General features: G+C 44.4%; 15 protein-coding genes and 1 non-coding gene across 16 annotated transcripts; 4 read left to right on the top strand and 12 right to left on the bottom strand.

Moving 5' to 3' along the window:
• Positions 1-46,241: 46,241 nt before the first annotated feature.
• Trnak-cuu (transfer RNA lysine (anticodon CUU)) lies at positions 46,242-46,314 on the bottom strand. Its single transcript has one exon. It is a non-coding gene; the product is annotated as a tRNA-Lys (tRNA).
• A 1,619-nt stretch (positions 46,315-47,933) lies between these two features.
• Positions 47,934-48,622, bottom strand: LOC128711883 (ras-related protein Rab-30). Its single transcript, XM_053806770.1, has 2 exons — positions 48,440-48,622; positions 47,934-48,383 (listed from the first exon to the last, which is right to left on the bottom strand). Exons 1-2 carry the CDS (start codon positions 48,620-48,622, stop codon positions 47,934-47,936), a joined length of 633 nt encoding a protein of 210 aa, XP_053662745.1.
• Positions 48,623-49,427: 805 nt separating this feature from the next.
• LOC128716029 (60S ribosomal protein L34-like) lies at positions 49,428-50,353 on the top strand. The gene is made up of 2 exons (XM_053810953.1): positions 49,428-49,492; positions 50,014-50,353. The coding sequence occupies exons 1-2, from the start codon at positions 49,428-49,430 to the stop codon at positions 50,351-50,353; spliced, it is 405 nt and encodes a 134-aa protein (XP_053666928.1).
• Positions 50,354-50,992: 639 nt separating this feature from the next.
• Positions 50,993-51,883, bottom strand: LOC128716388 (protein l(2)37Cc). Its single transcript, XM_053811308.1, has 2 exons — positions 51,796-51,883; positions 50,993-51,723 (listed from the first exon to the last, which is right to left on the bottom strand). The coding sequence occupies exons 1-2, from the start codon at positions 51,881-51,883 to the stop codon at positions 50,993-50,995; spliced, it is 819 nt and encodes a 272-aa protein (XP_053667283.1).
• A 782-nt stretch (positions 51,884-52,665) lies between these two features.
• Positions 52,666-53,465, bottom strand: LOC128713889 (vesicle transport through interaction with t-SNAREs homolog 1A). Its single transcript, XM_053808761.1, has 3 exons — positions 53,375-53,465; positions 52,873-53,282; positions 52,666-52,815 (listed from the first exon to the last, which is right to left on the bottom strand). Exons 1-3 carry the CDS (start codon positions 53,463-53,465, stop codon positions 52,666-52,668), a joined length of 651 nt encoding a protein of 216 aa, XP_053664736.1.
• Positions 53,466-53,816: 351 nt separating this feature from the next.
• Positions 53,817-55,286, bottom strand: LOC128714590 (general transcription factor 3C polypeptide 5). Its single transcript, XM_053809462.1, has 2 exons — positions 55,155-55,286; positions 53,817-55,088 (listed from the first exon to the last, which is right to left on the bottom strand). Exons 1-2 carry the CDS (start codon positions 55,284-55,286, stop codon positions 53,817-53,819), a joined length of 1,404 nt encoding a protein of 467 aa, XP_053665437.1.
• Positions 55,287-55,750: 464 nt separating this feature from the next.
• Positions 55,751-57,289, top strand: LOC128713992 (collagen alpha-1(X) chain-like). The gene has a single exon (XM_053808866.1). The coding sequence runs from the start codon at positions 55,751-55,753 to the stop codon at positions 57,287-57,289; it is 1,539 nt and encodes a 512-aa protein (XP_053664841.1).
• A 6,501-nt stretch (positions 57,290-63,790) lies between these two features.
• Positions 63,791-67,786, top strand: LOC128712073 (uncharacterized). The gene is made up of 9 exons (XM_053806968.1): positions 63,791-63,812; positions 64,164-64,328; positions 64,421-64,531; positions 65,334-65,476; positions 65,810-65,992; positions 66,063-66,574; positions 66,651-66,867; positions 66,934-67,098; positions 67,403-67,786. Exons 1-9 carry the CDS (start codon positions 63,791-63,793, stop codon positions 67,784-67,786), a joined length of 1,902 nt encoding a protein of 633 aa, XP_053662943.1.
• Positions 67,787-70,558: 2,772 nt separating this feature from the next.
• Positions 70,559-73,572, top strand: LOC128716157 (adenylate kinase isoenzyme 1). The gene is made up of 6 exons (XM_053811078.1): positions 70,559-70,579; positions 71,277-71,411; positions 71,710-71,984; positions 72,054-72,138; positions 73,196-73,345; positions 73,486-73,572. Exons 1-6 carry the CDS (start codon positions 70,559-70,561, stop codon positions 73,570-73,572), a joined length of 753 nt encoding a protein of 250 aa, XP_053667053.1.
• LOC128711406 (uncharacterized) lies at positions 72,198-72,788 on the bottom strand. The gene is made up of 2 exons (XM_053806277.1): positions 72,751-72,788; positions 72,198-72,693 (listed from the first exon to the last, which is right to left on the bottom strand). Exons 1-2 carry the CDS (start codon positions 72,786-72,788, stop codon positions 72,198-72,200), a joined length of 534 nt encoding a protein of 177 aa, XP_053662252.1.
• Positions 73,573-74,161: 589 nt separating the features above from the next.
• On the bottom strand, positions 74,162-75,278 carry LOC128716153 (uncharacterized). Its single transcript, XM_053811073.1, has 3 exons — positions 74,822-75,278; positions 74,430-74,757; positions 74,162-74,369 (listed from the first exon to the last, which is right to left on the bottom strand). The coding sequence occupies exons 1-3, from the start codon at positions 75,276-75,278 to the stop codon at positions 74,162-74,164; spliced, it is 993 nt and encodes a 330-aa protein (XP_053667048.1).
• A 2,451-nt stretch (positions 75,279-77,729) lies between these two features.
• Positions 77,730-101,198, bottom strand: LOC128716363 (adenylate cyclase type 3). Its single transcript, XM_053811282.1, has 18 exons — positions 100,994-101,198; positions 99,856-100,027; positions 96,527-96,686; positions 96,226-96,375; positions 94,183-94,301; positions 88,696-88,807; positions 87,880-88,007; positions 87,647-87,805; positions 86,743-86,881; positions 84,702-84,803; positions 84,080-84,384; positions 83,767-83,854; positions 81,816-81,932; positions 80,598-80,793; positions 79,445-79,517; positions 79,225-79,297; positions 78,800-79,108; positions 77,730-78,737 (listed from the first exon to the last, which is right to left on the bottom strand). The coding sequence occupies exons 1-18, from the start codon at positions 101,196-101,198 to the stop codon at positions 77,730-77,732; spliced, it is 3,615 nt and encodes a 1,204-aa protein (XP_053667257.1).
• An 11,390-nt stretch (positions 101,199-112,588) lies between these two features.
• LOC128711939 (alpha-tocopherol transfer protein-like) lies at positions 112,589-114,230 on the bottom strand. The gene is made up of 6 exons (XM_053806830.1): positions 114,122-114,230; positions 113,777-113,979; positions 113,543-113,693; positions 113,320-113,467; positions 113,080-113,236; positions 112,589-113,011 (listed from the first exon to the last, which is right to left on the bottom strand). Exons 1-6 carry the CDS (start codon positions 114,228-114,230, stop codon positions 112,589-112,591), a joined length of 1,191 nt encoding a protein of 396 aa, XP_053662805.1.
• A 4,056-nt stretch (positions 114,231-118,286) lies between these two features.
• Positions 118,287-119,171, bottom strand: LOC128716149 (uncharacterized). Its single transcript, XM_053811070.1, has 3 exons — positions 119,121-119,171; positions 118,558-119,055; positions 118,287-118,493 (listed from the first exon to the last, which is right to left on the bottom strand). Exons 1-3 carry the CDS (start codon positions 119,169-119,171, stop codon positions 118,287-118,289), a joined length of 756 nt encoding a protein of 251 aa, XP_053667045.1.
• A 378-nt stretch (positions 119,172-119,549) lies between these two features.
• Positions 119,550-122,666, bottom strand: LOC128714644 (alpha-tocopherol transfer protein-like). Its single transcript, XM_053809519.1, has 3 exons — positions 122,519-122,666; positions 120,364-120,479; positions 119,550-120,278 (listed from the first exon to the last, which is right to left on the bottom strand). The coding sequence occupies exons 1-3, from the start codon at positions 122,664-122,666 to the stop codon at positions 119,550-119,552; spliced, it is 993 nt and encodes a 330-aa protein (XP_053665494.1).
• A 3,819-nt stretch (positions 122,667-126,485) lies between these two features.
• LOC128711438 (alpha-tocopherol transfer protein-like) lies at positions 126,486-127,510 on the bottom strand. The gene is made up of 2 exons (XM_053806315.1): positions 127,297-127,510; positions 126,486-127,228 (listed from the first exon to the last, which is right to left on the bottom strand). Exons 1-2 carry the CDS (start codon positions 127,436-127,438, stop codon positions 126,486-126,488), a joined length of 885 nt encoding a protein of 294 aa, XP_053662290.1. The 5' UTR covers positions 127,439-127,510.
• Between the last annotated feature and the right edge of the window lie 903 nt (positions 127,511-128,413).

Here is a 128,413-nt window from a genome sequence, read left to right as displayed (position 1 = left end):
ATGTACTCTGCTCGGGTGCGGATCGCAACACCCGGACAACACCGATCCTTCTCTATTGGGATTTTTTTTTTGCGGTTGGCGACGATTATGTGCCGGATTTCGAAGATGGTATTTTAAACGGGCCGTAAAATAATTTAGATTTTATTGCATTGCCTCCTTCCGATACTGGAGGATTGAAACAAAACGTTTTGGGGAGCTTTTAAAAAAGTTGAACTTTTAGGAAGCATCGTCACCAAGTCGAGGAGCTTGAAGCTGGTCTAAAATTTTGCTTCGCATGACGATAAATTTTTCTTTTATAGGGTGAATCATCAACCGCGAGCCGTGTTCCCGTGGCAATGGTTAATAAATATCGTACTACACACCGGGGTGGGATCGAACAATTCTCATGTCTTAGCACACGGTGATGTTGGCGCGAATTATGAATCGGTTGAGAATTGTCGAAAATTAATTTTATGACCTTACAGAATCACCCCCGCTATGGTGTCCTCATTTCTACAAAGAGAAACATCGAGCATAAGATCCGTCAGAGACTCTGCATCCGAACAACTGGCTGGCGTGGGTTACTTCGATGTCTATTCAATACTTGATTCATGTTCTATAATTTGTATAGCGATGTGACAAACTGTACTTCACAAAACAAAAGTCAAAAATTAAGGAGAAGCTTTCAGGAGTTGTATATCATAAACTATAATATTAAATTGTTCCCATCCTGGAAACTGATTTCGGTAATAATCGTGTGTTGCTGTCTTTGCCTCAACGGATATTAACCGTTTTTTCATCCAAAAATTGGTTCGTTAAGCCAACGAAGTACGAAAGAATTGGTCCGGAGTTTTCCAGACATCGGAGACTTATTGCTTTGCTGATCAGAGCGTAAAGATTGGAGCATTTTGGTTCACTTAACCATTTCGCTTTCGAATTGCGATCGTTACCATGGTGCACACAACCACCACGATCGTGCCTTTGACGTTCAATGGTCGTTCGTTGCTTATTCCATCTCGGTTCTCCGGGATTAACCTCGTACTGCTCCCGGGGAGGAACTGCATTACCCGAATGTAAGGCGAAGAAGTCAACCGACTGCACAAATTGTATGTGGTTAAACGACAGGAAGAGCTTTTCCTCCGGGGAGTACCAACACTGATCCTATCAGGATTCGTGTTAATACACGGGCAGGTGAATGTGAAAATAAGACACGTACCCTTGGATGGGTTTTCGTATTGAAAAGAGATTCATATTGTGACTTTTCTTTAGCAGAAAAAATGTTTCGTGCTTAATAAGCTGTTATCGAGATTTTCATTCAACCGTTCGCGAGAAAACGCAAATTGGAGAAAAGTGGTCCATTCCCCGGGTGCCATGAAACCCAAATCGACTGTTGCTCATAAATTAAAACCATCTTTCCAAATTCGAGGAATGTTCAGGCACGATATTGGATTACGCTGTCAGGGATGGGTTTCGCGTGTGGCTTATCCTATTTTGATCCCGTAGTATGCAACAGACACACACACAAACGCGCACACTCGTTTCTTTGAAGCTTTTTTAATTTACAGCATAACGCAGCTTCTCGTCAAACGGTACCACGCGCGTTTAAATGGGGATTTTGTGTGAACGATAAAATAAATTCGTTCGAAGAACTACCAACGCACACCACAAATCTCTGCACACGGAATCGCAGGGAATTGATATTTTCGTAAACCGTTTGTTATTGCAGGAACCGGCGGATACGGAACGTCCAGCAATGTAACGTCCGTTGGCGGAATCTGCTTTCAAGGAATCGGTGTACATTTCACATGATGAAAACGGTCTCTGGTGGGGAGGGTGGACGCCGGTCGAAACTAAAATGTGCAAGATGACAGACAGCAGATATGAACTGCACGGGTCTTTTGGCGTCGTCTCGTAATATTGGAACCAAAACCACAAAACGAAACCTCTTGCATTTGCGGCGCAAAAGGCTGTGAAAACTCTCTTGCTGCAAGAAGAGATGCTGAGTTTTGAGTGACTCCAACTCCGACGGATGATTCTAGACTCAAGGTAACATCCCATATCAGCGGGTTATAACCTCTTTAGTCGGCCTTGTATGTATGTGAAGAATATGGACAAGGTATTTAAAAATCGGGACGACAATTTATGGATGGTGCAACAGTTTGTTGTGCGGATCAATGAAATAAAATCGGCACTAGAGCGCACGTGCATGTTCCTCCTTAAGCAGATGCCGATATTTCAGTGTGCGCAAAAGGGTGAGCGCAACCAGAACGGGCAAAGAAGCGTACCATCGTTGATCATAAATCATACCGTTATCGATCGTCTCGCGGAACCGGAATGACGGGATGATATGGCAGCCTTGTTTCGTACGCGCCATCCCAACACCGTTGCTCACAAAAGGTCGAGTGTGTGTTTTACTGCTGTTGCTGGTGAATATGATGATGTTCAGGTAGTTTCGCTTCATCCGAAATCCTAGATCAAGCAGTGGAAAATATGAAAGCCAAAAAACTACGAATGGAACATAGATATGGAGGCGTAAAATTTTATTTACGATCACTATACGCCACTTTCATTTTACGAGTGTTTTTAGAAGGTTTGTTGGGGTTTTAGGAGCAGCGATCGATTTCATTCAAGATTTGGCTTTGTAGAGGATGAGTCACTTTAGATCAGGTGAATGATTGCGAGATTAGGCTAGGATATTAATTTAAACTAGGAATATACCACTGGTAGAAGTGGCGGTCCCCTGGCGTCGTGCCTTAACGTACGGTTTTATACACCGAAGTTAGTGGTTCAATTCTCATTTGGAACAGTTTAATGTTTATTTGTAATACGGATTTTACCAATCTGTTACGTGACAAAATAAATTTGATAATTGCGGACATTGCGGACATCACTAAGCCCAAGAAGCAGGATATCGCAGTACGATGTAATCAATATTGTTCCAAATATCCAAAATGCATTGGGGATATACAACGTAGTTATCGCATTTAATGGAAGTAATGCCAGCGCTATAGTGCACTCCATCTATTCCTTTGCCCCTACACATCCGGATTAAATTGTCGGAGAACTTCTTTTGATCTTTACATTTGATGCCTTATCGAACAGTTACAAAAACGTTCTGCGTGCCAGATTCCCAAATACTCGCTCTGTTGCATAACAGACCGTCGTTTTTATGTTGCTTTTCCTATGATGTGTGTTTACGCTGTGTACTCAATAATCGGTGATCTCCGTATTTTTCCTTCCTACTCGTTGGTGTGTCTAGCAACATTCACAGAGGGACTGAGTAAAAAAGAATCTCCGTATCAAAGACCAAAGAAAACACCCAAGCGACACAACGGAGGAGTTGGTGTGTGGTTCTCTTTCCGGCATCGGGATTTTTTGGAAACGTTTACCATCACGGGAACTGCTACGTACAAGTACACGCACTGGATTGGGGACGATGGGGAACTGACGGTCGGTGACGGTTGATATGTTGTTTGGATACAGCAGAGGCGTCAAACTGACGCGCCTTTTTTTGCTTATATTCTTTCTTCCCGCACCGCAATTCGCTGACTCTTCTCCATCTGTCTTTTCTTATGGCGGCACCTGGCTGCTGCTGATGTATGGCTGTGTACGTGAATGTGTATGTGAAGGAAGAGATCTTCCTTCCCCACCAGTCCTTGGTAACAAACCGGTGGCGAAAGAATCGCCTCAAGAATCCACCAAAAACCTGCACCATGAACCTACACAACATATCCCCGCCTGGTCAGAAGGAGTAGGATGAGCGTTTAAAACGGACAGGCGGAAGATACTGGGCGAATGGCCAAGATATTGTGGCTCGCTACCTTTGGCATTGCGCTCGATCCGAATGCAAACATACCGTTCTTGCGACTGAAATAAATTGAGTGTCTGCCATCATCCCCCACCCAATTCCAGCCCAATCCCTTTCGGTAGCATTGCCCGCGCAGTGGCATGATTTGCCAACTTTTCTGGTGATCTTATTCTTCCTTTCTCCAACTCTCCAACTCCAAAGACCCTCTAGCCTCTCTGATTCCTTTTCTTCTAAGCTTCCAATTCGGGTCTGCTATCGATCCTTTTTGGTAGGCAAGTGTCAGCAGGAGCGTCATTTTACCACCGTCGGCATTCTCCCCGCTACCCGTGCTCGAGACCACCGAGGTTCGAGGTTTTGTCCTCCCACTGCGACACAGCGCAGCGTTACACACTGACAGCTCTTCCTGATTGGCACGAGAACGAGACACGAGAAGGTATCCATATCCGCCTAGGCGTCACAGATTCGCGCGTCGTTCGTCCATTCACGGGGACTTGGTGGTGGTGTTGGATGATGCTGGGTCTCTCTGGAGAACGCTCGAGAATGTATGCGATATCCCATACGATTTCCTGCCACCGCACCCATTTTGACGAATGACCATCATTTCTGGGTTGCCGTTGGCGCGCTGGCGAGATAATAATCGTTTCTTGGGGAGGCGTGTGTGCGTGTTGTTGTTGCTCTTCTTTTTTTTTGATGATAATTCTGGAAAACTGCTTTGGTTGCTTGCTTTTGCCAACGCTCGCTTACCTTTCGTAAGCGATCAGCACAGCAGCAACACAAGGCGTTTCACGTTTAAGAATTATTGCCTCTTTCGCCATGTTCCACAATCCCCGGTGTTGTAGGGGCTACAAATCACATTAGAACCAATCATCTGGCGTTGGTCTGACATCTTTCGTTGGGTGTGGGGAAGCTCACCGTCGGACCAGTGTCCATCAGGCCGAGATCCGCAGCTTGACGTTGTGAGCTCCATTCATTGCCCCCAGGGTAGGTGGAACGTCCAGTACCAAACAGGGGTGAAACCAGCAATTAATATTAACATAAGTGATATTTAGCTGTACCCTCTTTGACTACCGTTTTCGTGGCAGGATAATCACGCTTTTTTGTTTCGTTTTTGGTGTGGAACATGTAACGGCCAGGCTGCAAAAAAAAAACACAATGCAATGCAGAGCATCACGGCAAACCGAAACTGGCCCGTTTAAACACTGTTTGGTGCTCCCCTTTGTTCTGCAACAGAAATCGCCCGAATGACACTTCGATACGGTTTTTATAAACAGCCTAATTATGGAAATGAGTTGTACTGTATCATGAGTGCAGTATGCACTTTTTTTTAAAACAACATCAACGTGCTTGAGGTGTTTCACTTCGTAGCTAGTAGACGTTGGTTAAATGAGTGAAAAACAAATTACTTGCCACGAACAATCAGTTGCAACGTAATCACTGCTTTGCTATACATGCATCACATTAAAAACCAACAAAACCCTGAATTGTACAGCATGAATATAAAAAAGAGTGCTTTATTATGTAAATTTTCATAAAAGACGGAAAACTATCACAGCTGTTATGATAAACAAAAACATGGAAAAGAAGAGCAAAGAAAGCATAAGAAATTAATTCATAATTGAAATGTATCGAAAAATAAGTAATAATCGGCGTTATACCGTAAGCTTAACGATGCATCACCAATCAGTAGAACACTTTAAAATCTCTCAAAGAAAAGGACAAATAACCAATCAAGAAGTATACAACGTTAAGGACTACCAATTACAGGGTTTAAATGATCATAAGCCTGAAATCGCTTCACTTTGGCAACGAAAACATGTCTCAAATTGGCCAGTAAAACTATTCAAAAATATTAAATTCAATCCTCGTTACAGCTTGAGAAAATAAAGTAGAAAAAAAGCGATATAAGCATTAACTATTGGTAGAATTTACATGGCGTGAGAAATTTAGCTTCGTTTTTCACTAGCCAGATACAGTTTCACGGATCGTGAGCGTTCCACAGTAAAAAAGAGTCCAATCATCGCGATCGATAAATCTCTCGCAATTAAGCGCTCATTTTCACACCATCTCGTTTTGGGCATTGGAATGGATAGCACGGCGTTGTTGGGGGTATGCTGTTGGTTGCTGGCTTCTCATCGTCGCTGCTGTTCGAAACATTTGCTTGCGCTGTTCGTCTTCGTAATATTTATGGCACCGGGCCAATCGATGTTTAATCGGCATATGTATAAATATATGATAGGGAAGGAAGCATCCTCAACTACCCGTTCGTGTTCAGGATGCGAGAGGATCGATTTATGCGGATGACGATTCGATTCGCATAATCAGATTAATCTCATCGACCGACGCGCTTTTCCCTCGGTTTGATACTTTTCCTGGCGAAGGTGATAATTTTATGGCATCCTACGATATTTCCCATAAAAAAATTGTGTTTGACTGACAGAAAATATGCTTCCTCTTTGGTACATTCTCGCAGCTGTTTGCAGATATCATTTTCGCTACGAAACAGAAACGGAGGGGAGTTGATTTACGAGCATTACGTACGAACGGTGAAGAAAAACATGTTGTTTCTTGTTGCGATTATCTAGCGGTATCGTGATCTTGTCATCGATCGAATATCGAACATCTTTGTGTGCCCCGGCTAGCGACGAATCATCGGACAAACGGTTTGAAACCAATACCGCGCAAGTGAATTATTCGCCAGCATTAGCATACGACGCGTACCTGCTCTGCTGGAGCACGAAAAAACACCTTCAACAAACCATCATATACACGTCACGCGCGGAACTCTACCGACAGCGGCCACAGCGAGCAAAGGCAACACCGTTTGGTTTGATTTGGGCAATCCGCCCGTCGGAATAAATTATCCATAAATCACTGCTCACTATTTGGCTAATTGAAGGCTATTACTGGGGGAAATTAATGGCAAAAGATCATCACGAGGACGGTCACCTCGGCACGCTGGCCAAATAGTGTGTCAGCCAGCCGGTTGATTGCCCGAGACACCGAAAGTCCGAGACCCGTCATATCTAATCTAAACGGTTGTGCGATAAATTAACCATACCGGTACAGGGCCAGCTCCAATCGTTGGTTCCATATGTGCGCGCCCGAGACAGATGATGGAGTTTGAATGAATATTCTGAAGGAGTAAACCAGGCGAACCACTGCCTAATGTGCGTTTGGGGTCAAGACATCGTGAAACCTACGACTTATCTTTATTTGCTTCCACACGCTGATTACATCTGAACGGATGCTTTAGTCGTCACGGGTACATTCCATCGGGATGGGGATCTTCAAGAATCACGCTCTCTTGATGCTTTCGGGACACTATGCATAACGCTTTCTCATTGCTGATAGATAAGAAAAAAGCCTTCTCTACCGTCTTCAGCATCGATCGGATGTTTGATGCAAATCAATTTTCCGGTTTTCTCCCGCACTGTACGATCTTCCTTCCAAGTGAAAGGTTCCGCGCACCGACCCGATCAAAAGGAAGGAAGAAGGATATGTGATTGTTGCGTTTCGTAAGGTCCCACTCACCGTACCGGCATCATCAAAGTCGCGGTCAAAGTGGAGTAATAAAAGAAATATTGTCGCACGGGAGGTCTTTCCAATGGGTGTTGGTTTAATTGGATTTCATTTTTCTTTTGTCGGTCTCACGGCAAGCTGTGAGCGTTCGTTCGCACGCCGTAGCACTTTTTGGATTTTCGATGTAAATTTTGGAGTTCTCGTTTCTCGTCTAATGACCAATCGTTCTCAAATTATGCTAATGGGGAATCTTCATGGTGGAAGTCTTGCTTTTCTTGTTGTTGTTGTATGGTTTCATTCTTGACGAAGGTTTGTTCGAATGAACGAGTTTTCTTTACGTTCTTGCTCGGTGGAATGCTGGGGAAGATAAGCTCACGATAACTAGCGGATTGTCCCAGGATGTAAGGCCTTTCGATGGATGACTACAATAAAAATAGAATTTAATATTATAATTTTACTCGGGCGAATAATATCTCTGGATATGATACTTACATCTTCGACCTTTAATATGATCTACAGCATGCGACTAACACTAACAGGTTTATATTGGTGATTTCGAAACTAATCTCTCAATGCCCCCGTCGGATTTACGAACAGCTCCACCAATTTTGCCACTATGGGGCATCACCATAATAATCAAAGTCGCCGAGACAAAAGATTATGATAATTTTCCACCAAACCAATAGGTCATTCATGTCACCAAACATTAGCAGACGCCGGACAGAATAGCTCTCGAGCACAAAACCATCCTCCCCGGTCGGACCTTTTTTAGACGATGGCGCCTTCCAAAACGTCATTTGATGATCAGCGATCCGAAGCTCAAGGAAAAAGCTGATTAAAAACATTAACAATTTTGACGGAAAGATGATTCGTGAAGATCACCACCAAAATCGTAAAAATTTGGCGCTCGTCGAGAGGCTTTCCCGTGCGGTTCGCAGATTGGAGAGAAATTTAACGAAACGCCATTAAAACGCAGCACGCCAAAAACCGTTTCACGCGCCAACCAAGCTGCCGTGTTTTGGCATGCGCGCGGCTCTACGAGGATATAATCGTCCGATAATCAGTCGCTAGTTCGGAACAGGATTAACTAAGCGCCGAAGATCTGTGTAAGAAGTGTTGCCACAAAAACTGCCTCACGGTGGGCAACAGACGTAGGAGAGCAGCAAATAAATAAAGATCAATCCTGTGTCCATAATTTCGAACCGTTTTATGAACGCCCAAACGAAACTTCCCGTGCGGCCGTGAAACTTCCCGTTCGCGATCGTGAAGCCATCCCAGTACAACCCCCTATCGTGCGTAAATAAAGATTATCATTTGTTTACCCCTTTATGGATCACGCGATCGCAAGCTTTGAGCGATTGAAAACACAACAAAAAAAAGGAACCATTTTAACCTAAATATCTCTCGCGGGTGGAGTACGTTGCTGGACACGCACCCGGAACGAAACGTCCTAAAACGGTGCCCGGTACAACGCAAAACGGTTTAATCGGAAGGTCTACCCAGCCCGAAAAGTGTGCCAAAGCACTAAACTATCCATTCTATATGATGGAACGCGACCATTTTATCTGCTTGAGGATCTTGGAGACACCGGATGGTTTGAAAGGGGGCAGTCCCTGTTCAGGCCCGATTCTTCTTAGCATACCCGGAAATGGGCAATATTTTCAAACGAGGTGGTATTTATGAGTATGATGGAGATGTGTAAAGAAATCCCGTCCAAAAAGTTCCACTTTGGCAGTGGCGGAAAGACACGGAACGGCGGGGGATGTGGGCCGCCCGATCGACGGATTAAGATAAGCAACGAGATCATCCGGGATGCCTGGACCACCAAGGGCGCCCTCGACCGTGAAAGGATGTAAAAGTTTCACCCGCAATTCACGGCTTTCCATGGCTCCGCGTGGAAGGCGCCTTCGCGAATCTTCAGTAAACAACGGGTTAATTTTGCTGTTTTTGTTAAACAAACGAGCACCAAAGCAATGCGCAACATTTGTGCATAAAATTAGCATAATCTGTTGCGTCTGGTGAAGCACTAGGCAGTGACGGTGGATTTGCTAGCGAACTCATTTGTATTCTATCCATTTTTATGAAACGACTTATCAGCGCGTGTTGTAAACGTGTCCGTTGCTCGATCAAATGGCGTACAGACGCGAATGTGATGGCCCGTCACAAAAACTCGTTAATGTTGGATGATGGAATGAATACAATACAACAACAGCAGCAACAAAACGCATATAAAACACTAAAATTCATTATGCCAATGTGTCAATTGGCATGCATGCTTCGGACGTTAGATCGACCAATCATCAAAAGGCGAATGAAGCAAACCGGGGTGGAGGGCGTCTAAAATTTTCACCTTCACGTGAAAATTATGGGCAACCACGAGCGAATGGATGGAAAATATACTACCATCTTCGATACGCTTAATTATGATGTCAAATAAACAGAAGGTACACGGCAGGGCTCTTGCCATCCCGGTGTCGTGATAGATACAGTCAGTAGCAGTAGCGTCCATCTTAAACAAACAATGCTACCCCATTCAAGCGCTATAAGGTACCACCCAAGACGCAATAGGTCTCGGCATGTCCGGCCAAGTGTACGACAAATGGTGGTTCCACCAACTGGCGAGCTGTTTGTAAATTAAACAAACAAACCAATCGTAGCTGCTGCTGCTGTTTGTACAGCTCTTCTCGAGCCAACGCATCAGGAACCGGTGTGTGACAATCTAAACACCCACAATATCGCTGTGTCAAGAGGATGACATACATTTATCGCCCTCTTGCTTATATTATCATTCGACAGGGTTGCTCATACGCAATACACGGCTATGGATCTGCAACTGCGATGCATTTGATGTGGAAGTCCTTGAATAACATAAGGTGCGATAGTATTCTTTTAAAGCCAACTTTGCTATAAAACCAAGATGAGCATAATCTCTAACAAAAAATCTTCATACCCATGTTGTTGTAGCATGCCTGAGAATGTCGCAAACAGACGTGGTACAAATTCTAAATTCAACCTGTAATATGGAGTCCTGAGCTTTTACTGTTTGTCGTAGTAATACTTCACATGTTTAACTGAGTTTAGTCTCTGTGTTCAACTGCTTTTGAGAGGAGTACTGTTATTCTGGAGGAGACACAAAATCAATTTTACTGGCCAAGAAAAGATATTGAGATCGATTCGGTGTCCTGCAAAAGCGCATGTAAGTGACACCAGATAAATAAAGACAAGTTCGCTGGACCCCCACGGATACAGAAATTGTGTTTTCAATCCACTTTTGAAATCAATCCACATAATCCAAAAATGGTAACTAAAGAAGGAAGTGCATCGGTGCGAAAATACAATCGCCCAAAAAAAAACAACCCACAACCTCAGCTCTCCACCAACAATGGCGATGATGATGAGCATTGCCAGTGGTTTCAGGCTTCACAAGTGACGCACAAACACAGCACCGTTGGGACGCGGCAATCCCTTCAAGTGCTGCACTGCCAACCCCACGAAAGGGAGCGAGAGGATGCACCCAAGCGTGACCGCAAACCATCATGCATCGGAGCGGTCTTTTTTAAAGCAACGAGAGAAACGGGGCGCAAAAATAGTGCTAAGTGACAAATGGAAAACCGCGAACCATCAACCTCTCCCCCCACGCACACACACACACATTAACAGCACGGATATGCGCTGTCAAGTGGAGTGGAAAAGTGACTGCAACGCGGAATGCAAACGTGGCACTCATGACGAACGAAATTCAATATGCTTGAAGTCGCATTCACGTTGGTTTTGGGTCGGTCGTTCGGGGGAGTGACGATTCCTTTACGCAACAGGACCTGAAGGCTTTCGAGCTGAACCTCAGGGTCGGTTTGTTGTTTGTTCCGAGTTCGCAGTCGATGAGTGGAGGACGCAGAAGGATGGGGAATCTCTACCGTCCCTAATGGGTTTGATGTTGGCTCGAATGTTGGCCGCGTGCTGTTACACATTTTATTTATTACTAACCTCGCCCGCCGATGCCGCTGGAAATTGCGAATCCTTTACGGGAAGCCGTTATTCACCTACCGCTGGCAACTAGCATTTGTGCGGCGATAAATAATATAAAGCTGTAATGCGCACAATCTGCTACCCTATAGCGGTCGTGCGAATATTTTTTATGATTATTAAAAGGATTCATTACATTTTAGTGGGTAATTTCTGCGAAAACGAGACACGCATATCATCAATTATCGCGATAACGATACCGCTCCGGGTTGGTCAAAGTTTGGAGAGAAAAAGGGCACCAGTAAACGAGGCGTTGAACACAATGACACGCGACCTCGCAGCTACACACCAATCCGGTGATATTTGGCACCCTGCGCAAAGCGTTATGGGGAGGTTTGTTAATCGTTTCCAGACTCTGGGACAAAAAGGCAAGATCAAGCCCCAATAAAAAAAACGAACTGATAAGAAGCACAGTGCACTCCCTCCAATTTTTTTCGATGAACTTTCGGTGCAACACTTTTCGTGTTAAATTTTTCACCGTTTTCCTTTGCAGTGTGCAATATATTTTGGTTTTATTCATTTCTTCCCTTTTGTTGCACTGATGCGCGAGATCTCCGGAACCATAATTATCGGTCATATTTTTTCCCGCTCAATAAGTGATGCAATTTATGATCGGCCAAACCGTGATTGCAGATATAGGGGACTCGGTTCGCAGGTTTCAAAAGGAGGCTAATTACACGCACCGGTACCATTACGCGGGGTCACACTTTTCTATACGTACAATTAACGATTATATTTTATTCCGTATCCAAAGTTCATCAAAACCCCATACACAAATTATCAACTTCGCGATCGATTGGTGTGAGCTTTCTATTTGAGATCTTCTTAACGTGTGCAATGCCTTTACACTTCAAGGTTGCAAGGAATGAGCTGTGTTGCGCTGTGTAGCAGGTCGGTTCATTGGCCCTCTCGACAAGAGCGGCACAATAGATTCTGACATGGAAAGCATAAAAAACAACAACCCAACTCTCATAGTACGCACTTGATGGATGGCCAAGTTATGATGGACAGCATCTTTTTGCAGCAACAACCTACAACAGACAGAAAAAAGGAGAACATTCGGCACAAAACGATATTCTAGGCAACAAACAGAGCTCCACATCCGACGCAACCTCAACAACGTGCGAGATAGTGAGTTTGCGATTAGATCGACAACATTGTTGACGCACCATTGCGATCCACACCAAACGGTGGCCAATGGTGGAAGAGGCGATGTTCGCGTTTGAAGTATCTCTCCCGGGATCCTTTTGAATTCGCTCCTAGCGCGCATCCCCTTTTCATTGGGGTTCGTTAAACACACATAGGCCCCGTATCAGTGCCCGAGCGCCACCAGATCGTCGGGTTTTCGGGCAGACCTTGGCGTCAGGGAGACGCGGCGCCTTGTTGACGCCTTTCGAAGTTCACCAGAGGTTCACCTTCGCCGGGTCCCGCGAATATGTTTTCGGAACCCTTTTTGCCGCACGCTGATGCTTCTTCCTCATCCTCGTCTGCTGCCAACAGGCGAGAAGCGAACGACCAAACCAGTTTCCTCGATGTGCATTGGCTTTCCCGCTGTTTGTGGTTCATTCAGTAGAGGTTCTTGCGTTTTACTTTTCGTTCCCTTTTTTTTTAAGTTTGTTGGTAACCCCGAGACCACTTGCTGATGCTGGGCGTTGGGTGTTTCCCTCGTGTTAGCTCACATTTAGCCGTTTTTAATACATCATAAACATAAAGAAAATATGTATAATCATCGCCCGTGCAAGCACCAGTACTGTACCGCCACGTTTAAGTCGCATCATGATTAAGGCGCTCCGGTTGGTCACGACGACCAGTGGGAGAAGGGTGTAACGGTAGCTACACAGTATGCTCTGCCGGGTGGTGGTCCAGAAAACATAAACGATTTGAGTCCCCATTACTTAACACTTCCTTCTCATTACCTTATGCTCGAGTATGGGCAATGTTGGGTTGGGTGCAGCGATCCAAACCAGATATCCGTTGCATGCATTCTGGCGATATGTCTTGCTGATGGTGTTGATCATACACCACGTGTGTGTCTTGTCAGAATTGCCATGCTCTGAGAAGTCTGATGAGGTGTGTTCATAATTGAGCATGCAGTGACATTTAAGGCAATATTTAGAGCATGTTCCTCTTCGGATCTACAAGATGTCAGCGAGCGAGAGATTCAAATCACGATTAATTAAACACGTCCGTTCAATGCAATCCGACCGCATCGGACAGGTCACATCCAATAGGTAAATATCAAAAGTGTCATTCGCTTACCGGAAGACTCCACATGTCGGTTTCAGCTTATTGAACTCGCTGTCACGTAACCACAGTGTAGTTCGTTTCTTTGCTAGTTGAAGAAATACAGGCACCATTCTCATGTACATCGTTTTGCCCATCTGCTCAATTGCAATAACGCGCAAAGCGCTTCCTGAAGTAAAACCAGCGACAGGAATTGTGGTAACAACAAATCCTTTTAGCGCTGCCGATGGCGCTGTCCAACCGAAAGCGTAATGCTACAAAGTTGAAACACGCAGCACAGTCCACGAACCGACAATTGACGTCGGATTGACCATTTTGGTTGTGTTTTCCAGATTCATACCATTCCAATTCTATGCGCGAACAACCAAGTGGTGAATCCTTACTAGTAAGCCTATCAAGTCCAGGCTATTGTCGCACATCCGACCAACGTCCAACTGTACCCCGTTTGCATCGATTTTCTCACCTACCCGTCTCCGGTTCACCGTGCGATGCGCGTAGATGTTGAATTTAAAGTGAAAACAGCTCACCTTTCACAAAGCACCGTGGGTTGTGTTTGTGTTTCGATGTGGCGAATAAAGAAAGCATAAACCACGCACTACCTTCCTATTGCACCCCGAAAGCTGGCCCGTTTTATGACCGTGGACGAAAAACTGGGGCCGTAAAATACGCCGGTGAATTATGCAAAAACTTCCCCAACTTCGGACACCCGCGTCCGAAAGCGCAAACGGCGTCGATGAAGCACCATCCGGATGGTGTTGCCAATGGTGACCGATTAGCATAGCAAATGGACTACGCTGGAACAGTCCTTGACGGTCATATGGTGATCGGTTTACATTTCGTCAAAGCTGGACAAGTGAGGAGAAATTCCGAAAGCCCTCTTTTCGGAGCACAACTTTCAAGTTCACTGATGCTCCTGTGGTTGATAGAATTGGACGCCGGGTTATTCGCCGAGGGTCTTCAGACGACGGTGGGCCCAATGAATACAAATCGACAAATTTACGATAACTGCACATTGATGAGGGTCATTTCTCTGCAGAAATCGAACGGTGGGGAAATTTATTGTGCTCAAATCATTTGGTGGCTGAAATCTGACCCTGCGCGAACGAAACTCGCGTGTGGACCAGTAGATACTCAACCCATCGCCGAATAGTCCGTGGGTCTGGGATGCTGAAACTGGTCAATGCTTTAGCCGTCAACACCCACGTTTACGCGATGCTGCTACATGTCGAAACCTGGCCAACCTAGAGGGGCTTCGCGATACGATGACCACGGCCGTAGAAATCTAGTGGGAAGTCATCGTTTAACGGCTTTATCTCTACGGAATGACTTCTTCTCGTAGGCTAGCGTTGTGTGGGGGTAAAGCTTGATGCTTAAAAGAAAATGAAACCTGATGCATACGGCAAAATGGAACTCTTTCCAAGTACAATTTAGCAAACCGTGTCCGGAGGCTGTTAGATGGCATTCACAGAAGTTTATCACAAACCGTGTTTCGACGGTTGATTGAGGACATAATACTGACACACCAACCACTCAGTAGAACATCAATCAGAAGCATCAGTTGTACATCAATTTTGCCATTCCGTTGCCGCACCTTTTGTCCAGGTGAAGCTATTACCTGTGAAGTACAGAAAAAAAGAAACAGAAAAGAAAGACTCATTAGTATCACTATTAAGGCATTATGGCAGGATGGAACAATTTTATGGAGCTTTTACGATCATCGGGCTCCGGGTGACATTTGACAGACTTCGTTGGCGTTCAAAATTAGTGGTTGCTCCCCCATCTTTTCACCTGCCCCTCCCCAACTCCGTGCGCAGAAACAGTTCCGTCGGGTGTTGAAACGGTTCGCGAGATAGATAGATTGCTATTAAGAGCGTTCCCGGTGGCGGCGGTGAGAGCAACCACTGTTAAGTACGTGCGCCGCTTTCAAGCACCACAAACGAGCTGCCTCGTTGCGTTAATGAGAAACCCACGCGTAATGTGCACGCAATACAGCACAATGTAAGCTTTGGGAAGGATTCATCTCGTTACCGGGAATGACGGGTGTGCGTAGGCGCATCAACTCGCGTGTGTCACCATTTGGGCGGCATCGTCTTTCGAATGCGGTGCGGCTTAAACGAGGGTCCCCGAGATGCCGAAAGGCGATGAAAAATCTCGGCAATGGGATGTTGTCAGGATGATGGGGGCTAGAAATTAGTTACCGAGCATGCAATCTGCGCAACATTTAAGCATTTCTTTTTCACGCTAATTGTTCAGCTTCCCTGTTGCACCCCGTTACGGTTCGCCTCTTTACGTCGTCAATGGAGTTACCGGTTAATCAATATCTTATGCACCCTTGGTTACAACGCGATGCACAACATCCGATCGAACTAACAGCTGCACACACCCTAGGGCGACAGGAAGATAAGCGATCGGCAATTAAATCTATCCAAAACCAGTATGTGTCCAATGTGGCGGAATGGAGCCCTCGTACACCGAGGACAAGCTGCTGCTGCTGCTGCTATTGCACAGAGTTGGTAATAACTTTTCACGGGAGATGACTTACTTAGCGGACTCGAGAGCAAAAAGGGAAATTTATTCCCGTCTGGTTCCCGAGGATCACGTGTAGGTACGCCGTGTCTCTTACGGGCTGAGGTTATTTATAGGAATCTCATTAAACCATAATTTGTAGCATGATTAATCGTCCACTGATCGAAATCGTAGGTTGCGACAGTGTGGTTTGGGGTACATCCCTACACCAAGAAAGCCGCATTTACATTAAAAGAAAATATTATTAGCTTACCACGCACTTCACCATGCCGTGACCGGGGTAGTATGCATTGTACCTAATTTTTCCAGACAACTTATGCTCAGCGCATGGAAGTATGCCGCGTCCATTAAAGGCGAATTATTGCACGCTTCTTCCGTTGGGAGTGTGGTTAATTTTAACCAGCAAACATAGACCCCAACCTATTTGCGTCCCGATCGGCAGTCATTAGGTGCGCGGAAACATGCTCCCGAGAACCGTATAAAAGCGGGAAAACCAATGTTTTCACACCGAAACCGGGTAAGATGAGAAGGTTTCGCACGGCTTGTGTTGTGGCCTGTCAAGGAATCACTAAGACGCGTGTCATCCACTCGCACTCGCACCGCATTGCCACACTCGCAGCAGGATCGGGTGACGTTAATTAGCATTTTGATCGACGTTTTCCTGCCGTCTGCCCGATGCTCCCGCTCCCGGAGGGAAAGGATTAGTTACTCGTCCGGTTCGAGTGGAATCCGGAACGTGGTCGAAGGTGTACAACATCAATATTTCGTACTTTTCGCAGTAAGTGCCAAACGTGCAACACTATACGAAGCGATGGTAGTTAAATTGCACATTGTGAGGGTTTCTTTTCTCTATGCCCGTGCCGTAATTAACATTAACTGCTGCACAGAACAAAACAAAAGGGATTAAAGGTTCAATTTATTACACACAAGCTTTCTTACCAGTCGGCGAACTCTACTCTACGCTTGACCTCCTCGCTACAGAATGACATTCAAAGAAATGAATGAAATTTGGATGAAACAGATAATCACACCGAACAGGCATCGACAATTTGCTGTGGGGCTGTAATTTAAGGATTGTAATGGTTGCAGTTGGGACCGTTCTTACGCATCGCAACGTGTCAAACACTGTACTTAACTGTAATGAATGCCAACGATACGGAAAGCGTACTGGTACGAGCTGCGAAAATCTTGTTGCAACCGCATTTCCACACGCAGTTCCCCGCACAACAACAAATCATTTGTAATAATTATATTCATTTCTTGGTAAACACATTACTTTCCCACCGGTGCCGAGGCAGGCAAATTACCATCCGCCCGAACAAAACCCCTGTGCTTAAATTGCGATTTTGTCCAAAATAAAATAAATCACCCACCGAATAATTGCGTGTAAAATCGAGAAATTTGACGGTTATAAAAACCCCACCGTCTATGGGACTTTAACTGTCAGTTAAGGTGTACTATCAAGTTCAATAGCAGCCATTCAGGTGGTTACGAGTTACACGAGACAATTAACGCACCCTTATCGATATGAAGTCGATCACGATTTTCACCGTCACGGTGCTCTTTCTGGTGGTTATCGCCGGTGTTTGCGGTCTGCAGGACGAGAAGGGAAATACAAAACTATCGAAAACACTGCTTCCGAAGATGGAAATCACCTCCAAACCTTGCCCATGCATACGTACCTACAAACCAATGTGTGGTAGCGATGGACATACCTACAACAATCTGTGCGCGTTTAAATGCGCCAAACAGTTGAATCGTAACCTACGGGTGAAACAGCAAGGACGTTGTGACAGGCAAGCCGCAGCATCAAATTAAACGCACCAGACGCACACTCTACTTGTGACAAATAAATGGCAACGGCATTAACACCCAGACTGGATAAATGTGTTATTATGTATTAATTTGATTTTAATATCATCTCGTTCCATTAGTGGCATTTACTTGAAAATTGAACCAATGGTGGCTTCGTTTTTCGCTATATAAAACGGACCAACCTGCCGCTTTGTCTCCCAGAGTGGCTAGAAAATGTGGTTCCGATTCAAAGACAATTTGGCGGTTTTGCTATTCACGTGTACTTTCGCGTTCGTGCTGTCCTGTTACGTTGGCTTCTTTCCGCGACAGCTTTGCTGCTGCTCGATGAGATACAAACCAGTATGTGGAAGCAATAACCGTACCTATCATAACTACTGTGTCCTGCGCTGTGTACGTATAACGATTAACAACTCGCTGACGATGGCACATCGGCACGAGTGTGGAACGACACCCAGCGAATGGCAAGAGCGCGACTATGCAGAAATGCTAACGTTACAAGCCGCAGAAATGCCGCAAACAGTACCCGTACTAGAAAATGAAACAGACATTGAGTGGGAAAGGTACGCTAACATAGATCCGCAATAGTATACGCAATCGCAGAAGAAGGAGAACGCTTTGGGAAATATACTTATTGAATGTGAAGCATTTTGATTGGGCTGTAATTTCTGGGACGAGTGTGTTTATCGGTCAATCCTCAAACCGCTGCCTCTATCATTAGATTCACTTTATTTCAGCTTCCGTAGAGGTTGTGCCCAACAATCGATAACATGTAATTATGTTTTTTTCCTTTCGCCCTCTCTCTCTCCCTCTCTCCCTGATGATGCTTGCTGTGTCTCTGTTCGCTTGTTCACGAAAAGACAGCGGTTTCATCTCGATTGATCATTAGCCGGGGTGCCGGTTGGAAAAATCGCTTCTACAACTCAACACATTTACGGTTCATCCCAACCGATTCCACCTCGGTGTGATACATGATGAGACGCTTCTAATCGTCTCATTTCTTAGGATTATCTTCTGTTCGTTTTCGCGTGACTCGCGTGGCGAACGGTTCTCCTCACCAGAAAAAGGGTGTCGGATACACTGAAAGAAAACCTCAAGCGATTACAAAAAAATAAACATTTCCGGGATTCCGTCAGGTGTCACACACGCTTTCAATGGGCCGGGCTGGGTGGAATGCGATTAAGGAAAAAAATCCCCAAAAGTAACACCTTCGAAGGACAGAGCCAAAACATTCACATACCGCAATTTGCATCAACGATGATGTTGCTCGACCGCAATCATGTCGCGCGAGGATAAAATATGAACTTAACAGTTCTGGCGACTTTTCATCGTACCCGGGGAGCGATGACAATAAGTTGACAAATTGACCACGGTGGAATCTTTCCCGAAAAGACTTTATCGTACAAGCATAACGGACGGCGCAGCAGCTGCCGCTTGTGATTCGCCGTGTACCGGAGATGCCTTTTTAAGGTGTTCGTTTTTCGGTAACTCCACTTTGTGACACAAAATGCGTACTGCCTCTGCGCCTCTTTGTTGGCATTATTTCCGATGTTTCCCTTCCCGTATTTTGCGCACACCATCGATAAACACCCCGAAATATCTCGTCATAAATATGGGTGTTAGAATCGTTATCATCTACTTATGCCTGTTAAAAACCGGAGCTTCGCTAACGATGATGAGCGTCTGTACGCATTTAAACGATACATTTCGTGCCACGAACCACTGCTGCTGGTTTGAACATACTTAGCGAAGCATTTTATTGACAGCGTGAAGACAGAAGGGGATTGAAAAAACATATTTTGACCACAATCGAACCAACCTTGAGAGTGAACCCCCTCCACATGCGCTGGCTAATCTAACTGACGACCAACAATTTGTACTGATTTTCCGCTCGTGCGGACTTTACATATTAATATGGTGCGTACAGGATATCTTTTTGTTAAACTGATCAATTTATGACGCATTCCGGAGTCCATAGGCGATGCCTTTATTAATTTGCAACATTATCACGAGTTGTTTTTTGTGCATGAAAAATATTTTAATCTTTAACTTCGCACATGTGATCAAGGCAAAGCTGATCAATTTGAAAAGAATTTATACAACTTTCCTCATATTGAGCGAAGGCAAGATAACCTCACGATTGATAATCAATCCGCTAAATAGTTGCGACGGTATTATCATCTTTTAACAGCGCTAGCTTACTAATAAAATGCTAACTGCTGAAAGCTTCCTGCGGTATTAGCTATCATAAATTGATTCTAGGCAATTGTTGTGAGACTATTTTATCGGATTAGGTACACGAGTGTTCATGTTACCGCTATTTATTAAACGCTAATGAATGGGAATTACTGCCAATGTCTCATGGAGCTTTGATAGCTTAACATTATACACTTTTAATGGTGTAACTTATGCTAGGTGGATGTAAGTCTACATTATTTGTGATTAGTGCAACTATCTAATAGTGTTCCCAATTTATAGCATACGATATGTTTGAGCATTAACGTCCTCCAAATGACACTGTGGTTCGGAGTGAGGTTTAACAAACCCACGGTCATGGTTCGTATCTCGTTATGAGCGTTGAATTCTCTTCATAGTAAGGACTTTTGAAAGCTATTTGGTGGGAGGGAAATAATAGTTGTAATGTCAAACTTACGCTTGAACAAACGGCTTTACAATTCTGTGAATGTAATAAACTTCCAAAAATACTTCAGCACTATAGATTCAAAAATCAAGTAATTAAGTATTTGAACAAATTCTTCATTTTCATTCATACCCTAACCCCATACCCTAATTTATTGTATCCCAATTGATTAAGTAAATCGGCGATTAATTTAACAGTACTTGCCATAAAAATGTAATCCTCATTTTAAAAAATGGGAAGCAACGCAAATAAACATAAATTTAATTAGGTGTTTAATTTACAACCACTTCCACGGCGGTACCGAAAGTGAGCCCGTATTCGATCGCGAACATACTACACAAGCTTTCCCTTCAATTTCCCATTGCCGTCGCTTAGTAACGATCACAACAGCCATACAGGGCATCCTACAAACATCGTTCAGTTTCCTTCGCCCGTTGATGCCTTAAATTGGAGTTAATGGCGAATAACAACAACCGAAAAGTTACCACTGATCGCGCGATGCTTTCCCTTGCCTGTAGCAGAAGAACGAAACTTGTCACACTATACTGGCCATCCGAAAAACCACCTCGAACTCCACTTAGTAGAAGTGTAACCACCGGAGAGGTGGAGACGCTTGTTGCCCCGCAATGGCGTCGCGAAACGCAACGCGACCATCGAAAGAGACGAAGAAAATCAACGCCAATGATGGGAAACGTTCCCAAAGCCGGTGTCGGATGTGTGCGCGCGCGCAGCATAAACGAGCATAAATCGAATCGCAATTGGAAAACATGCAGTCCGTTCGCCGTTGGGGACAAACGAATCGAACGCACATCGACGGTATAGTGATCGGGCACGGAAACTGTGCAAGATGGATGAGAACGCAACCGTGAGATGGGCGGTGTGTTTGTATGTCGTTTTGTTTTCTGCTTGTTTGCTCGCTTTCGCCCAATGTGTACCACCTCCGGTAGGGATGTAAGTACCGCGAGGTCAAGGTTTCGACACTGTCATCCCATTCTTCCCCCTATACGCGTTTGTTCGACCCCGTGTACGATCGGTTGTTGGTGGTGTCCGTTTCTCGATGTGCAATTGCAGCGGCATGCGTCGATTTGAAGCAACATAACATAACACTATGCAAACGAAAACACGCAGGAAATGATCGAGCTAAAAGTATTATAAAAGTAAACACAAAAAATGTACAAAACAAGACAAAAATATAGGCACAGGAAAGTTATGCAGCAGAAATGAATGTAGTGGGTGCGAGATTAACAAAAACGAAGGGATGAAAAAAAAAAACAATACACACAGTCGCTACGAGCTCGGAAGGCGACAAAATGTCGTACATAAATAAATTATTTTAAATAAAATCAATTCAATTCAATTGCTGGTGACGGATACACATGTCCTTATCTTTACCGGGCCGAGGGAGGAAAAGGTTCGTCGCCTGCCGGGTCCCTGCTCAGGATCGGTGGGATTAGCGTTGCATTCGGTGGATAACAATGGCACAATGGATACAATTCATTTACGTATGTGAAAAAAACATGCTTTGAGTAAATATTTATTAACTAAAACTGTTGGGGAGCTGTTAGGGAAACAACATATTTTAGACAATTTAATATTAGGATACGTCATGCTGAAGATTTCACAGTTTTGCTGAAATTAGGCAATTCAGTTTATTACGTCTAAAAACTCTCTTTGTCTTGCCCTAATGATCATCCAGGTGTTTTTCTTATACCTGGAAATGGTATGACTCTGTCAAACCTGGTTTTACTGATATCGATGAACAATCCGCGAATTGCAAAGTATTATACCAAAGGACGAGTTACGTCAATTTTGGCCAAAACACTCCGTATTTCCCAACAGTGCCGATCTCTTTTTGTGACGATCCATATGATCAATACTAAGCAATCTTCACATAGAAGAAAAAAATGCCTCCATCGCTACACGGTAGATGGTCAAACAAAAGCAGCTCCATCGCATGCTGCCTTCGTTACACCTCTCGAATTTAATCCTTCCCCTTTGTCGCCTCCTCTCCATACTCCCCTCACCCACACGGTTTCCTGAATCTGTGCCTTCCATCGCATGTTTTTCGGTCCGATCTTTTCGCCTTTTGGCCTGTTTTTGTGAGTGTGTGTGTTTTGTTTCTGTTTTTACTAGTGTTGCGGCAAACGGAGAAGAAAACCGCCTTGTGTTACTTCAATTAGCAGCAAAAACACTACCGATCGATGTAGAAGAAATCAGATCATTTGTTGCGAGCGAACATACGAGCTAACGAGTGCAGCACGGGGTTGAAAAGAACGACAGCAATTCGATGTACGGCGAAACAACAACGGAAAAATCGATCGTGGCGGCCATTTTATTCCGCCTTTAGGGTTTGCGCCGTGACAATGTTTCGCAGTCACCTCTTTGCGTGCGCGTTAATGCAATAACCGTGAGTTGTAGGATGGAGGCACGGAGAGCACAGCTGCATCTAATTTAACGATAACTGGTCCCACTGCAAATCACCCGGAAGGCGTTGGAAACGATCAATTTGCGTAGAGTAAATTAAAAAAAAAAGCTCCATAATTTTCACCATCACCTAATGAACCGCAATCCTCGCCAGTCCCAGTAGTAGGATGCGTTTGCAAAGATTATGCATATGGAATCTTGGAACGAAGTAGCCACAGGAAAGATGGTGGTGATGGGGTGTACTACACACACACACTATACGAGTAATCGTAGCGAGAAAATTATGATCAAGCGTACGCAATGCGCAAAGGACTGGTTCCTCGACGGACTGATGTTTCTTCTGCAGTTGCACGCTGCGTTAAGGCATTGCGTTGAAGTGTGTACATGGTAATTAAAATCGATAACTTGAGCGCAAACTTGTTCATTGAGCGAACCAACAGCTGCCCTTATTTATTGGTTGCTTGCATCGATAAGACGTGAGTGCATCGTAAGCAGGATGATTGGAAAATAGAAGAATGGAACTATAAGATTACTACTACAGCGGTGAGTTTCCGGCGGGATCACTGTCAAAGTAGGTCTAGATAAGGAATCGATTGCAAAGATTGAGGTTATGATCGAGATTGATACAGTAAATTGCGAACAGCGCTAGTTTCTGAACCACTTTTCACGTTCTTCTTTGCAATGAACTATAGGCATCCAGAAAAAAAACATTCTTCCCATTTCACGACAGCTACTACATAAGTGAAAATAAAAATTCCAAACCCATTCCTATCTTGCAATCTTCTAAAGAACAGACGTCACACATACTTTATTTGGTGCGTTCGAGTACAAAAAAGGCATCGCCATTACCATTTTCCAGCCGCAAACACGCCACGACGAACCAACTGCCGTGGAAGCATAAACTTTGACACTTTGACGCGGTGCGCGTTGTTTGCGTGCCAAAAAAAAGTGTCATCTCCAGCCCGTGAAGGGAAATACCATCAACGCAAACAAAACCCGCGCGCTGGAGACAGCGGCACTGAAAAATGCCTCCAATTTACGGTCGCATCTTGATATGCAGTGGCAAACGTGTTGCAGCATTCCAAGCTACAGCACACACGGATCCAGCAAATGCCCACCCTTGCCATAAGCAAAACCGGCGAAATCATGCGACAAAGGGCACATTTTCCTGGCAGAAAGGTGTGAACATGATTGTATTTTTTGCCGCCTTGTCTGGAAGCAACCAGAACAGCGTAATGCATTAAATGGTTTAAAAGCGAAAAGAATGGGTTGCAGGTGGAGAGAAAAAAGCGCAGAGACCGTGTTACGCGAGTTTTGGTACAAGACCTCAAGTCAAAAATCTATGTGGACAAACGGGGTGATGTTGAAAACCTTTTTGTTTGGTTCGTTTTTAGTTTGCTTCAACTGTTGAAGGACACAATTTTGGATAATGGTTCCGATGGTGTTTTACACGACATATGCTGTGTACACACTTTGTATGTATGAGAAGCATTTGCTTTTTTATAGTGAGTCGTCTCTAACATGACAATTCCTTGGAATGAGCTTGTTGAAATGAAAACAAGATTGGGTGCTTTCCATTTACAATGTTAACGTAATCACATAAATGATAATTACTATTTATCTTCTACAGATATTTCTATGACCCGAGATATTGTTAATGGCTTCTGAAATACACTGCTACATATTCATCCAAGTGTCACATATTGAGTCTTCTCAGCAGTCCATATCCACCACGTGTACTTAGGAACCCTAAATATGTACACCTTGATAAGTTGGAGCCTTTGAAAAGGAGTGTCTATTAACTTCATTGGTATGAATATTAATTTTCTTTCTACTTTCGTTTATGGTTCAAGATCTCAAAGGTCTGAAACAAGAATCTTGGCAATGTTTGAACCTCAAAAGTGTTCGCGAACTGGATCTGCCCTTCTCCATGATCTTTCCGAGGACAGCAGATAACGCCAACGCACGCAACCAAGTTTTTCGATGAACGATTCCCCACTTCCCAGAAGAATCGGATAAGGTTTCCTTCCACCGTGTCATACGCGAACTTTTTTATTTGGGTAAAATTCGACGAAAGATCAACACTGATAGTGGCAGACCGGAGGCGTTGGGGAACGGTTTACCTCGACAAACAACTGATCTGTAATAGGAAGCTTCCCATGATCGTTAAAACCCCCCCAACCAGAGTCCTTATGTCCGTAGCGCAGTAGAACACCCTGACGAACACAAACTAACCATTTTATGTCTTCCGTCTGTGGAGCTCAACCGTCAAAACCATATCAGTCACCGACGCATACTGCCGCTGAAAGACGTGATACAAACAACTCGTTTGGGGAATGAATAAAACTCCAACATAGAACCATCGCTAAGGTGACCGTAAACGGCGGTGGAGAACATTATCAAGATTTCACCATAAGAATCCGCAACGTCGAACGGGTGCAATTGAGGGATTTTAACACCGGAAGGTGGTAACATGGAGCTGTGTCCGTCCCGCTACACGCACAGACCCAACGCTACGGCTGCTATTAAATTAATCGATTCGTCCAAAACAACCATCTCCGGACGCTCCTTTCGTACGCGGCGTGTTCTACATTTTAAAAGCTTTTCCTTGTACGGTGGGATAGCAAGATCGGCAAGATGCTGTGATATTTCACCGCGTTGTTGGGTTTCCATTCCTGTCCGGACTTGAAAGATGATTAAGTACGTTCGCAGGAACAGGGAGACACAGGAGAGACAATTTCGCAAAGATCGATTGAGATTCAACATTATCAACATCAGATAAGTGGATATAAATTCGATGATCAATTAAAATTGTTTGTATCCAGACAAAAAAAAATGCCTACGATTGACATCAGCAAGGGAGTTCGTAAAAGTAAGAAATGGAATAAAAAATCCAAAAAGTAATCAAAACTGCTATGGTGAGAAAATATGATCGCTTACTGCGCACACAATAACAGTGACGGCGATGATGGGAAGTAATCAACTTGTCATTAAATATGACATTTATTAATTGGTACACTTCATCGTGAAAGTGATCGCATAAATGGTGATTTGATCTTCTTTTTTAAATTTCACTTTAAACAACCTCCGTATAGCGTTGCTCTCCCCAAAATGAAGCATAAGTTAAGGCTCCTTTTCACTACTCTGCTGTGGGTTGCTTTTCAAAAAACGAAGATATGAAAATACACTGCAAAAATGAAGCGAATCACTCGATTTTCTGCTTCTGAATTAACAGCTTACGGTTACCAAAACCTTCATAGTTCATTTGCCAAAGTTTACCACCATATAAATTTACACCGATCATTTAAAAGGGGAGCAGAAAACGAACACCCTATGTACTTCGAAATTTTATACCATTCAGTTAACCATTCCTCGAACATCCTGAACTGCATCTTATCACAATAAACAACGTACCAAAGAGGTTTGCCACTGCCGCACAAAAAGCCAGACGGTGCCATAAGAATGACAAAAGCGCAGCATAGAATGGCACATAAATTTCACGCTGTGATGCGGTACAATCCACGGCAAGGCATTCCGGTCCATTCATTCAAGTTCGCTTTGTTTGAAATTCTTCACCCGCAAACCTTTAATTCACTCCCAGCCATCATGCACACACAGAAACATAATTTTGCTGTTTTTTTTGTGTCTCGTGACAAGCTTACCATTTTATAAGCACTTTAATTTAACTTTATTCCTTCCAAATTCATTGCCTTATTCTAATTTAGCTGAGGTGAAATAAAGACAGCCAAATGCTAACTTCAAACCCTCGCCTTTTTTGTTGCTCTGAATTATGCTTAATTTTTAAGACCTTGTTATCGTGGTCGAGCAGTGTTGGTCAATAAAAAGGCATCGAGGAAACAAACGAGCCCATTTCTTCCTCACCCGTGCCAATATCTTTTATGCGTTAGCGATGTTTATGAGTACCATTAGCATAGACCAACCAACCGCAGGCATAGGCTGGTCTACTGGACCTACCGGCTCACAAGGCGTGACCGGTTGCCGCCGGGATGAAGAAGGAAGCAGTGACGCGAACACACGACTGTCAGTTCAATTTTCGCCCTCGAACCGGACACACGGAAATAGAGACAACAAACCCACCACCAGAGCGTTCTTGAAACAATCCGCGCTCTCCAAGGCGAATATGGGAACGAATCAAAATGGCCACTCCTTCTGAAATGATGCCGAGACGTTACCTATGCGGTATGATTAATGCAAAACTTAAATGTTAAGTTTTATTTCTCCGCAAAAAAAAACGCCACTCAACGGTGCAGCTGTTTTTTCGCTGGCCAACTCCGGGTGTAATAAAGCCTAGGTCTGATCTCCAACGCTCACCTAGTTGCCGCTTGTGGATCACTTTGGGTGACCGGTTTTGGTTTATGATTGCTTCAATTAAATTCATCGTAAATTATCTGCTCCACCCTGGCAAGCCGTGGGTCTTCCCGCGTGTGTCCACCGTCGATGATGTTTGAAATAACATTTATGAAGTCGTAAAGTGGAAATCAAATCGTAATAATTGATAATAAAACAGCGAAACCTTCTGCATAAAATATGACGTACCGGTTTCGCGGGTACCGGGGTCCAGAATCTCTCCAACCAGAAAGGACGATTTCTGATTCAAAATTCGATTCACGATGTTAACTAGTGTTCGGGTGTCTAAAGTGATTTTGCAAACCAGCAATCTCAATGTGACGATCGATTTGTTGTGGCAATAGAGATGTATTTGCATATGAATTGTTTCTGAGAAAAATGGTAAGAGAGAATGTTTCTCAAGGTATGAAGGAATTATGCTCAAGCAATAAGAAGTCTCGTTTAAGATCAAAACCTTCGATCATAAAACTCTTTTTTTTAGTATTTGGGTTTTGTTTCCATAAACTAACTTACTAGACTAAGTTAAGGGACCACTCCGATGAATGGGACTGTGGTTTATCCACACACAGTACAATTCGTTACGCGAACTTGAAATGTATAATGCACGTACAGGAAGTGTCCTCTTCACAGTTATCCTTGCTATCCACATTCATTCAAACGAACCAGCTTGTTAATTACCTCAAGCATCAATCATACCCAGCGCAAACGTGTCATGTGATTATGAAATTCTTACAATTGCGATACAAAGCGAAACACAGCCCTAATAGCACCCTGGCATGCAGAACACGCGCCGCTGAATGCGCTGAATAGGGAAATAACTTTTAAATTTAATGTGATCATAAATACAATTCTTTTCCTCGATACGGTCGTGTGTTCACGGCAGACTAGTTTCCAAAGCGGGATGAAATCAGCTCCGGGTCAGGCTCGCTCGCTCGCACCATCTTGCCACGTAGTGCACATTTCAATAAAATCCTATGAGTGTAATATTTTTCCTAACCTAACCATCTACATTAGCAGACCGATCGATCAGCGGTACCCGCACCTTCTTCGGGCGGTCGCTTGCAAAACGCACGCCGAGCAGCAATTAAAACATTTCCAATGGCTTTTGTTGGCCCTTGGATTTAGCTGCCACTGTTGCCTGCAGTTGATTAAAATGGCCATCTAAAATCAAAACCATAAAGTACACAAAGCAGCAGCAGCAGCAGAGTTGATAGAAATGGCCGAAAGTCAATTGCAAACGCTCGTTTGCTCATTCAATATATGCTCGGCGGGACGTTTATTGCCGTATATTGAATGTCTTTGCTCAATATAGACATTCGTCTTCCCACCGTCCATCTTTCGGACGGCTTCCTCCCTTCGCCACTTCTCGCCTGTCTACATCTACTGGGACAGCTTAATTTTAAGTACCAAACGATGACCATCACCACTTACATACGAGTACCGTACTTGGGGAAGGCCACATACTGTTTCCCTTAGGAGTTGCCCTCTTTCGCCCAAACAAGGAACCACACAGCCACGCACGCACAAACCAACGCTAAACATTACCATTGAATTGTGAGGGAATATGGGCACGCGAAACGAATCTGACAGCATCTCGCTGCACTTCATACCCACATCGTTCATTTTTCGTCCATCCTTGCCCCGTAAGTGCGCTAGTATTCTGTGGATGTTGATTTCTACCCTCTTCCCACCAATAATGCCCATAGCGAGTGAAAAATGAAATGAAATGCACCGATTTGGTCAGCGATCTCGTAATGGCGATATAGGAGGACACAGAAAGCTGCGCAAATGTTATTGCAATGATTTATGGTGTTGGCAATAATCGTTGAGGGCGGGACGAGTGCACCAACGACGGGAAGAAGCACACTACGGAGATGACAAAATGAAACCAAACAAAAGATTCAACGAATATATGCAACGACAATGAATCTGATCTTCCCACCTTTTGTTGCAGTAAATGATCGATTGCAACGTTCCTGTCCTTATGATTTATTTTTGTACATTCAATTCATGAAAAATGATACCGAGCGAATGAAAATGTTTCTTTTGCACTTGAAAGTTTTTCATACACGTCTTAGAAAGTAGTTGAAAAGAAAAGAGAGTTTAAAAATTATCGTAATTATCAAGAAACAAACCATCCAAAATGAAACTGTGCTAAAATAGACGACAAAAAAAAAAGAACCACAATCCTACAAACAGATGACAATCAAATACAGCCAAGATAACACTAATAGTGTTAATAAATTTAAATTAAATACCACCATCGGACAAGAATACGCGCATAGGCAAGAACCCATGTGTCTCCAGAGGCTGAAATCTAAAAACATCGACAAAACAGCATGTTAAATTATGTCTTCTTATCCTCCACTATCCATTTCCATTTGATCACATGTCGATGTGCGAATAAATCAATCACACTCAAGGTCTAAACCGGGTGAAGACGCAACGCATGAAAACGTGTTTTCCCGTGTGATAGCGGACCCCCGAAACGTCCCACCGGGTCCGGAGTGATGATAGTGATTCCCTTTTATGGGGTTGCGCATAAATTTGCACCAAAACGAAATCAGACGAATGGTTTTGGGGTTGATGCGTAACGTGTCGAGGGTATATATGTAAACTGCTGGTACGTTGTGCCACGAAGCAGACCCCGAGCAGGGTATAATACATACGCGATGACAACTGACACTACAGGAAAAAAGTATTCACACACGTCTTGAAGGATGTTTAAGCACCCTTATCGGACGGCACCGCAAAAACAGCAGCAAGAAACAGTGATGTGATGTTATGCTGCTACCACTGACCGTGCTGCTGCGTGCGGATCATTATGCGAAATTGGACGAACGCGGCAGGAAACGATCAATTTCACGATCGATTTTTAAATTCGATTCCCGATACACGTCCGATAGCTGACGGTAGGCAAAAGGATGCTGGCGCCCGGAAGCAGGGTAACACGACGCGGGGGCTCGTGCAGCAAATTATGAATCTTTCGCTTTTAGAAAGCATTTAGAGATCACGGGGTTCACTCGCGAAAACGTGACTGATGCTGTTGTGACGTTCGATTAGCAGATTATGCAAATGTGAGGCTTCGATTGTGAGCATGCGGTTTCTTAATTAAGGTCCCCGTGGTCCGTCGGTCGGGCCGTGTCGCGCCAGTTTCCCATAAGGCACGGGGCGTAAGTGTGCGAACCTTGGAACCATTCTGACTGCCCGACCGATACTGCCGGTTTCGATCGTTTTTAGCCACTTTGTGCAACCATTATGTCGAACCTGCGGGTGGCTTTGGCTGTGGAGATGTCTTTAATCGGTGCGAGCTCGACGGTGAGGACACACGATTAAGGATTAGCGTCGCTCAAGGCGTCAGTAAGATGGGCCATCGTGGAGTCATGGATTAGACGAAACAGATTTAGGACCATTTCTGGGACAGTCGCTAGTGAACTTTGCAATCAGGAAAAACCAACCGTAGAATCAAATGCCTGTGCGTGTGTGTATTTTTAATTTGTCTACCTTTGTCGCTTAACAGCGGAATCCAATCAGCATAAGTTACGCCTGATGGCTTACCACCAACTGTACCGACCCATGATAAGGTCTCTTCACTTTACATGCAGCGTCGTTTCGGTGCTTGGCTAAAATATTGTCTTTAAGTTTCCTCCAAATGTCAAACATGTCAACCTTGGCGATAGTGCTTATCAATACATAGTACAATGGTTTCAACAGATTTTCTTATCTTGTTAAATGCCTACATTGTGCAGGAAGTTTCACACTCTTTTGGCAGGATGATATTTTTTCTTCTGTGAATTTAGTGAAATTTCATTAAGATACCATAGAAAATAAGGAGGGTTTTTTGCTCTATTTCTGTTCTATTCCTTTTGCCATCACCTTCAACAGTATAATACAACCATCCCACGAAGAGTTCATATGGAATCCAAAGAGGAGTTAGAACCCGGGAGAGATTCTATTCGTTTGTTGTCCACATGTTGTCCAAACTTGGACAAAATACCCAATGAAATTTGCAGCTGTAAAAGGTGTCAAAAAATGTCAAAAAAAAAATGTCAATGAAAATTGTACGTGATAGTTCGGACAAATTTACTATGTACTTTACTAACTTAAGTAAAAAGAAACAAATCCAAACTAATAATGAAAAAATCCTTTCATACTTCACTAAAGGCGGTACATTCGTATGAGTGTCATGAACTCCACAAATGCATTCATTTATCATACACCCAAATTAATGATCTACAATATCCAAATGGACCGATCTCCTGGCCTAATATCATCACGGTGAAGCGAATAATATGCACTGAAACTGCATTCCCGATCGCACGAACATATGATGCATTGTGACACGAGATGCATACCCGGGGTCCATTCGACGCACGATACATTCCTCACCCGTTTAAAGGTTGATAGGTGACAACAGGCGGTCGGCTCCAAAGTACGCATTCGTGTTATCCTGGCGCCAACCGTGCTGCAACGCTGTCCGTGTTCGGCTGGTTGGATGCGTTTGTGATTAATTGCTTACAATCATCATCCCGAACGCTGCCAACGCCCGAATGTCATTAATCCCTCTCGGTCGCAGTGCAACGCCCCGTCAGAATGGCGTCAAAATTGCAATTTTGAGCATCACCTCTACCGCATTCCAGTGAGAGCAGTGCGCATCGAACGCAAATTTATCCCGCAGACGAACGTACGGAAATTATAAAAGTATTAGCTGGGGAAGCAAATGGACAACGTCGTCTTCCCGATGGTCGCACTTTAATTGCATTGTTTGAAATGTCTTTTACCAACCGGGGAACACCTTTTAGTAGCCCCCATTTGCTTGCTTCCTTGTAATTATGGTAAATTTCATTTTTGCACAGACAAACCGTTTACCGACCAAAGCCAATCCCACCGGGCCCGCGTTTGCGTATGAAAACACGTGTAAGCTTTAAATTACATCACATAAATCATCGTGTGTAGCACCTTTTGTTTTTCCTCGACACGAGCCTTGCATTGCGTTTGCCGTGATCGTGGGACCGAAATAAATGGTTCGTTCGTATTGTGCTGCAAGTTACAAATCGCTGCTAACTGGTGGTACAAGCTACGGGAGAGCGCAATTTTGATCCAGTACCGCGAGTGCGGGCACGCGCACGCCCGGAAAACCGGTTACACGTGTAATTTAATCGTTAGCAGATTGTCAGCAGCTTGCTTTCGGTCATGGAGTGTTGAATTTATGGCCGGTTAACGGATTTGTAAACCTCCATGCGTTGAAATAATAGCAACTAATAATGATATTAGACGATGCGTTGCAGTGCCGGCTGCCTGAGATGCCACTTGGAAGCAAAAAGCGCTTTACATTTGCATTAAAGATACATAATAAACACAAAATTTCAATTCATTTCCCAAAGGGCGCAATCATCTACTCTGCGGCAAACAAAAGGCAAAGCGCTTCTGCATAATAAATCGATATCATCGAACACAAACACGCATACACACGAAACGATTCTCCGCTTAAGTACCACCAACCGGATGGCGCAAGATGAAAAATGAAATATTAAACAGCCACTTCTGGTGTGCATAATTTTAAAAGGCAATACCCACTCAATGGAGCCTTCCCACCTAAAGCCTGCCCGCCAGAGCATCAAACAATGCAACATTTCAAGCCGTTGTGTCTTCTACATCCGTCTCCCACGGCGTATTTTTGCGCCCACATTTTGCTCGAATAACGAATGGTACACTATCCTAAACGATGCTTTTCCTATTTCTCTGCAAGCGGCAGCGATCTTACAAACCAGCGCATTATGATTTGCGCTGCTATTTCGCCAATAATTATGCCTTAACTGAAACCGCAAAGCCTCAGCGTGCCGGGTTTTGTTTGTTTTCTCAATGGGTTAACTCGGCGTACGGATGGAGCTGAACGTCGTGAAGTTCCTCTTGAAAACCTTTCCAGTCCTGGTAGCGGCTACGGCAAACAACACCGGTAGCAGTGGCAAATCGGTGGGATGAAGCACACCAGTAGAGCTAAGCAAACATGATTACTCATTGGCACAAAACCGCCAACGTAGCACAGCGTGGCCGGATCCATGATCCGCCGGTCTACGACACTGGGTGTCTAGTTTTATGGTCGATATTAAGACGAACAATTTGCATGCCGGAGCGTAACGAAGGCAGCAAGCATATAGAAAATAAGATGGAGATATACAGAGCGCGTGCTGTAGCCCGTTGCGCTACCATCGTCGTTGCATTTCGATACCGTCTAACAAGCGAAACCGCAATAATCCCGGTTCCAAAATCCGACCGGCTACCGGTACGTTGCGGTGCGTGTCCCGTCGCGAGATGAAACGCGAACCATGTCGCTCTATAAATAATTCCCCGTGTTCCAGCATCCTTCTCCTGGCGTTTTCTTTTGTTTGTCGGCCAAATCGGTTCGGAATGCACTGCGCGGCAGAGTGGATAAATTATGCACCGGCTGTGCGTTTTTCCGTTGCTCATAACACTGTCATAACGGGGGCTGTTTCTTTTTGCCCTTGCTGGATGGTGGATGGAGCACGACGGAGCGTGTGTGTGGTTAAGTGCAGTAGCAATCCGGTCGATATGACCGATCCTACACCATCAGCACACGACACGGTGGTTACTATAAATGCTGCCCGAACGATTGTACGATTAAGGCGCGATCATTTTCGCTACCGAACCACGCAATCCACACGCAATCCAGCACTGCAGTTGTACACTTGAGCGCATGCACTGTAGGGCTATTGCCTATTTGGTGTATTTGCAAAAGTACGAACTCTGTCGCACAAATGGGTCGCACTTTATCTTGTCGATATTACTGCCCGTAACAAATGGGAACGCAAATCGTGTCTCCTTGGGCCGTTTAGTTCAGCTTTCAAGTGAATGTTTGCTTTTTCGTTGTTGTCGTACTTCTAAGGGTAAACCTCGTCACGGGGTTGTTGCTTTCGACATAGGACCAGTAAAGCTACCAGACTAGATAAGCCAAAAACCTGCAACGAATAAATCTTCATTAGTGAAAGCACTATCAGCATGAAACGATCTACATTAGGTTGGTTTGATCAGCAAACAAAAGTATACCCTTTTGCGTTTTGCGTTGAACGGTAAATTGGGAGCAACGGTGCCTAAAACAGCATTAACTAGGCCAACGCGAAACCAGAAACCACGGCATTGCCCTGCGATCGACACGACGCACATGATGGCGAATGATTCACACACCGATCTGTACCGAAATTTTGTCCCATTTCCGAGCTAAACTAAAATGTGTGTGAGTGTATGTGAGAAGGCAAAGGAAAAAAAGGCCGCCATCTGCATTCCCCAACACGGTAACGGCGGAGCAAGCGCTACAAGCAAACCCAAATGTGATCGCATCCTACCAGCTGACCATCTGGTGTCGTTTTTTTGGTCTTGCATACCGTTTAGCAGTGCCAATGGTTGTTGGTTGCTGTCTTTACAAAGAAACGCATCGATCGTGCACGGACCAAAAACCCCCACGGGAACCACGGAATCCCAAAAACAAACAGCCCAATAATTGCAAACCATTCAACATCCCATTTAAAGCGCTGGGGGATGCGATTGTATTGAAAGAATGGAGGCTGCCACCCCGCATGCGAACGTAACGTCAAAAGGCGCATTTCCAACCGATCCGAACGATCGATCAACGGCGATGCATCGGCCAGCAGGCTCCTGCGTCGGGTGCGACCGAGCGGAAGCGACAGATTTTCCGTTAAACGACGATTAGCTCCCCGGGGTGTGCGACCCGTCGGTCAATTGGTAGCGATAGAACCACTTTTCGCCGACGTGCGGCAATCGGTCGAAGAACGGACATCATTAGACGCCCGCAAACGGTTGTAAGCGGTCTAATTCGAAACAGATTGGTCTGACCGAATGGACGCGGGAGAGCTCGGGAGCGGCAGTTACGGCGCGAAAAGAAGCGAAAAAGTTGCAGGATCCGTGTGTGCGATCTTCTTGGGTACACGATCGTATCCATCTACCCGGTGTGCCCGGCATCGACATCAATCTGCGTTGTGCAGATGGTTGTTTGCTACCGATGCTGCTGGAGGTCGATGTGAAGAAGCCCTCCGGGGCAACCAACAACATCGAACTTCGACATCGAAGGGAAAGTTTTATCGATGTTTGCGCAATTTGGTGTCGCCTTCGGAACGATACTGACACCGGGACTGACGCCACACAAGCACACATACACACACACACGGTGGTGCATGACCTTTTGGAACCATGAGACGCCCCTTTCTTGTGCTGCTGCTCGTAATGCCCTGCGGGAAAGTGATCGAGTTTTTATCAGCGCTACTATCGCTTCGTACGCTGTGTTTTTTTTTCTGCACAAGTAGGACAGCATGGTGTGTTGGACATTGCCGCGGATTATGAGCTACAGCGCATCCATTTTGGTGCAAAATACGAGGAGCTTTCAGCTAAACGCTGCTGTACGCATGCACCTTCATTGCACATCGCATACTTCAGATGGAAATGGTGGCCGTTTACTGCAATTGATATCTTTCAATTAAATCTTATTTATGTATCTCCGGTTACGGTGACCAGCTGGAGTGCTACGGCGCTAGCGCACGGAACCAACCCGCATCTGTTGGTGGAATGCCGTCGAAAATAGATTTTCCACCGATTGCTGCACTCTAAGCGATTACCATCCATCATCGGGTCCTATCATATCGTTTTATATGCATCGTCGATCAACGATACTGTCCGGGTTATAAACCCCATTGCACTTTTCGGGTTGCTGCCGAACCGTCGTTTTGTTTTCCCTTCTACTGCAAATGAGAAACCAGTGTCCGAATGAAAAATTATCATCATTGGCTGCATGGGGGTGGTTTGCAAATATATTTCCTTACCAGATACGAGTCGGGTTCTGTTGCAGAAAACAGGTAAAAACGATGTTTCGTCCGTACGCATGGTAGGTCGGACGGAGCAAGGCATTTGAACTTGTGCCGGATGACTGAATGGAGCAATAATTTTCACCGCCGTAGCATATTCATCTTACTTCCATTCATGGATAAGTCAAAACCGTGTACCCATTCTCTGTGCATGGATCTTTTAATCTGTAATCTTGCAATGCGGTAACTGACGGTGCTCGGAATGGCTTCAAATTGCTTCGAAGCAAACACATTAATACCATCCGGTGCGTCAATGGCAGCTGATTTTCTGCTGATCTCATCCCGGTACAATAAAGATCAATCGTCCGTTGATGATTCGTGCATACAACAACAGGCTGCTGTTGCTAGTTCGCACAAGTGCTAGAGATTCGTACTGCAAGCGGAGTGAAATAAAGCTGACCACTGTACTGGTTTGAACAAACATGGCTCCAAATTTATGTCCGAACCCAACGGCAAGGAGAGCAAAAAGAGAAGGAATAACTGTTTATTACTCCACAGACGGTTTCGAAACTGCAAAAGGGTATTGGATCAGTTGTTTGGAACCATTGGCTCGGTGGATTAGAAGATCATTCACAAAAAACGGGCGATTTTCTTCCGCGAGAAAGAACCTAAAGCACATCTTAAAAACAATAAACGTTAGACGCATCAATGGCGGCAGACGCAGGACAGTGAGAATAGAAACTCTTCCTACCCTTAAAAGCAGCCATTAACTCCACACGAACGACACGGACACTCCGCGTCCGCGATCATCAAGGAAACCTTTTTCGGCAAACTAGGCCATACATCATCATCCGTTAGGTTCGGGGTTTTTCGGCCAAACTGAACCACGATTAGTTTCTTGTTTCTTCAAACCATCAAAACACAGCACCAAAAGGGTAAAGTTTTGCAGTCGTACACGAAACGAAAATGGTGCCTCTTTTGTGTATCGCCATTGGTGGGAACAAAAAAGTCCACAGCCGAAAAGATCATGCGAAAAGAGCAAACATTAATTGAAACCTATAATGTTCCCCATTCGTAGGCGCCTGATGTCGGAGACCGGAACGGTTCAAAAGTTCAGCAGGACAATGAACACGCCTGAATGATGGCAAACTCATTTCCATCGATCAAGCGCACACAAGCGTATGGGTTTTCTAATTTGAATAATTAATTATTTTGATTTGAAAAATCCACTGCCCGAGACCGACATGAAATGGTCGAAGTCCTCAACTCCTTTTGGACACATTTCGTGACGATCGTACGAATCATGTTCTTTAGGATTGTCTTTCTGCATATTCATTGATGATTTCTTCTAACATCGTTGTCAGTTGAAAATGGGGAAAGAAGTTTCTAAAAACAGGACTGAATTGATTAGGAACTAATTGCAAACACTCAAACACGGAGAAGTCCTATATTGCCGATAAGAAAAAAAATTAAGTATTTAAGCAAACATCACCATTCAGTAATTTGTATTCAAAAGAAGCAAATAACCGCGGAACATGTTTTCTCCCGATAGATGGCACTTAAGACAAATAACGAACGACATGCATTACCGTGAGCATGTAACATTAGGTATCTAGGCTTATCTAGACATTAATAGGATCCCAAACCAGTCGAACACGTTTCAAACCGACCCCTCTCGTGTTCGGATAGTGATCCTCAACACTGCATACAACACTCGATTATTAATTGTGTGACATTAAAAAGGCAATATTCTCTTCCGTACAATGACGTCTGTGTCTACCTATCAGTTGTTTCATACTGTGAGAAATTAATAAACTCAACCAACCAATTCCCTACCGGTTCTTCAAAAGGTATTCTCAGCTGTATCGTCTAGCTGCAAACGCTTTGATGTAACCACTTGTAGACGAGTTACTCGTGCAGTTAAATTTACATAAAATCTTCCTACTACGAGCGGAAACCGATACTCTCAGCACGCTCGATCGCCCGATCTGATGGCTAGCGCTCAGAAATTGTATGTCCCAGGTTGGCATTAGTATGCGCGCGAGCAAAACGATACAAATCACACCGGCCGTTTTATCTCGACACAAGAAAGTACCGATTGCCAGCCTGGAACTCTATGGAGGTAGGTGAGGAAGCAGCTGAAAAGCATAAAAAACATAAAACCACCACTGCAGGCACTTGCGAGCGACAGTATCGCGAATATAAAACTTACGGCCGCGTTTAAGGTTTCCATCGCTTCCTAATGGCGTCATTAAGCAGCCAGCTACAAATTACTTCACACACGCCGGCCCACTACACACCGCGTACGCCACGGAATGGACTACCAATTACTTTAGCCTCTTTCCGACGCTTCTTACAAATAATTTCAATTACATCGTACGGTGGAACGTGCGAGCGAATCATTTTAGATACATCTAAAATTGCCCATACTCCAAAACGGTTTCGGCGCTCCGTTGATCGATGGCTAATCGGTAAAGGGTAGTTATTCCCGGATGATCGTGTACCGTCCTCTTTGGTTCTGTTTGAAATCGTGTTGTTTCTGTACGATCTTGCTGCTGGTAGCAAGCTTTATGTACTACTTTTGTCCCCGGTTTCTGACGATTCCTCAAGGCTGGATACGATAACGATCTTCAAGTTGCTTCCAATGTCGTACGTGATTTTCATTGCTCCAGTCAGAACGATCGCCATTAGCTTTTCAGCTTTCGCGTCAAGAGGTGCATTAATGCTGTCTCCGGTGATGAAGTCTTTTTTCTTCCCTTGTGTGCCTTTGTCCACAACCATCAGTCAATCGATCGGTTCGTCTCCCGAAAACGGATGGTTAAAAGGAAAGTCGAGAAACGATTAAACGTTAACGAAAATTAATTTCTTACCACCTTTCTTGGGCTGCTCTCCTAAATAATAGCGAACGGATTCAGCAGGCAGCAGTTATTCTCCGCCGTTTCGTTCGTATTCTTAGTTGAAGTTGGGGGCTCACAACCTTAAACTGCATCTCCCACAAAAGCCTTCGCAATGGATTCAGTTGGGCATGGGCCAGGTTGTGATCGGGCCGTGAACCGTTCCAGGCAATAAGAGAGTCAAAAACCGATGAGCAGCAAACCTGAAATCATCTCGCCATTGGAGCCCATCATCATCGCACTACCATGATGCTGTCTGTCCGGGCGTTGTCTGCCCCAGACAGAACTCCCGTCCGCAAGCTCAGGACCTCATCGTCGCCAGGCGTCGTGGCGAGGCGAGCGCTAACGGGGTTGTTTTCAGTTATTATGATTCGTTTTCTGCTTTCCTCGCTAGCTCCCTATCGACATCTCGAGACGGCCTTCGAAGACGGTTTACTACTGGAGCAGGGTCAGTACAATGCATCCACACCACACGCGCACAACATTGCCCGCGGCGCTGTTTCGGGAGTTAATTTATGCTCATAATTTCTTCCGCTTTATGTTTGAAGCATCAATTTTGGACGACACGAAGAGCACGGTGCAAACGACGATGATCATCCCAGATGACGACGATGATGATGGTGCAGTTTCTTCAGTTTCGTCTTCCATAAGCACTTCACCTTGCTTTCTTACTATTGAGCATTTGAGTTTTTCTCTCGTGCCATTGTACCACTGCTGGGTGTTGCGTACTGGAAAATGCATTTAAAATCCCGTTCGAGTTACCTTGGATTTATGACGCGTATTTTTCCATTCTTATTTTACCGAGCATATTTGGTGAAAAGCCGGGGCATTGAATTATTGCAAGAACAAAAACAGTGCTCCAAGATACTGAGAAATCATGCGAATGCGCACATACCGCAACATAATGATGAATAATTCCATTCATCAGCTAGGCAAATGCGAGTATGATGTGCACTCCGAACATCAGCATTGGGGACGTGAGAGTTTGAAGCTGAAATGCTTTCCTGTGGTTGATTGTGGCCCTAACAGCACTCGCTCTGTTAACCAACAACCGGACGGCTATATGCAACACGGAGTATAATCTACTTTGCTGTCCAGTAAATGGCAAAAATCATGCAATCGAACAAACACTTTTTGGTTCATATTTTGCTGGACATGTGGTCCACAAAGAGCGTATGTTAATGATGTGTTTCGGAAACATTTGGAACGTTGAATAATTGTGGTAGAAACATTATTGTTCTAGAAACAAGCTGTCTGTTACATTGAGAGAGCTGAAAACCCAAGTGCAACGATCATAAAATCCCCTTTCGCACGCATTAATTGCGATTTATCGTGGTCACGAAATTTTGCAGCAATCATTATGGCGTTCCGGACAGTTATCTACACAGATAAGCAGATACTCCGACAGGGGGGAAATGAAATTCCCCATCCATCTCACGTTTTATTTCGGCACAAAGTATAGAGATCCCAACCGATCGATATGGAAGTCGCAAATACAAAACCAAAACAACAAAAAACCCACTGATGCAGAATGATTAATAATCATTCATTATAAATACAATTCATTTTAAACACTATTAACACTTCTTCGCACACGACGGGCCACGATGGTAGGGGCGAGAAGTGAACAGGTTAATTAGTATGCACCGGCAAACTTAACTACACCACGACACATCTTTAGTAGTCGTCGACCTTCCGAGACCTTGCGCCTGCTCCACGAACCTAATCAACGCCCGAACGTTACGTCCTGGGGGACGCAATCATATCCCTCTTTTGCCGGTTCACGAAAGGGGCCACGGAAAGGCCATGTTAGTGCTTCTCACTGCAGCACTCATAAATCATGGCATCGCTGGAAATAAAAGAAGAAAAAAAAACAACCACACGACCGATTGTGGGATGCGCAAAATGCATCACCGCACGATCAATATGCACCTGCGACTGGTGCGGTGTCTGAGCGTGCGGGAATAATTTACGAGTACAAACTACATTCCCCGATCCGATCGGAACCCAATTGGCCCCCGGTGATTGGTGCGCACTGCGAGGGCAATAAAAACCCTCCTCGGTGGCTAGGGCGAGACCGATTCGATACTTATTTATGGTTGCAATCATAAAGTTGGACGTACGTGCATTATGATTCTCACCTCCAAACCACCGGGAATACCCCGCCTGGGCTGTCCACTTCGTTTGACTTTTATATGATCGATTGCACGAACAGATGAAGATGAAGAAGTTTTCCACTTCCATCCAACCGTATGCATCGAATCAACCTGCTGTGGATGCTCTGCATCTTGCCATGCATCTTTCAATGCAATTATTTCCCACTGAGCAGTAAAAAAACAAGCGGTGTACAACAACCCATCGTAAAACTGTGATCTCCAATTAGGGGAGGCCAAACTCTTCCGCGATTCCCGTGGATTATTGATGCACCCCGGAACAGATGAAACTATAAAATTCGTATCACAAGATAACCGATTCATTTCCGCGGGCATCCAATTCATTTCAGTGAAGGGTAAGACGTTTGAATTGCTTGTGAGAGCAGCTCGCCTAATATCCATATCAAAAGCGACCGAATGATCATTTTTACTACGTGAGCATCGTGGCTATTTCGAGGTTTTGACTGGCTTGGAAATATAATGTCCGACAGGAAAAAAAATGAAGCCCCTGCAATGAAGAAACTTCAAAACGATACCCAGCAACGAAAACAACAAAAAAAACAAACCCACACCAGAGAGAGTCAATAATATTTAAATTACGTTAAACCTTCATTTGTGCCGGATTAATGCCGGCGCGGGAGTAAAGACAACGCCACAAATAAACACACTCTACAAGCTCGCCGCATTTCGTCACGGTGATTTTCTACCCCTTGTGACAAAAGCCGTGTCACGTACCGGTGATCGGTTCCTTTGTTTTGATGTGTCTTTTTTTTAACATCCTGTTCGTGTTTGATCTCGTATCATTTCAATCCGACTAAGGTTTCCCGCCTGTGCTACGAATGAAATTTTTCAAACACCTTCCAACCGTAACTAAGACCGAATTTTACGGCCCAAGTAATAGACGGACGAACCTCAGATTTAGCTCGGAACTAGAACGGCAGAGAACGTAGAAAAGCTGTTTCATCTACCATTTTTTTTTACACTCCACCACCGGCAGTTGAGAATCCTTGCAATGGCACTAGAAGTGGAGATATTAATTTCACAACTGGGAATCATAGCACCACTACACCAAGAAGTCAAGAATGAGGTGAATCTTGAGTACGGGTAAGCACCTTTTGTCTCATTAAAATGTGGATGAAGATGGGATCGCTTTTTTTCGTTGTCTTCGGTCTGACCCTGGACTCTGTGGCGTCTAATCAAGTTGGCGCCTAACGAACTGTTATCGATACATCGGCAGTGGGGAGAGTAAAACAAAATGAAGATTGTACCGATGGGGGTGTTTCGGGAATGAAACAGGCAAGGCTTGATGTACCGCGTAGCTTCAGATGAAGGTGGGATCTTTACTGAAGGAGGCATTTTCTTCTAGCTGATGTTAGTTTCCCGAAGGAACTTATTTCGAAAACCTCCAGATATTGACACAAAACGTTTTTAAATCAGCTCTTACATCACAGTTCAACAACTCTGGACAGATCAGTTACGGGGCGAAGATGACCAAGCAAATATGGTGCGTCACTTCAGTCGAGAATGGGTTTGATTCCAAATCCCCCATCACCATCGGTCTTGTTGGCGAACGGTTTCAAGCAAACTAAACGAGAAAAAAAATCGAATCACGCGATAGTGTCTATCAGATGTCAGCTTGAAGTGTCGAAAGACCAAACCGCTGTCCCAACCGCACACAGAAGATGGAACGCTTTGCAGCAGAAAAAAGGGCACGATTCCGGCGAGATCTGGAACCCGGATAAATCCATTCGTTGCTGATCTTTCTCTCATCCTCATCACCGTGAGATGATCCGATTTTCCACACACGCGTCCAGAACACAAAACAATCCCCAAGAGATGCCTGAGAGGGGGTTTGATTTTTGGAGTGGTCCAGTCAAAAATAATGGGAATCGATTACGACGCGATCGTTGTTCAAGCGGGAGTTCCGCACCGGAGGGCCTTTTGAAAACCGAAAAAACCCCGATCGCTATAATGAAACACAGGGAAGCGTTATGCATCGCTTAATGGCGAACCTCTTATGGATAAGCTATGGGGACAGACACAAACTCACACACCTGGGATAGAAACAACCAATTGGAACGTTTTTTTTCTTGAGCTGCTACCATCTTGGATGGGGCTGTTTCTATCCCCTGCAAGGTCGTTCCGCTTCCCGATTACCGAACCGGTTCCTAACGGCCCAACGGAGAAGAGCTCGGAGCTAAATTAACGATCAATAGTATTGCTGCGGGCAAATCGCTCTAACAATAATGACATGTGTAAACCGAACGACATTGGGCCGATGTAGCGAAACCGATACTTAGACATTGGTTAAGTGAAAGCAAGGATCATGAGAAAAAAGCAACCGTACGGCAGATTATCGAAGAATTCGCTACTGGAACCGATCATCAAGGTATCGATGGTTTAATCACAACACGAGGTGCAGCAGAGTCGAACTCTCCAACGGTCGTCGAATGACTTCATGATGACTTCGGATTTCTTATGTTTGGTATAATCAACCTGAACCGGAAAAAAGTGCTTGGCGCGTTCGAATTCCTTTTGCTATTAATACATGGCGCCACCATTCGTCAACGAACACGTCCGCAACATTTTGCCTGCAAGATCGTGTATCTGATCATCGCGTTATCAGGTGCACTAGAAAGAGGCAAGAAAAAAAAACAAGCAGAACGTGAAAACCTTCATTTCCACCCCTGCGGTGAATCTGGCGGTAGTAGTGATGCCACATTTCCCGCATGATTTCTCACGAACTAACGCATGACCTCCCTCCCATAGCGAGGAAGAAGTTCCCGTAAATGTCCCGGGCCCGGTATTGCCACATTCTCTCGCGTGGTCCACACGGAGGATAACAGCATTAAAGCGTTCGTGGAAAATTATTTCGCTTTGACGAGAGGAAAATTACCTCTCCGCGTCGTTTTATATCTGCCTCCCGGTTGATCCTCCCTGCCGATAATGAATGTTGCACCGTACTGGACGTTACGGTCAATGCCATTCGATCACGTCCATCACAGGAACGCTGGCAATCGGATCCGTACAGGGAGGTTTGTCACTTTGCGAAATCCCATTGCCCTTCGAATGTGCACACGTTCAACCAATGGCATGGCGGGCGATCCCGTCGGCCCGTTGCGCCTTTTAAGGGATACGCGCTGTCCATTCCAGGCGTTCATCACCCGCTTTGAGGGGAGCCTTCATATCGCGTTGCGTTGGCAACGGTGCGGGAAGGATAGCCCAAGCGCAATTGCGATAATTTATGTTTGAACCGGTGCGTAATGGAAGCTGAAAGCACCTTCTACACAGAAGGTACTTGAATATGGCAAGGGAAGCAAACACACAACCTGACCCAGAACCGTGTACGGAAACAAAAACAGGAATCACGGCGGGCCGCCACAGTACAACACGTTGCTACCTCCCCCCGTACTATCTTTGTGTTCTTCCGCTCCCCTTTTACAGGAGCCGGAATCTCTCACTCCGAAAGCTCGGGAACATTTTCCCATAATGCTGTTAATGATATACGATGGCAGACGGTGACGGTGCAACGGTTAAGTCTCGGCCAGGTAAATGAATTTCAAATCGAAAAGAAAAATCAATAAAAATTGCCCAGCCAATTGTGACTCCCCGAAGGGAAGCGACACAAACAGCACGGCACAGCCTGAATAGAGGCTGTACAGCTTCGAGACCGCCTCATTTCAAAGTCCAATCGGCAGCAATACGGATGCCCGTGGAGACCTCGAAGATGTGTCAATATTCGTATGACACGTTGGCCAGCCGTGCACCGAAAACCGGGTTGCTGTTTGACCGATTCTTCGCCAAGCGTTTTGGAGTTGGAGCGGATGGGATGATGGGCCCGCAGATCCTCTGCGGAGCGAACCTTGTTCAGGCTGACGATATGCGTCTGCTGCCTGGGACGTGTACTTGCATCAGTACCGCTGATAAATATTTACAATCATTTGAATTGCAAGCAAACACTTCGGGGGGTTGCATAAATACGCTTTATACGCACTGTTTGCTCAATCGTCTGGGATGGCCCCATCGAGTGGTAAATAAAAGGCCCCTACAAGCAAACATTCAAGCTCAAGAAAGTTTCTCATACCGAGATTGTGGCGACAGAATCCTTCTAGGTTGGGATAATATTTTGGAGGCAAGCAATGGACGAAAATTTAACCGATAATCAACCGGTGATCATGATAGCACAATCGGTAATGCACGGATTCAACAGTTAAGCTCTGTTGGGGACAAAATCTCAATTTCAATCTTGAACCTCTCCTCTTTGCACGCGCGCAGATCTTGAGGTGTTTCCTGCTTTGAAAAAATTAAAACGAGCCATAGAAGAAGCACTTTAAACGTTACTCGTATACATCTAGGAGAAAGGGAGATCTGAAAATGGAATCCCTCCTCGTGCTCAATCTCAACCACAATCTATGATTATTCGTTAGAATTACGCGACAAAGAAGAATGCTTTCACGTACGCATCAAGATTACAAATAATGATCAGCAACAAAAAAACTTTGTTGGTTTTGTTTTTCTTTCTTGTGCAAAGTTGTCCCTTCAACTCGATCGCATCACAACAGAGGATCGTGTGAATCAGTTCATCGAAAAGTACGCAGCGTATAGAGAGGCGAAGCAAAAGATGTGTAACCGCTTTTTTCTCATCCTGGTTATCGTTCAACATTTCCTTTCAGTGTAACAAGGGAAGACAGGTTGTCAATACGTCCACCGAGGGCGACATGTTGCGAACAGGTACCTCTCTCCCCGTCTGTACATGAAAGTTTTTCGTTCCTTGCTAACATGGGAAATTTGTGTGAAAATTCCATTTTCATCTGATCGGTTAGGGTGTGCTTGTGTGTGACCGTGGGAAGATATAATATGGATCTAGGCGTCTGGACACCGTGATCGATGGCAGATTTGTTGTCATTAATTTGTGCTGAAGTATTGAGTACAGTTCCAGATATATGTTGGAGTTATAATACATTATATGCTCGAAGAAGTCGATGATCTCTTCATGCACAAAAAAATCATATCCAGAAGCGCCCAACGTGGGGCTCGAACCCACGACCCTGAGATTAAGAGTCTCATGCTCTACCGACTGAGCTAGCCGGGCCTGGTGCTCTCTTCAGCTTCGACCTTCAAGCAGATCATCGTCAAATGCCCTTTCTAATGTTGATCTCTCGGCTCCGATCGCTCTGTCCGATCCCGTTTCCTTGTGTCAATAAACACCCCCTCCTCTAGACGAATTCGATCATACGTTTGGTCAGCGATCGTTTTGATGGGACTCTTGCGCACACTCCGTACGAAAGAGATCGCTGTATTCGCATTCTGTTGCTTGTTTCGGTAGCATACACAGCACCTTAAATCATAATATCCACCGCGTTCAAACACTTCTAAATCCCAGCACGCGTTGCAACTATTCGATTTCCATAGCCATTGCACCGTCTGTTCAGATTCGATTCACAAACAGATCGCCGTTGCATCACTATCGATAGAAAACATCACATGCACTTTGCATCATCACACAAACATCACAAACAAACCACGCACCTCGTGCTGTCTCACTCACACAACCGGTTTGTGTGCCATGCCGAGATTCCAATTGGAGCCACAATGTCGGGATCGCCAGCGTATGAAATTAGCTACGAATTGTGCCTTTTAGCGGTTAGGATAACAGTTGCTGCACCTACCTTGATCACTTGCTGCTAATATTCCACCGGTAAACAGCATCAACAACACCAAAAAATCACAAACACTCATATTGTTTTTATCTGTACGGGATCACTCCGATTTCCGATCACTTTACACCTGGGCGATGTTTCGTTGTTTTTCCAGCGCTTTTGACGTTTGTGCATGTCAACAAGCGTGGCGATGTTTTTTGTTGTGGATTGCGATCATGCCCAAGTAACAGTCTACTTAAATGAACAAACAAACCTTGTAACGAGGAGGTAAAAGAATTTGGTGTGATATTTTGTGAACATTCTCATTAGGTATAAATTGTTTTAAATAAGAAACACGAAACAATCGGCATGATATTCAATCAATAGTTTATTCAAAAAGCTTCATCCCACACACACACACACTTTACACGACCAATGGGGGTCGGTACGTTTCGGTTCGTCTACCTTTTTTCCTTTAATGCTCCAATTCTATATCTAAGTCCTAGCCAGATGTGATGTGAATGATAAATACATGTGCTTCAAAGGAAAAACAACGAAAGCTACACCTAGCCCTAATAATCAGAAGCCCTGCAATGGAAATCAGTACGAATTACAACCGATTATGCTGACTATTAAAATTAGTATCCGTTTACAGTTTGCATGATTGTTCGAGGATTGTTTAATGATGAACGTGAAACGCATGTTGTTAATAAATAAGCTTTTGATTACACTTTTAATCTGACGCGTTTCCCCTAAAGCTCCGGTAAACCGGTGTTTCGATGGCACTTACTTGTGGTTGCATACGCATGCGCTTAGCACTCGTGGTTAGTTTAATAGACTGCAATTTTTGGCAAGAGGAATGCATCCCGTCACTAGAGCGACGAGTTTATTAAATCTTGTAAATGCTTTTTGATAGAGCTTGCACACGGACGGCTTTACGTTAAAGAGTTATGAACGCTAGAAGGGAAACGTATGGGAAACCAATTATCATTATAAAGATAACGTTTGTTCCGCTACTGGTGGAGTAATCGAAAAAGCGAACAATCTGAAACGAATGGAGAAGACAAGTGCACTAGCATAAGCATCCGGGGTCGTTCACTTCATCCGGTGGATGAATCTTGAAACCATGGCTCTCCAGTGCCTGTAACTCCAATCGTGAACGGTTCGATTCGACCAGCGTGCTCGCAATGTCACGGAACATTTCCTCCAACCCATCGCCGGTCTTGCACGATGTTTTGTAAGTTGCGCTAATTAGGCTGTGGCACTGCTCGCAAAATGATTCCATATCCGCATCCGTCACCGGTGGATCGTTACTGCTAGATTCTAGGTCTACCTTATTGCCTACGAGAAAAATTTTGGCATTCTCAGCATAAGTCACCACGTCCAGCATGTGCTGCGACAGAGCGTGAAAGGAGGATTCGTTGTCCAGCGCAAACACCAGTATGGCGGCCTCGGCAAACTTGTAATAGCTGGAGGTAACCGACGCAACCCGCTCCATACCACCGGTGTCCCAAAGTTGGAGCTGAAAGCATCGGCAATGTTACGTGAGGAAAAAGAAGCGAACGACACTCCTCTTACCTTAATCTCTTTATCTCCCACATTAAATGTCCGTCCAAAGTGGTCCAGCCCAAGGGTGGACCTCCGGTCGGTCGATGTTACGAAGTTGTTTGTTGCAAACCGACGGAATATTGAGCTTTTCCCAACACCATATTCGCCACACAGTATGATCTTTTGCTCCGGTATGCGCACCGAAGCCATCATTTCCCCGCAATGGGGAGCTGCCGATGCGTTTTATAGTTAACAAAAAACAGATGGAGCGGCGATATGATATTTTAGCGTTTTTTTTTCTTGATCGCTTTTTGCACTGATTTAATTAATTAGCTTTGACAGTTCTTTATTTTGATCAAATAACAACTGCATCCCAAGGAGGAGCAGTCGTTTATTATGCACGATTCACTGTTTGAATTATTCTAATGTGAAGACGGAAAAGAAACATTTTCGATATTGTTTGTACACAGTTTTGAATCTGCGTCTAAAAAGAATAATTCCCTTAATGTGTGGTAGTGTTTAAGGAATTCTAGAGGAAGAAAAACATTTGTAAAATCCCAAAAACGCAGAGTTGTCATTTAACAGTTTCTCCACAAATCAAAGTACGCGTTTGCGTGTTTCCGGCAAACTGTCATCATGTTGTCATTGTTGTCATTCTTGTTTTCCCCCTTTTTCCGGTTTACGTGCTTACCAGTGGACACATTTCGTGAAGGTGCGTGTTATTAATGAGATTTTAAAGGATTTCCAAGTCGAAATGGACAGAAAACCATCGCAACACGAGATCTCGAATATTGTTTCTGTGTTATGAAAGATAAATGGCAATGTTGTGCATTGCGAAAGACGTTCAAGTAGCGTTGGTTTGTTGTCGGTTATCGTGCAGGGAACCGGTGGATGCTCGTTGCCGGAATGCTTGGCTGTCAACGTTCCTTCATGATATTTCCAAAAAAGCCTTATTTATTGATGCTTTGTTTGTTAACACGATTTGGTCTCTTTTTTCTTTGTAGGTTAATTCGCCACAATGGTCCAGCGACTGACGCTTCGACGACGCTTGTCGTACAACACCAAGTCCAACAAACGCCGTATGTACGTATCAATTACTACAAGACAACAAAGCTAAAACATAGTACGGTTCTACGAAAGAATCATTCCATCACTGAATATGAACTGTGTACGGATATAGTTGAAAGTTACGCACATAATAATCGACTTCGTCTGTTCACAACTGCCTTGTGTTCCGTCGACTAGACATTTGTGCTAGAGAAAAAGTTCTTCATTTGCCATTCGTGCTCCCGAGTGTATAATGGAGCAGAATACTTCCCTTGAAGAAAACAGTTGATAAACAGTTTCTATCCAATGATTACCAAAATCAGTGACCATACGCACATTTATTTGCTACCATCGATTCGCTGGCATGTTTCTTGTGTTTCGATGCCCCCTTATTGTGCCAGAGAAAATTGTTCCTCGTTTGCCTATCTTGATTCGAAGCGTTGATGGATCAGGGTACTTCTAATGACGAATACACACCTGCACCTGCAAAAGTGGTTCTTTAGAGCATTCTGTTCAAGTACCGTGGGTTTTAATTCCGTGTTCCTATCTGCTTTCAGTGTTCGCACGCCTGGTGGACGTCTGGTGTACCTGTATGAGAAGAAACGCCGCACTCTCCCGAAATGTGGTCATTGCAAGAAGGAGCTGAGCGGTATCAAGCCATCACGGCCGTGTGAACGCCCGCGTATGAGCCGCCGCCTGAAGACCGTCACTCGTACGTTCGGTGGAGTCCTGTGTCACCGTTGCTTGCGTGAGCGCATCATCCGTGCATTCCTGATCGACGAGCAGAAGGTCGTAAAGGTGCTGCGCGCTCAGCAACAGGCCAAGCCTGTCACCAAGCCAGCCAAGGTTGCGAAGGTCACCAAACCGACGAAAGCCAGCACCGGCAAATCGAAGTAAGGTGTGTGCGTCCCGAGGGGAATAATACCCCCGCACGCACGAGGATGCGGAAGTTGATGCGCCTGTGTGTGTGTATACAAGTTAAGAATTCACTCTGAAAGGAACTATAAACACATAACAGTTGGTACGAATGTGGAATCGATTCTTATTTCTTATACGAAACAATCCGAAATCCTCGATGGAAACTGTTTTCTTTCGATACAGAAGAAAATAATTCAGATTGGGTTTGTATTTTAGATATTTACTTCTCTCCTTTAAATGCCCTGTACAGCAATGCTTCCGTGCGATGTAAAAGATTGTCCACCGGACATCTTTTCCCGACAACTCTCTAATGATATCCCTATTATAAACCACCGGTTAAACAAATGTTCCAAATGCACTTTTCTGTTGAATGACGCTAGTAATGCAAGCAGGATGATCATATCGTGGCAGAGGTTCTCCAAATGAAACAATTCGTTCCTCTGTATAGTCCACCGTTCATCGCAGCCGGAACATTTTGGGCCCAACAAATGCGTGGTTTGTTGCTGATGATTTCTCTGGAAAACAGCATTCGACTTAAACCATATTCTTCGTAATGACACATACTTAGTAAGGTAAGATAGCGGGAACACTGTTGGTCCTTTCCTAACCACCACTCGATTACTGTGGAAGGCTAAGCAGTGTCTGTTGACCAGCGGGCAGATAATTGACGCCACGCGATCGGCTCATCTGGTAGGCAATATCCTCGGCAGCTTCAATTCGTCGCAATTCAATCAAACCATCACCGGATTCCTTCAGAGAACGGGCCAACATCTGGGCGGCCTGTGCATCACCCTCAGCAGTAATGATTGCGGCCTGCTTCATCTGTTCCGCCTTCTCGACCATGAATCGAGCCTTCTCCGCTTCCTGCTGGGCAACCTGCTTCATTTCGACGGCCTGCGTAAATTCCTTGCCGAACGTCAGATGCGTGATGGAAATGTCGTCAAGAATCACACCGAACTGTGCCGCACGTTCCGTCAGATCGTCCGACACCTTCTGCGACACCATTTCACGCTGTGTGATGAGCTCGCCCGCATCAAACTGGGCCACCACCGCCTTCAAAACTTCCGTTGTAATCGAAGGTAACACCCGCTCATCGTAATCCTGGCCTAGGATGGTGTAGATCTTGGGCAGCTGGTCCGGAACCGGTCGGAATAGAATACGGAGCGTGATGTTTACGTTCTGCAGATCCTTACTACCGGTCACCACCGGTACGTTGCGTGGTTGCGAGCGAATATCGAAAATAATCGGACGCTGAACCCACGGCACGAAAAAATGTGTCCCTTCGCCGGTCACCTGCTGTTTGACACCAGTGAATCGATCGAAAATTACGGCACGATGTCCTCCATCAACTGCGGAAGGGAAGGAACGTGATTAGCTACAATCTGGTAACTAGTAAACAAGAGCATTCTGCTGCTACATACCGTTATATAACGCCGAGTTTACAACTCCACCAATGACGGCCACTCCTAGACCAAGCTGGCCAATGCGGTTTAGAAATTGTGTTGCCATTCTGAGCTTTTTCTACGATATCTGGAATGTAAGTTAAAGGACAAACAAATGAAACGGACTGGAGCGTTCGACCAAACTAATCAAAAACAACAATTGCATCATATTTAGCAAATGAGGTTAGCAAATGAATGTTTCTTGCGCCGGATGAAACATTCGGCAAGCTTTAGTTTCGGATTATTCTTTACGCCACCGCAGATTCAAGCAGATTTTGGTTGGATAGGGATGGATAGAATTCTGATAAAAGGAAAATAGTTTCTAAAACGTACTTTGCACTTTTTACCGGCAGATTAACTTTGCGTAATGCAAAACGTGAACCTGATGCAATTCGGGAACAAAATCAATCTGTCAAGTCAAGCCGTGCTGCCAAATCATGTTGCGACATTGAGATGCCGGTGTTGCCAGTTCGAACTATTTTTCAAATATCTTTCCCTTTTCTATTTTCTGTAACGATGGTTCAAAAATTGGATACACCTCCATATTCAACGGGATGGAATGGTTGAAAGGTTCATTTTATTGTACATAAATATTTTAGCTTAACGCAGTTGCACTCACGAGTGATACAGGTTGTGTTGAAAGGCAAAACTGATCTCACTTTAGGTTAAAAGTCTACACAGTACAAAGCTTCGGAAAAATCGGAAACAATTATCACAAAACAACAAATTAATTAAAATCATTATTCTACCTAATGTGTGACCGGCATTCCGAAACACCGAATACAATCCAAAGGAACGGACTAAATCGCTTGCCGTCGATGACGAACCATGAATCATCACAGCAAATGATTACGATATGGAGAAATAAATACTAAAGATAAGGACAAGAAATATAGCCACTACCACGACCACGAGAATGAACTTCTCACGCATTGCACGCATAATCATTGAGTTCAGAATCCGGGAGGATCGGCTCAAATCAGCATCCGTCTCCCGAAGCTACAATGAAACAGAATTTCGTTAGCAACAGATTGCATATACATTGAATGTATTTACCCTTCCTCTCGATCGTTGGATGGTTTCTCGCTGCTGACTAAGGTCGGCTAGAACCTGTGTTCCTATCTGTTCCGTTTCGATCGAAACACGGTACGCATCGTTCAGATAGTTGCTGGTACGTTCCAACCGTTCCGTATTATCCAGCAACCGTCGTTTCTGGTCCTCCTGTATGCCTATCTCGTCAAAATCATCCACCGATGAATCGTACCCAGCCTTCGATCGGGCCACTTTCGCATTATTGAAATCTTGCTGCAATCGTTTCCATTCGGCCTGATAACAATTCAATCGTGAGGTGTACGCGGCACGCGAATTCTGTGGAATGTCACGAATCTCCAGCCCGATTTGCTCCAGCAACTCTTGCGATTCTTCAAGCTGGCGGTCGACGTCGGAAATCAGTTTATTGCGTTCCGCTACAAAAACAATCAAACACACGGTAGGGATTGATCAACACTGTTTAAGCTTACCATATTTAGGGTGATAATCTGCTTTCTAGCTTGCCTACCTCCACTCGCAACCGCAATTCGACCAATCTGAGCAGTAATTTCGGCCGTCTGCACGGCATATTGTTGTTCGTAGTCCTGTATCAGCTCCATCAGGAAGATTAAACGTTCACAGAAGAAGGATTCCTTCCATATCCCTTTTCGTCACGAAGCACTACAATTTTTTTCGTATCCAATGTTTTCATGCCTGACCGAATGACGTTTTCTTCAGGGCTGCTTCACGATCAGCGCACAATTGTCAAACGCATTCAAATCGCCCGTTTGCAGTGTCGTGTCGATTACAATCGTACAAATTAATGAAGCAATCTTGTTAGGTTGTTCGAAGTTTTCGTTTATATTTAGCCAATTATCTGAATTCGTAGAAGATGAAATCATGCGTTTTAAATGTAAATTCTATACTTCAACACATGATTGAAGTAGACACACACGATTAAATGATGCATTTTAATCCGTAATGGAATCGTCCATCGAATCGATATTGCCTTCCAATTCTTCCACTTCATCGTCCTCGAATCCTGACATCTCACCCTCATCAGCCTCCTCATCGTCATCCTCTTCCACCGATTCCATTGCGCTGCATACTTCCGGGTTTTCTTCGCTCAGTCTCCGTATGTTGTTCAGCACAATTTCCATCATGATGTTGCGACACTGATCGTCAAACCGGTACGGTAGCCACCCATTGCGCTCGTCGCACACCGTCCCGTTCTTGGGTGAGGGGACTTTTTTCAGCATCTCTTGAATCTTTTTCAAATGAATGTCACAGTACTGATAGTATATCACGCGATACGGTGGAACGGTATCTTCATCGAACGTACTGTTGACGAAATTCTGCTCATCGTCCTTATAAAGCGACACCGATTCCGCCATGCGGTAGTTCACTTTAGTAAGCGATAGACGCTTAATTTTGATGCACTCGTGTACCGAACCGATGGAACGCACGCGAAAGTCCAGTAACTGATAGACGCGTGCCTCGAAGTGCTTCCGTGGATCGTATCCATAACGCACCCAGGTACCACGCCAAGGACCGTTCACGTAGTAGAAAGCGATGGACGGTAGAATGACACCCAGTGTTTGAGGGCTAAACTCGAGCTTGTTAACATTGATCAGTGCATTCTTTGTCCATATGGGACGGGTCTTAAAAGCGGCCCGTACCTTATCCAACTCCTGTCCTGTAACGACTTTTTTTGTCAGCATTTGCAGCGCCTGCACGGTGGCTTTTTCTGGAATGGGGTCGGTCAGCGAAAATGTGTTATAGATACCGTACTTTTGTCGCCGTCGTCGGTAACCGCTATCGATCGACGACATTCTGGTTTTCTTTGGCTCGCGCAATACGAACGTATTCATCGAATCGCTACGACTGAAGTTAATGGGCGGTAAAAAAAATGGAACGTTCGCCGACTTTTCGAAAGGACTTGCAGTGTTGACTCCCTTCGGAACAATTTCATTGTACACGCATTCGACTTTCCCGCTCGATGGCATACGAAACGCGGGTAACTGTTGAAAGTCGCACAGTGAATCGAAATTGTAGCACCGTCGAACACAGCCCATAATCTTGACCGAATTGATGGATCTGTACTCTGGTTGTGATTTTCTACGTTGGACCTTCACCTTCAGGACAAGCCCAGTCGTTGGCCGTCCATCACCATACGCAGGTTTGGAGTAAATGCAATCCGGGCGAAATCGGAGCTCTAGTCGCCGTTTCTCTTGTCCGAATGTCTGTGAAGGGGTAATTCTTTCTATACATTCTCTCCCGCAGGAATGAGTTTTCCGGGTTCTACTTACGGTACTTATTTCGCGGATACCTCCCAATGTTTCCACCATGCGATCTGGGTTGCGCACAATTCCAGGATATACGATACACACAAAATTTCTATGAAATTCATGTTCGTAGGCAGTTTTTGAACTGTATTCCATCGTTCTTTTCGTAAAATTGCGAGTATTTCACGACTTCAGTGCAATAGAAAAGTACGCGTGAATTGTTTGTTTATTTTCTTTCCGCTAAACAACATTTGACAGATTGTTGACAGCACACAGGAACGTCATGCGCAAAAGAGCGAAGAAGAAAGAAAACCATTTGTGCAAAAACTGATCAGCAAAAGATTGGTAAGATAGAATTTGTGTATAATTTTCGATAAGTTCAAGATATCATACGTAATCTTTTGTTGTATTCTTGTGTTTTGTGAAACAGCGTCTGTAATAAGACGAAATATAACTACGTAGTAGTGAGTGTCCTTGGAAAATCAATCCTACCAGGAAGTAGTCCTCAATATTTGCACAACTGGTGCCACATGAATTGTTTTTTTAATCTAATTAGTCGAAACAGGTGAAAAGACAGACACAACGCTTTGATAATTTCCACATAAACGAATCAGTGCATCATGAGAGAAAGAGGTATTGAAAGTAGGCGCCTGAAAGTGCTAGCTTTTTGCTTACTGTTGGGCGTTTCGTGCCTAGTTCCGAAGGTCGAAGCTGTGAAGACAAAAAGTCGCAGCAAAAGCTCCTCTTCGTCATCCTCGTCTGGTCGTGTTTCGAAACCAAGCTCGACCAGCTACAGCAATCCGGGGAGTTTGAGCTACAACAACTACCAGGCGAAACCAGCCCCTGCGAAACCTGCTCCGAAGCCGTCTGCTCCAGTCGATACCTCGAACCAGCGCAATATTGGATGGAATGTGAACAATCAGGCAAAACCAGCTGGTTCCGTTGCGCAGCCTGCCGTCAATAAACCTCCGTATCCGGTGCAGTCTAATGCAGCTAAGCCTCCATACCCGGTACAGGCAACACATAATACACATCAGACCCATTCGGCCCCGGGAGCTCCTCCGCCACCATACTCCCATGGACCACCGCCACCATATTCGGCCGTGAACAATCCTAACATGAACTCGCGCTTCAATGAACAACCGCCAATGTATAGTCCAGGAAATCAAGGTTTCCGACCGGGTCAACCAGGTTTTGGTCAACCGGGCTCGTACGGTCAACCCGGAGGATTTGGTCAACCAATGGGTGGTTATCATCCTCCTGCAACTGGATTCGGTGCACCCCATGGCACATTCCAGGGTGGTGGCTTTGCACCACCGGTAAATTATGCTCCAGCACCTTCGTTCCCTGTGGCGGCCATTCCGGTTGGTGCGTACAAACCGCAGAGCTCTGGAATTGGTGTTGGTGGAATTGCAGCTGGTATTGGAACGGGTTTGTTGGCTGGAGCGGCTGGATCGGCTCTGTATAATGCGCTTCGTCCGGAGGATCGCGGACGGTACCGTGAAAACGGCGTGACAATCATCAACAATCATGCACCAGCTGCACCAGCTACACCAGCTGCCGGAACAACTCTAGCGGAAGGAGCAGCACCAGCACCAGTTCAAGCTTCCGGTGTTGCTGCTGTACCGAATGCACCTCCAGCATCTGGTACTAACGGTCAATCAGCTGTCCCATTAGCTCCGATGTCCGGAGCAGCCGATAATTCGAACCCAATGTCTCAAGCTCCAGTTCAAACTGCACCCGCTGAAACGACCACCGTCGATCCAAATGCTAAGCAGTATATTCCACCACCCGGTCAGTACTATCCTGCCACCGGACAGTATGTCCCACCGGGTGAATATGATCCAACAACGGGAATCTTCACACCAGGACGGTACATACCTGAGACGAACATCTTCCAATCGGGTTTGTACGATCCGCTCTCTCAAATGTTTACTCCCGGTCGTTATGATGCCAACGGTCAGTTCATCCCGGATGCGGAACATCCACCATTGTCATTGGCACCGAATAATAGTGCAGTTCAACCAGAAACAGTCACACCAGTCGCTGCATCACAGTACAAAACTACGAGTGGAGCCACCATGCAGACGATATCGCTTTTAACGGCTCTTGGGGCGCTAATCTTTTCGGGCAGCTTTCGCGTGATTTACTGTTTTTAATTTCTGTCTAGTCTAGTATCGATCGAAGTATCGATTACAAATCGATAAATGGAGTATTTGAACGTGCATTTTGGTTTAGAGTTTTGAAACACCTTTTTTATATTCAAAAATGACGACTTGGTCGTATCACTGTTTGGAAGCGTTTTAAGCAAAGTATTTAAACAATTTTAAATGCCATTAAAATAGCACGAATAATCTCACCTGAATTGCTCTTCTCCACTTACGCAGCTTCAGGGCATAGCAGAGTTGTCTTTTAAAGACAAAATGGCCAGCAGCAGTTTTGTCTGCACAGTTCGTACTAAAACCCTTATTTAGAATTTATCAAGTTAACATAATTCAGGAAAGTTTTTCGCTGCTGCCACAGCTAAAGCGGAGTATTTTAACAGAATTTCTTTCGATATGTGATCTGCTCAGACTGCGCTAGCTTTACTTCTGTTATAGTATTACAGCACGTGCGATTTGATTGGGACTATCCTTCATATCAAACTGTGTGTACTATGATCACCTTTAATACCTGAGACTTTTGTTAACATCACGTATATTGAATTGATTCAACCTCATAGGAACTGGTAGAAACTGTACTGGACAGTCTTGTTCGCGATCGGAACAGTAATGGCAACAATGCCTAGATAAGTAGATAACTTGTTGGATGTCTAAATGTCTTAGGTGCCCCAAACTCCTTGATTGTAATCGTCAATGATAATTCCTTATCTATATCATGCTCTCTGGAAGCACATGTAGAGGATATTGTAATTTCATTGATTAGAGTATGACATTTACATTATATACTACAGGATTTTCTCTATTGCGGATGAAGCCAACACATTTACGTACTCCAACCGGAAGGACCTTTACCACTCTCTTTACCTGTGCTATAGTTTACTTCAGAAATGTCGTGTCTTAATGTTTGTAGCATTTCAAGCGAACCAATAATGACCGGATATGTTTATATAGAGTAACGTTTACACCAGTGTAGATTGTAAGCAACCACCGTAATAATTACTATACGATGTTCTTGGATTTTCATGTCGCCAAATGGAAGTAAATTTGTAAAAGTTTTTTTTTTCTTTGTTCGGTAGAGCTAGAAATATTGTACAACTGTACAACTATACAACGTTGTAGTAATGCATATTTGGGCCCTTATCGTATTAGTATATTAGACAGGAGATATAGTACAGAAAGCTGTGGCAGATTGCAAGGGAAAGTATTTTAAAAACACTGTTTCTACCACAAACATACCTGCGCACTTCTGCAAGAACCAGTTCATTGAATCATTTAAATGTAAATTTTATATTGCGGTGCTATTAAAACGATTCGAGGCAAACACCAGAATTGAAATGCTTTTAGAATTCCATTAAAAAAATGTATGCAACCATCCATGCCATTTTTGTAATCAGCACTTTGTTTGCTCACTGAATGCAACAATAAAATAAAACTTGATGCCAGTATGAGTAAAAAACTGCATCTTACACGCAGAATGAAAAATATATCACATAATCTGCTAACTTTTTTTGAGCGCAAAAACTACACTGAAGTAAGGCATTAATGAAATTTTTATACGTTGAAGATGTGATGAGGATATCGTGATATTGTGTATTCAAATAGAAGTTGGTAATATTAGACGTTCTGGAGGTATGGAAACGGTTTGATTATGTCCCAACAACGTAATCAACTTAATCTGAACCAAATGATCATGATCGCGTCAAGATAGTTTCCTAACTAAATCAGCTAGGTGGCACAATTTCTTGGGATCATCACAGTTTTTCTTTTCTTCTGGCAGTAAGGAGATGTACCAACTGCCTGAAAAACTTCTTTGTCGATCAATAAGGTAAATAAAAATATGTATTTTAAATACAATATAATACATGCATTATACAGTAATTTTGTGTATAGTAGCAATTCGTAGGTGCTACTTGCTCATAATCCTTCGGCAAGGATATGATTGGATGTGTGTCTAATTGCCTATCTTTAGGCGTCTATTGTAGCTATTTCAAAATTATAGATTGCATCTGTAATTCAACCGATTTTTGACAATCCAAATTGTTGGTTTAAAAGAACTGTGTAAGGAAATTACACTGTAGAGAGGTAGAGTCGGAAATGTTAACCTTTTGCCTATCTACATCATTCATGAATCGTGCATCACCGAATATGGTATATGACAAACTCGAATTCAGTTATAAAATTCAAAGATTTCTCCTAATGCGTACCATAATATACGCAGAACGATTCAGACAATAACGAGGATATCTGTATGTTAGCCTGTACAGTTCTATTTAACATTAGCGGGTTCTATTTAAGGAAAACAAATAATGCTCAAATCCTGTAAGCCACATTTACTTTCATAGCTCAAATTTTGTCCGGAACGGCCAGTTGACACGAATAAATTATATAACCAAGACGTATCCTGCTGTCTTTTATTTCTCTGTAACAAGATGGAGTAGGGTGAATGTTTTACGTTTCTCTTTTTTTCAATTTTCAGACACTGTTGGATGCAAGAAGTTTTGAGCGTTGAATTATTGATCACGGGAAGAATGGCACATGTTGCAGTCCTTGAAAAGCTCGTCTCGGTGCTGTTTGTGATGAATAATGGACACGTTAATGCGTTCTATAAGGGAAAACGATCGTTTATTAGGCTGCTTGTTTAAGAGACAAGGTAAGGCCTCATTCTAGAAATCGTAGACAAATGGTCCGCATTATTTTGCTTTGGCCGAAAAACGAATTGGCCTGTAATATGGACACTACAAACAATGCCCTGTAAATAAACGTCACAAACATGGAAGAAAATTAGGCCATCAGTTTTGAATGTACGAAATAATTGATGAGCGAAATTTAAATTCATATAAAATCATTACACTTATGTCACAAGTGTTTCTTTTTCTCTCAAGCACCTACTCAGGAACCTGAGGTCAATGCTACAATTTTTAAATAGTCCACACCAGATCGAAACTCACCCATCCGAAACCCCAGTTATTAGAGGGTCCACCAGTGGTCTCGCCCACTAAATGATAGTGTTTATCCACTATCGAAAGCAACCCATGGTTTCCGCTTTGGACCACGTGCAGCGGAATGAAATCATAACCCGGGGAAAAGCGCTAAATTGGCTGTTTAAACGATGAGCTGCTGTAATTAGGTCGGAGAAAACTCACACCAGGTGATGGAAAACCGGGGCCAGTGTCTGGTGTTGGATGAAAAATGAAACCTGTCATGCACTGGGACACTGATGGGGTTTTGGATGATGCAGTAACTGCCCACCCCGTGCAGGCAAGGTGTTGGTGACCCGTGACAGAAAACCAATTTTCCCATCGTCGGAAACAATTGGGTTTCTTTTTTTTCTGCCGTGTCATGCCTTTTCGCTGTCAACCATTGTAACCTCCTCGAAAGGACTCGCTAACCGGTGTCATGTGGTACATCCCATGTGAAAGGGTGTTGAAAATTGTCATTAGAATCAATCGATCTAGCGTTACTAATGGACCAAGCGGAATGGGAACGGTTGAATCGAACCATCTGGAACGGTTCCGGTATTTAAAATAATTTATTGAATTTTAAAGACCAACACAAAAACAAAAGGACAGAGCACAACACTCTGCAGTAATAATTGCGTTTTTTAAACTTTGCTTTTCATTGTTATGATGAGCGTCCTTCGTTACACCATTAGTACATATTTCATCCTACCCAAACAGATGATAAAAAATGTGCAAACGAAGATGAAAGTTTCCGACTTGCATTCCGACTTCAGTTCCGTAAAACCCTTATAAAAGATCGCAAGTAGGTGGTGTGATGCAAAAATTGGGTCGCCTCTCGCCCGGAACCCAGACGGACGACCTACAGACAGCCTGGAAGAGCTCGTAAGTATTCGAGTATCGCTTTCCATACTTGCTTAGTCGTTGTCACTGTGTGTCATGTGTTCGTCGCACGACGCTGACCATCATCATCGCCCTTCACAACCACAGACGCGTACTAGCTGTTTTTACCTGGGACGCTGACCGTTGAAGGTGAAAGGACACTCAGGATATCGGGGTAGGGTGGACAAAAGAATTCCTACACCCATATATTGTGTAGGTGTGTGCGTTGGTTCACATACGGAGCGAGAGCGGAGGTTAGTATCATGCTACTATAGCGAATGTTGTCCACGCGAGTGCCTGCGCGTCCTCGCACATCGAACCTGAGGATCAATTATTCAGCCCTGGTTCCTGCCGCGGTAAAAAAGCAAACGCCATCGCCATCGGCAAACAGTGAGAGTCGGCATTTCCTGTGGTGCGCACACGCTTATCTGCGTCACTGGTTCCGTTTTCCTGCTCCGGTGTTCGGATGTGCGCATTGTTGTTTCAGCTTTTTTGTGGGGTAGTGTGTCCCATTTCTTACTAGTGTTCACGTGTTTCCCATCAGTTGATCTTACGTTATTCGGCTAGTGTTTCCATGCCGAGGGAGATGATCTTCAACTTTTGGGATGTTTCGGAAAAAAGTGAAACAAAGCTCGTTTTCGACTGTGGTTGTAACGAAGTTTGTGCAAACTGTTGGGCAGCGATATGATTCATCAGAATCGATCAGACAGACCCGGTGTACGCGAGAGAAGATAGTGGAAAGTACGCGTGGAAGACAATTAGTGACGGCATGCTGCTATGAGTATATGGTCCGCGGATGCTCGTATGCGTGATCCTCATACCAGCGAAAGTTCATCCGGGGCTCCGGAGGGCCGCCAGGATTGACAATTTGAATGAAATGTATCGATTTTTCATTGTCATATAAAGAGAGTTGACTGTTGCGGCGAATGGCTATTAACTCGACCGCGTTGTGTCGGTGTGTTTTTGTGCGCGTGTTTGCGGAGCAGATTACGTTTATTATCGGTCCATTAGCCAATGAGACCGTTTACAATTTGCTTTCTTAATGCGTGAAAAATAGTGAACCATCGGTTTGTGATGAATTAATGGGAAATGTAATGGAAAGCCCCCGTACCGCTACGAAACATCCCGATCGTATAGCGTGGTGTGTGTTGATAAAATCTGGGTACGAAACACATATCGCGCGAGGTTTTACAAGAATGAAGTTTCTATCCAAGGCCAACGGCTCGCCCACAGAGAACTCGTACAACAATGTTTCGTCTCATAACCTTGTCCTCGGGCAGACATTTCTATGAATGAGAAACGTTTATAATTTATATAGGTTGAAGGAAATCTCATTTACTTTCAATCGAATTCCGGCGGTGCATCAAGAATTCCAAAGCTCCCGCAATTTATAGCACCACACTGAAACCACCGGAAGGTCGTCCACAGGCTACTTGGCGGATTGTGTTGGAACGGCAACATAATTTCATCAATGTTTCATTGCTTTAGATTCACTTTCGATTACTCGATTGTTCATACCGTTGCTTTCCCTCTTCACGTCCTTTTGTTTTACACGCCCTGGTAGGAAAGATTCACCACCCGGGTGTCTCATGATCATTGCGGTGGTGTGATGAGTGCGAGAGCTCGGTATCTCTCGCGTGTATGATGGAAGTTCACTCCGTTGACAGCATTTCCCAAAGCCAAAACATGGTTAATTTTTGATGCTGTTTACTTTCCCCCTCCCAGGCCACAGTGGATTAGATCACGCATCGTGTAGGTGTTTGAGAGTGCTGTCATTCTTAAAACAAATCCACTGCTAGGATGTACGACTAATGCTTGTGCCATAGTATTGGCTGAATCATCGGGCTTTTGTCCCCGATTGGACTGGGTATTTTTGTGTGCTTTCTTTTTGTTGTCCGTTTTTCCACTTTGTTTACTTTGAAGTTTCCATCCAGTCGTGGAGGTTCAGGTGAACGTAAAGTTCGTGTTTGGCCGAGTTTCACGAACTCCTCTCCTACCGTCCGGGTCTGGAAAATCCCAGCCCCCATTTAACCAGGGTAGGCCCCGAGCTTAATGTAACCCGCGCGAGCTCAATCAGACTTGATGGTTTGTTTTGACAGAATAATGTCACTTTCATCGAGTTATAATTGTGTTTACTCCGAGCGAGCTAAGCATGTACGAGACTCGTCTAAGTGGTTGGATGGGTGAGGGCCGAGAGTTTCAACCGGGTATCGTGTCCGGGCAGCGTGTCCATGTGCGCTTCACGCGTGTACCGCAGACCTTCGGATATAGGCAAACAACTATTAAATGCTGGTGCTTGGTTGACATAGTTCCCTCCTCTGCTGCGTGGCAGAACTGTCACTAAAGTTAGTAAAGTTCTAGAAGTATCCATAAAATAAACTAGATTAATTTATCAAAAGGATCAAAAACTTTAGTAAAAAAGTACGTTAAAATAGTGAAAATACCACCGGTGATAGGCTGAACGTGAACATGTATCCGTACAGGGTGGTTCATACACTAACAATTACTAATAGTAGTGTGGCGTGGCGATAAAGATCAGTGCGGCTGGAGAATTGGTTGATCACTTCCATCAATGCGTCATCCGTGAGACCGCGAGTACAGCTGCAACTAATTGATTTCGTAAAACCTTTTGCACAACAACAATTAACCCGAATGGATAATGGGTATTTGTCTAGATACAGGTAAGCCATTTTCACGGGAACGATCATACCGTGGTTGATAGCGGCAACGATAGCGATATCAAAGGAATTGTTCATAGAGTATGTTATATTGTGATTATTTGTTTTCGAACAGTTTGGAAGTTTTATGTATTGTTGTTTCACAAAAATGTGCATAAAGACGCTTTACATCCGTTTACATTTCGCTGTAGTTATACAGTTTTAGTATATACGCCTGCAAGTTATGCAATGTAGCAGATACGATACTACAGGGAGTATTGCATACATTCAGGAAGCGAAGAAAATGTTGAAATGACAAAAAATGCTTTCTTCCGCTAGCTTTCATTGTTACTTCGCTTGCTTTGTTATTTACAGAAAAAAACAACACTGCGTCCGACATAGAGGACCCAGACTGGAAAGGCGGAGGACCGAGCACGCGTTCCGCTGTGGTACGCACCCCCAAAAGTGCCATAACCGGGATGCAGAACACCGGCAAGGTGAAGTTCGATCCACCGAAAGTGCCCGTCATATTTGTGCTAGGTAACAAAAATCCTTGAAGTCGCTACACATCATCTGTGCGGAAGCTTCAAAATGTTCCTTGTCGTATCATGTTCCTAACACGCTTCCCATAGGTGGCCCCGGTAGTGGTAAAGTAACGCACTGCGATACTCTGATGCAGGAGCGCCGCGGTGTTACGCACATCAACATGATGGACTTGCTGCAACAGTACGCCATCGGGAATGGTAAGTCGGCAATTTGCTTAAAGGAAAACAAATACCCTTCACATGTTCGCCCGTGAATAAGCCATTAGATAGACGATACTTGAATTTTAAAATACTCTCCAGTTTTGAATGGTGCCAATAGGTTACCGGGTAAGGTGGGCAAGGTACGCCATAGCGTGTAGGCAAATAAAAATCAATATGTCCGTAATTATTACCCGCTGACAAATTGACGATGAGCGGACGATTGCGAGCGTGTAGTAGCGTCATCTTTCCGGTTCCGATTTGGTGTTGTGTATTGTTTTTTCTTTAATGTTCTGTCCCCTTGATCAACATACAGCAAATGGTACTTGGAATGTGCCGATTGTCCTCGAGTCCTGGGAGATAATTGCGACATGAACTTTTCATGGACTTCTTCGAATCGGGCGAATTGGTACGACTCGAAGAAGTAACTCGTTCGAGGCAGTGTGGCTACAGTGACCACTAGCAGAACTTTCTCGATCGATTTCCGATAGCCCTTGATTTGCTTTCGATTGTGCCGTGTAAAAACGGGTTGAGCACTGGGTAGGAAAATGGGAAGAAAAGCAACGGGACCCTGGTTGATAAATTAATCAAATATTGATTAAGGTCAAATAGCGCACATAACACAATCATTTAACCGATACGCCACATTACCATATGTGACGGCACGGTACGGTATGCCGCGTGGAAAACCTTTCAAGGTCTTGACAACCATCACGCCTGCCGGTTGATCAGAATCAAGCACACAAGGGGGAAAAGCCTGACCGAGTGTTTCGTAACGTAACGTACTTTCTCTCCACCGCAGATATGCAAGACTTCTCCCAGCTTTCCTCGCGAACGGTCACCGAGGTACTGATGCTGGAAATGAAAATGTCACCAGCTGCCAAAACTTACCTTGTATCCGGATACCCACGATCGATGCGGGACGTCGTCGAGTACTCGGAAAAGGTACGTAGTATCAGCAACTTAATGTATTTTCAAAAGAAAAATCGATCGGTTTTCCAGGATGCAAATCTGTCCTGACAATACAAAAGGATACAACAAGCTGCTGACAGTTTGTTTGTCCAAGTCATTAAAGCCCCCCACACATGCACTCATACACACTCACACATCAGTCTTCCTCGGTAAATGGCCTGCTGGAAATAATTCTGATGTCTATGAATAGATATTCAATTCCCCTTTCAACGGGCGTGGGGTAGCCGTTTGACCTTGATGAAAAAGCCCCAGTTCCCACAGGCTAAAACCGAATGGGTTTGGGTCTCGGTGTGACTCTCGTTACAGATCCAGGTAATCAACGGTGTGATACTGATATCCTGGCGTCAGGCCATACTACAGAAGCAGATCGATTACGGTGCCAAGCTGGGCCATGTGGTACTATCGTTGGCCAAGATGGAGCTGGAGAACTTCTTCAAGAACGTCATGCCCGTGGCGGACTACTTCGACCAGAGCGATATGCTGATCGCGGTAAGTGTTGGACTGTCCCCCTGGCCGACTCCGGCTGTCACTGATCGTCGTCGTACCACACACATTTCAGATAAACGGTGAGCGATCGCCGTCGGAGGTGTACAAAGACTTTCGCACCGCCGTACTAGACATACTCGGTGCGCAAGAAAATCAGGAAGCACTGTTAAATGGAGTCGCAGGTATGGGCAGGGGCGTAGATGACATACCCGGCAGTATAGTTAGTGTAGACACGGCACCTAGTCAACCTAAGGTCATTGCAGCTCCCGCACATCAAGTAGAATTAAACCATACTCGCACGCCTCCGCCCCCAGCAAATGGTGCCCGGCCGGCGAATGCGGTGGACCAGATGACGCGTCCCACGTCGCACGGGTTGCTACACCGGCAACAGTCACGTTCCAGCCTGCACCAGACAACTGGCGAGACGGCCACCTTGGGTGGGTATGATGAGGCATCGCCCGAAAGTTTCCGACCCCGTGGATCCATGCCACCGCCCGTGATCTGGGTGATCGGAGGTCCTGGTAGTAATAAGGCTACGCTGTGTATAAAGGCGGTAGGAATCAATCCCGGCTGGGGTCATTTCAGGTAACGCGGAGATTTTAAGAGGCATGTCACAGAAAGAAGGATATTCATTACATTGTTGTTGGTGGTGTTTCGATAGTGTGGGGCGATCCTTGAGAGCAGTAGCCGAATCGGGACCACGCGTAGGGTCGGACAACTACGCGGTGAAGGAAGCGATAACGGCGGGCGAGATGGTACCGAAGAAATCATTGGACGCGTTGATACAGGGTCAGCTGATGCAGCTAGCCGAAAAGCGAGGCATTATCATCGATGGATATCCCCGGGACATGGAGCAGGTCGCCGATTTCGAGCGAAAGGTTAGAGCCGTCTTGCTTAGTTGCGAAGACAGACCCAATAACTCGATTCTTTACCCCTGTACACAGTACAATCAAAAGCCTCCAATAATTTTGCTGGACTGCTCGAAGTTGCAGCTCGGTCGTGGACGACTGGATGACACCGTGTCTTCATTTCGTCGCCGATTAGAGCTGTTCCGGGAGCTAACGCTTCCGATGCTCAAAGAGATGGATACCGCGGGTCGGCTCACCATCGTAAGTACTGTGATCTGTTCCACCAGTTCTATTTCATTGTCGCAAAGTCAAAGAACGTCCTCGGACGTGCGGACGTGGGTAGGGGGATTTTGGGCATGGGGGAAACGTTCCATCACCATCAATTTCATCAATACATTATTAATCATTCGAACTGTGTCAATCGGAACTGTCCTTCCCGCTCTCATGCAGCAGTTGGTGTTTGTATATGATTCACCACACATACACGAACGCCTCCGCACCACTCAAATTAGCCTAGCCTTCACCCGATGCCTTTAACCTTCCCCCCGGTTGCTTCTCGTTCAAGGTTGATGGAGACACGGACAGTCCATCGGTGCAGCGCGAGTTTGAGCGGATCGTTCGCGTCAACATGGAGCGGGTGTTGAACTCGGGCCTCGCACAGACCGACCCCGACAAGAACGAGGACATTCCACCGGTGCAAATAGGCACCTTCAAGACCGTGCTGCAACAGACGCAGCGTAACAGCATGGATGCGATCGTGCAAGATCTCGACACGGAAATGCCAGGCGCGGTGCCAACGATTAGCCATCACGTTAGTCTTGCTAACGGGCATCTCCCAGGAAGTGGTAAGCCTGGCCCGGCGAAGAACGGGTACGTCCCGAACGGTCGTCCCAATTTCCGCAACATGCTGGAGGAAGCGGACAGCTACCCGATAGATTCACACATATAGTGCGTGCGTTGACAAGATGGCGGATGGAGATTGACAGCAATAAGTACAATCGTCTGCTCCTCGCCATGTCGGTACGGGGATTGTATGAAAGAGCAATTAATATGTTAAAAACGGCCGATCATATCTCAATGAAATAGGGGACACTCGATATGATGCGGTGTCTGCATAGCTTTAAAAATGAGAAACGGTCTAAAAAAATCTGCAGAATTAAAAAGCTGAAAGTTCGGTATCTTATCTTGGCATTGTGCCAAATAAACAAGATTAAGAGTTAAACCAAGAGCAACACGTTACAGTACGGTAAGGGATATGGAAAGAATGAACGAACGAAGGGAACGATAGGTTCTGAACCTTTATTTCCACAGTGAGGCGAACAGAAACAGGTTGATAGATAAGGTAGGACTCACGTTTTAGTAGCATCATACTGTATAGAGAATACTACACTACTGTGTTTCGTTTTTTTACGATAATCCGAACATTTTGAGCATTGTTTGAATAGGACAAACAGCATTTGTTTACTACGTATTGTTACAGTACGGTATAATAAAACCAAATCTTCTAGCCCTTTTCGTTAGAAATGCCAGTATTGAAGTGTGTTGTTTATTACAGCGATCATTGTGTGGCGCAATCAGTAATCATCCACATGTTCGGTGAGTTTAGTAAATGTGGAAGTTTTCGTTAAAAATGTGAATGATTTAAAAATACCATCATACATTGCACACAAAAAGAGGATGACATAGACCAGACATCTGACTCCGAGTATTTCAACTGCGCATTCTCCAAAAACCGAGAATGACCATCTCATTTTCTCCTCCATTTTAAAGCGTGTCCTGTGTCTCTTTTAGCTGTCTTTTGTGGAGACTTTACTCGTACGCCATTTACTACAAACGACACACTCTCTCTCTCACGTGGTCACTTTCTCACTCTCACTGATCATTAGCAAATGACAATGCAAGTATCTCCTGAATGAGCAGGAAAAATATTTCTGACGAGCGTACCATTTCCTGCCATCAGTAATGCAGCACTGATGTAAACAAACTGATTGGAGTACGCGAGAAAGTCAACGATAGCGGGGTGTTTTTCCCTTTTTTAACAAAGCCAAAAGGATATTTTAAAACAGGTGTAGTTAGTTTATTGAAATTTGGCCACAATCGGCACAACGCAAGAGTGTCTGAGGTGCGTTCTAGTGCAATATTTAATAACTTGTGTTTAGTTTTCATACCCCCATACAGTGATTCATTATGAGGTTCTTTAAAGCTTGACGACTAAATAAAAACATTTGGGGAAACTTTGCAGTTTGATCAATATGCTATTGCGATATCCATAAAGAAAATGGTGTCTTAATTCATCAGCGGAAGGAAGGATTGTAGTTTGTTTGCGAACATTAGGCACGCCTCTAGACGAACGGGGTAGGAAAATTGTCCTTGAAAAACTTATGTCATTCTGCATAATGAAACGGACGCTTCGTTCGTGATTTTTGCTATGGGAGGTAAACATACGTAAGGTGACATTCTACTCAGTACTGCAAATTTTCTTGAAGTTAAACTTTTAATTAGCTCAGTTTTTAATAATAATGAAGGATAGTTATTTTATTCATCAGTGCATATCACCGAAGACGCATTAAGAATCCTTTGATATTATAAATGGGTTTTGTAAATCTTTGGAACTTTGTTTTTATTTTTTATTTAACGGTTAGCTTAAAGGGAAAAAACTTCTTCATAATAACCTGAGCGCTCTGTTAGGCTAATATTCAACGCTCTAGCTGCAAAATCTGTAGTGGAATTAATGTCACTTCTAGAGTACATAATCTATTCAATTAAATTCTCGTTTCAGTATCACATTTCAGACCGACGCGGTTTGCAAAGATCGTCCAGCAACGATCATAACGAACGGACGGGAAGCTCTCACACGAACAGACCGTCCATTATCTAGTACGCTTAGTGCTCGCATGCATACGCAATAGCGGCGCGCATACAATTGATCGTGTGTTGGGGCAAACGGGGCTGAGAGAGACTTCATGCCACTCGACTCCGGTTGAGCCACAGTTGATTAAAAATAAAACAAAACCACCCCAACGATACCCCCATCCTTACTGCCCATCGCTCCGCACTTCGTTCCGTCCAGTAAAGGTTCATCAAACGTTCCCTTACCTTCCCTAATGTTTGCTCTCTAAACATCTCTCAACCGCACGCACACAGGCGCGTAACGCAAACCAATTTGCGCGGTCTCGGTCGGGCGAGATAGAATCGCGAGTTTTCGCACCGTTCGGACCATCGCTTAGAAGCTTGCCGCGCGAGCTTGAGTCAGTATTACTTGTGGATTTCGTGCAGCAAGCAAGCCTCGCAAAGTTCGTCATCATGGTGAGTGAGTAGGTGTTGTTCGGTGTGGCCCAAGGCGTTTGGTTTTCGTTTGGTTCCGTTCCCATTTTTCAATACCCGTTGCATTTCATTTTCCATGATTAGACGACCATTAGCAGCTAGTTCTCCGTGTGTTATTTCAAACATGGGTGAGACATACGTGTGTGTGATTAATAGTACGGAGATGGGTTTTAACGGCCCTACGGGGGGTATCTTTTCCATGCGAGCCAACATGTCTACCAGCACGATTGCGTAACACGGTTCAGAGCCGTTAGTCATAGTTGTGCATTTCTCTCGCCTAAACCGCCGAGAAGATACTCCGACCAAAAAGGTTAAACCCTGAACCTGAACGGATTCGTACAGTGTCATTGAGCAGATACGACGCTCATCGGAGGTAACCTTCCACAGCAGGGGCGCAATGGTTACCAAGAATCGGAAGGTTTGTTTGTCGATTGTACAAAACGCCAGCGGACACGGCGGTGGTCTAAAAATAAGTCCGACCGATTTCAAGGCATAAACTGTTGACCTCCCCATAACAGCGCATAGACACACTGGTGAACGTTTTCCTGAGCGTGTTTCCGCTCACACAGGCACCGGCAGAACAGATACCTGCCAAGAAAATGATTGTGGCAGTGAAAAGTGAAATTTTAATGTAGGATATTCATTATCAGAGAGACAGATGTGCGTTAGGGAAGGAAACCACTGTTAAATCCTTTATTTGATACGACTGTAGATATAGGACGTCGAGGGTAGAGCGTTCAGGGAAGCTCGGCAGATGAAACCTTGTGGTGAGGTCAGCCTATCGAACGGGTTGTACTATTTTTGTAAAAGTTGACTGTTGAAAAATGCAGCCAGTCCTTAATTGTGCGTGAAATTGAGACGCGTTGGTTAACCGACTGTAGGCCATCATTAAGTACAATGTCGTGATGAAAAATAGTATCTATTTGTTGAAAATAGATTACTATAGATCATAGAATCTCTGATCGATAGAACGTTGACGGTCGAATGGAAGAAAATTCATTTGTTAGTTTGATTAGGAAGCGGCTTAATTCTCCAACTCTTCTACTACCACCCTTAATGTACTGGTTTTGTGCTGTACGATTCCCCCCCTTTGAACGCCTACCCTTGCGGTTCAGTTATTCATGTGCCACCAGATGGCGCTGGAGCAAGAATCCAAGGCAAAGGAGAAGGCAAGCGCATCTAATCCATCATCCGGCAGCAGCTCACCGGCAGTACAGGTACCGACCGCTGGTGGCAGTTCGTATGGCCACGTAAGTTACACCCCGTTAGATGGTCGTGTACATTTTTCTCCCTCCGTATGGTTCTGTGCGCTTTTCCTGAGCTTTCTTTCCATTTCCCTCTTTCTAACTATGACTGCGCGCTCTCAGCGTACTAACACCGGCAGAGAAACTATCACCTAAGAACTGTCCGCAATGGCGTAGCTCTCCGTAATGGCTTTTTCGTGCTGGTACTAATGCACCGCAGACAATCACAATTAAATGGTGTAGCCAAACGTCGAGTGTTGCACCAATAATGAGAAATGTTCCGCTTTCTTTGCCACTTATTTAGATGCGCGACGCCAACGTTCCGATCATCTGGGTGCTGGGTGGACCGGGTTGTGGTAAGGGTACCCAGTGCGCAAAGATCGTGTCGAAGTACAACTTTTCGCACTTCAGTACCGGTGATCTGTTGCGCGATGAGGTCGCTTCCGGTTCGGAGAAGGGCAAGGAGCTACAGGAAATGATGAAGCAGGGTATTCTGGTGGCAAATGAGACCGTTCTGAAGCTGCTGGAGGCGGCCATGGTGAAGGCGTTGAATGGTACCGTTGGATACCTAATTGATGGGTGAGTAGTACCGTCTGTCGTCCGGAATAATGGAGAACTCATCACGATTATACACTGATGCACTTGTAGCTATCCTCGGGAACCTGCCCAAGGACCAGAGTTCGAGAAGTTCATCGCTCCGGTAGACATTATCCTGTACTTCGAATGTTCCAATGTAAGTACTGAACAGCTGAGCTGAGCTCACACGTTTTTCTTACCTTGACACCCCCCAACCTAGTCTTTGTGGATTAGAAAGGCAGTCGTAATGATCCAAAAGATGGCACCATCATGCACGTACTGCACGTAGTTGTCCATGTACGGGTCGAGTATGTACTTCATCTTGTAGTGCACTCCCTGTAGCTGTTTTTCCACAATCGAGCAGAAGCACACGATCCGGTAGCGGGGCAGATTCAGGTTGCGTAGTCGATCCTTCACCGCTTTCGCTATCGTTTGGCTCATTTCAAGATTCTTCGCTGGATCGTACACCCACGTCAGCAGATCACCGTCCTCATTGCGAATGACGAACTGTTGCTTCACTACACGGGCAATCATAGCCTTAATCTTGCGGATGTTATAGTTCGGCACAAAAATTTCATCGTCCAGCTCTTCACGGTTGATCAGACTGTTGAGATCCTTCGATACGTCCTTGTACTTGTTCTTTCGATTTCCAAGAGCGGCCGTTAGGGTGTCGGAGAAACGCATCGGCGCTTGCTTGTTATTTGGTTGCCCTCTGTAGTGGAGAATAATTTGTAAAAGCAATTTTCAACATTTTTAATGAACAACTTACTGTTTGGAGCTTATTTTCATGCCACCCCAGGTAGTCATTGCTTCTAGCCTAAGTACACAACACTACAACGTGCAGGTAGCTGGGAACTCACTAAAGCTAGCTCTTTGCAGCTGCATGCACTAAAATGGTTCTGAAACTGCACATGCTCTAGTTTTGCAACGGAAGCTCAAAGTTGCATTCAAGGACCTTATGGTTTCGATCGATTGAAATCCAAAAATTGCAATTAACGTCATGACAGGCGGATGTCGATGCTTGAAAGGCTTGAAAGGACGTGCTCGATGTTCTACGATTCGAATGTGTTGCTCAACCCAACACAACCTACAAGGTTGCGAAGCATCGTGTTATTCGTGTCGAAGTACAATGTTGCGAAGAAGAATGTAGTGACACACTTTGCTACGTTTTGTACTAATTTCCTGTGGCAATGTTTTGTACTTTCTCTTGATAGGAAACGCTGGTGGCACGTATTATGAAGCGTGCCGCCGAATCGGCCACGGTTCGCGCGGATGATAACGAGGATACTCTAAAGACTCGCATTGCCACCTTCCGGGAGAACACGGAGAAAATTCTGGTGCAGTATCCAACACAGCTGAGGAGGGTAAGTACATTAGGCGATGATAGTGTCCCTCTGCAGTCAAACTGTTTAGTGGACTTTATAAAAAAGGCCTAATTTGCCTAAAATTGTATGAACTCGAATACGAATTATATGACTCCCTCTTCCCTTGTTTGTTCCATCAGATCAATGCTGAGCGTGCACCGGAGGAAATCTTCGCCGATGTGGAGAAGGCCATCGACGAACTGCTGGCGGCGAAGGGCAAAAAGTAAGCTGCCCAGCTCAATGGGCAAGGTTTCGTTTGCTTTATCAGCGCATGCAATCCAGCATCCATGCACAATCATTCGTCTGTTCACGTGCGACTGTCGGAAAAGGAAGAGCAACCACCACGATGGGGCACGTTTTGTAAGGGTGCACACATCGCACGGTGTGCCGGCACAACAATAAGTAAGGCTATCTCAAAACGTATCAACGGTAGCGTGCGAAAAAGAAGTGGCAAAGAAGAAACAAACATAATACGCTTATCAATTTCAATAATAGCTATAAGACCGTAGACAAAATTTAGCGAAAGTGTGCGTGTTTGATGGACATAATTCGGCCTAGAATGAAGTCTGTGTTGATTTGTTTTCGTGTAGCGTAGTACAAGCAATCAATCACTGTTTGTCGTTTTTACTGTCGTTTTATCAACTATATCAACTAGCAAAGTGCTCAGTTGTTCTGCATATAGCTGAAGCTAGCTCAAGCCAAAGAATGCGTTCTACAGTGTTGTCGATTTGTCGTTTCGCTTACGAGCCGGGAACAAATGTTCTAATAAATAAGATTCTATAAAGCAAAACGTGTCTGGATCTGACGCTTTATTTATTAGTGGTGTTCACCCGTCACTCGACGGGAAGGGGCAATTCTGTTATTTGGGCGCTTGACGTTGCATTTACGTTGGAGTTTTGGTTGATACAGCGCTGGTCCCGAGGTATGAAGCTCGCAGATGTACGGCAATGTTCGGTTGCAGTTAAAAGTTTTCCAGGAACCTTCGTCGGTTAGTGCCACACAGCTGGGAGGATGTCGGTTGCGGCTGGAGATGTAAGAAACAAACGAATGCTATGACAGGAAGTACACTTAGTAGCCAACTTACTCGGGATGTCCAGGGGCCCACGCTCGAAAGCTGAAGCAATCCAGGCGTTCATTGGCGGAGGTGAAAAATCGACCCTTCAACGTCTCATTCAATCCCACATAGAAGATAGGATCAATTGTGGTGGTGTTGGAGGAGTCCAACGTAGCATTGTTCCCCAACGGTAAGTTCGCAATATACTTGGCTAGATGAAACGTTCTAGCATCGCTAGCAATGTGTGCTAAGCTACCGCCAGCCGTGATACAAGAGTTGTATGCGTACGAGTAGTTCGTCCTTGTTTCATCGAACAGGAACATTCCGATCGAAGGTATACAGGTGGTATTTCCAGATGCTACAATACCCAAGAAGAGTGTAAACCAAACAGTGACTGTCTACAGTCTTCAAGGCGTACTTACGTAGAACTCTTGCATAGAGTGTGTAGTAATCGAAACGCGTATCATTTACAATAGTCGAAAGATTACGATACTCTGGACAATCGAGCACATGGCAGTTGTAAAAGTCGTCAAACCCAAATGAGCTGGTTGGAATTCGTGGCGGTTGCGGTTTCCAGGGCGCTACGGTAGATTTGTTCTGTTCGCGTTCCTTCACCAACTCAAACCAATTGCTGTTGTTTCGATCTACCGGGGCATAGTTAAACGCCAGTCCCTGTTTGTCACGGGCAAAATCAGCACACTCGCGAACTGTTTTTACATTCTTCAGACCGATTACGGTACGGTTGGATCGTTGACAGTGGCGCAATGGATAGAACCGATGCACTATCTTACGAGCGGCGGTTTCACAAGTGCGCATACTAGCGCCATCTGGGGGAGAGCGCAAGAAAGTCAGTGCTGCTAGTAGAACTGTCAAACGCATAGTGATGGGGAACCGAGCGAACTGGGCATCGATGGAAGCAGTTAACTTGGCCATCGAGTTGATCATTTGATGACACAATGATGTGGACAGTGATGGACACTTCTATACGGGCTGCTGTCATCATTAGCGTCGTCGGTGAATGAGAACCGCCAGTGTAGGGTGTTTTATTCAGCGATTTTATTACTGCATTAGATTCATCGTGGCGCAGAGTATTACGGGGCCGCTCGGTCTGAGTTATACTCGACCAGTTTGGTTTGGGTTTACACATAGCAAAAGGGGTGACCTTTTTTCATGGGACACATGGGAGACAAACTAATCTACACATAGTGATGGTTCGTAGTGATCTTAAAATAAGGATGAAGTTAACCGAGATACTCGTGATCCGTTCTGTGTTCGCACAAGATCATGCGATGAGATTCGCTGCTTGTGTTTGTAATGGTTTTTTTTTTTATTTTGTGATCGTTTTTGTACTTAAGTTGTTTAGTGTTTTTTTGTGTGTTCTCAGTATCCTTGGACAGTGACAGTGACCAGGGTAATATAAAACATCTTAAATCTCCGTTCAATAGAAAAGTAACGTTACAAGAAGTACTAGGCTTTAGTCTCCAAGGGCGGACAGCTCTTGGTGTTTACTCACTACAGGCGTTTAGTGATTAACGCTACACTCTTTCGATCATTGTGCTTGTTCTTGTTGTTTGGGGGTTATATCCTCTTATAATCTTCTTCATAATTACTATCACTACTGCTACTGCTGCTGCTGCTGCTGCTATTATCCTTCTTTTTGTCTTTGATCTCAGCTAAAGCGTGTTATCTTTCGCGTTATTCCAGAATGACGTCCAAGAAAAATTGTTAACACACAACACACATACGCACTCATGGAATGAGTACTGACACACTTCGGCCACCGTAAACGGATTGTAGTGCATCGTTTCGTTCCACTTAGTTTCCCAGTACGGTCTACTTCTAATGTTACACTCGCGCTACACTCACTAGCAGGAACGGGACGTCACACACCGTTGTTTATCTTATTTGTTGTTTTATTTTTCTTTTGGGATTTGCAGTGAATTTTGTGTTGTCTAATACACATCAAATTGTTTGTTTCCTAAATGGATGATTTTTAGTATTAACGTTAAGATTGGATTTTTCTTAAATGCATGCAATTTGTTTCTTTTTTTGTTCACTCTTGCTGTATATATTGTTTTTATATCACTTTTGAAAAGTGTCTCTCAACATTTTTCCCGTACTAGGACACATCGATCTTGGTATGAAGCGCAAAAAAAGGTATTACATCATATTAATGACTCGATGCGTGTTTAATCACATTGAATGAATGCTACTAGTATTACTGTTTTTCTCCTCTTTGTTCTTGTTGCATTGTTAGATTTCTTTCATTCCTTACAGCATTTATTGCCAATTTGCTTTCTAATCGAGTGTTGTTTGTTTTTCCTTCTTGAAAACTGGTGTTTCATTTATGTTTTGTTTCGATTTTTTATTTGTTTTTGTTTTCTTTTTTGTTAACCAAATACATCGGGTTTTCATTTTTTCGTGAAATAAATATGTTGTGCGTAAAAGTAATGTTAAAAATGTCCAGTAAATAATGATCTATCAAGGTTCTTGAATGGATCCATTGTTAAGCTTTCTCTTTCGTTTAATATAATAAGATATGTACGTTTCACGTTCCGTTAAGCAAAACTACTGATGATGAGATTGTACAACCAAGAACAACTAGTGTGCGTCACTGGTAGAGAAACAAACCCGTGTATTATAAACGTATCGCCATGTACGGTGTTTACTTATTCGGTGGAATGCATTCCGCAACACAGCGCTCGTGTGCATTATATCATTTGAGTAAAATCAATGTTTTTCTTTGAGAACAGAAAGCAAATATTCGAACTCGCACTATTGTAATGCAGCTGTTGCCTTCTAAAACTAATAATGAATGATTGTGCTGAAGTACTTCGCGGGGGAATAGAGCGGGAGTCACTAAAGTAAGTATATATCAGTTTGTGGCAGTCTTTTAAATCTTCGTTTCACAAGATCCTTTCAATAAATACACCAGCCAACACTATTGCTCAACTATCTAAAGCCAATTCAGTGTAACAAAACCTCAGAGTGTCCTGCAAGCGTTTTCAAAAATTTGCTCCAAACATTAATAGTACATAAAGTTTGGACTAGTCAATAGATTTAGCTAACGATAAACAACGAACACACTTTGCTCATTCAAACAAAACCTTTTCCATTTCGTTTTTAAACCGAACCAAAACAGTTTGTTAATTTTATCATGCTAGAAGAGATTACTCAAGCGGGACAAGGTTCTGTATCAGCACATCCTTCTGGAGATCCTGACATCGCTTGTTGGCGTTCGTTTACATTTCGCACACCATTAAAGCTTCCACTATACTACGATTATCGGAGAAGGTGGAACATTATTGACTGGTTAGGGGCGATCACTCCTTAGGAGCCATTCTCCAACAGTGCATCCTTTTCGCCCTCGCCAAAGTGATGCGAGCTAGAGTTGGTACTGTTTTTACCCTCGAGCAACGGTGTTTGGGCGTCACTCTCATCTGCCGGAGTTGCTTCACCACCATTGTACAGTGCCGACGACCGTACGCTCGATTGGGCCGTTTTGCTGACGGTGGTTTCCATGGTGGAGCTGGTACTGCTCGTGCTGGAGATGGTGTTCGAGACGGCGGTGGTAGTTTTCTCCGAGACGACCGTTAAGGTGCTGCTGGCTTGCTGTTTGATGCTTTCCTGTAACGTGGTGGTCGTGCTATTGGTGGATGCCTTCATCTCCACATACTCCTGGTTGAGCCGCACACTGTTCGGGCTGGTCGTACTGGAGGACATCGAGTGTAGCTGGTGGGCAGGTGAGGAACCGTCGGTCGTTGGTGGCGCAAGAGCCGGTGGGCTTTCTTTTGATTCGTCCACCTCCTGGACCGTTTCCATGGCGGTTACATTTTGCAGGATGGGCGAAGCAGTTGGACCGGTCGGCCGCGGTACCTTACCCTGCAGGTAGTACGTCATCAGCTGACCCTTACCCTTGACCGCTACGAGACCGCGCTGTTCGAAGGTGTACCCGAAGGTTTGCAAAATCTGGCACGTCTCTTCAGTCACCTGTATCGCGCCGGCTTTGCCCGTACTTTCCATGCGGGACGCAACGTTCACCGTGTTGCCCCAGATGTCGTAATGTGGCTTCCGGGCTCCAATCACACCCGCCGTAATGGGTCCATGATTAACGCCCATTTTCAGTACGAAATGGTTGAAGGACTGCTCATTAATGCCCTGCAGGGCCTTCTTCAGCTCGAGCGCAAACTCCACCAGCAGGGCAAGGTGTGCCCACCGAACCGATACGGGATCTTCCGGTTTGACGATGCGGGACGGGTTTAGGCCGCTCGCTGCCATGTAGGTGGAACCGATTGTCTTAATTTTGATGATGTCCTGGAACTGGGGTAGCTCCAGCAGCTGGAAGAGCACGATAATGGTCAGAGTGCCGTACAGTACAACCTTGCATATCATCACCTTACCGCATCGAAATCGGAAATGACCTCGTTGAGAAAGCGCAAACACTCCAGCCCCTGGTTGTTGACCGTTTCCTCCGAGTAGAAGTCGGAAAAGTTCGGCATGCTGGCGAACAGTACGCCCACCTCAGCGTAGCTCTGGGAGTACAGGTCATCGTGCGACCGCTTCCGATTGCCCATGAAGTGTTCCGCCACGTGCATCGGCAGGACGTTGTAGACGAGCGCTTCGTTCCGTCGCCGCATATCGCTTGCCTTCTCCTTCTGATCGATCACCTCCGTCTTCCACATGAATATTACACGATCTACTTTATCGATCTAAACAGAGCGGTAAACGAAAACGAAAGAAAACAGCAGACCTTAATTAGTGAACCACCATCACCCTTACTGCACCCAGCGTGGTGGGAGATTAATGTTGGGAGGCAAATCATTACGTGTCGGGCCAGGAAGGAGAGTGCTATCGTGACGGCCACCAGCAGCGCGGAGAGTGTGTAGCGCAGTGGAAAGCTGTGGAGTAGAACAAAACGAAAGGTCCAATTAGTGCTAACAACCACATGGTAAGGCGACATGTGCGGGAATAGCGAGCTGGGGCTTTGTTTCGCGAATGATACACGAAAAAACAGGACCTCTTGTCTCGTTCCCATCGATACGTACACGTTCAGAATGCCAAAGTCCTCGTTTCGGAATGCTTCGTCCAGGTGGAAGATATTCACGTAGCAATGGATCGCTGTTTCAGCGGTTCCAACGGTTCACCGATTGGCGGTGGTGGAAGACGGTAAATAAAATAAAACTATATCAGCAAATGTTGTCTCGAGTGGAACTCAGGTGATTGGTACTGGCGTGAGGAAGGAAAGACTGAGGATAGGCGAACTCCACCGGGAACTACAGAGATGATGGGTCAAGAAGTTAAATAGGTTTTCTCATAGCTCACGTCGATTAGCATGAGCGCGGTTGTCCCTTTGGTGGAAGGTTTTAGTACAGGTCGTGAGTAAGTTCCTGTCTTCTTCAGCATACGGTCACACAAAGTGGGCAGAAAATCAAAGCATAGGCGCGGCCGGTCGTCGCCCGACCCGTAAAGCTATTACTTTTTAATTAGTTTGTGCTAATGTTGGTCAGCAGAAATTATTCAGTAAAGTATAAATCCCTGTTTGCCTCTACGCCAGGGCACTTGGAATGCAAAACGGGCCGAAGAAAAGAGGGCTTTGAAAGTAATCGCCGCAAAGCAATCAAAAGAAGCATGCAGAACAGGATGCTGCAGGCAAGTGGATTAGTCGGGGTGTCGTTGAAAGGATTGAAAGATAGATAGTTTCCACCGGAAGCCTTCCATCTTGGAAGACAGTTTACATCCCACACAAGGAACAAACGCCGTTGAATATGGCAAAAAGGCACTAGCACTGTCTTGGGGTTCTTTTCACTCTAAATGCACATCCTGCTCAATGCATCCAGGCGAAGGGGTTCCCACAGGCTGGAAATCATCAGCAAGCAAACCTTCGGCTATCGCAAGAAGGATGTGAATAAATTTAATCAAGCCCCTTGACATACGGGTAGGACAATTGGCATAATAACGGCTTGCAACATTGCGTATGTGAGACCGATTTGCAGACGCTTGACGATTTTCCAATTCCGCCGAGAATCATGACCTCACGTCCGGATGCTTAAATGCAGTAAATGACGTGTGCGAATGTGAACCTGGCAAACATCATCTCCTCGCTTTGGCACGTTCCATATGGGGAGGTGAGAAGAGGAAGAAGGGTTCGGGAAAGGAACACGCCAAAAGGCAGAAGCATAAGAGAAAGGCTGTATTTACCGGTTATGATGATCATTAATAAAATTTTGCTGAGATGCGATAATTGCGTTATGATTGAGGTGGCAATTAGTATTAAAACGGTATAGTTACTGAAGTACGACGGGAATAGACACACGCTGGCCGGTTCCATCTCGGTCGAAGCGAACGACACGTTGGTAATGTTGAGGCTTAGTGGTGTCCTGTAAGAGGCCGCCAGCTGTACCGGGATTTAGTGGTGAATTAGTATGCAAAGCGCGTCGATCGTGTCGTAAAGAAAGGAAAGAGAGAGAGAGAGAGCGAGATAGAGAGAGAGAGAGTCATAAATAGAATAAATGTTTATACCATTATACGTTGTGTTTATTGTATGAGGGTACAGGCTTAATTCTGAGCTTATCAAACAGGTTGTTGGTCTGAAGATAAAAAAATAAATCTGTACCTAAAAACGTTTCCAGGCTCGATTCCATTTCGTGTCGTCGTAAACTCTTGTAATAGATACGGTGATAAAGTTTACTCAACAGTACTTATTCTGAACGAGTCGGAAGGGTTTGAGGATCACAAACCGTATGGAACACATTGGCAACACTATTAAACGCCGTATGCTATAGAATCTTTAGTGACACTAGCTTGTTGATTGAAATTTCTTGAATATAAATTTCATATTTTTGACATCTGAAATAAGTTTAATTTTAGTTAAATTATATTTTTTTTAAATAGCTGACGGAGTCAGTAAGATCATACATGAATTACTCTCTGCGACGTTATTCTATTAAGCTGTGCCTATATGGAGGCGCCTGGTAGTTTTATGAGTTCCACTGGCGAAATATCAAACTGCTAAGGTAAATAACGTCAGAAAAACCATAAATGGCTTCGGTCGCCAATAGTATAAGTGTCTAAGAATTAAACGCCGAAAAGTATGCAATCTGCTATGCCATTTATTTATGTGTTTTACTTCCATTTTCACTCTCGATTAACTGTTAAGCTGATTGAGTTCCAGTTTGAGCCTGCTCGGAATAAGCCTTTGCACGGCAGTCTAAAGCGAAGTACGAATCCCAATACAAACAGTTTCAATATTTGTCTCAAGAAGATCGGTTTCTCATCACGGAGTTTGTCTAAATGCAAACGTGTTTCGGCAACGTCCACCAAAGCGTCGGTAAATATTAACTTCCGTACGAATCGTAAACGTTCTCCCCTCGGAGCGGCAAACCCACCCTGTGGGAGTGTCTCCGAACCGCTACTTACCATGTCGCTCACGTTCGATACGCCCAGCAGCAGGACGATAATGATGGCCGTAGATTTCCGTAAGCTGGTACTATCGTTGTATCGTTTGCTGTTTAGCGTGATGAATGCCGGCAGAATCTGCAAAAAATAAAACCGGAAACCGGGAGTTCGAAAGTGTTAAGCGGGTTTGTCACGGACAGACAGCAAAACACGGCAACAGCGTGAGGGTGGCGTGAGAGTGGAACAATGCAATAAAAGCTGAAATCACCTTCTAATTCTCTGTGGTGTCGTTTTACAATGCTTAAGCTCTCCGCTGCTGGGGGTAAGCCTTTGGGAGTGGGAAAATTCTATTACAGGATTACCGCACCAGCCACTGGCTTATTTTGTATGCAAGTTTCTTTGACGTGACGGGTTTGATCAGTGCATTGAAAGGCATGAAAGGGCTCACAGGAAACGAGTGAACAAAACTGAAATAAATCACCAGTACAGCAGCGCGGGCTCAACTCGATATTCATTCGGTGTCCGCTCGGTGAATGTGAATGAGGATACGCTGAGATCTGCACGCTCCATCCTCCCTGCACGGCAGCGGGAAGTTATTCTTTTTCTATCACAACCTTCCACGATTTGCATTTGAGTGAATTATTTCCCTATTTTTTGTTGCAACAGCAGCAGCAGCACCCGGGCGCGTGCAAGTAATGTGAAAGAATACCCCACGCGCACCGTCCGGTGGTGATGATTTATATGTGCTCGTTTTATGCAACGCTATCCACCATTACTGTGAACGTTGCTCAATTTTTACTGCGCTTTTCAAACAGAAACACACCCACACACACACATCTCGCTACTTGTTTGAATAGATAAATGGTGCAAGAAAAATTACATGCTGCTCCAGCTGCGAGATTTAAACAGGCGGAGAAGGAGCCGTTCGAGGAATTGAAAACGGGACGAATAATCACACTGTTCGCCGTTTAGGACAAAGGCTGTCAGTACGCCGGTTGGAAGGAAGCAAATGGTCCTGAAACCCGTGCACCAGAAAGGAATGGCGCAAAACAGCGAAAAAAAAGAAACATGACGCACAAAGGGATGTAGCGCGAAAATGAGAACAAGTTGCCATGTCCGGCTGTCGCTTATCCTTTGCACTATATATTGTCAACTGGCAGCACCTCCCGGTGACACGGTTCCGAACGGTGACCATGTTTTTCCACTCACGAGGTTTTCGCTACTGTACGTATCATCGCTATTGTTCGTAGCAAATGATCGTCAAACGATTGTTCCCCGTCGGTGGCGTGGTGCCTGGTTCGCTCGATGTGGTGTAAAATCGTTATTTATCGTTAGTAGCATGTTTGGTGCTTTTATTCGATATCATTTTTTGTCGCCTGCTTGCTTCCCATGGCTAACGATGGCTGAGGTTAACCAGCCCGCTCTATCAGCGACAGCGACATATGGTGCGTGGAGCATAACGCGAAAGCGATTGAAAGTTTACGACAAGAAAAGTTTCGAATCGTTCGATTTTATGAGCATCCTTTGTCTCCGCCGCACTTTCTCGCTTTTGCGAAGACGTTGACGTTACGGTCACTTTATTTTAAATTAATGAGACTGAAGGAAGTTACCCGTTCCTGGGGGAACTCACTGTTTCCGATGGGTGGATCGATCGAAATCGTAATGGAAATGGGGAGGATGCTAGAGGGAGCGAATAAAATACCGATTCGGAACGGAAGTAACTAAATGGATGTTTAAACGATCTTTTAGTTTGCTCCTATTCTGTTGTTCATTTAGTCCATTTCGTCTGAATTCTACATGCACCCAGTAAGTTCTGGTGAATGCTCTGAGCAAGTAAACTACATGATCTTTGAAGATTTAACGAAAAGAGGAATTTTAATTTGCTAGGTTTTAGTTAAAGAGCTGCCCTAATGAAGCTGTTCCCTTCATTTAGTTTCACTAACGAATGAGCCAGAACAAGAGAAATACTTACCCCGGTAAGACTTTCGGCAACGGAAATGAACACCATCACGAAAATAATCACTAGTGGCGGTATCACAATTTCAAAGTGCACCGCTGTCCTACATTTCGTCGAGGAAACCCGTTGGTCCATTGGTGGTTGCGATGGAAAGGAAAGATGAAAAACACAGTCACAAAAGTCGTAAAAATATATCCAGTTCTCGTGCGGCAGGTTACGGGCACGGAAAAGTCGGTGCCGTAACTAATTAAAGCAGCCACATCGCTCACGGCCAACACGAGCAACGGGCGACAAATAAGTCAATTCGTTCCGGAGGCGTGTACCGTACCTTGGAAGAACCAACAGAGCGTACAGGATGGCGACAAACTGTACCAGCAGGGCAGCAAGGAGCGGTACCGCGCTGTGCGGCTCCCGATACTCGTTGTAGGCCGTCTCGTGCGTTTTGTCGTTGAACGTGAGGAAAATGGTTGTATCCTTGCTGATTTCACTGTGCCCGTCCCGGCTGACGAGCTCCTTGCGGAGGCGCATCTTGTAGTCCTCCGATGCCTGCTCGTCCTCCAGTGTGTCCGTCTTGTCATCCGTGCCCGGTGTTGATGGTTCGTCACCGCCACCGCCGTTCGCTTCACTTCCATCCTGCAGTATGAGATGAGAGCAACGCAAAACAAGAATGAATGCCTCATCTAGCCCTGTTCGGATGCCGTTCTGCCGAAAACAAGAGGGAAGCGATGCAATATGAGTTCTCGGGACCTTCAAAGGCATGGCGATTGTAGTCGTTCGTAGAAGATAACGCCTGTTCCAACCAATAACCAATGAGTGCAGTTAGGGAGCTTTGTTTCAAGAGTCGGCACTGACACTCGAAGGGTGCGCGTGGAAGTAGTGGCCATGGTAACCTGCAATGAAAATTAATTGCCCAACCATTCGGTGCTCCACGGTCTCTTTCGAAAGCTTACCTTCGGGTCGTCCTCATCGCGCAAGATTTCCGATGGTCCGTCCGCCTCGATGACCACATCCTTCGGATCGGCCGAACCATTTTTGTGCTCCGACGGGCAGAACTAAGCCGAAGCATCCCGATACAGTGTGCGAGGAGTCCGTGTAGATGGGTAGCGTACAGGGGAAAAGTGAATGAAATACAAATAAGAACAATAGCCGTCAGCATCATTTACGGGAAAAGATTGACTGGCAAGAAGGGAAATGAGAGCAGCATCATATTTATTGGACAGTTCGTTGTTATATGGCCCAAAGCGCAGGAGGACAAGTTCAAAAGTATGAGACGGGAATATTCATTAAATTCGTTGTACTTTATCACCGTTACGGTGTTCGAGTATGGTGAAATTAATTTTCAATAGCAAGCAACAATTATTATTGTCAGTTTTAGCATAATACCAACGTTTGTCACGAGTTTTTCTAAATAAATCCAGCAAAAGTTTCTAAATACGAGTTGATTTGAATGATTTGTAATTAAAACTGCATACTTTTAGGCAAAATTGCAATCAATTCGAAAATGAAAGCTCCTAAAGTTATGCAATCTTGTTTGGACTCTTTCTTACATGGTTATTTGATTCACTTCTCAAAACTAGCAACAGAATATGAATAAATGCGGATGTGAATTCGGAATAATTGTATTGCTTAATTCGTCCTTCAAGCAAAATAACTCCTGACCTTCGGGGATGTAGCATGACTGGTACCGTTCCATGCCAACGGCCACCGGGTGACAATGCTTTTCTGTACGTAATTGCATTAATCATGAACTGTGGCCGACGTACCGGAGAGTCGGTATGTCTCGATGAGAACTAATGGACTAACGTCTGGGATTGTCTCACGGGACACATATACTGTCCGCTTACGTCGTTAAGCCTGTCGTCGTCGTTTAAGGTACACCGGTCACGGGGGGTCTGTGTCAACTTCGGTGATTTGGGAACAGTGAAGCTTTCGAACCATAAATAAGCCTCAGGAAGTACAAAGTCGTGCCCGTGTCCTTCGCCACAGTTTCCGCATCGGTAAGAAACATCTCAATGAATCCTGGGTGACCCTCCAGGTTCAAGCTTTTACTGGGCTGTGATTCGACATCTAAGTTAAGCCATCAGTTCCAGTGCTCTCGGTTTTTAAGGTTATCCATATAGACGTCAAGGTTGGATGGTTTTCAAAAAACAACGTGTCATGTTTGACATTGCTGCTGTACTTCAAATTGGTACTTCAAACGAGCCAAAGCATCGCACATCGTCTATTTGGCTTTGCGCGTTGGCACTTGCGACAGTTCCTATTTGCGGTGTGCATCAACGGAAATGCTTTATGTTCTATTTCACCCCAAACATCGGGACGGTATGGGAGGCGTGTATGAGATTTTGTTGCTTTCGTCTTTACGATGTACTGGAGAAAGTTTTTGCGAAAGCGCCAAAACCAGCTTCAACTCTCCATCAAAACCATACATTCCTCCTCGATGTGATGTCGGTGTCGGTGTGCGCGGGTGTGCCAGGATCGTGTCGAAAGCATTATCGAATCAATTGATGGGTGAATGAAAATGTGAAATCAAATTCCGCTAACAGCATTGCCAGTGCTTCGATAATGGGCACACTTCAAGCGCTGATGGGATACCATGTTTGGGAGGAAGAAAATGGAATTTTACAGCCCGCCGTCGGGCTGAACCCTAGGAATGTACTGTTGGTGGGAAGATTTCCCACTTTTTTCCTCAGCCTAACATAGCGTTACTCCACGCCAAAAAGCTGCCAGTGGCAGTTTATGGGCGGCCAAAGGAAATGTGATAAATGGTACCAAGTTCATGCGTGCTTACAGTGATTAGATTTCTGCCCGACCGTGATGATGCGCGCTTTAAGCATATTTATGGACACGCACGAATGAGCGCAGCAGGTGTAGTACGGAGCGGATACATAAACCCACATAAACTCGAACGATCTTTGCCGCGTGGGCAAAGTTTTTAACCACCGAAAAGAACTGGGAAAATCATCCATCTTATATACGATAATAATTCCTTACCGGTTTAAGCACCTTCGTGATGAAATACGTCTTAAGGCCCGCTATACGGAGGGCCTCCTCGCGCTTTTCCCCATAGGCCGGCTCAACTTCGAACTCACCATTTAGGAAGCCGAGCGTTTTTTCCGACAGATGGACACGGCTGTGAAGGAAGAAAACGTACAAGAATGACGGGGAAAAGATGGAAAAATTGGGAAAATGGTATAGTATGATGAGTTTTCATTTGGAATTATTTTCCTTCGGCTTGCTGGGAGCTTTATCGACACAGCAAATCATATTGCAGTCGATGTTTTTTTCCCCTCTCTGTTTTGTCTAATGCTACTTGCTGAGGATATTACGATCGTAAATGTTAAGCAACGAGCGTTTTGGTAAGAAAAACGAAACAAAAATGAAAAAGCAATTTTGACTCTTTTTCTACTTAAAGGGGATGGTAAAGAAATGCGAAAAGAGAACAAAGTGTGGTTGGTAAACCTTGAGAAGAAGGAAAGCAATGCTTGAAGCTCTTTTGCATACATAAAAAAAACGGCTGGCACTGATTAAGATAAGAAGTTTAATGGATGCAGCACAGGATGGAAGAAGAAAGTGTTGAAATAGCGTTGGGATTTATTTTTCTTCGCCTTTACGTCCATTTTTAACTCGACTATTAAAGTGGATTGATCTTTGGCAGTAGAAAAAGCTCTTTAACATCCACACGGCTTTTCCTCATCGCGCCTCAATTCCCTGTTTATTTGGTGGGGCAAACCCAGGCATGAAGTAATTTTTCATCAAGCCAATCGATTCGGGAACGATTTGCGATTCGTTCCGGGAGCACGATTATGTAGATTTTTCCAAGGCAAATATCCGCCCCAGTTGGAGAGGGATTTATCCAGGGAAAAGGGAGTATTGGCCTGGTTTTATTTTCTCTTACCCAGCTTTTCCGCTTGATTCCATCTTGTTCGCCAGCTCGACATCCTTCGAGTAGACGTCGAATTGCCATTGCCGTTGGCCCAGAATTCCCGCCAGCACTGCACCGGTGTGTATGCCGACGCGCATATCCACCGGTGAGTTAGTCTTCTGCTGGACGTACCTGCGGGATTCGCGTGAAGGTTCAGTAAGCAAATGCCACGGAAGGGAGCGATGGACGGGTCGTGTGGTACCTACTTGATCGCTTTCACCATGGATAGGCCCATGTGCACACACAGGACGGCATGATCCGGCCGCTCAACGGGGGCTCCACTGATGCAGTAGTAACAATCGCCCAGAATTTTTATCCTCAGCTGTTGATATTTCTACAAAAACGGGAGGAAGAAAGAAACGAGCTAAAGCTAAAGAAAACAGTGTGCGAGGTAGGCCTCGCAACGTGCAAAGTTCGTCAAAGTCCTCATAAAAGTCTACTTGTCTAACTAGTTCGAATCCACTTCTTGTGCTAATACTCGGGAAGTAAAAAATAGGCCCCGCAGTATAAAGAAAAACTTTTCAACCGTCAACGAGTGGCTCCAGTTGGTCGAAAGGGAGTTGGATGGATGATGGCCGAAACGTAATGCTTTTTCCATACACTTCCGTCGGAGTCTTTTTCCATCGCTCAGGAGGCTTGGTACAGGAAGTGGTAAAGCGAAACTGAGGATGTGGGGCGTAATAGAGAAGTGAAACGAACGAGTCTCCGCCTGGATGATATGCTTTTGTACTGGGCTTATATTATGTTTTATGTTCGTTCGTGTCTGTCCTTCCCGTAGCGTACGTGCGACATAAATATCCAGGTCCAGATCGTGTGGATTCCGTCCCTAGTCTGTCCGGTGCAAACAAAAAGCCCATGTGTCACGGTGTCTGCGAAATTTAATTTATGCTTCAACCCAGTCGAAGACACATCAGACAAGGAACAACGGTTCCCGGTGTACGGACACACCTACTCTCACACACAAACAAACCTTCCGGAAGGTGATTCGAGTGTAGCACGGCAGGCAGCACCTGCATACATACCTCGGCGAGTCGGTCGAAGCGAGCAAAGAGTTCGTTGAGTATCTTCACCAGATCCTGGGCCGAGTAGGTGGACGAGATGGCCGTGAAGCCGACGATATCTGCATACAGTATGCTGAAAGAGAAAATGCAACAAAAACACACACATATTCTTATCATCGAATGTGGTGAAAATGATTTTCCACAGCTTTCGACAGGGAAGATACTTCGAGGGACAACTCTCGGCTCTCGTTGGTACTATGTTGCCTCTACATATAATAGAGATATTTTGTTTCAATTGAAATAAAACTAATTGTTTATTCATTTTTTCTCCCGTCTCTCTCTCTCCCTCTCAAAACAACCTGACATGTGTTTTCACTCTCATCCATCGATCATGCACGAAACCGTGCATTGAACTAGCATGAAAACGCATGACCTATGATCGATTGGCACGCGACACCTACGCCCTCATGCTGTGCTAAATTTAATCATCCTGCTATTATAACCGTCTCCCGCATGGAGCATGGTTCCCCCCTAGGGGGAAGAATCCCCATCCGCTTCTCTTCGCTGGTGCACACTGGACTAAATCATGCCGCACGACATTCAAACGTAACGTGCTAGTTAAAACCGACGGCCAGCGGGCACATAGCGAAACCGAAACCGAAGTAAGTGTAGCGAGCCGGCACTAATTTGCTAACGACCTGTTTGTGTTACCGCTCGTGTTTTGCGTGGAGATTTGGCAAATAAATAAACCAGACCGGCGCGGTACCGGCAAAACATGCTTCACCCTTAGCATTATGATGAACAAACAATCATCATTTTCGGGATACTGGCAGTGTTTGCTCAGGTGGTTGGATTATGATAGCCGGCGGGAGTGACGCAAGGTACCGACGAGGACGCGAGGGAAACTTTTCCGCACTGGAGAAGAATTGAAGCAGAGGGTTATTTTCGACTTTTTACACCGCTCTGTACGCGCTCAGGTTGAAAGGAATTTAGTGCGATATAATTTTTACTCCTTGACTCCATCCATTTGACCATCTCATGGAGTTTGGTGTTATGGTGTGGAAAAAAGATTTAGCTATCATTTTGAATTTATCTCAACAGTTGGACCGTTGTCAATCATTCGGATGAAGTTGGTCCATTTCAGACTCGATTGTGTGAAGCTGACTTTAGATTAGAGAAGGGCGTTACTCATGAAATCGGTTGGAAGAGCACTTTAGAACATTTATCATGTGCATTTAGGACTCTTCAGAAATACGTTTCGCTGTCTGATTTTCATGTCACGTAATTTTTATGTGTAACTTTTATCTTGTCGTTCTCCCAAAATGTATGCTCCATGTCGATAAGTTCCTTGTATTAGCTCTCCTTTTAGTCTGAATAGCAAAAAAAGGCAATTATTATTCAACTGGTTGGTACGCAAAATTGATCTTCACTGTGTCGCTCAATCAACGGCGTTAACACAGCTTATGTGCAGCTTCCGCAAAATGTTTCAGCATCGCCGAACTTGTTTTCCGTTATCTCCCGCTTCCAGCGATCGTACGTAAGAGGATTATTGGAAAAATTATCAACTACCAGCATGCACCACATCCTGTCACCTTCAGGTACAGCTACCAATATTTATTTTTTGGGCTAACTATAGACGAGCCAGCAGGGCATTGTGAACTGCTGCTACTTTGCAACCTTTTCCTTCATTCCAATGCTTCCCTTTTTCGGGCATGGAATAAAAGCCATAGCCTTATGATGTACCCTACGGGCATGGGAAATAGTATTGGGTTCGGCGTGAATGCACCATCGGTTCCCCGTTTCGCTATCGTTTCATGCTGAGGCTTGCGGTATTTGTCGGATATTCATACCGTTGTTATACGCTTAAGGCGAAACAGAACCGTACGCATGCATCGTCACCCGTCAACGTGACGATAGGGCTCAAAACCGCGACTGTAGTTTACTTGCGGTATCGTAACCCTTTGTGATATTGCTGCACTAAGCAGAATAGCAAAACGGGGTTTTCATTCCATAAGCCCAAAGTGCAAAGAAAACTTGCTCCTTTAGCGCCTGAATTTTGCGTTCGCAGCTGAACGATGGCATTTAGTGCAATGCGAGATGAGAAAGCAAGCTATGTCTGTTGGGAAATAGAAAACATTGTACTCTATTATATATACATCTTAAAAATAACTTTGCTAAGAAATATTATTGTTTTCAAACAGTCCAGTTACCCGACGTCCCTGGCAGCTAATATTCATTTCCAAGGACCTGTAGATAAATTTAGAACATCTAACCGTTTGCGAAGGTGTAACAAAGATATTTACCTCATTTGTCATTTAAATCGCCCTCAACAATCACAAACGAAAAAGTGAGTAAGACAATGTGGCCGAAATGATGAAAATAAGCTAACAAATCGACCAACCACCCCGATGCACAAATCCTGGCGGAGATTTTCCGCCGGCCTGAGCACGGAGAGACAAATTGCCCACCAGACACGTGAAATGGCGCGTGGGATGCCAACGAGCACCAACCTCCAGAAAGTCTAGGGTGTTTGCAATTTTTATTCCTTCCCAGAATCACTCACCAACCTCATGGTGAGGCTGGCAGTGCACGAAATTTTCCCACTGTGGCGTAGAAGGATAATTTAATTTTCCGAACAAAACTTCACTTCATACACCTGCTGGTGGTGTTTGTGTGGGTACCGTCTCCTTACAATCGTGTCGCAATCATCTTGGGCGAATGAAAGCATCTTGCGCTGAAGGAAACGCTTTCGGGGGAAAAGCTGGAAGATGATCTTGGGAAGAAATACCTCCGGTACCTGACATGACTCCTGACTCTACATATGGCCGTGGATGGTCGGTTTCGCACCAGGCATGTGTATCCGCCTGAAGGTATGCTTTTTGCTGTGTGCAGAGAAAAAGAGCGGGGTTGTTTCCGTTTTTACTTTCACAGTCACTTGCAGACCCGCCGCCAGTTGACTGGAGGGAAACGACGGAACGTACTCGTTCGGAAAAGTGTTTTTCACTTGACAAAAGGTCCTGCCGCGCTGGCTGGATGTTACTGCTGCTGCTGCTGCGGTTCTTCATAACTTATTAAACAAACAATAGCAAGAGATGCTGTCGCGTGTAAAGGTGCGCATCGGCGTGTTTCCTGTTTCTTCCCCTGGGCCAGATGATGTTTAGCGCGTGTGTGTGTGCATGTCGGTGGGTTTGTATGTGCCACACCTCAGTCCCCGCTAAATTGGCCGTTCCAAAAGCAAACAGTGACAACATCCGGCTTAAGCAAGGCATGTTGCCTTGCTGCGTTTCAACTGTTGGAAAAGTGTCCCTTGTTTTATACCCAAACAGACACACGTCTCGCGTCTACCGAACGCCGTAGGAGCTTTTCCGTGTTTAAGCGTCACTTCAATTAACTTCGGGTCCATACCGATACGAGGAAAAGGTTCAAAACTTTCCAGGCACCTAATGATTACACCATCGGAACCTCGCCACGTTGTTTGCTTGAGAATCGGGGCTGGTTGTTATTGTTCGACGAAAGTTCCCGCATGGGTGTAATTAAATTATTTCTTACTTTGTGGGTGCGACAACAGTGATGGTCCGGAAAAACATATGACAGCTGGGATAGATTGGGGAAAAAAGGATAATAAAATTGTCGTATTTAAATTGTGTTGCAAAACCGACGTAACCTCATCCACTTTGCCGATGCATGACATGAGGTCATCCAATTAAGCTCGAAGAACTTTACAAAGTATTGGATCGATCGGACCATATATTTAACCAGCAAGTCAATAAGTCACGAACCATTGAGGACGTGTCGATACCCTCTCACGCTGCACCCGGTAGACAAACAAGGTTGTTCGAATGGATATGCGGATATTTGCTTGGTTACAAAATAAACATGCTGTGCAAATTGCAGAACTGTAGGCGGTACATCATGTAACACATATAGCATTGTTATTAACACATATAACAATTAACAATCAAGCAATGAAGTTTTTTGTCTCAGGTAATTTAATTTTTATGACACAAATTGTTATCAATTGGACAGCTTATTATGTTTTTCATATAGTTTGATGTGTACGTAGGAAAATAAAATGGGGAATAACGTATGCAATACAATGCCTAAAACACATAAATTCATGCCATATTCAACACAAATTTGTCCTGATTTGACCTTCCGAACAGTTCGTTTCCGAGAGTCATTTATGTTTCATGGTCATTCTAGACCATGTCAAGAATAAATAAAAAGGAATGGAACAGATTTGTTTTTACTTCCATTCGTTTCTACAAAAAGGATTATTTTCATTGCTGAAAGCAATCGAAATGGTACTGATCACTGTTTCAAAACGAAACCAAAAAGTTGAGTTGCAACGGATGTAATCCTTTTTCCACACTTCGATTTACAAATAATCGGGAAGTTTCACCGGATCGGAGACCCAAGGGTTGTTTAGGCTTTGATTGATTTTCCTCGGAAGGATGCTAATGCGCTACGAGTCGGTGAATGGGACCGGCCGGCCCTCACCGAGGTGGAAATCTAGTTAACGGTTTGATATTTGAAACTGAACCAAAATCCAGCTTTTCGATGTGCAATACCGTAGAGTGGACGATTCCTTGCACAAAGCACGGTCTGCTCGATTGTGCGAAAGAATTTCGATTAAAATTAAAATCAGCTAAAGAGAATGACGTAATTGTGTTGTGAGAAGACCGAATAAAGCGGTGGAAATAGAGTCACCCTTGCTGGGAGTCACTCGTCCCTTATGGGGAAAAAAAATCTTGTACACCACCCAGAAGGGGTCCTGATTTTTTTTCCATTTGCTCCCTTTTTTCGTGGAGTTTATTCAAGAGCTTGAGGTTTTACCAGGCAACAAAACATCGCATACCGTCCGTTATCAAATCTGCCACAAGAAGACAGCAGTGGTAGCGTTTGCCAGCTCTTCAATCTCAGCTTTTCCGATTTTCTCGCTCACAGCCAACAATTTCCTTTCCTATCGCACAAACACGGAACCGTGCTTGACGATCGCTTGTCAAAACTTGCCGCCATGTTTATTTACTTATGTTTCATTATTATGATTTGTTCTTCGATTTTCCGGCTCCCCGAGCGTGGCAGTATCCCCCCAAGCGTTGGTATGTTTATTTTTGTGTCGAATTTTCTTTGGGTTGAAGATTTTGCTGAGCTCCCGCGCGTGGCCTTTTGCTTTCCCACCCTGTGGGGGGTGGAAAACCTACCTCAACTCGTTTTTTATGGGTGAATTATTTTGCTCCTTCTTACATCGTTTGCGGATGACGCAATCGACTTTCAAAATCATGGATGAACAGCGTTCCTTTACCATGATGTCGTTCCGTGCCCTTTTTCCCAATCGCGAAGACAAAAGCGAAGACCACAGCACGGAGTGTGGATAAATGCGCTCGGTGCGTTTATCGTTCCACACGGATTGGTTTCGATTGGTCCGAGTGGGACGATTACACACGCTTCCACCGTATGGAATGCGTTACATAGCCAGCACGTGGCAGAGGTCGTGCACTTGCTTACCTGACGTTTTCATGGCGACTCATGTAGATTTTCTTGAACTGCTCCGAGTTGGTGGAACCGAGATCTTGCCGCATCTTGACCGCAACATGCTCGGGTAGCACCGACAGTAGCAGTCGCTCCTGGGAAAGGGTTCGAAAAAGAGAGGGAAATTAAATTAGATTTCGCTCGACTTCGTTAAGACAATTTTCATCCGAACACCCGCCAGAACCTGATCGTGAAAGTAATCTGCATTCTTACTTAAAATTTCTTCTGCATTCTCTCAAACTTGTATTCTACTGTTTTTTTTTCACCTGCTTTCTTCGATTCGCTGCACTTTCCAACATTGAAATCAATTCAATTAGATGGAATCCATTCGTATTTGCCGACGGGTTAAGTACCGCTAAAGTAAACTAGTTGGAAAGTGCTTTCGCCAGACGATACAACAACTTTCCCTCAAACAAATCTTTTCGCGCAAACCGGACGAGCGCAAACGGACCAACTTTTGTTTTACGACCCTCACCAACGCAACGCGCGCACTGACGAATGTTCAAAACCCCGGGAACCGGTGGGGGTTACGAAAAACAATTTCAAAGCGGATGCCGATGCCAAACACAATATCAGTCAGTGTTTTGCCGTCACACCGTCACAATCCTTGCGCCCAAACGTGCCCAAAACTGTTTCCATTCCAACACTGTCGCCATCGAATCGCATTCTTGTTTCAATTGCTAACTGCAGTAAAAAGTGTTGACTATTTACGGACGTCCGGAGCAGACTGATTGCCGGGGTTGCTCTCGGTGTGTCAGCACAAAGTGTGGGAAAGTATTTTTACGAGTCTCGCACAAAGTGTCCGATTAATGGGACGCTGTACACGGGACGACCTTGCGACGAATAGTTGAAGCGATGCGTTGTTTTTCTCCGGAAATAGATGGAAAAATCGGCTAGAGCTGTGGGTATTTTTATGAGCTTGTGACGAAAGTGGAGGCAAAATTGTTTCATTACTATACACCTTTGTGTAAACGTAAGCCCAAAGGCAAAGGAAAGCTATGATGAGTTTAAAACGATTGACGCAAAGACATCTATTTGTGATTGAAATAATTAAAAGCTTCACGGTAACTCACGCTAATTGACATGAAGACGAGTTTGTAATTTGACGCTCTTAGGAACGTCCTTTGACATATGCCGAAACGTTCAGGAGGGTTAATGAAGGTTTAGTATCAACTTCAACAGCATATAGTTGGGTAAGTTCTAGCCAAGAAAAAATATGCTATAGCTATATGACCAATTATTTATGAGAACAATTCATTCTCATAATTCAATTCAGTTTTAGAGATTGGTTTGAACAAATTTGATCAAAAGTTATATTGATGCTATTAGTGCTATACATACATAAAGAAGAACATCATTCTTTACAAAAGACATGTACGTCAAATCAAATATTTAAATCATTCGCAACTTCGCCAGATTCTGAATCAAACCGAATCTCAACGTATCCATTGTGGAGAAGAATAATAGATTGCAGCCCATTTCCCATGCCGATCACTGACGACTAGGCATTGATGGATTCGGTTGCATGAAGCTTCCCGATCGATCGAACCCAGCTGTTGCTTAGCTTTCTACTACAACCGATTGTTTTTTTTTTAAAGCCAATGCACCCAGAGTGGGTGTATACGCATACGAAGGCACTAAAGACATCAGTGTAGAGGCACAGAAGAACAAACGTATCATAAACGGGACTCGTTCCGTGCGTCGACGTTTTTCGTACGCTACTGGGTCGTGTTGGCTTGCTTGAAAGCTTGGTTGATTTATTGCCCCTTGCATGTTGCCAAATTCGGCCATACGGCCATCTGTTTTCCCTTTCAAACTTGTGGAAACCCTTGGAAATAAGAAGCTGAAGGGGAAATGTGAGGGCCTACAGCAAATGTGGATGCAACCCCACCGGATGGTCGTAAATCAAGCCTCAGAATGTTGGTTGGCTTATGATTGATTTATTTTAAAACCTCATTCCGGCCTGAAACCGAAGCTCCCGCAACTCGCACACAACGGAAGCGGACTGACACTACTGACCTGTTCGGCTGACTGCTCCTCGATCAGCATCTTCACCTCTAGACCTTGCTTTGCCTCGAGAAAGGCTCGTCGTTGTTTCACTTCGGCCAAGAAGTAGCATAGCAGCCCGATAAGGGTGGCGGCAATCAGTAGAAGTACGTTAGCCACTTGCTGGGGAAGAAATGGAACATATAAAACAGGCGAAACAGTACGAATGGGAGACCGTTTCTTGCATTTATTTTTCAAGAAGACGACTGAACAATTTAAGAAGATTCAGGAGAGAGATCTCCATAAAGGAGGATATTGGAACCCGTCTGCTTACCTGTTCCCAAAAATAGTTCTCCTTCTTGGCCAGCCCGATAATTGCATTGACGTAGGTGGCGAACGAGCCGAGCCCGAGCAGAATCCCGGTGTACTTCAGCAGCACTGGCAATGTCACATATACTAAAAAATTAAGCAACACCGCCCATCCGAGTGAATCTCTGGAAAGTGGAAAAGAAAACCCCATAAAATATTACCGATCCTTGGCTATATTTTGATGCTTTTCCGATGCTTTACTGAGGCAGGGTGCGAGGATAAGTGTACTTCCTAAGATAAAGCGATAAAAAGACACAACCTTTGGCGAAAGAAGTTCGGTTTTCACACCCTTCGCAGCGGCCCTTTGGCGGCTCGATGATATAATTCCACCAGGCAATAATTGGGTTTGGGATTTGGAACTCTGGAGGATTTCGTTTCGGCGTTGACCGTATTCACGCAATCTTTGGTTCCTTAGCGTTGTACGATGATCCGGAGGAGCGGGTTGAAAAGACGAAGGTTACCAGCCAAGGCTTAACTGCCTTTGCATTAAGTTTGATTATTCTTGTGCTTTTACAGGTCCCTTTTTTTGGACGGGGAGCTCTGAAGGATTCAAAGAGAGCAGGGGTGCTATTATGAATGGTTTAAGATTATTCATTGGAAAGTTTGAAATTGATGGTGAATTTCGGGTGTTGGACACCAGTTTTGGGATTTTAGTTCAAGAATTAGAATACATCTGAAGAAAATGATTAATCCTTTTGTTTGTTCTAAAAGATGCTACAGGGAGTTGACTTAATGGTCAAAACCGTTGGGTACAATATGTATCGAGACGAACAAAATCTTGATAAAACTCAAGCATATATTACAAACTTTTGACGATAGAAGATAGATAGAAGGACACGTACTTTACGTGAAAAATCTGAAATAATTTCCTCTTCCAAGATTTTGTTGATTTTGAGCAAAGTTTCACATAAAATGATATTAATAGCCAATCGTTTGTCATACCTCTTCAGCTTCAGTGCTTGTGCGAAAAATCGTCTACATTACTGTGTGAAAGCACTCACACCATTGCTAACTAAATTATCATAAACGGAAAGCTTTTTAGACTATCAGCGACTCCTCCACCTCAACACCCATTGCCCATCGGTGCCAAAACAAGTACAGCGTGAAGTAACGTTTTTTGTCCAAAACACAGACGCCGGAATGGATAGAAAAAAAGCAACCATCGCGCACCAGCAAATTACACACACGACCAGTCCCCAGGAACGGCCTTCCCATGTGGACGTGTTTGTTCACATTTTGCCGGAATACGCTCGCACCATTTGCCGGATAATTAAGTTTAAATTAGGGAGTCTCCATTTTGGCATTGGCATGAATATTCATTTACATTATTTTGACGAACCGCGCATTACGACGGGAGCTAGTAATAGTGTGCCATGCCAATTTGCTGCGTGTGTGTGTGTGTGTGTGTGTGTGTGTGTGTGTGTATGGGCAGTGTATATGTGGTCGGTATGTATGATGAAATGGGCAAACAACCGTACGGAACCATTTACACAAGAGCCTCACCAAAATGTACCCAGCAGATGATAATGATGATGGCGATGACGATGACGATGAGATACAGTTACAAGCGCACTGTCAATAAAATTAATGGACTCACTTTTCATTCGAGAGAGAGAAAAAAAAAACGGGGTAAACATGGGTGCACGATCGCAACGATGAAAGCACATTTTTCATCCTTTTAAATCATCCTCTTATCAGCGTACTCGCTCCCGTCTTTCGATTTTCCCGCAAAGGATCGGTGGAAAAACATCGAAAGTGGGTCGATGCGCTATTACCGATGGTTGATACGAGCGCTTGTGTCAATCGAAAATTGATATTTGCTTTTCACCTGGCAGATTGAGGTGTGTGTATGTATGTGTATGTGTAGGAGCAGTAAGGTGGAGTGGTGTTGCGCAGGGGTTTAATTTTCGCGTACAAATGCACCCGAACCGGTGGACATGTCGCGATGCAACAGCTTAGATGCACACCAGCCGAGTGCCGCAGGGGTATGCGCACGTACGCAATCTAAGCGTTTATGAAGCATTCCGTTCTGGATGTATCCCCGGAATATCCCGCTTGCGGTATGACTTTTTGTATGCGTGATGAGCTTTTGGAGTGAAATAGATTTGACAACCATTGGGAAACGAGAAGCAATTTATGCTTCACAATCGATTGCACGACTGCCGGACTGGTGCTTATTAAATGATGTTATGTTTGGGAGGCAGGTAGCGGCGTAGGACCGCAAATTGATAACATTGTCCCGGTGTATCCAATCGATCGTTCGCTCTAATCGAAACTGCCAGCTTCCTGCATGACAGGATGAAATAATTACAATTTAGCTACAGTACCGGGTAATGAATTTTCCAGCGCTAGTTGCAACAGGCAGACATTCACTTGGAGTACCAGTTGATAGGAAATTAGGCAAATCTGGTGCATCGCACTGCCGAACCAAGTGGAAATTGGAAACAATTTTCCATCGGTCTTCAATTTCCGTGCGCTGTGCAGTCTGTGGCGCTGTAATGATAGCACGTACAGAAATAAGCATCCGAAAATGTCTCCCTGCGTGCGGCACGTGTGCTCCATGTGCCAGTGTCCCTGTGAGTGATTCCCTCAAGCTGAGCTTCCTGGAAGTAAGGGTTGTTATTTTCTTAAGCCACTTATCCACTCCACAATCCTCTGGCTGACCCGATTTTGAGGCCATTTGGCGAAGCTGTCGTGTGCTCTCGTTTAGCTTTAGTGAACCGTGCACTATGGCAGCACACACACACATACACGCACACACAATCGCCATGGAACACAATCTTATTTGTGCGACAACAATGACGATTGGCAGGAATTCTGTCCTTTGCTCTCTGCACGTTACCATGTTTTCTTAGGGAGGAACATGTACACAGGTTCATTACGACGTTGCACGTTTGTTGCAGCCGGTAACACACTGACGACGACTGACAGCGTGTTCGTATACATGGGGCAAGAAGAATAGAGAAATCATGGCTGCTAACTTCCTACCACTAACGATACCGCTTTCGCCCAGTGTAGGAATCGAATTGATTGGTTCGGTCGACTGCATTTCCTGCTATTGCTGGAGGTGGAAAACTCTTCATCCCTGCTTCATTTCCTGCTTCTTTCTCCCCTTCCAGAACGGATCAAATAATGCCAAAGTAAACGCAAACAGTGCCGTCAATTTCTAGACATAAAAAGAAAGAAGCCGGAACAACCAACAAACAACTTTACCCCGCTCGACTCATGAAAATCCCTTCATTCACGCTGAACTTAAAGCATAACGGAGAAGAAAGAAATCAGTGAAACACTTACCTGGGTGTTACCGAGCCTTTAAGAAAGAGCTGCAGAAAGAGCTGCTTAATGGCGAGCAGCCACGCCAGATGGGGTGCGATTTCCCATATGACGCCACGGAAGCGACCCCGCCCACAGAAGCGCAACACGATCGCCAGGACGATGTTGATGGTGAGGAACACGCTGGTGACGACTGGTGGACGTAGCGTACAGATAAGAAAACAGGTTACGATTAGATTACGTACGGGTACGAGAATTTCCCGTGTACTTTTCCGCTTGCTAGGTTATGTAGGTGAAGTAGTTTTTCGTGCGGATCGACGAACGAATAGCAGCAATAGAAATGCAATTGGCCGAATGCGATCGAACGATTTAAGATATTGAATTTTGCAGGGCAAAGCATGCCCGATGAACGGTGAGTGATGTAGGATAGAATGTTTGAATTGTAGATCAACTATTAAAAATGATTTTCCTATCAACTACTTGGACCTATCGAGACTATGGGAGTGGGAGGAAGTTTCCATGTATGAGTTTATATATAATTTATTAAAATCAAACACAATATGTTACTAAACAAAATAAAGCCAATAGCGAATACAAGAATTCTAATATCCAAATCAAGACACTTAACGAATACACAAATATTTCGTCAATAATGTAAGCTTGAAAAATTGAAATGCTTACAATCACGAATTCCTTAATCCAACGAATACTCTCACACAATCTGGTGTAGGCCAATAAACTAAAACCAACCAAATGTTGAAAAAAAGGACAACCTTTCAACAATTAATAAGCCAAAAAAGATCTCCCCTCTGTCATTCCCTCCGTTACTCGAAATGCTTATTTATGTTCAAAAATCTTCTAATGCCATCATGAGTGCGCGAAACCGGATCAAATGATGGCTGCGTAATAATTGGAAAAGTTTTGAACGATAAGAAAACTTCGGCCCATCCCTTCCGCCTGCATCTTTTCATTTGCAAACCCCAGTACAGTACGTGCGGGGTGAGATTGAAGTTCATTTCTTGTATTGCTTAAGCTTCATTTGATCTGCAAGACAAATATTCCCTGTCTGTGCTTGTGTTTTGTATTTTCATTTCTCATTCTATGGCATTGGGGTGGAAAGAAGGCAGCAGGCGAAGTAGTTGGTTGCAATTACACCTACCTATGCTTTCCACGCTCTGTCCCTGCGGTACCGCAATGGCCCAGATGTCGAACAGGATCGAGGCGATCAGATAGCAGGTAAAGGCGACCCGCTTCTGCTTGAGCGCGTAGCTCTGATACAGCTTGTCGAGGACGGCATCGGGCAGCAGCACCCCACCCCCAGTAGCCTGATTGATGCCCACCGTCGTCGCTATTGTGCCGTCCATCGTTGGGTCCGTTGGGCGTTTCGTTTGTGATTTTATTTTTCACTTTGCACTCACTCCCTCTCACAACCTTCCACTTTGTTGTGTCCTGCTAAATGCTCACCTTTACGCTGACACACACACACACTCACTTGTCACTCGTGGGCTGCCTTGATTCGTTTGCAATATCAGACGAACGATGCACACTCAGCATGATTATGCTACCCACTACACGCAACCGTAACCGTCGCTTGGGGACACAAAATGATCGACTGTCGGACGCGATACACACGCCACGGTCACGATGACAACGACCACAGTGAGCACACGGCACGTTGCGACGGCCGTTCGATGATGTCGACGATAATGCTAACGAATGTTCCGGCCGGTCGGAAAGGCGCGATTTTTCTGCTTTCGTGCTATCGGGTGTTCGTTTCGTTCGTTGCCAGCAGCCGCTACATCGTCGTACAGTGAAAAGCGCAGCCTGGGAAACTCGTCTTCTCGGGTCCCCTGGTACGCTATCGGTGGGACTCCGTCTGGTTCCGGCGGTTGATGTCGTCCTGTTTCGATGAGCTTCGGTTCCGCTCTTCGGTGTTTGATTAACGAGATCACATGTTTATCACTGGGAAGGATGCTCTGTCTTTTTTTTATCACGCTCCGTTAGCTATCCTGTGTAGGTTTTTTTTCTGCTTTGGGAGGTTTTGGGAGATGGGAGAGGTCGAGTTTGCTCTCGTTAACCGATGGCCTGCAGTTGAAATGTTTACTTTTTATCCAACATTCCTAACACGACGTTCAAATAACGGCCACTGCTAGTCTTTGGTGGAGTGAAATGGCTGTTAATGGAGAAAAAAATGGGAGCGAGAGTTAAGAACAGTAAGCGGCCATCGACCAACTGGTTGAATATGTTATTTCTACCATCACTGTATAGTGGTCGAATGGAATGAAAAACTTTCACTGTACTTTTGTTGGCACGTTGCAGATTTATTGTTATTTAAAAAGTTAACTTTACGTTATTTATTGACTAAGCTGGTCTGTGGACGTGCCGCACGCAAACGCGCTGTATTGTTCGCCTTCGGCGGATGTGAACCAATCAATCATATTTTTCTAATACTTGTCAGCTTTGCGCATCAAACGCACTGTGTTGGTCGATTCAAAGTTGGCCTTAAATAAATCCAACGAAACCAGAACAATCCGCTATCTACGTGCGGGGAGTTGAATGGAAGGAAAACCATCTATCCGATGGCCGGCAGCCATTTGATCTATGTTTCGAGACCGTAACCCCGTGTTGCGCGGTACGCGCCTGGGATGCTTCACATTGTGCGGTATGGGTTTGGGTTTTTTATTCCTTCCTTTTACGGCCGGTTGGTGTGAGGTACATTCCACATCTGCACCTGACTGGTATTGGAATTGATAACGGTTGACGCTAACGATGTTTATGAGCCACAGCCAGGGGAAAGAAAAATACCGCTTCGATTCGGTTTTTCTTTCGATTGGATGGATCACTTAAGGAGAGGACGGCATCGCACAGTTTGCAATTGAAGGTAGTTTGGAAAAGCTGCGATACTCTCAATTTTATTCATAATTCATGTTGAAATACAGAGAAAAACAAACAAAATGGAACATTTTCTTCTCGGAACATCTCGGGTATGCTAATTAGAAAACTTTTCAGGCACAATTTTGCACTTCATCACTAACGCAACGAGGTTAGTTTGCTTAATTTGCATGCTAAAAGTGCATCGAAACAGTGTACGAAATGTCGACCACGGGAAATTCCAAGAAAAATCCTAACATGCCCCACTGTGGCTATTCCTGTTCTTTTTTTTTGCCTCATCGTACAGTTTGCGTTTTTTGGTACCTTGCTACGAATGCCCGGAGCAACTCATGGTGCTCTAAACCAGAACATACAAAAAACAAAACAGGAGAGGTAGAGTGGAAAAACTGTGCGAAACATCGGTGAAAGTTTGCAACCACCCTGCTGGTATTGCATCTTAGTTCAAAGGATGTTGGTTTTAAGCAAAATTCTCTACGCTCGCTTTACCTTCAGCCAGTGCAACACATCAGCTGCAGCACCGCTTGTGTTCAGTCGTACATGAAACTGCATGCTATCCTTTCCACGCTTTAGGTTTCATTTCCTAACAGGGGAAAACCACCTTACGCTCCTAGGGCTTATGGATTCATTACGAAACTCCCTGGGCCACCCGAAAAGCACAACATTACAAATAATGTAGCATTGTAGCAACGCTTCCCCACAAGCGCTCATGCAACGAACAAATGCATTCGCAGTAGCTTATCGCACCAGAACGACCAGCAGCTTCGTTTGCTTTTGTGCGAGCATCAGGATGAGGATGCTCGCAACGGCTATCGCGCGTCTCCATCGGCTAAGCGAAAACCACCGGGCGTCTCCACCACAGGGAAAAGGATGAAAACCACCAGGCGTCTCCATCATTTGCAACGGAACAAAATATTATTGCTCCGCACGGTTGTTTTACACCCCGAAGAGTACATGTACATGGGTGGAAAAAGCACATTCTCGTTACCGCATTTGTTAACAGCTATCAGCAAAACGCTAGCTACTTTTGGAAAATTCCCCGACACCCATCGTTCTGCAACGCTGCCGAATCATTGTTCAACGTGTTGTGGTTGAATTACGGTAGCGTTCGGTGGTCATACTTCACCTATTTATAATCACACATTCGCCCTAGATCTAATCATGACTTGTGACCGTAAAGTATCGTGCTTTGCTCTCGCGGCTGGCAAGTTTTGTAATGTATCGAGCGCGTAGTATTGTTAATTATTTCCGCCTGTTTTTCGCACGCCGCCAGCGGATTGATAGTTACGTGGCAAAAAGGGGTGCAAATGATGCCACACAACACGATGGGAACGGGCACGAACGGTGTATTGTTGTACCACCTTTCAATTATGTACTTTTCGAGGTCGACATAAAATTTATGATGGCCCTTGCTCACAATTCTCCCTTTCTCGCCTTCTCTCGCACATGGCTGAATGGTTGAAAAGTGTCTGGAAAGTTTACAGTCAGCATCAACACCATCATTCTTTGTGGTGGCGAGAGAAAGGAAGACAGGAAACTTGGCACTTTGTTGAGCATTCAATTAGCTTAATGTATTTCGTGTGCTTTGGACGAGTTTTTTTTCTCTCATAAACCATTCCACCAGCCCCGGCTTGCGTAGGCAGCGTAAATCAATAAATGCAAAGTATATTTTACTCTCGACGTTCCGACGGAATGGGAAGAACCGAAAAGAAGCCTAACGGACGAATAAACGGTCGATTACATGGAAACTCAATTGATGCCAGCGTGTGCATTATTCCGTTCTCGGGGCTTAAGGCACAAAATAATAACCGTTGAAAGGTCAGCACTGTCAACAGTTCGTACGGTTGGCTGAGAATTCACATTCTCCGTTCAGTGGCTGCCAAAATGTGTGTCTGGCACGAAGGTTTCACTAAAAATACTTGACCCACCCCCCACATATTTCCAGTTCACTGTACGCTGTACCTTTCCCTCGCCATTCCTACTCGAGTGTATCGTTCTTTTTTAGTGCTGGAAATAATTTTGTCAGCAAGCGGGAGGGACACTTGCTGTGGAAGGATTAACTGGGGATTTTTTTTTCGTCACCGTAACCTTGTAACTTTGAGAGCTGGATAGCTTTCGTTCTTGGCCACAGGGTACCGAAGCACACATAAAATACCTTCGAAAACAGCATTTCGCTTTATACTAATGGTCGTACCCGTACTCGTATCGGTACCTAACGGCCACACAAACACACGAAAAAGACCGTTCAATCTTTCGCTAATGAAGGTCGGTCGTGTATGGTTCATTCCGAAAGGGCAGTAGGAAGGATGCGTTATTTTGATTTGGATCAGGAGGATGTTTCCAAAATAACAGCAGGAATGTGAGGCGTTTGTGGAGGTTAAATTATAGGCCGGATTAAGTGTGTACACATGAGAAGGAGCTGATTTGGGACAGGATATAATAGAAAAGAAAAACATCACCTGAGGATGACAGTTTTTTTTGTAGATCACAAGAGCAGCAAATGAACGAGGATTGAATAAATGAGGAATAATCGATTCCATACTTTAATTCGTAATAAGTTCATAAACATATATTTTAATCGTTTATTTACTTTGTCGCACAAGGCAGAATTTCATGCATCTCGCGTCATTTTTCTTTTGCAAAAGAACACGATCAATTGGGTCAAGTGTAAGTGGATATGAAGGCAATCGCATTGCGCTCCATTTCCGCAGTAATGAAATGGCGCTGCTTCAAACCCCGTTTGCGCTTTCTGCTGGCCTTCCTAGCTGGAGCCATCCTTGCTGTTCCTTCGTACCGAGGGCATCCATCAGGGCATCAAAAGTTTCTTCCTCGGTTGGAAAGCAATTAAGATGCTCCCGCCGTACCGAACGGGAATGAATAAAAGAAGGAAGTGTCCCATTTCCCGACGATTCTCTAGCGGCAGGAATAGAATCTGGGTTGAATCGTATCAGCAAACGCAAACGGTGTATGAAATGGATTCCAGTTCCTAGATGTTGAGATGAAAAGGACGCGAGGACGGATCTGTGTACCGTGGTTGAGAAAAAAAAACAACCGTTGACGATTGCAGCTTTTCAATATTGCTTTTAGGTAAATTAAAGGTTCTTACAATAGGGATATTTAGGGAAATTGTCTTCACTTGAGCTGAGGTGAAGAGGTACATCTCTTGAAAAGCAGCTGTGAGGAAGCATACAATGTTGCCATCATAAAAGCGAAGATAACACTCTAACCTTTAATTTAAGATTCCTTTCAATTTCAACAACCTTTTCATTAAACTGTTTTTGTTCTTAAGTATCGCTCCATTCGTTCGTATAATGCTCGAAAGTCGCTGTAAAATATGTATGATTCACCTTTCTACAATTCTTCGCACTCTCCAGCAAAAAAACCCAGTTCGTTAGCTACCGTTTCATTCAACTATTTGCATTTATTCCCGCCATGTAGCTAGAGGTTAAGCATAACTTTTCCCCATCGGTACCGGGGTTTGCATCGGGAACGAAATGAAATTTGTACTCAGTCGACAGTCGGTTGCAGTCTGTGATTTCATTTCGCACTCAGCAAACTCGGTAAGACGCTACCGGAAGTGTTGCGACATTAGGCGTAACTTAGTTTCGGTTCCTGCTCCCTTTTTTTTCATCCAGGAATAAGTATGGATAGCAAAATTATATGCTAAACTATTTGCCTGCTTCCTGTGTCGCGTCTCCTACGGGTGACTGACTTCTTATCAGTTTGTTTGTCAGCAGGAAAAGTTTTTCCCCGCCCCTCCGGTTGCCTGTTGTCTCGCTTACCACGGACCCTTGTAGTTGGGCGGGACTGGCAGGTTTTCCTATTGGTCGTTCGAACCGTGTTGGTGAATTTATTACTAACAAGATGGCAATCAAGACAAGAGCATTGCTTCGTTTGCTTCTTTCCGATTCTCCTAATTCGGATCGAGTTGTTTTCGAAGATAAATAAATGAAAGGTTTTTTTTTTATCGGAGGCCGTCCCATATCGAGCGGGTCATGTGTGGGGCTGTTAGGTTGACTGATGTTCCTGGATAATTTTTTGGTATTGAGATATGCTTTGTAACTTTGCCGACTGAAAGCTAACTTTTTCAAAAGAAAAAACGATTTTAGTGGTTCATGTGTGGAAGTTACAAAGGAAGGTTGTTTAAATATGTTGTCTGAGTTTCCGAAGACCAGCAAAGGTTTCTAGGAATTGAAACCTAATTTAATCCCATTTCTCTTCTATCTAACTACCTCCTACACCAGGAAAACCTCGTCTTATGTACCAGCAAAAACTTTGGCGTAAAGTTATTAATTATACAGCTTTCAAAGATTTATATTCTTCTTTCTTCAGAAAAAAAGATGCATCCTATCTGTGTAATTGAAAGCGCACGTTATAAGCGATGTGATAAGCCAGCTGAATGAAAACCTCAGGAAAATGGTCCATAATAGCTCAATTAGAATAATCAATTACCAACCGTTCGGTGGAAATTGTGTACCCCAAGAAGAAATAGCTCATACGTGGACCAGATCGTACCATATGGAGATGAACCAGATGGCGAGTCCTGGTGCCTCACCCTGTCACCGAGATGAATATTTTAGTAAGTTAAATACTTTACCCACACATACGTTCACGTGCATATATCCTTACGCTCACTTCCTTTTTTCCTATCCCGACCAACGGAAAATGCCACAAACTCACGTATCGATTCGTTGATCTCGGACAAAGACCAGAAGCACGATTTTTTTATTTCGGTCTTTAATCTCCCCAGTGGGGGAATTGCACGAAATCGTAATCGAACGAATGGATGTACACATATTGACATATTGGCTTTACCGAACCTCTCTTTCCGAGGGTTGGTTGGGGATGCTATTTGTTGGGTTGTCCTTGCAGTGAATCTGACTCCTTTTTTCTATACTCCGTCCCTCCATACTTCTGTGGTGAAAGTTTTGGGCTTACAGATCAATATATTGATGGTGTGGGGAATGGCAGGAACGTGTTTGGATGGACAATTCAAAGACTCAGGCTGCCTATTGGTGTGCAAAACGAAAACCTCACTAAAGGTTAAAAAATAATGGTGCCTGAATAGATTAGACAAACATTTGAATGCTATTTGTTTTTAGATTTTCTACGCGGGACACTATTTTTAGGTCATTTATCCGGTGATATGACGTTCATTGTTTGTTAAAATTGTATGCTCTTTTCTGCAACAATGCTTCAGTTAGTGTGCGTAACGCGTTAAGCATAATAATCCATCAATAATAAATTCTCGATATTAAAGCATCGTATTTTCAGTCATCTTTTCTGAGCATTTAATCACGGCGGACTCTACATCACCTGTACAAAGGCTCTACCATATTCATCCCTGACAAGTAGCAGGGATAACTCATCCCATTGTTACCAAATTTATTTGCATTTTACGGCACTTAATGACATTGTAAACCTATTATGATATCATCCAAGCAAAAGTTTACCACCCAGCGTTCGGCAAACCCAAATCCTCAAAACTTGGGAAAGTGTGATGAATATGACCATTCGTTTCGTCCGCTTCTTGAGGCATTTAATGCGTTTTTCATGGAATACGTTCACCGCCCACGTCCCACGTAATCGGTCGAGATCCGGTAGCACGGTCAGGAAAACATCATGATCGCCTCCGGCACGTTGGAAAACAATAATTTCCCGTTAATCGTGCCTACCCTCGAAGCACCGACGGAAATGGAGCGAGAAAAGTCGGATACATCGCCCATTTTCCACCACCAGAAAAATGGTGTCCTCCGAGTGAAGACGAGGCTTAGTGGTCAATAGCCTAAAGAGGCTCTACAGAATCGCGGTGGAACATAGCGGAGTGATAGCAAGTTCAGTTCCTGTGAGGTTCCGATAGTTGATGAACATGTCTCAAGTTATCCACGGTTCGCTTAGGAACGCTACAAGTGATGTAGGCGTTTGCTCGTGTCGAACTTACTCCGGTGGATCTCAGTAACCTTTGCCTTTTCAAAGCAACATGGCCAACATTTCAACGAGAGGTCCCCTTTCATCCTTGACAGTTTTGACAGCAAAGTGCGCTGGTGAAGGTGGTTGACACTAGACAACGCCAGGAAAGGAATCCGCCGGGACAGTTAATAACATCGGCGTTACTGGTTGTCGTAGGGACGTAAAAAGCAGGCACTTGCTTAGAATCCTTCAGGACACACCATCACCAGAGTGGATCGATTTTATCATCATTATCACCAAGCACCATCGTAATTGTATCGGTGAGTTTCCTGTTCGCATGGATACGTTCCCTTCTTTCGCTTGCATGTATCTTCATTAAATTCTAGAACAACGGCTCTCGGAGGCACCATCGCACTTGGATCACTTTACATATACACTGGAGTTGATTTCTGGTGATAGGACAATGAACCACCATTCCTCATGAAGACATTGGAAAGAACGTATTACAAACGCCCGCAAGTACACGCGGCACCACACGTATACCAGAAGCGAACACTTTTGCGGTACAGGGTTTGTTTGCCTTTTTTTTACTACCACAATCTAGAGGATTTACTCTTTCGCGCACTCAAACACAACACACAAACAAACCAAACACTTACGCCCGAAAACGAAGCTGCCTCATAATCGGGGAGCACCCCTGCGCTTTGGGGAGGTCACAAGCACAAGCCGGCACTCAGAATGTTCTGAGAAGTCTAAATGGAAATGAGCGACTTTCGTGGCCAATGTTTGTTTCAACTCCCCCGTGGATACCTTTAAACCAATGTGGCGGTTGTGTGGTTGAACAGTCAAACAGCAGGTGTTTGAAAGCGAAATTGATAAGAGTCCGATTATGTAACGTGATTCGGTTATGATTGTTAGGTTTTTTTTTGTTTTTCGTTACTCGTTGTTTTATTCAGCATGTGTCCAAAGGTGACAACGACGACTTACTTTTGTAGAAGAAAATAGTAGTAAGTGAATCGGTGAATCGATGCATGTAAATTATAGCTGAACACACAAACTAAGAAGGGTATGGAGAACGAACCAGCCCGCTTTGCTCCTCTCTAACTGGTAAGAACGTCGAAGGAACAGTGGAACGGTTTACTACGTCTGAGAGTAGGCGGAATACATTGTTTCCCTTCGTACGCGGTACTTCTGGCGTAGGCTCGACTAGCCCCAGCAGGGAGGGAAATCCTTTTCAAAAGCACCAACACTTCAACAAACACACACTCATACACACACATACATAAACAGCGCGCTCCAGACACCCACAACCGTGCGGGGAGACACCATAAACTCCCGGGGCTCTGATAACGCACGCTCGCCTACCACTCGTCTCACAGCGAGTCAAGTTCACGAAACACGCTTTCCTTCCTTACCATCCCACCATCATTTTTATGTACACTTCTTCTTATTCTTCCTCTTTTTTGATCGACCGTCCCTCTCGGGGGTTAACTGATTGGTTGGGTTTTAGCAACCGAAGGTCGGTTTACTATCGACCTCGGGGAAGACACCAAAGAAAATCAAAGAAAAGCACCAAAAGGGGCCACACTTACACTCAACTCCTTGACACTTGGCGAACGAAACGGTGGCACAAAATGGAGGACACCCACACGCAGTAGGCCTCCGTTTTTTTGCCAACAGTACCCCTAGAACCTGGAGGTGCACTGGTTCTGTGTGCCGTTGTGCGACTGGGGCGACTGTACCGGACACGTTGGACACGTCCAAGGATGTCAATCTTCACTCACAGACTGAACTGCCGTGCGCCACCTGGACGCGAGATGGTGGCGCCCCCAAAAAACTGGTGCGAGCGGATGAGTATTTTACGCGAGAAAAATTTTTCCCGCTGATTACTGGGAACCGGGAGATGCTAGCGGTGTTAGTGAGAGTGCACGAGAGCCGTGCGCTGTTGCGGGAGAGTTGAAGTGACAAGAAAAGAACGGCGGGGAAAATCTAAAAGCAGGCACATGGTTGATTTTGCTCTCGGAGCTCATTTTCAATGACAGTTCGGCACTGTTGTTTGATAAACGTTCTTAATGCTGCATCTATCTTAAGCGGTGATGGAAAATGTTTTAATTAGATGATTTATTTTGTCTATATTTCGAGATAAGGGATGAGATACAATCCATTTGTAAAGCTGATAATGTATTTTGATATAAGAATTGGATACTCTCAGCGCCATTTAAATTTAACGCCTAAAGGTATGCAACTGGAGATACATTACCTCTTGCAGGGATTTTTCATTAACGTCTAAAGTTATATAGAAATGGATGATAGAAATGATAACAATTAGGAACATAGGTGGGTAGAAACAGTCGTACATCATTGTATACAAACAACTTTCACTACTCACCACCATATGAAACCCATAGCTCTCTCTCATTTGACGTATTTGATTCCTGCTCGCAAGGTCCTGCTCGCTTATTCATAATAGAGAACCACTAACTCTCGCTCGCAGAATGTGCTCACCCTCAAAGTAATTGGAAATGAGCGTAGCGGAAAGCAATTTTCCCCAACTCTAGCCACTCAACACGATAGCACAATAAATGAGTGCCTTAAGAGTTCTTATGCGTTTCCTTTTTTGTTTTGCTTTTTACTTCTATCAACAAGAATTCCAGCGATTGGGTTGTAACGAAAGTTCGAAAAAGAACGCAATTAAAGTTTTAAAAACCTTTGTTATGGTATGTAGATTTCCTTTTCTGAATGAAAATAGACTTTATTTGCATTTTGATAATGATTCATTGTTACATGGCTAAACTACATTCAACAATCGCTAGGTGTTTTTGTTTGAATTCGTTTTAACTGTTTGATTTATCGGTCTCATCTTTTTGCATCGTTTCGTTTGTTTTTGTTTTAAATATTTCTATCGATATTAAATGTAAATAGCAATCAGGCTCTAGCTAAATACGAATTACAGATTGTTTATCCTCTGTCTAGTGTTTGATTGTTTGTAACATTTTGTTATAATATGTCGGGGCGGGATTGATGCGTATATCGGTACATTGCGTGTATGTGTGCTGTACGATTTGTTGCATGTCACGTCTGCACGTCACGACGACCTATCAGCTATATTGGAATAAGTTGTAGCAGTAGTGTGGCACTTAGACTAAATTGACTAGCATTGAATAAGTTTAGAAAACAAGTAAAAAATCAACTTACGTTACGTAAAACTCTCCCACTGTGCTGATAAAGTTTTAAATGTTCACCATCGGTCGCTTTCGGCCCGGTCTCGGGGGAAAACTTTCCCACAAGTCCTGACTGACGGCTTGTTGTCTCAATTTGCATTCCGGATCCGGAATTGATTTAATTGAATTAAAAAAGTCTGTGCCAATAACAAAATGCATGGCACAAGACGAACTGACTTCTTTTTCGTGCCGCTATTGATAAGTGTTGTTGTGTATTTGCATTCCCTGTCATTTCTGCACGTTGGCTTCAAATAGAAAATATATAATCTTTCAACCCCTTCTAAATTGACTACAATTATCGCTAACCATAGCCCCACTAGAAGGAGCTTCTTTTATCTGTTTGCTGGCCGCGACCAGTTCTTTTGCATTCTCTATCACATGGAAAGCTAACAGCCTAGCGCCATTAGCCTCGGCACGCGTGCATTTAGCCCCCCTAATCAGTAATTAAGTTTGACAGTGGCTTGAGTCTTTGCTAGTGTATGTTTTAATTTTTTTTAACAGTTTAATCTATTTCTTTCCTCAAACTTTACCAAATTTACTCTTCAATAAATAGGATCTCTAGTTGTCAATCTTACTCCAAAGCGAACTAACAATCAGATATTGAAGGTAGAATACTTGTACGGTGCTTAACTCAAGCTCAAGAAGATGATGATTTTTATATCCTTCAACCTCCAAAGCACGCTTGCCTTCGCCGTGTTGTACTTTTTAAGCGTGAGCATTTCGTCATATTCACTCTACTTTAACTCCTCCACCTCCTTCTCCAGATCCGCACCGGTCACGCTCGGTGCCATACCGTCGTACCCATTTTTCAGGAAGATCTCCTCAATATTCTGTATCGAGCGTGCATTACGCTTTGGGCTCAACACCCTTCGATCGTCCTCATCGAATTCGCTGTCCTCGGTTTCGGTGTCGCCGAACTGTAGACTGTCGATACTTTCCGCATCACCATCGCCTCCATTGGAGGCACCCAGTTGGTAGCAACTCTCCGACAGATGGTTGTACGTTTCCAGATCGATAAAGTACTGCTCGTTGTCCAGTATCGTCTGGCGCCATTCGGTGTTATCGAACGGACCAAGATTGCCACCGTATTCCGCCGGTAGAAGATCCTTCGAAACGTACTTGTGCAGCGAGCTCAAGCTATTACCGTGCAGGTGTATCTTCAAGTGGGCGAGAAGGAAGAACGAATGTAAGAGTTTAAGTACTGCGGCGAGATGACCCTTCTTACCCTTCGCCGGATTTTATCCTTGAGGAATGGTTTCAGCACGGCGAGAATGGCGTCGAAGTAGAACGGTTCGTGAAGCACGTGGAACGCTTTAAACCGGAGTGGAAACGCTTCCTGGACCACCTCGACCGTTTTCTTCGCTAGATGAGGTGAAAGATACCTGTCGGATGGATCGAAAACCAAGCATTACTGCTGGTAAGGTCACGCAACAAAGGAAAGGTGGGTAATCTTTCTGGGCCGTACCGTGCATGAGCAAACCCAAGTCCAGCCATATCGAGCAGTACCACTAAGCCTCCAATCTGTGTTTCCGGACTTCGGACGGCATCCTCGAGCGCTAGCACATTGCTGCGGAACACGTAATCCACCGGAATTTTGTACGGATCACATTTTTCTGCACAGAAAATCAGACGAGTGAGTGGGGATACATGGAATGACAATTCTATTTCCAGCGGATCACTGGACTCACCAACTCGAAACAAGTAGATTTGCCGTCCATGTTCGTCCTTCTTCGGAAGCATGGTTTGAATTTGCATCTCCAGCATAAACTTCATCTCGGACGGTGGGGACACTTTGAATATCTCCGGGTACTCTTCCTTCATCTTGTAGTACTTTTGCATCTGCAAAAGAGACGGGTATTTCCGATCCAGATGTAAATCAAGCAAGCTCACGCTGACGATCGGTCACTACGCCTATGGGTTACCATTTTGAATGCCTTCTCGACGTCAAACTTTTTGGCGCGTAAAAATCGCAACAGAAACGAATCATCCCGCCTGCATCCCAGTGCCCGCTGATGGTTCTCGTTGTAGATGTTGAGCTGCTGCCGGAGCTGACGGATTTTCGTGTACGTCAGCTCACCACCCGTTTCGCCCAGTTCCTTATCCGCCTTCTCCCGATACTTGACATCTGTAGTGGGCAGGGAATTGACAGCAAAAAGGGTAGAAAAAGAAGAAGAAATATAAAAAAACGCCATTCACACACAAAGCGCAAGAACTGGATGCACTGGAATGTGCAATCCACCGGAAAGGCATTTTTGTTTCCAACTGACCTAGATTTTTGTTCATCTCGTACTCGAGCATTGCATTATTGTCGAGCGTGGCGGTTTTTCCGAAGATTTTCCGCGGGCTGTTCAGCGGTGTGCTGTCGTTGCTGGACATTTTGTCGTTTTTTTGTTATCCTTCTAGTGCTTTACTTTTGTACCAAGTTACGTTTTACGCTCCACGATGCTTCCAGTTGATTCCAGTTGACGAGTACGATGCTGTTGTGGGAACTTTATCCACCGGTGTTCGAAGAATTGTTTTATAATGCAGCTTTCGATGCAATTCCGATGCGCTTGTATTGCCGCAAAAGGCAGGAAGGAAATCATTCAAACATGATTCAGGAAGCTTACTGTTCTGTAAAACAATCGAAAAGAAATTGAATTTGAAGAGCTGTACTTAGCAAATAAAACTTTCTTTCTATACTTAAGATAATTGTGCAGAGGTTATGTCGGCAATTGAAGATTTAATAAGAATTGTTTTCAATGCTTACACTTGACTTTGGTTATAATATTGGAAAATTATTTTAATAACGGATCTTTCCATAAACATTTCAATAACCTAAATACTCTAGTGATTATGCAAAAGGATCCTACAAATAAATAATTGCATACTGTTAGGCGTTGAATACGAATGGAGCATTTTGAACTTCTTAACGTTTGAATAACTGTGGAAAGTCTACATCTGTACTTACGTATTGAAAAAGGATTTGCACTAATTTAATGACTAGGATTTTTTTTACATTATTCAATCATTTTAGTTTGAGTAACTTTAAATTCGGTGAGTTTTGCAGCAAATTTAAGAGTTGCAATGTTGAACCAAATCAAACCGTTCTCTATTCAATGAGTATTTTTTCACACTTCAAATAGCTCCATTCAACTCCTTGAGAATGGATAAACATACAACATGGATTTGTTTATTTTACTATTGGCGATATATCGTAGCTAATGTGCAATCGATACGCTTCGTTCGGATTGAGACCGATTGAGTTTATTTTTTACGCACGATTTACCCCGCGCTAAACGGGGTTCGTACGCTTTTCTTTTTGCTTGCTGGAGGATATCATTTGCATATTCCGACAATCATCATCGATACAATGAAATGATAGACGATGAGTTCGTCTAAGTGGTCCATACATTCACGTGCGATCATCAAGGGCCATCATCCGGACGGTCGCAAAAATGAAAGGCCACAACCGTTTGGCACCCGCGTGTACCATGTGAACGAACTCGCACAGCAAAGGCTAAGAGTGTGTGGCAAACAAAATAAAAGACGCCACAAATTACACTACGCTAGGCTTCGCGTACACACTACCACCAAACAGCATGCCCGAAAGACACCCTCCGATTCGTGAGATACGAGCGAACGATATAGAGCAGATTATTTTTAGAACAAACAATTCTTTCGCCACCTGACAACGCGTCTGTTTCGTTTCCTTTCGTTAGTTCCGTCTGGGCTTGCGAAACACACAATAGGCGCAAGGGTATGTGCGAGAGCTAGACAGTGTGGGTGGGCGAAGTGGGATGCGAAGCACTAGACAATGCACTTCAAGTGCATCTTTTACGACGTTGAATAAAGAGTCCCTGCTGATTTAGCTGTACATTCTTTCGTGCTGGTGTTAGAACGCTACCAAACTTAATGATGGCGCTAATGAAAAGAGACACGTTAAGTGTCAAACGCACCATGTGAGTTGTGTATGTGGGATTTGGATGATTTTAAAGTTGACATGCCGATTAGTGCGAAATATTACAGGCAATGGTTTCTATCACACTGCATTAGTTCTCAATGAAACATCTCCATTGTGGCTATTTGCTCGTTAAAAATAGATTGAAGAAAATGGATGTGATCGTACGGAGTGTACTGTTGACATTTGTTCTCAACATTGATTTATTGTCATCGGTACAAGAATACAGATAAATAATTATCTGTTAGGAGGGAATAATACCAAAGGAAGATGTTATTTAAACTCAACTAAAAAAGGAATAGAAATATTGAAATATTTAAAAGCTAATCAATGCCTTAGAAAAGATCTTTCTACTAAATACTATAGAAAGCATATTCTGCTACCACTCCATGGTCCATTCTGGTAATGCAGTGTGCTTATTCGCTCAATCTCGTTTCATCCACCGTTAAACCACTGATTGACGGTCACTCATCCAAACCATCAGGCCAGTGATAATAGAACTCAATCAATGCAAATTCTGCATCCCTCCAATCAATTGTCGTTCCACACACAAAAAAGGTCCATCGACGAACTGCCAATCAACGGTCATCACGGGCAGTCACACCACGCTACATTGATCAGCATTTCCAAGCACAGACGACACGTTAATGGAATCGTTTCCCCATTTCGCCATCGCCGTTGCACGGATGCGATACCTATTTAGCAATGCAAATGCCCTAAACAACACCCCATGGCTAAGATCCTTACTGTGTGTTTACCGTGTCGTGTTCCTGTTGCACCGAAATCTACTATAACCATGGACGATGGATGGTAATCAACATTCGTTCGGGTACTTCCAGCCAGTAATTGGATATGGTCACGCATCAAGCAAACTAGCCCAATTTTCAATGTTTCTTGCACCAACACTATCGACACACACAGACACACACAAACACGCGTTCTGGTGAAGAAAGGTCAGCTGCATGTCGCGGTGGAGACAATGTGGCGCCGAAAACAAAATAATCGGCCTCTAATGGTACCGCGATAAGGCTGGTCCATCGTACACACATGCAGTGCACTGTTTGGTTTGCGTCATCACCATCCCAATACGTGTCCCGATGTGTTGTGTTGTGTGTCCTGTCCCCCGTTTCGTGCGTTTCCCCTTTCCGGGAGAAGATGCCGTGAGATACCGCTTGCATGATCTCAGAGCGCATACTCCATGGAGTATTGATACAACTTCAGGACATTAGAGCTGGTTTGTGAGCGATTGCTGTGTCTCTTATGTGACAGTGTCAAAAGAAGTCTTAGAAACTACCAACAGATGTTTTTTTCCACTTAAATCATATTTTGTTTCATTTGGATCTTCTTGGTATACCTACATCAAAAGTTAAAAAAAAACCCCATTAAAAGAACAACTGAACGCATCTTCTCAACGACAATTGTGGCGCTTTTCTCTCCGGACACTCGGTTCTCTCTGCCACTTGTCAAAAATCGACTACACCGCACGCATCGCACGTCCCATCCACGAGAATGATTTTACTACACTTACCAACCCCGATGGGCTACGACTGTGAGGTGTTAAGCGGCGAAAATGTGGCGGCCATGAGATGACGGAGGCAAAATTAATTAAAATATCACATCCAATTACACACGGGATCTGGTCACATTGGCGCAACCGTTCGCGAACGTTTGATGGCGTCCGTTGGGAAATTTTGAGTAGCGAACCTTTTTCAAGACTATTGTTTCACACGTCCACTTCAACGGGCAAGGACCGTTTTATACGATACAACGTGTTATGCTTTTCCGCGATTTGATACTACATGAAAGTGAGACAAACCTCGAACAGCACTAAAACACGGCTAAGATGTGTCTTGGGTGGGGAAGGGTAAACACACTTTGAACACGTTCCTCCCTAGCACTAGGGCGTCATGTCCTTGAGGGTCGGAGCATTGTCACCAGTGACACTTGGCTGCATTACGTAGCGAAACCCGAAATATAACCGTACAGTAAGCCGAATTCTACGAAATCATCCCGTAAACTTATGAATAATTCGCAGGTTTTCCCTGTTGGTTCTTTTGTACTTTTTTTTTTACTTTCTCTCACACCCCAACGGAAAGGTGAGATGATGTTTTTCACAAATCTACCCCCGGCGGCTTCACAATTCCGACTGACGCGCGCCGAATTCCGGAGCACATCCGAGAGCGGCGAGCATTACGTGTGCCGTCAAACAGGGCGGCGACCTTTATTGGCGCTTCACTCGCGTGGCATTCGTTTTCGAGCAGTTTTTGAGACGAATTCTCTCCCGACAGAGTGCCGAGCGTGGAAAACAGATGTTTTCCCCGGTACGTGATTTTACCAGCAGCTGTCACTAATTGGAGAGGTTGTTGAAAAGGAGAGGAAAGTCTTGACTCATGTGGTTTTGTTCTAGTCTCTCTAGTAGCTGTATTACTTTAGTATCAAATGTTTCACTGATCAACTGTGGTCTTCGAGGGTACTACTGCTTTAAGGTACGTTTAGTTTCCGGCGTTATCTCCACTCTCATCCAAACAATCGACCACCTTCGTTAGCATATCGTTAAAATTGACCGCCGCGTCCTGTACTGCTACTCCCAAACATTGCTCAGTGTCTTTGGCCAGCACGGACACTTCTCGGGAAGTTTGTCCAATGAGAACAGCGGCATCACGCACGACTCCCTCCACGATGCTAACTGCTGCCGGAGCCTATAAATATTGGAGAAACAAATTAAAGTTCCTGTTCTTGCTTACCATACGCTGCCAAACTCACATTCTGCAGCGCACAGTTGATCTGATCCCCAATCCAAGAGTTCTCCGACAGGCACTTCTGTCCGATTGCAATAATTTCCTTCACCTTCACGGCACCAGCCGCCACATGATCACGAATATTGCTCTCGATCGCGCGCACACGCTCCAACGTTTCCTTGCCACACACAGCCGCTTTATCCCGTGCATCCTCCACAATGTTTCGGATGTCCTGAGGCACTTCCGAGAAGCACGGCGACACTTTCGACTTGAGCTCGTCCAGTGCTCCGTCGTAACTAGCGACTTCCTTCAGCACCTTCTCGTTGTAAAGCTGCTCCAAATCCTGGATCGCCTCTTCAACCGAACGGAACTGCTTGCCTGTGTTTTGTTCCAGCGAGGTAAGGCTTGCGAGCGCTTCCTTCGCAATTCCATTCAGCAGGTTGTTAAAGTCGGAGAAGAACCGTGCTCGAGTGTCCAAAGAAGGGACATCTTTCGATGGGAGAGCCACCGGACCAGCTTGAAGCTTTTAGAGAAAATAGAACGGAAAAGCTAAAAGAAGCCGCTTGGGAGTGCTGGCAAACATCTCACCTGTCCAAGGCAAACGGCTAGAACTCCTAGCAGCAGCAGCAGCAGTTTCATTGTTCTTTGCACGCGGAAACTTAACGTCCGAGCCTTAGCGCACTAGCCTTTTATATTAAGCTTTATTTACTTAATACCCTCTTCACAGTTCAATCTACAAACTACTTGAGATGTTGCGAATCAAAAGTGATAAATGTTGTATCGTGATACGAAGAAGAGTTGTTATCGCTTTGCTATCTTCGCCAAACAAAACCATTCACGAAAAGGGGGAATTCTCCAAGACTTCACTGCCAAATTGTGTGTTTCGATAAGAGTCATGACATGAGTTTTACTACAGCACAGCTTGCATTTTACATGCCATTCTGTGGGCACTTTATTTCTTATCTGTTTATTAATAAATTTTATCAACTAGCACTTATCGCACCGATATCACTTAACTTACTCTTCGACGACACTCGCCGTTACCAATTTCTTTTTATCCGCATCCTTATGTTTTCCCTTCGTTTTAGTTCCTTTCACTTTGGACGCAGTGGTAGTAGACGTCGGTACCGTTGGGGTAACATTCTTCCGAACTCCATACACCAACAGTCGATCGAACTCGTTCGGTTTATCCAGCACCTGCCCGTAAATGGTTTTAAAGTCGAACTGTTTCCCACTTGTACCACCGTACTCCTGGGGCAAAATATCAGCCGGGATATGCTGGTGCAGCGACTCCCAGTTGGAGTAGTGGAACCGGACCTGATCTTTAATCTTCTTGCTCAACATCGGATACAGGATAGCGATGGCGGCGTTCATAAACACCGACGAGTTAACCACGTGGAACTCGATGTTCTTCAGCGGCAACAGGTCCGTCTTTGCCGATCCGATCCGTATGTTTTGAGGTGTCAGAAAGCGGAAGCTCTTGAGTGAGTAACCGTTCATATCGATCAGGCAGGTAACACCGTTCTCGAGCGTATCCAGCTCGTTCAACATCAGCTCGAACCAGATGTCATCCAGATTGGCCAAATCGGTGACCGCCATATTGGAGAAGTCGATCGCTCCCAGCCGAGTCACAAAGACGCGCCGTCCGCGTCGATCCCGGCGTTCCAGCGCAAACTTGACGTTACGATTTAGCAGCTCACCGTACGTACCGATCGGTTTGTGGAAGAACCATTCCGGATTCGCTTCCTGGTGGAATAACATTAGAGACGATCGTTATGTATTCGCTGTGGGTGTAGTTTCGAGGTGTTCCGACAGCTGTTCCCATATTCACCTTCAATTTGATGAGCTTTACGATGCGTCCAAATGCCTCCTCAATGTCCCAGTCGCAACAGTACAGAAACCGGCAGAGGAAAAGATCGTCGGTTCTGCGATTACAGTCATCATAGTCTAGGAGGAAAGAATGGAAATACTAACGTTAGTGGCTGTTAGAACTGGTAACATCTTTCAAGGTACCTTAAACCGGTTCGATAAAATGGCACGATCGAGCATTGATTTGCATCGCATTCGTTTCTGTCCGTCCCGGTTCGGTACGGTATACTAAATGTTACACCTAGTAAGCTGAAGGTGGCTGTCCACGGAACAATTTTAATATTGTATATTTGTTTCTTAATTTACTTATTTGCTTTTTTTCTGCTTGGGATGATGAATTGGTTTATTAAATTTGCAAGATTAATTAGAGTTTCAAATCAATTGCATAAAAAAAATTATACGAGTATGCTTTAATTTAAAGTTACCTTAAGCTGATGCAAAACCTTCACGAAAGCAAGCCCTAATGCGAAATGTATTTGCTTGGGTAAACTTAAGTAAAAATGTCCAACATTATGAAATAGTTAGAATAGAACCTTAAAGTTGTTTACTAAAATCAGTACTAATCAACGGTGGAAGTAAATATAAACAAACAAGTTCTCAATGCCATTGGGACGCATTACATATGCAAGATAGCATACATAATGAAGCTAATATTTCCATTCCCGCTCAAGTTGCGGTGCGAATCGAAGCGTTGTTTATATTATCAGACTCTAATCGTTCAACTCTGTCAGGCTGATTCACTTCACCACAAAGTACCTCGTAGACGCTAGGCATTCCACTTGAACAGAGACACAGCCCCACTTGTGAATGGTTGTCTCCCACCTACCACACGTTCGACCGTGCGTCCCTGACAGTGACCGCATGCGTGTCTCGCGTCATCTCTGCTTAATGGCACACAAGAAGGGCAAACTGATCGTTTGCGATGGCCAGTGTTATGTTACGTTAATGATAAGCTAGCCAAAAATGGTGACCGTCGTAGTACGCCTTACTGAGCGCCGTCATCAAGCAGGTGACGAGCAAATCGTGCTCGTGCGATTGAGTTATTAACTAATAGTTTGGCACCAGCTGAAAGACGATCACGACCAGTCGCTAACTGCTTAATTGAATTGGTGTCCGTCCAATGACCGTCGTTCCGAAGGTGCTCGGTAATGGGAAGATGTTTAAAACAATCGTTAGCTTATGAAGTGGGTGAAGTAAATTAAATGCCTACGAAACGATCGTCCTCCACTTGGCTTTCATTCATTATCATCTAACAATCTTAATAGTGCATTTCCTTGCTACAAAATTGTATTGCCTATTGTTTAATTTGACAATGTTCACAATCACACACTGGTGAACTGCAATGTAACGCTTTCTCTCGGAAAAGAAATGCATTGGATGCATTTATTGCAGTGTGTACTTTCGCTTTCGCGACTCTTCAACGTTCGTTTCCGTTCAATAGTTTACGGGAAGTGCACAGCCATCGCTCTCCACAGTTGGTAAAACATCAAGTGCATCGTTGATGACTCGTGTCCGGTGAAGACTTCCGTCTCACCGTGTGTTGACTTGAAAAGCTCTTTAACGAGCAACGAGAGCTCGATCTTTCAAAATCTCGCATTTGATATGCAACCAATTCGTATCGGCGGAGATTGCGAAACCAACCTCCCGAGCGGCTTTACAAATGCTTCCCAAGAGAAGCAGAGAAGAATATATTTAAATAGACCCAAAAGAGACCCATCAATCTCTAGCCGGTGACTTCGATGTATCTCGCCGGGTTCAAGCCATCCATTTGCGATTGACATTAAATATGCAACGGTGCTGATAAATATGCTAATATCGATAGTGGTTTGGGTGTTGTTTCCATTCCCTTCAAGCGCTTCTAGGGCCATCCCATCGCACCAAAGGTATGCGATCTGACGATCTTGATCGCTAATGAATAAAACCACGCACGCATCCAGCAGTCGTTGCATCGTAGCTGTGTGTCTCAAGAGCTTTCCGGTATGGGTGCGTGTTTTTGTTTGGGTTTTTTTTTCTCTCTTCGCTCTTTTCCAACTTCCCTTCTACTTCACGCTCAATGTCACACACGAGGTGCGTTACCACCATACCAAGAAGTAAACCATCTAACGTTAGCCACTCACTTTGTACCAGCTTGCGCAGTTCGTTGATCTTCTTTAGGCGTTCGGGCTGATCCGCGAAAAGGGTCACTGGGGCGTTGCTGTCGACGGCATCTTCCGCCTGCTCCTTGCCATTTGGCGCACTTTTTGTGATCGCTTTGATTTCCGGCATGATCGGGTGACAACGACGATGACGTGGTGCTGTAGGGAAAGAATCCCAAAACGGAAGTAAAGATGTGGAAGGTTTTAAAATAAATAAATTACGATTCAAATTCTAGACACGATTGGGGTATGTTATTGTGGCCGGTATAGCAAAACATCACGATTAAATAGATTAAAGGGGGGATTTACTGGGGACGTTTGTAAGAATAGACACACGGTTGATTGTATCCCCTTCTTCAAACTGCTACAATAGTGTCCAGCGAAGGTTTTAGCCAGTGTTGAAGGTTAATTACAAAGAATTGTTTAGCATGTCGTATGGAGCCAGCGAATGGACCGGGGGAAACGGAACTTATGCCGTTAATAAGGCGTAACAGGCGTTGCTCTCCCAATCACCAACGATCGAACAACGTAATATCAACACAAAACAGGTGCTAAATCAGCCGACAGAAGAGGAACATGGTATTGCGTTTCTGAAACCTCAGATAAATTGATCGAATCGTTATTGTTTCTTAGAACGATTTCTAATACTAAAGACTTATGTATGGTATATTTATGCATGAAAAGAAACTGTCTAATGCTGAAGTCAATCTGTCCCTTTTTCTTCTTGAGCAATGAGACAATCTTAATGCACAAAACCACCAACCAACTAACACTTCATAAACATAAAGCGATGGAACGATAACCCTTTAACCCTTCAAATTTTAACAATAGAGTGTGAAAAGTTCATTACTTCGCGTAATCAATCGCTTCTTTAGGAAAAAAAAATACTGTCGCTTACAATAGAACACGTTCTTCAACGCGCAATCACCTGCTGGCGGTGCAGGTAAGGCCCATTGTAAAGCCATCCAATTTACACCTACAGCCATCAAAGTTCATCGTTGGATCTTAACAATTTCTGCATCTTACTTACTTCATCAGGTGCAATAAAGCTAGCAAAAGGCAGCTGTAAACATGTGGCTACAAAGTGGTGATTGTTGTTGACGATATTCATCGCAACCGAACTGTTCGCGTATTCTTCTGGTCAAGGTTTTAATGTTTGAACGAACTTCAAACCTGCTACGCTAGAAAATTAACCACATTCTCATTTTCAATTTTGGAACTGCTTTATGAGAGCTTGTTTTCTGTGTTAACCTTGTCCTACGTGGCGGAGAGCAAGTTGCAAGGTTTACCAAAAATGTTGAGACTCATTTTTTTCTGTTTAATATTTATTCGCCAACCCTGCGATTATGTTTGTTTTGCATTTGTTTTCTTCCCTTTTCTCTATTGTCTTTAGTTATAGTACGCCTTACTGGAATGCTTAATACTCGAAGTAGAAAATGAAACGATAGCGAAAGTAGTACCAATACTGAATAGCAATCGGCTAGCGCTCATGCAAGGTCAGCGAGACGGGATAGGCCGGGCCCGAATTGAGGCACTCGATTTGATTTACAATCTACATCAACTGGGCACAGCGCAACTGTGCCCGTAGAACCGCACTTAAAATGCCGACTGTGCGCTTATTTTCGGCAAACACTGTCAAACTGCCGTCGAAAGCATTAATTTGTGACCTCTCGATGCACTTATGTTGGGTGGGATTGGTGGCTCTGGTGGTAAGAAATACATTTAAAAAATTATACGCTTTGTGGCATGTTTGGCAAGAGAGTCGCCCGTAGTTGAATTCCTACTGACAAAGGTGGTTAAAAGTGTCGTTAAATGGAAGACACGACGTAAAAGATAATCAAATTGCCAGCGCAAAGCAAAGAGTTTGACATATACACAGCATGAAGGTACATCGAGGCGTGTGAGTACATTGCAATAAAGTTGAGGTTTTAGTATGACACAATTTGGGCGGTACATCCATCATGGATAAAATGTAACCTTTAATCCACAACATGGAGTTAGGTAACGAAATGCTGTTGATTGAGTCTGTTTCCTTTTTCTGCAAATCATCTTAAATACGCACGAACCACACGCACATCACACTGGGCGACTGGCCTTCACGGTTTCCTTTTGGGCAGAGAACTGTTCATTGTTGTGAGTCATATGTTAAATCATTCTTCCGCCAATTCCGCTTTGGCAGAAGTTCACTTCGTTGCCATCACTCTAACAACACTCAAACTCTTCTTCCATCCCCAAAAATATTGAAGAAAACACACAACGCATTAAAAGTGAAATCATTAAACCCATCGTTAATCCACCGCCCTTGCATAATTTGCTGCTCATTAACGGAGTAACTTGGAGCTTCACTCGATTTCGTTTCCACCAGCGGCTGACATTACAAAGCACCCCAAAAAGTAACACTGTTGGGGGCCGGATACCGGCACCAAAAACGACACGCGAGTCACCAAACGAAAAGGATCGCTTTGGGATATCCCTTTTACGGCTGGCAGCACGGTTTGTTAGGGTTTTGTGCTTGGGGAGCGTGTGCGGGGATCTGGCAACGGAGAAGCTTTCGAATTGACACACATTTGCTTTATTTTGGTAGTAGCCTAACGTCTTTCGTCCACTCTTCCACCCAATATAAACACTACTGAATATTTCCAAGGCCACACGGTGCGCTTTGATAAGCTTCGCTTAAACCCGGCGGCGGGAAAGAGAGACTTCAATGCAACCGATAACGACGAACCCGCGCCAAACACGCAGTCCCTTTAACGATCGGGTGCAGGCGATTTACAAGCCACACTTACCGGTTTCTTTCCACCAATTCGAAGCTCACACACACATGCACAAACCACACTTTGAAACCTTCCGCTTTACTGTACCGTACCGAACGGCGGCCACGATCCGAATGTGGGCTACCGACACACGTCGGGAAGGTTTTATTCCGCGCACGGCAGAGCGATCCGGCACGCTTCCAAACGCTGACGTTTGCTGCACACAAACGGGCGGGATTGTTTTTTCTGTTTTCAAATGTGCGGTGCAAAATACAAAAGTGTATTGTTTGCAATTTGTGTTTTGATACATTTTTGCTTCGCTTACACCTTCGCAAGTCGATTTTCGATCAATTCGAATGCTTTTTTTGGTGAAAATAGCAGATTTGCATTCGCTCCGTTCTAGTCGTAGAATGAGTTCAACGAACATCGGTAGACAGCTGGGGGACTTGTGAATTTACTCTTCACGATGTTGTTGTTGATGGCGAAAACGCTTTACATTTTGCCGAGAACGGTAAATTTGTTTGCGGAAATGGGGCAGATCGTCTGCCAACAAGGAGAAAAAATCATGTTTTATAAATAAGAGTAAAACTATATTGACGTTGCTATTTTCATAAGAAAAGATAAAAAATATTACGTTTGTAACATTATGTCACCCACACCAAATTGTTTGAACAAGTATTGCAGAATCTAAAAAAAACATTAAGCGCATTTTTCTCACCATATTTTGCTGTCAGCAGGTGTTTTCCTTTTATTTCCTGCACTGTGAAATGTTACCTATCGTTGAAATAATTCAACTGACAGCAAATGAAACTTTTCAATCACTGTACGGTGAATTATTTCAATGCGTTTCATTTTAAAATTTATCGTCGTTTCAGGTTCAAATACGACCTTTAAAGGCGTTATCAGCTATTTTCGAATGTTACATTATTGGTGCTGAACATGTTATAAATTCAAAGTTTCATAATTATTGTATAATATTCATATATTTATTTTCATAGTCATGTGTATGGCTTACATCTTAAAAATATCTATTAAATAAGTTCGTTTCTGTGAAAAAATATATATCACACTAATTATTCCCCTTGTAAAGAACGTGTTTGCACAAATTTGTAGTTTGTGCAATATCTACTGCTTTGCACTACTGGATAACCGCTAACTTCGTAGAAACAGTCTCTTTGAATTCTGGAATTCCCGTTTCAATCTTCTGCTAGCGGTTCCGATACATATCCGAGCTGTTGCAGCTCTTCGACAACCTTCTCATTCTGGCTCAAGTGCTCCAACCAATAAGTGTACGGATATTCCGGCTTGGTGCCACCGTAACGTTCCGGTAGCGCCTCCGGATCGATATACTTTTGCAGTGAGGCACGATCCGTACCGTGGAAAAAGAGCCGCTGCCGCATCTTCTCTGTCAGCAAGGGTTTAAACATCTGAAACACCGTATCGAACACCCAGCCCTGATTGACGATGTGAATTTGGCTCGTGCGCTGTGGCATACTGGTGGCAAGCAGGGCTAACATTTTCTGCGCAACCGCCGGCGTAAGATTCCAGGCGTGATTCAGCGTAAGACCCTCCAGATCCATGATGCCAATGCCGCCAAGTACCTGCGACTGTGGTTCCAGTGAGCCGACTTCCAACAGCAGCATGGTGGCACGGAACAGATCCACGATTGGAATCTTGGACGGGCGCCATTTACCAAACTTGAAGCAAATCACACGCCGACCCTCCTGATCGCGGTACGGCGAAATGGAGATGATGTCGTCGTCTCCCAGCGAGCGCAGCGACATCGGATTAACGTTCTCGTAAAACTCCGGATTACTCTCACGGAAGGCGTAGTAGCGTACCATTAGATTGTAGGAATGTTGCACGTTCCAGAACCGGGCACGAAGGAATTTTATCAAATAGTCATCATCCACGCGGTGCGGGACGCATTCTCCTTTTTCTGAAATGTACCAAAACACGGTGTTGAGCGGAAGAGCTGCTTCAAGGGAGTGTCCAATCCTTACTTACCATAAATCATGTCTCTCAACTCTTCGATCAACAAACTCGTCCTGTCCGGATCTTCACCCTGCACTCGAGCGACTTCGGCAACTTTGGGCGGAAGTTGCCGGTCCATGTACAGCTTGTGCATGACTCCCTCGGGTTCTGGCATTCTGCACACAATCCTCGGACCCCTCCACAAACGACACACCGTATATCTTGGAGAGGGTATGGAAATTTGTTTTTTCACCTAAAAACAAAACACAACACATACAAATATTACACACTAACAGAAACTGATACATTCTTGCGAGTAAGTATGTGACGAAGGCACTAATGTTGAGGAGTTTGTTTACAAACAACTGTTACGCAACAAGCTTTGCTATCTTCTGAACCGGAACGACGCACATAAGAAAGCACGCGCACCGCTGAGGCAGATAGGCACACTAATTAATAAGCAGCAGGTCAGATTTTAATTCGCCCTGGATTTCTCCAATGCTTAGCCTTCGTCAATTAGTATATCTTTCTCTACTTTATTCTTCACCAAGAAAATGTGCGCCATCGTCAGTAACTTATTTCTTTAAACACACTTTTAGGCCCTTTTCGCCACAATTATTTGAATGTGCAATGATGATAATGATTCTCTACCATTTTGCGGCAATTTAAATCTCCTTCGGCCACGAATAAGCTTGTATGCAGCACTAGAAACGAACGTTGCGTTCAGTCTGTCTGACGGTAAATGACTGATGGGGCCGAACAATTTCCGAACCGATCGGTCTTCCCTCCTCCGAAGCTACTAGAAGCCAACAACATATCATTGTTGCCATGTTGGTGACCATTTCGTTTCGCGGTCAATGACAAGTTTGTCTGCACACCCATACACACACACATACACACGATGTATAAGTGCACTTCTAGCCTGCAGGCAAGGGACAGATTTTCATGAAGAACCCATGATGGCAGTTCGATAGCTCCGTTCACTGACCGCGGTCGGTATCGTTGATTAATTGTCATTCCCACTGTTGAGGTAGTCTGGAGGGATGTCTGTAAGTGTCCAACAGTATGGTTAAGCCGGATTCAACATTGGAAAAATCCCGATACGACTTTCCGGATAAGGCCGAGGAGGTTAGCCCTTCGAACTTGTGAC

Source organism: Anopheles marshallii, chromosome 3, assembly GCF_943734725.1.
Source record: "Anopheles marshallii chromosome 3, idAnoMarsDA_429_01, whole genome shotgun sequence".
Taxonomy (NCBI): domain Eukaryota; kingdom Metazoa; phylum Arthropoda; class Insecta; order Diptera; family Culicidae; genus Anopheles; species Anopheles marshallii.
The sequence above is the reverse complement of the archived record's forward strand: the minus strand, read 5'-3'. Positions and strand labels throughout refer to the sequence as shown.

Excerpts from the sequence above, each read along its gene's own strand:
- LOC128711406 (XM_053806277.1), bottom strand. The coding sequence starts at position 72,788 with ATGACTACCTGGGGTGGCATGAAAATAAGCTCCAAACA. Across the intron at positions 72,694-72,750 it reads ATGAAAATAAGCTCCAAACA|AGGGCAACCAAATAACAAGC; the intron begins GTAAGTTGTTCA and ends TCTCCACTACAG.
- LOC128716363 (XM_053811282.1), bottom strand. The coding sequence starts at position 101,198 with ATGGACGGCACAATAGCGACGACGGTGGGCATCAATCAGGCTACTGGG. Across the intron at positions 88,008-88,695 it reads GCTTCGACCGACTCGCCGAG|AAATATCAACAGCTGAGGAT; the intron begins GTATGTATGCAG and ends CCGTTTTTGTAG. Across the intron at positions 84,385-84,701 it reads GCGATGAGGACGACCCGAAG|GATGGAAGTGAAGCGAACGG; the intron begins GTAAGCTTTCGA and ends CTCATACTGCAG.
- LOC128711939 (XM_053806830.1), bottom strand. The coding sequence starts at position 114,230 with ATGTCCAGCAACGACAGCACACCGCTGAACAGCCCGCGGAAAATCTTC. Across the intron at positions 113,980-114,121 it reads CGAGATGAACAAAAATCTAG|ATGTCAAGTATCGGGAGAAG; the intron begins GTCAGTTGGAAA and ends TGCCCACTACAG. Across the intron at positions 113,694-113,776 it reads TCGAGAAGGCATTCAAAATG|ATGCAAAAGTACTACAAGAT; the intron begins GTAACCCATAGG and ends TCTCTTTTGCAG.
- LOC128713992 (XM_053808866.1), top strand. The coding sequence starts at position 55,751 with ATGAGAGAAAGAGGTATTGAAAGTAGGCGCCTGAAAGTGCTAGCTTTT.
- LOC128716157 (XM_053811078.1), top strand. The coding sequence starts at position 70,559 with ATGGTTACCAAGAATCGGAAG. Across the intron at positions 70,580-71,276 it reads TGGTTACCAAGAATCGGAAG|TTATTCATGTGCCACCAGAT; the intron begins GTTTGTTTGTCG and ends CTTGCGGTTCAG. Across the intron at positions 73,346-73,485 it reads ATCCAACACAGCTGAGGAGG|ATCAATGCTGAGCGTGCACC; the intron begins GTAAGTACATTA and ends TTGTTCCATCAG.
- LOC128716029 (XM_053810953.1), top strand. The coding sequence starts at position 49,428 with ATGGTCCAGCGACTGACGCTTCGACGACGCTTGTCGTACAACACCAAG. Across the intron at positions 49,493-50,013 it reads AAGTCCAACAAACGCCGTAT|TGTTCGCACGCCTGGTGGAC; the intron begins GTACGTATCAAT and ends ATCTGCTTTCAG.
- LOC128716149 (XM_053811070.1), bottom strand. The coding sequence starts at position 119,171 with ATGAAACTGCTGCTGCTGCTGCTAGGAGTTCTAGCCGTTTGCCTTGGA. Across the intron at positions 119,056-119,120 it reads TAGCCGTTTGCCTTGGACAG|CTTCAAGCTGGTCCGGTGGC; the intron begins GTGAGATGTTTG and ends TTTCTCTAAAAG. Across the intron at positions 118,494-118,557 it reads TCAACTGTGCGCTGCAGAAT|GCTCCGGCAGCAGTTAGCAT; the intron begins GTGAGTTTGGCA and ends CAATATTTATAG.
- LOC128714644 (XM_053809519.1), bottom strand. The coding sequence starts at position 122,666 with ATGCCGGAAATCAAAGCGATCACAAAAAGTGCGCCAAATGGCAAGGAG. Across the intron at positions 120,480-122,518 it reads ACTGCGCAAGCTGGTACAAA|ACTATGATGACTGTAATCGC; the intron begins GTGAGTGGCTAA and ends CTTTCCTCCTAG. Across the intron at positions 120,279-120,363 it reads TAAAGCTCATCAAATTGAAG|GAAGCGAATCCGGAATGGTT; the intron begins GTGAATATGGGA and ends TTATTCCACCAG.
- LOC128716153 (XM_053811073.1), bottom strand. The coding sequence starts at position 75,278 with ATGCGTTTGACAGTTCTACTAGCAGCACTGACTTTCTTGCGCTCTCCC. Across the intron at positions 74,758-74,821 it reads ACTCTATGCAAGAGTTCTAC|CATCTGGAAATACCACCTGT; the intron begins GTAAGTACGCCT and ends TGGGTATTGTAG. Across the intron at positions 74,370-74,429 it reads TGGGCCCCTGGACATCCCGA|CCGCAACCGACATCCTCCCA; the intron begins GTAAGTTGGCTA and ends TTACATCTCCAG.
- LOC128713889 (XM_053808761.1), bottom strand. The coding sequence starts at position 53,465 with ATGGAGCTGATACAGGACTACGAACAACAATATGCCGTGCAGACGGCC. Across the intron at positions 53,283-53,374 it reads AATTGCGGTTGCGAGTGGAG|CGGAACGCAATAAACTGATT; the intron begins GTAGGCAAGCTA and ends TTGTTTTTGTAG. Across the intron at positions 52,816-52,872 it reads TCCAACGATCGAGAGGAAGG|CTTCGGGAGACGGATGCTGA; the intron begins GTAAATACATTC and ends GTTTCATTGTAG.
- LOC128711883 (XM_053806770.1), bottom strand. The coding sequence starts at position 48,622 with ATGATGGCTTCGGTGCGCATACCGGAGCAAAAGATCATACTGTGTGGC. Across the intron at positions 48,384-48,439 it reads TGGGAGATAAAGAGATTAAG|CTCCAACTTTGGGACACCGG; the intron begins GTAAGAGGAGTG and ends CGATGCTTTCAG.
- LOC128712073 (XM_053806968.1), top strand. The coding sequence starts at position 63,791 with ATGGGTATTTGTCTAGATACAG. Across the intron at positions 63,813-64,163 it reads GGGTATTTGTCTAGATACAG|AAAAAAACAACACTGCGTCC; the intron begins GTAAGCCATTTT and ends TGTTATTTACAG. Across the intron at positions 64,532-65,333 it reads ACAGTACGCCATCGGGAATG|ATATGCAAGACTTCTCCCAG; the intron begins GTAAGTCGGCAA and ends TCTCCACCGCAG.
- LOC128714590 (XM_053809462.1), bottom strand. The coding sequence starts at position 55,286 with ATGGAATACAGTTCAAAAACTGCCTACGAACATGAATTTCATAGAAAT. Across the intron at positions 55,089-55,154 it reads GTATCCGCGAAATAAGTACC|ACATTCGGACAAGAGAAACG; the intron begins GTAAGTAGAACC and ends ACCCCTTCACAG.
- LOC128716388 (XM_053811308.1), bottom strand. The coding sequence starts at position 51,883 with ATGGCAACACAATTTCTAAACCGCATTGGCCAGCTTGGTCTAGGAGTG. Across the intron at positions 51,724-51,795 it reads AAACTCGGCGTTATATAACG|TTGATGGAGGACATCGTGCC; the intron begins GTATGTAGCAGC and ends TCCCTTCCGCAG.
- LOC128711438 (XM_053806315.1), bottom strand. The coding sequence starts at position 127,438 with ATGCCAGAACCCGAGGGAGTCATGCACAAGCTGTACATGGACCGGCAA. Across the intron at positions 127,229-127,296 it reads GTTGAGAGACATGATTTATG|AAAAAGGAGAATGCGTCCCG; the intron begins GTAAGTAAGGAT and ends GGTACATTTCAG.